General features: G+C 52.5%; 1 protein-coding gene across 2 annotated transcripts; it reads right to left on the bottom strand.

The window, feature by feature from the left end:
* Positions 1-21,502: 21,502 nt before the first annotated feature.
* Positions 21,503-127,478, bottom strand: KIRREL1 (kirre like nephrin family adhesion molecule 1). Of its 2 annotated transcripts, none has more exons than XM_059674879.1 (15): positions 127,157-127,478; positions 42,599-42,748; positions 40,649-40,798; positions 35,703-35,860; positions 33,804-33,954; positions 32,729-32,834; positions 32,470-32,618; positions 32,121-32,248; positions 31,345-31,519; positions 31,163-31,263; positions 29,011-29,209; positions 27,132-27,239; positions 26,822-26,961; positions 26,237-26,314; positions 21,503-26,011 (listed from the first exon to the last, which is right to left on the bottom strand). In XM_059674879.1, exons 1-15 carry the CDS (start codon positions 127,206-127,208, stop codon positions 25,547-25,549), a joined length of 2,310 nt encoding a protein of 769 aa, XP_059530862.1. In that variant the 5' UTR covers positions 127,209-127,478; the 3' UTR covers positions 21,503-25,546. The 2 variants fall into 2 exon arrangements, with proteins under 2 accessions (XP_059530862.1, XP_059530863.1); XM_059674880.1 differs by having other exon boundaries at positions 31,345-31,471; positions 127,157-127,476.
* Positions 127,479-142,247: the final 14,769 nt, after the last annotated feature.

The raw sequence follows: 142,247 nt of genomic DNA, 5'->3' as shown, positions 1-142,247 counted from the left end.
TTCAGAAAAAAACACCTTGACTTGTATCCCAGAAAGTCCTCCTGGGCAGACCCAAGCCACAGGAAGGCCCATATTCCGTCAAGCCTACTCTCTCCGAAGGGAGGTCTTATTTCATTATCCCGATTGCCTGCCTCTAAATTGCACTTTTAAATTCACATTAACATTTTTTAGCCAATTTCTTCTACTCTTAACCTGGGATTCATGGATGGATGTTGGGCGGTCTGAGAACTTGGAGGAGGAGGGTAGATACATTTTCACTAACCCGTACGTGCGTAAGTATTTCTCTACTCGAGCCCCCATAGCAATACCTGTGCTTCTGTCGTGAATAGAAATCAAGATGCTTTTGTACTAGCAGGTGCAGCAGGTCTGCTGAAACATCACCTACGCTCAGCCTCACCGTGTGATGGGGCAAGTCCACTTCTCTGTCTTTGAGGCCACATCTCTACAGTGAGGATAAAAACACCCATGCCCCTGGCTTTTGTTGTGAGAATCAATGAAAAAAAAAAAAAAAACGTGTATAAAGCTTAGCCTGGTGCCTGGACCCACAGGCTGTATCTTAAAAAGTGGCTGCCTTCACTGTTACAGAGAAGGGACTCGGGACATTGCATTTGTAGCTGCACGACAGTCTCTTTTAGGAATTATAGGCAACTCTTCCTCTCGTCAGAAATGGCCACGAAATTTGTTTTTCTTTCCATCTCCTCATCCATGATCTTGTGGAGGCCAAAATGGAGCTCCCCACTCCTACCCACGAGAAATTCGGGCTGAACAGTGAAAGCACATGTGTCAGGGCCAGGAGGAGAGGGGGCTGGGTGACCACAGGGAAGGGCCAGAAGGAGAGGATGGTGGGTGACCACAGGGAAGGGCCGGGAGGAGAGGAGGGTGGGTGACCACAGGGAAGGGCCAGAAGGAGAGGAGGATGGGTGACCACAGGGAAGGCAGCAGCAGTCCTGGGCTCGCCCAGCAGAGCTCTCCTTCCCGGAGCTGAGCCCACTGGGGATGGAGGGCAAGACTGTGCGTGGGTATCTCTGCGCATGTGTGTAACTTATTTTCTTGCCTGCAAGAGGTGGGGGGGGGGGGTGACTGGGGTTTCACAAGTTGTACCTGACAGATAATTACATAAAGATAAATTGGGCAACCTCCAGATTCTGTGTAAGGAGAGGGAGGGAGGGTGGAAGGCTGCAGGGTGCGGAACATCTGGAGGGGGAAGCACTGGGCAAGGCTGACCCATTAGTCATCCACACGCTGGGTGGACAGTGGAGCCGGGAAGAGCTGGGGCGGACTCAGGCGGAGGCTACTCCTCTGGCCTGGGCGCTGGCTCTCTTAGAAGATGACAGAGGCAGAAGGAGTCGGTGCCCTCCGAGTGCCTGGCCCATGCCCAGCTGCTCTGTGGAAGGTCAGAGGCCAGACCTCCAGGGACTGCGCTGACCAGACAGAGAACTCTCTGCTGTGCCCCCTGGAGGAGGAGCCGCCCAGAGCCCCCAACGGCCCCAACTAGAGCCCCTGGTTCTGCTCTGGGAGCTGATGGGAATCCCAGTTTCTCAAGGGGGTTCCCCCTCGTCTCCGAGATTCCTGACCCCACTTCCTCCACTCTCACTATCTTCTCCCTTTTCCTTCCGCTCTGATCAGAAGATTTTCTGTTGCCTAACAGGATGTGTTTAATGTCCCCGGAGGAAACGTAGAAAACATAAAGCCTGCACATTGTTTTTGCAATTAAAATGGTAGCGATTTTCACGGTAATCTTGAATTTATACTTATTTTATGTTGACCAGCATGGAGGCTAATAAAAACAAATCAAACCTATAGGCATATTAAGCTTTGTGGTCGTTGTTAAGAGAAACACAGACTGCTTAAGCCCAGGGATTCTGAGACTTTAGTATTAAATCCTCCCAAAGCTGAGGGGCCCCCGTCCTCATCAATAAAATGGGAAAAACGTCATCTTCCGCGGAGAGTCATTGCTTGGTGCAGGGCGCGCTGCTTCATCCAGCTACTTATTCCGGGAGCATTTGCTGAGAACCGGCGGATGTCGTCACGGAACGTGCCATAGTCAGTCTGTGCCGTCAACGAAAAGAGCCGAGCCCGTAAGGGTCTGTGGAGCCGCCCGCTGAGGCAGCACTGATGGGTGCCCCTCTGAGGGGTCAGGAGGCTGCAGTGAGGAGCCTTGGCGATCAGCAGTGCTCTCTGGGGCCATGTTCTTTTTCATTAATATATATTTTTATTGACCAGAGAGGGAAAGAGGTAGAAACATCCATAATGAGAGAGAATCATTGATCGGCTGCCTCCTGCACACCCCCTACTGGGGATGGAGCCGGCAACCCGGGCATGTGCCCTGACCAGGAATCGAACCGTGACCTCCTGGTACACATAGGTCGACACTCAAACACTGAGCCACACCGGCCGGACCAGGCCATGGTCTTTAGCACAGATTGCTCCCTGCCGCCCTGTCTCTCACTGTATCTATGTACTGCACCTCAGTCTGTCCTCTGAACACCCAGGTGAGATTAATCACTCCCCCTTCCTCTTGGTTCCCAGAGCCCCAGGCACTGGCTTTTATCTCACAGTGAAATGACCTGTCCTTGTATCTGCTTCCCCCCCACGGGGCCAGCACCACCCCTTCCCTCCCCAGCACAGGCCCCACAGAGCAGGCGCACCGTTACTGAGTCGATCCCTCCCGGATCAATCTCCATCCGGCTGTCAGGCGCCTGCTTTCGCTCCCTCCTCTGTTCTCCTCCTGCATTGGCTGCCGCTCACCCTCCTCTCTGTGTATCTGCGGGGACTCCTCCCTTCCCCTTTGTTCTCTTTCGTAGGAACTGTAACTGAGGAAGGGTTCTCCTCCTTGTCAGGCCCATTCATTCTCCTCTCGCCTGTGAGAAAGCCTGGGCGGCCCCGTGTCACTCATCTCCCCGCGGTCCTCTGCCTTCCCGTGGCTCCTCCTCTTTCCTCTCAGCTTTGGCTGAGCTCTGGCAGGTGCTACCAGATCCCCCACAGCTTAAGCAGCAGCTCTGTTTCTGCACAGACCCCCGCCATCGTTTCCCATCCAGGTAGACCCCCGTCCACCCCCACATCCCCACTCCCTACACAGACTTTACTGTGCACACACATGCGCCCACACAAACACACTCAGACACCAGGGGTTTCCCAGCCTTTCTGTGAGGAGCCACTTGGCTTTCCCTGAGAAGGAATAGGGGATGCCTTGAGCTTTAACCTCCCTGAACTATTGGAAAAATCCAGCGAACCTCAGGGGACGGGTCCTTCGTTGATAGCAAGCTGGGAGAAAGTTAGCACAACACAGCTCCTCTTCACACTCCAAGCCACAGGTCCTTATGGCTCCTGGACCACGGTCCCTGGTCAAGTCCTGAACTGGGCCCTCTTCCTCCCATCCTGCTTGGCCCTCCTCCTGTTTCCTTGCTCCCTGGGAGCCTTTCAGCCTCCTGCACACTGAAGACATCGCCTCTGAGGTGCCCTGAGCTCTGGACTTCAACCCCCACCCCACCCCTTTGCTCTCTGACCATCCAGTTTCCACATGCTCTTCTTGTGGCTACACTCCCAACACAGCCCAACCCTCCTCCCTGCTTCTTTCAGACCCTCCCTTGCCCTGCATCACTCCCTGCGCCCGCCTGCTTCCCCACTCTCTGCCACTCCCTCAGAATATTCCTGGGCTCCCCCTGTACAGGGAAACTGCCTGAATCAATGAGCATAACCCTGCCTGGGAAATTCAGGGTTAGTCTCTGCCCCAACACAGAGACATGGGTTAACATAGTTTATAGAGCCTCAGAGTTCCTCCAGTGCAACCTCCTTATTTTACGTGAGAGAACTGAACCCAGAGAGAAGAGGTAAGTTATCAAGCGCGCACAGCATTACATTTATCTGAATAGGAATGTAACTGAAATGCAGGTTCAGCTGCCCGCCTCAACGAAAGCCAAACTCACGAGACAGGTGCTGGTGCAAAAGAAAGGAGGTTTGTTCAGGCACTATGGCCTGGGAGGAGGGTGGACTCTGTCTCAGAGACCATCCTCCCCTTCCTGTGGTTCTTACAGGGAGAGGGAAGGGAGGAATATTTTTTCTATCCAATTGTTTTGCTAGCTGTGCGTGTGCTCATGCCTATCCAATTCCTCTCTCTAGTTGTTGGCATGCTCCATGTAAGAACCTCCCCCTGTGCCATCTTGGCCATGGGGGGGAGCTCCCCATCGCTCCCTGACTGTCTAGTATCAGTGTCTGTGGGGCAGGGGGTGGCTGCAGGACCCGCTGTCAGGAAGCCTGGAGATGCTGCAACCCTCAGCCCACCTCCAGACACTGGCTATGGTGCCCAGGCATCCAGAGAAGCCAATTGGAGTCTGCAGGGCACTCCTGGATCCTGGCATGCCCACATTCTCTGCATATCCCCCTCACACCCACCCCTCCAGAGTGGCCAGCCAGCCCACACTCGCCATGCCCCAGCTGCCCCTGCTCTAACTGATTGTCTATGGTAACATGAATAGCATGAGTCAAGAATGAGACTGTGGCCATTGCCAGGTAGTTTGATTAACTTGGGGCAAGTAAAGGAGAGACGGGATTCACATCAAACTGAGCTCTGCTCACAGAGCTGTTTCCCTGTCAGAGGCTTAGCCACTGCTTATACACATTATTTGGTCAATTACACCATGATTTCCTCTTTGCAGTTGGCTACGCTTACCTGCTTGAGTTCCTGTCAAGTTCATCCTGTTTAGAGCTGCATCTGAAAAACACTTGGGCTACATTTTAACATTTAGCAAGAGTAGCATTTCGTGAAAACTGCCCAGACCTTGAGACCCTTGTCCTAACACCTTAGCAGGGTCAGCTGCCTCTCTGCCTGGAATGCCTTTCTTCCCTGTGAAAAGTAGGCCCTTACTCACCCTTCCAGTTCCTGCTCACAAGTTACACTCTCCTCACTGTGAACCCTCAATAGTTGCAAGTATTGGCTTTCTCTTCCTGCCCTGGCAGCAGCAGTGTGTTCAGATTCCTAGTATTTAGCGATTTATTTGCATGCCGGTCTGTTTCTGCACATTCCTAAAGGACAGAAAGCATAATTCACTATTTCCATGCCTGGGAGACTTTGCACTGTATCCAGTACTGACTCACTGAATAAATGAGTTTAAAAGATGAAACTAGAAGTCAGGATCACCAATCCATCTCAGGTTCTTTTCCTCTGCTCACTGCTGGTCTTCTGCACTCCTGTTTTCCCCTACCTGAGATGCTACATAGGGGAAAGAGGCTATAATAGCAGGTTTTCAACTGTAAGTATGCGAAACATAGTTTATTCTTTTTTAAAAATGTCTTTTTATTTATTTCAGAGAAGAGAGAGAGAGATAGAAACATCAGTGATAAGAGAATCATTGATTGGCTGCCTCTTGCATGTCCCCACTGGGGATCAAGCCTGCAACCCGGGCATGTGCCCTTGACTGGAAACGAACCCGGGACCCTTCAGTCCGCAGGCCAACGCTCTATCCCCTGAGCCAAACCAGCTAGGGCCATAGTTAATTCTTATATTGTTTATTAATGATTGTCTTATTTTCTGAAGAAACTGTACTTTTCCCCGTATATTGGATGAAAACGCCTCAGGAGAGATTAGCCAGAATTGAGTAGGGAGAGGACATGGAGGGTGGGAAGAGGTCTATGGAGACCGGTCTCTGCCTGCAGGGCGCTGCCTTCTCATGAGAAAGCCATGACAATAAACAATGACAACCCATATACCAGTTCACAGAAAGAGAGAGAAGCCACAGCTTTTTCTATGATAAAGCAGTCACAAATTTGTGACTCTAAGTGCAGGATGGGGACACGTAGGAAAATCCCCTAATCCAGGCAGGGGCAGGAGGTACGAAAATCTCCAGGGAGGAGGCAAAGTCCTGTACAGGTTGCGTAGGATGAACAGGAGCTAGAAAAAGATAAAGGGAGAAGGACAAGTGTTTGAAGGAGAGAAAAACCCATTCCAAAAAGAAGAAATGGCACAGGAATCCTCAAATCGGGGTGTGATGAAGAAAGAAATGTTATTCAGGGCAAAACAGCTCAATTGTGAAACAGCATGGCTGTGAGGCAGCCCTGAGGCCAGACAGCCCCGGGGCCAGGTCCCTCTCCAGCTAGACAGCTCTGCATGCAATTCCCTGCCCTGCTCTGCCCCGCTCCATCCTGTGTCAGTCTTCTTTAGCCTGCTCCACCCTCCCCCTGCTAGACATCTTCATTGTTTCAGCTCAGCCAGGGAAACGCAGTCTTCAGTCTTTGGTGGAAAGGGAGAGTGCACTCGGAGAACCAGGGAGCTGGCTTACATAGACATGAGTCCCCACCCCTGGTCCCTGATTGCTTCATCTTCATGCAAATGAGGACTCCACATCTGTGCAGTTTTGTTATGGGAAAGGGGACCTGGCCCTGGACCGGTCTGCCTGGGGCCAGCCAGTAGTGTGAGGGTTCTTGCCTTCATGCAGGAAATTTTTCCTAAGATGAGTCCAGGTGACTTTTAGAGGACATTCATTAAAGCTGGGGACAGTGAAACAGGAAGGGCTGGGGAAATGAGCCCAGGCTGGGCTGCTGTGGGTGACTAAGACGTCAGAGAAAAAGAGCCTTGGGGACAGTTCAGGGGGTTTGTCTAGACCAGTGGCCGGCAAACTCATTAGTCAACAGAGCCAAATATCAACAGTACAACGATTGAAATTTCTTTTGAGAGCTGAATTTTTTAAACTTAAACTATATAGGTAGGTACATTGTTATTAACTTAATTAGGGTACTCCTAAGCTGGCCTTTGCTAAAAACGTCCTCAATCTGATTGAGGTCCGTTCGCTGAGGTCGACCCTTCCAACTCTCCCATCGACACTCGTCTTGTATATGTGTTTCGTCTATCTCCTTTCCGAAAACCGACTTCTGCGCATGGGCCACGAAGTTTCAATCGCACTGTACATGCGCGCCCGCACGTGGTATTTTGCGGAAGAGCCACACTCAAGGGGCCAAAGAGCCGCATGTGGCTCGAGAGCCGCGGTTTGCCTTGTGGAGCCCCTTAGCGTTCAGGAGGTGCACATCTGTGGGGAAGAAGGAGGGGAGGCACTGGTGTGCTCCTGGGAGGGAGAACAGGAGCTGGACCTTTGTGTTGAGGAGTTTTAAAGGGGTTTGGGGCATTTAGGGGAGACCTTAAGGGAAGATCTTGATAGAATATTCACCAGTTTTATGCTGATGAACCCAAATGAGGTTTATCCTCTTAACTTCATCTGTCCTTGGGTGTGGTTGGCAAATGGCACTAGTTGGATTTCTGCTGTCTCCCTGAGTAAGGTGATTTAAGCTGTTTACCCTCTGGTTGGGGAGGAGAACTGAAAACCACTTACTCTTAAGTGTCCCTGGTTTAGGGAAGACAGGACTTACTAGATGGCTGGAACTGCTTGACATCTAGGTTTTCTAGATGGCTGCCAACTACTGTTTAACTATCTGTCTCCGCTTCCCTGTTCTGCTTGCCTGCTTACCAGCCTATCTCAGTTTGCTTGACCCAAAAGGCACTTTCCTCATTGGTCAGAATGGAGCTTCCCTGATTGGTCAGTGAAGAAGCGAGCTGTGCTTCGATTGGGTGGGAAAAGCCTCAGTCCCATTGGTTGAAATAGGATTCCAGGAACTCCTTTTTAAGGGCTGGCCTAGATGGCAGAACCACCGTGCAGGCAGGCAGTTCAGTGCAGGCTTCTTCCTGAAGTACAATTTGCAGGCAAGGCCCCTGTGTAGAAATGGCCGCCAGGACCTGCAAGGGCTCCTGGTGGCTAACTGGGCTCAGATCTCTCTGAGAGAGAGAGAGAGAGAGAGAGAGAGAGAGAGAGAGAGAGAAACAGAGCCTAGCAGCCATTTCTACACAGGGGCCTTGGGGTCCCAACAAGAGCTGAGGCTGGAGAGAGGGCTTGGTTCATGAAAGCCCTCAACCAACTTGTTAGTGGGCTTAACTTTGTCCCAACCTTGACAGGGGGCCATGAAAAGATTTCAGGGATGCAAGTATCACGTCAGATATGCATTTTAGAAGAATTATTTCAGCAACAGAGTCAAGTATGGATTAGAGACGTTAGGCTAAAGACAGGAAGGTCAGAGACGAGGCTCCCACTGATGCAGACAAGAAGTGAAGAAAGCCTGTACCTAAGCAGCATAATGGAAATGGAGGGGAGCTGCCAGGCTGGAGTGCGAGCAAGAGGCTGGTGACTGGATGTGAGAGGTACAGAAGGCCAAAGAGACAATCCTGTCTCCCAGGATTTTAGATTGAGCATCTGGGTGAAAGGTGACACAATCAAGGCAGAAAGGGTGGGTTTTGTAGGCAGAGCATGTTGCATTTGAGGTGCTGGAGGGTATGCGACCTGCAGCTGAGAAGGACGCGGTGCTGGAGATGGAGGTTTGAGAGTCATCAACATGACCGTGATGGCTTAGAGACAAAGCAATAGATGAGGTGACCCTTAAAAGTATGGGCAGAGGGAGAAGAAGGCCCAGGACAAAACACTGAAGAACAGCTACATTTTTTAAACACTTCTGCTGAGATTGAATGTCAGCGAGGTGGGAGGAAATCCAGGTGACAAAGCAAAGCAGCAGGAGGAGTCTCAGGAATGGTCATGTGGACAAAAGGGGGCCACGTACTAAGCTTGACAAGCTCAGGGGAGGCCTGCGTGGTGCCTTGCAGACTCAGAGACTTAACCACATAGGATGGCCTGAAATTAAAACTTTTGAATGCCCTCATCCAGTGGTCGGCAAACTCATTAGTCAACAGAGCCAAATATCAACAGTACAACGATTGAAATTTCTTTTGAGAGCCGAATTTTTTAAACTTAAACTATATAGGTAGGTACATTGTTATTAACTTAATTAGGGTACTCCTAAGGCTTAGGAAGAGCCACACTCAAGGGGCCAAAGAGTCGCATGTGGCTCACGACCACAGCCTAGCCGATTGGGCACAGTGATGGATTGGGATAGAGGGTTGGCCTGCTGACCAAAGGGTTCTGGGTTCGATCTGGTCAAGGTCATGTGCCTTGGTTCCAGGCTCCTCCCCTGACCAGGGCTCATGTAGGAGGCAACCAATCAATGTGTTTTTCTCACATGGATGTTTCTCTCTGTCTTTACCTCTCTCTTCCACTCTCAAAAAAAAAAAAAAAAAAAAAAAAAAAAAAAAAATCAATGGAAAAATACCCTCAGGTGAGGATTAACAAAAAAAAAATTAGAAAACTTTAAACATTAAAAAACATTTAAAAAACTTTAAAACTAAAAGCAGTTCACGGAGATTAGCCATGTGTAAAGCAGTAATTTTCCCTGGCGGGGGGGTCAATCTTCACCGTAGCTAAGACTATCTGTTGTCTTGTTGCATCTCGGATAACATACCTGATAAACATGCCTTCGCAAAAACAAAGGCGTTTCCCTTTTGTCAGATCCCTCCCAACACAGGCACCACACCAGAGTGGAGACCACAAATCCACTCATTGTCATGGTTATGTTCATTGTTGACTGTTAATTGTCCTGTACCCACCTGTGTAAAGAAGGAATGTGCCTATCATTTTGCTTTTTATCCAACACCAGAGGTTTCCCCACTTTGCTTTCTCCCGCCTCTCTAGTCTATCACCAATGGATTTCATGTAACCCACTAACAACTTCTCTTTTGTTGTAATGTATAAGGCAGAGTGCAGAACTGCCATTTTCTAGAGCATTTTCTCAATTCTTTGAGATTTTGCTTTCCAGCACTTGTCAGTTTGGCTCACAGAAACTCATAAAGATTCTCTATAGGTTCGAGCATTTCTTAGGTTGACTATCATTGGTGTTAAATGCTGCAGAAAAGTCAAGGAGTGTCAGAAAGACTTTAAAGTGGGGGGGGGGGGGGGAGAAATAGATGTTCTTCTGTCTAACTTTCCCATCAAGGTGATTTCTGCCTTGGTCTATCGCTATTTTACAATCCTGTAAGTTGTGAAAAACTGATCATGAAAAGTATTCTTGTCCATAGAAATGCAAATTAGTTGTTTGTGGTAGCGTGCAATTGATGAGCGCCTTGGGGACAGATCAGCTTTACATTTACTGGCAAATTCATTTCAGAATTCCTGGTTGGCCCATATCAGTGTGGTATTCTGAATTTTTCTTAGAACCGCTTAAAACATTGTACTGGAGCTCTCATTAATTAAATGATTAAACACCAATTTTGACGCATGTTCACTTTGTATTTGCATGAAGGTCATGATTTAACTTTTGTTTGAAAAATGATTCAGTAACAGAAGAAAATCATTAGAAGGTGCCCATTGGGTTTGGCAACTGGAGCAAGACCTGTTTGGAGGTTTGGCAGGAGCAGAAGACCGAGTGGAGTGCGCTCGGGTCGGGCAGCAGAGGTGCGAGAGGCAGAGGCCGTGAGTCTAAAGATGCTTTGCTGCGAATGGACGGGAGATTGGATATTAGCTGGTGACCATACTGTGGGGAGAACAAAGGGCACCTCGCTCGATTCCTCTTTAAACTCTCAGTATCTTGGTAAACTGCCCTGGGCACATGGAGAGGGAGAGAGGCTGAGAAGGGGCCCTATGAGATGACAAGGGATGATGGGCAGAGGACTTCCCTGAGAAGATAACTGCTAATTGACTGTTTTGGGGTTTTTTTTTTTTAATTTTTTATTGATTTGAGAGTGAAAGAGAGAGAGACAGAAGAGAGAGAGAGAGAGAGAGAGAGAGAGAGAGAGAGAGAGAGAGAAACATTGATTGGTTGCCTCCCAAACATGCCTGACCAGGGATCTAACCCACAACCCGGGTATGTGACCTGACCAGCAATCAAACCCACCTTTTGGTATATGGGATGACGCCCCAACCAACTGAGCCACATCAGCCAGGTTGATTGGTTCTTAAAATGAGGGTGAGACAAGTCTTGTTTGCTGTGGTTATGGAGTCCCAGAGGAGTCAGAGGTGTAATGAGTCAGTGGCAGCGTGAAGGAAGCAAGCTGTGGTGGAACAGCCTGGGTCAGAAGCCTAGATCCTTCCTCTGGCCATCGATCCGCCATGGGCAGGTGAGACGCAGAAGCCACGTGTCCTGAATGAAAAGTTGGTGTAGAACACTGGAAACATACTCTCCTAAAAATCCAAGTTGCTTCGTTTCCTCCAGTTTGGCACCCCTAAAATACATCAGTATCATGGACCCCAGGGGTCTAATCTCCTGCCTTTGACAATACCGTTCTGGTCCTAGAAATTCTCTGATTTATGACAGATAAAAATGTGAATGCGCTTTCCTGCCCTCTGGGGACTTCAGCATTATTGACACACCGCAGACCCCTGAAGCAGACCAGCACAACCAGCCCATGTGCCTAAACGCGAACCCAGGCTTTTCTCCTCAATTCACCAGATTTCCAATATTTCCTGAGATCCTTTTACCTGGATGGAGACTTTAAATCCAAGAGGAGCCTGTGCCCAGCACAGGGGAGCTGTGTCTCCCCATAAGAAAGGGATGGCTCATGAGCCATGAAGTCTGTCTTTTCCAAGCAGTCTGGGACTCCAGTTTCTTCTTGTGACATGTAGCCAGGACCAAAGATCCAGGCATGAAAAAATTTGTTTTAATAAGTAAAGAAACCCTGGCTGGTGTGGCTCAGTGGTTGAGTGTCAACCTATGAACCAAGAGGTCACGGTTGCATTCCCAGTCTGGGCACATGCCCAGGTTGCAGACTCAGTTCCCAGTTGGAGGCCTACAGGAGGCAGCCGATCGATGATTCTCTCTCATCATTGATATTTCTATCTTTCTCCCTCTCCCTTCCTCTCTGAAATCAATAATTTTTGTTTTAATTCCAAGAAGGCCCAGAACACAGGGCACTCCAAGTTTTTGGACATACAGAAGACTTAGGTTGTGGTGCCAGCCTGGCCATAGCCAAGCTTCTGGACCTGGGAACCCCTCTTATCCAACCTCTAGGAATTTAGGTCTGAAAGTCTGGCAACACCACCCATTGCCGTGGAGGGGATGGCTCTCAGGGCCATTGGAGGTTAAAGGGCCATCCCTCCCTCCTGGGGAAGAGCCAGAAGACAGTGTCTATAGTTATTGAAGGTTAGGAGTACCGAGAACTATGGACCCTGAGAAAGAAAATGCCTACTAAAAAGGGATCCTGGTGGCTTAACTGGGCTCAAATTTCAAAACAAAACAAAAAATCAAAGCCTGGCAGCCGTTTCTGCACAGAGGCCTCTCATTCAAACTGCACTTCATGGATGAGCCTGCACTGGACTCCCAGCCTCTGCACTGCCCTTTCTGCCTGCAGTTCCTGCCATCTGAGCCAGGCCTTATAAGGGAGTTCCTGGAATCCTATTTTAAGGACTAAGACTGAGGTTTTCCCCATCCAATTAGAGTTGTGCAGCTGTATCCCCACTAGCTTCTTCACCAACCAATCAAAGCAGCTCCATTCTGACCAATCAGGAAAGTGCTTTTTGGACCAATCAAACTGTGAGGATTTGGAGTCCTCATTTGCATGACGGCAGTCCAATCAGGGACGGGTTTGGCAAGGGGGGGAGAGGGAGTAGGGACCTTTGTCTATATTAAGCCAGCTCCCCTCTGGCTCTGGCAGCCACTTTCCCTGTTCACTGAAGACTGTGTTTCCCTGGCTGAGTTGAAACATCAAAGATGTCTCACAGGAGCAGAGTGGAATCGACCAACGCAGGCCACAGCAGACTGGCACAGAATGGGCCAGACCAGGGCACAGTACAAAGCAGACCAGCATGGACCAGGGAAGAGCGGACAGCAGCGCTGTCTACCCTTAGAGGCCCCTGGCCCCAGGGCCACCTCATAGCCAAGCTGTAACATTTGAGCTGATTAGAGTTTCCTTCTTCACTGCACCCCAAGTCTGGATTCCTGTTGTAATGACCATCGGTTGACAGAACCTTAGTGGGTTGAGGTGAGGAATTCTCCTTGGGACTAGGGCACAGTGGAAAACGCTGCCACGTCCTCCCAATTGATTGAAACTCACTCAGAAGGTAAAGTGAGCAAGATGAGGATTAGTCAGGAAACCGTATCATAAAATAAATGAAGAATCAGAAATATTTCACTCAGAAGAGACATGGCATCATGCCAACTCTGTTTCCTTAGCAAAAGGGCTGCTTGGGGAAGGTTCTTCCCTCCACTACTCAGAAGACAGAATTAGAGCCATTGGGTAAAAATTGCAAGGAGACAGGTTTATACTCAATAGAAGAAATGTATTCCAATTAATCCTGACAAGTAATAGAAAGTGGTAATAGCAAATTAATAATTCGGCCTGTTCCCATCTATTAGGCTGAGCCATATAAAATTCCTGATGTTCAACCTACAAGAAGGGCAATTTCATATGGCTTGACTTATTACATTTTGCCATTCCAGAATTATCTTCCAAGTTCTTTTCCTTTAAATTTTTTTAAAAGACACATTTATTCAGCATTCTGATCAGACTACAGTGGGGCCTTGACTTACAAGTTTAATTTGTTCCGTGACGGAGCTCGTAACTCAAATTACTCATATGTCAAATCAAAAAGTGAACTAGTGAGATACGTGATGCTGGGCTGATGTGGCATTCACTGTGACGTTCGCTGCGCCAACTAGCGGTGGGGTATCTGAAGCTGGCTCATAACCTGAATTTTAGCTGGCAACTCAAAGCAAAAAATCGGCCGAGAGACGGCTCATATCTCAAAAAACTCGTTAGTCGGGACACTCGTAAGTCAAGGCCCCACTGTATTACATTTAGCAATCAACAGCATGGGTACAAAAATAAACAAACAAACAAAAAAAATCTACATAAAGACCCTTTGTTGGAATGCGTTACATTTTCCTCAGGATAGAAATGAAAATAACCTGTTATACAATTAGTCACAAATATAGTCCTTCAGGTTTTCACTCATTCACATGAGTGTTGTCTAAACCATGTTTTCTTTGTGGCAGGTAGGCCCTGCCACCTCTGTGCTTGGCTGAGTTCACAAATCGCTGCAACCTGTGGCTGCCCTGGCCCTTCTCCGGCTCTCCTCTCCTGCTAAGCATTGTTTCCTGGCAGTAATTCAAACCTTCTGCCACTACCACAGCTACCTCTGCTGCTGGAACCGCCCAGCCACCTTGGTTTCGTGGTTTGGCAAAGTACGGCCTCCACCACCATAGGGGTCAGAGCTTCCGCCTCCAAAGTTTCCTCCTTTCATGGGTCCAACATTTGAAGATTAATTGTTGTAATTGCCAAAATCACTGTAGCCTCTGCCACCTCCAAAACCACTTCCATCGCTACCAAATCCATTACAGCCATCCCCACTGCCACACCCCCATTTCCACCACCACCCGGCTGCCACCTCTGAAGTTTCCTCCACGGCCAAGGTTGTCATTCCCACCAAAACCACCTCCAGGAGCAACACCGAAGTTTCCAGAACCACTTTGGCCGGAGGAAGCACTGGCCATGTCCACTGAGACAGGGCTCTCCTCCCTCCACAGCTGTGGCTGTTCGCTGTGTGGTGCTTCTGAACGACAGCCTTGCCTAGAGTCACGGTCATCACAGGTCACCAGAGCAAAGCCTCCTTTTGCCACTGCCTCGGCCAGTTGTGGTTTCAGCCACTTCAGTCTCCCCACGCTGTTCACAACAACCCCTCGGTGATGTTCTCCAGGGTCGTCTTCCACAACCACCGACAAAACCTTTCCCCCGATAAGTGGGAACCCGGGCTTTGGGAATTCTCTCGAGACAGCCCTCTCGGTCCCTCACTCTTCCGTCCACCCCTGTGGCCCTCATCATGGCTGCATCCACCTCCCCCACAGTGGCATCGTGACAAACCAGAGCCTCCGGAGCCCTTGGTGTTTGGGTCTCCCGTCCCCACAGCCTGTGAGCCTCCCCATGGCTCAGGATGGCTCCTCGGACTCCCATCGGCTGTTTCAAAGCTCAAAGCTCTGCTGAAGAGCTCCCCGCAGCTGTCCCAGCTCTTTGGGGGACTGACTGAGACATGAGGACCGTGGCGGGGGAGGGGGAGGGACTCCCACAATGCTTACTCAGCGGCGTCTGCCAACAGGAAGGAGCCCCAAAGTTCTTTTAAGGGCCTACAAATTATCCCCATCTCTCTCTTTTTTTTCTTTTTTACAGAGAGGAAGGGAGAGGGATAGGGAGTTTGAAACATCGATGAGAAAGAAACATCGATCAGCTGCCTCCTGCACAGCTCCTACTAGGGATGTGCCCGCAACCAAGGTACATGCCCTTGCCTGGAATCGAACCTGGAACCTCTCGGTCTGCAAGCCGACGCTCTATCCACTGAGCCAAACTGGTTAGGGATCCCCATCTCTTTAAGGGGATTTCCTGCCGCCTCTTCCTAGGACCCCAGACAGACTCCTTGCTGGTCCTCAGCCCTGTAAACTCACTTCTGCCTCCGGGTTTTTGCACTTGCTATTCTCTCTACCCAGAATCCTTTCTCCAAGCTTCCCTGTCCTCTTATTTTAGAGGCTTTTTCTGATCACCCAACGTAAAAGAGCACACCTCCTTTTCCTACCATCCCTCACCATCGACCCCACCTGCCCTGTGTCTCTCCACAACTCTTACCACTATCTGGCACACTTTGTCTACTGTTGGTGTTGAAAATGGTACCAAGTGTTAGACCGGTGGAGTCAAGACCTGGGTTTAGCAACCTTGGTACTGGAGTTGTGGCTAAGAAAGAATTCAGAGCCAAGACTCAAACTGTAAGAGAAAGTGTATTTAGAAAGTCACAGCAGTAGAAGAAGTGAACTGTAGAAGAAGCTGGCTCGGGAAACAAGTTACAGAAGCAAAAGAAGGGCAGTTAGAGCTTGGGGAAAAGAGGGGCAGGGAAAACACGCCTGGGGGAGAGGCGCAGCCGCGCTCCATAGAGAGCTGTGTGGCTTCTCCATCTTGAGCTTTTTCTGATCACCCACCATAAAAGAGCACACCTGTCAACAGAATATCAATAGAAGAAATGTATTCCAATTAATAGATGTATTAATTGGGAAAATGACTTGACCTCTTTGGGACTCAGTCTCCTCACTTATGGAGATCATTTCTTTCTTCATGCAAAAAGCCTCAGGGGAGGATCCCAACAGAATATCCATCAGCTTTTCAGGTGTGTCCTTTCGGCGTCTCCCTCTCTGCTGATTGAGAGGCACCAGGGCAGAGGTCATCAGTCAAGGCAGCTGGTCCTGAGGTCAGCCATGGGGTCACTTGGCTGGTTTTGCTGCTTTTCTGGGTCTGGAGCTGAAACACAACTAAGGCCTAGGTATTATCCCGAGGGGTTAATGTTTAAGGGCTGTTCTCAGGCCCTCTTGTTTGTCCCCCCCTCTGTGGGGGTTTAACCCACATGACTAGCAACATGCCAAAGGAGGAAAGGTCGGGGGAGGGTCCAAGCCACATGACCAGTAATATCAAAGGTCAGAGGGTCTAAGCCACGTGACCAGCGATATGCTGGGGGAGGAAAGGTCACCCCAGGGGTGAGGTCCTAGTTTTCCCAGTTTTGCCCATTGTTAGGCACCTGGGGCTTTCTGTACCTGGGCCATCGTCCTCATTCTGCTCAGGCCTGCCTTACTGCCCACCACACCCACCCCCACTGTAGTGTTAACTGCCTTGAGCAGGGACTTCGTGTTGTTTTCTGCTGTAACCCCAGGGTATGGAATAGCACTAGACACACGGTAAATAGTCAATAAATAGTTTTTGCATAAATGAAGAAAGGATCTCCATAAGTGAGGAGACTGAGTCCCAAAGAGGTCAAGTCATTTTCGCAAAGGCACAGAGATGGCGCCTGACGAAGCTGGAGAGAAGCCCACACATGGAGGTTCCAAAGTCCAAACTCCATGAAAAGCCGCCCTGCTGTCCGCGTCCCCCGATGGCTCCATGCAGAGCCCATTTGTCCCGGAGGCAGAAGGGCTCCTGCCTCGGGTCCATGGCTGGGCCAGGAGGCCCCAGAGGTGCCTTCCACTTTTGAGATTACAGTTGAGCATCTCTTCTGGTGAGGGCTCTGAGAAGACAAGGTTTGGTCATCCATCAGGCTCCAGCATGACGGGGTGCCAGACCAGGACATCGGCATGATACTGTTTAGAAAGAAGTCCCCACCACTGCCCTCTGGGGAGGTAACGCATTGATGTGAGCCTCAAAATATGAACTGTCCCCCTGATTGCCAATGAACGCAGAATGTGTTTGCATAGCGACCATCAGGAGAGCAGTACTGCGTGGGGAGGAAAAGCAGACGACACTCCTGGGTTCGATTCTGGGAGTGGATGCTCTGCTCTCCCCAGGAGACCGCTCTGCAGCTAATTACATGCGGAAGGAAATGGGAAAGTGCCTGGCCATGAAGCGATCGGTCTTCTCCCCCAGAATCTTGCTTTGCAAAGAGCTGGTCTTTTGGTTTTCGGACCCTGGGGGCTGATAAGATAGACTCTGTGATCATCTGGGTGGGCACATTCTCCTATCAGGTCAGCGCTGGAGCTGCTGGCACTCAGTGGGCGTGTGTAGGGGGGAGAGCATGTTGGTGGCAGTGAGCTGTGCGCTGTGAAATGCTGCAGAGTGGAGACGGGCTGGGGTTGGGGTGATGCAGTGTTAATAGACCAAAGCAATCAACTCCCATTTGAGTAGCACTTGGTCATTGGCAAAGGGTGCTTGTCTCATCTCCTCGAGTGCTCAAAACTTTTACAAATAAGAAAAAGCTCAGAAAGGTGTGCTGACCTGCTGTCCCATGAGGCACTGCTGGGATTTTAACCAGAGTTCATGCCCTTTTCACAACCCCTGGACAATTGTTGACATCTTTCATGATGTCTCTAAGAAAAGGGGCAGCCCTAGCTGGTTTGGCTCGGTGGATAGAGCGTCGGCCTGCGGACTGAAGGGTCCCAGGTTCAATTCCAGTCAAGGGCACATGCCCGGGTTGCAGGCTTGATCCCCGGTGGGGGGCATGCAGGAGGCAGCCGATCAATGATTCTCTCTCATCATTGATGTTTCTACCTCTCTCTCCCTCTTCCTTCCTTTTTGAAATCAATAAAAATATATTTTAAAAAAAGAAAGAAAGGAAAAGAGGCTAAGGGGAAGGGGGAAAATACCCGCTCCCCCCACCCCCTCCAGGCTAACAGAAGGTAATGTGTACTGAGTACCTCTGTGCTAGGAAATCGGCTAAGCACTGTACATGGGATAGGAGCTATTATCGGTCCATTTCACAGAGGAGAAAAGTGAGATGCAGAGGTAAAGTAACTTACCTAAGGCCAGGCGGGAGCAGACGGCGGCGCTCTGTATTGATCAGGATGTGCTATGTTGCAACATCAAACAACTCCAAAACGTCAGTATGTTAACAAAACAAAGACTCATTTCTTTCTCAAAGGACATGTTCCTCACGGGTTGGCAGCGGGTCTCCGCTTCCCTCAGTCCCTTGGGGTCCCGGGCAGAGAGGGACCCGCCATCATGGAGCTGCACCGCCTGGAATAATGAGCTCCTGTTGCTATGGCGAAGAGCCGGCAGGTCTCGCACTAGCGATTACATGCTTTGGTTTGGAAGTAACACGTTACTTCTCTTTATAGGACATTGGCCCAGGTTAGTCAGGTAGGCCTTGCCAGGGGCCTCGGGGAGGGAGGACCCAGGATTAGTAAGTCCAGGCCAAGCCTATCGGTGTGGCTATACTGCTTCATCAAGCCGGCGACTCCTGGGCTAAACTGCCTTGATGCATTGCATTTATGGGTTTGTTCCTCCTCCTCCCCCTTTTTTTCTCTCTCCCTCCATCCCTGCATTCCTCTAGCACAGGGGTGGGCAAACTTTTTGACTCGAGGGCCACAATGGGTTCTTAAACTGGACCGGAGGGCCGGAACAAAAGCATGGATGGAGTGTTTGTGTGAACTAATATAAATTCAAAGTAAACATCATTACATAAAAGGGTACGGTCTTTTTTTTTTTTTTTTTTTTAGTTTTATTCATTTCAAACGGGCCGGATCCGGCCCGCGGGCCTTGGTTTGCCCACGGCTGCTCTAGCACATACGGAGCAGCTATATGCCACTCTGTTGGATAATGAGGATACTAAAATAAATGACACATGCTCTCCGCCTTCCAATGCCCTTATTTTAAGAAGAAAGTGCTAATGCTAATGTGTCTTACACAAACCCCTGTGATGCAATCAGGTAAGTCTGAGTGAGGTAAGCAGGATTCAGCCCACCTGTCCTGGGACTTAGGCAAGGTTTCCTGGAAGGGGATGGCCTTTGAGTGAGGGAAGTAAAATGTGAAAATGAAAAGGTGAAAGGCCTGGGCATTCCAGGCTGAGGGAAGAGCTTGGCCAAAAGCACAGAGGGGCAGGGAAGGGCAAGGATTACTCCAGACAAGGCACAATTCCATCGACTGTGTTGAAATGTCGGGAGGTGAAAGGGAAGGCAGAATGAGGGGATCCTTTGGGAATTCATGTTTCTTGGGGACCTTGAACTTTCACACTTTGGTGCAAAAGTGCAGACAGGAGCATGTTTGTGCCTTGGGCAGACTAACTCTCGTAAGGGGGTGGCTTTTAAAGCTGCAAAGAATGGTGACAAAGGAGTTGTTGGTGTCGTTACTTGTGCTCAGTCTAGGGCCGTGGTCGGCAAACTGCGACTCGCGAGCCACATGCAGCTCTTTGGCCCCTTGAGTGTGGCTCTTCCACAAAATACCACATGCAGGCGCGCATGTACAGTGCGATTGGAACTTTGTGGGCCATGCACAGAAGTCGGTATTTTGTGGAAGAGCCACACTCAAGGGGCCAAAGAACCGCGTGTGGCTCGCGAGCCACAGTTTGCCGACCACTGGTCTAGGGTGACATAAAGGAGGGGCTTGGGCCCCTGGCTTGGGAAGAGGCCTGATACAAGGCACGTGCTCCTGTGGCCTGTCTTGTGCCTCGAGAAGAGAGGGGGCCTGGTTCCTTGGAGCCTCCTGTGGGGCCCTACAGAGCTCACAAACTTGTCCTAAGGTGCCCGCTGGCCCTGCCCTGGGCTTGGGGATGCAGCGAGGAATAAGACACACCCTAGGACAGTGATGGCGAACTATGACACGCGTGTCAGAGGTGACACGCGAACTCATTTTTTTGGTTGATCTTTCTTTGTTAAATGGCATTTAAATATATAAAATAAATATCAAAAATATAAGTCTTTGTTTTACTATGGTTGCAAATATCGAAACATTTCTATATGTGACACAGCACCAGAGTTAAGTTAGGGTTTCTCAAAATGCTGACACGCCGAGCTCAGAAGGTTCAGCATCACTGGCCTAGGACACAGCACAGGAAGCACCCTAGCTAACACTCCTTGGCCTGACAGAACTCACCTGGGCCTCCATGTTTGCATAAACTGGCTTATTCTCCTGTTTGTCCCCCCTTGCGGCCCCCCCATTACCCTATTCTGTTTGCTTTTGGATTCCAACTACCATGCCATGTATTACCTGTGCCAGTTCAACTTACCTGGCTACAGCCTCAAGATTCCCCCTGTACCTGGGCCTCTTTCCCAACAGGTTGGACTTGCCTTGGGCTACCTACAGGCTCTTGGTCCTGGACACGGGCCTCCAAATTGCAGCCCCCCAGCTCCGTCCCTCCCTCAGCAGTAGCTCGGGGCTATGGACGCCAACCTTCTTGGGAATGGGTTGCATTACCTCAGAAGTATCTTTTCGGCTTTCATCCCTCTCTCTGACTCTATGTCCCATGTCCTGTATGTACAAAGAGGCTACTGTGGAACAGCTCTAGTTTGGTCGGTTGGTAACTGGATGAGAAAAACAACAAACCCTTTGGATCTCTCTGGTGATTTGTAGCTTTCAAAACATTATCTGCCCTCGCCGGTTGGGCTCAGTGGATAGAGCATCGGCCTATAAGGGTCCCAGGTTCGATTCCGGTCAAGGCATTAATCTGGGTTGCGGGCTGGATCACTGGTTGGGGTGTGTGCAGGAGACAACCAATCGGTATGTCTCACTCACATCGATGTTTCTCTCTGTCTCTCCCCCTCCCTTCCACTCTCTCTAAAAATCAATGGAAAATTCCCTCAGGTGAAGATTAACAAAAACAAACACACAAAGAAAACAACTTTGTAAAAAAAAAAACCTATCCTGTAAAATGGGCAAAGAGAAATCCTTACAATCTCTACCAAAATAGGAGAATTTGGGATTTCTCAGCACAATGGCTTCTGTGTGTACACCAATTTTTTTTTGTTGTTTTTTTCATTTTGTTTCACTACAAGTTCAAAGGTTGAGACCTGGTAACTTTGCTTTTTACCAAACCACTGCACTTTAATAAACAAACCCAATCCTGTCCCACACCTACTCCCAAATCCTTTGGAATCTCGATCCCTGGTTCAGTTTCCCCCTTTCCAATCCTGTAATCAGACTTGGCATAGAGCCTTTGGGTGCTGTGTCCCCAGAGCACGGAGGCTTGAGCTGTTTGTCCCTGAACTGCCATAGTTGGCCTCAAGGTTCTGCAAGTCACAAACCGCTGGATAAAATGTGCTTGCCCATGGCCTGGAGGTGACACAAATACGATGTCTGCGATCTCAATCCAAAAATCTCCTATCTTTTCCAAACATTTGGACCTTTTCACCCCAAATCAGGCAAGCTTTGAAGTATCCGGAGCTGTTCATGCATAAATAACACAAAACATGGTACTTTTTAGAACATTTATATTTATATATAAAAATTAAATATATATAATATATAGTGTGTTTGAGACTAAAAATATAGTACATAATATTTTTTAAAAAAGGAAAATGAAAAAAAGGCAGAATAGGAAAAGTTGTGAAGGACACACAGATACACATTGCTAAAAATCTACGATGGTCTGTCCTAACAAAAATATTTTTCTCTCTTCTTTTAATTATCATGGATCCATTTAGTATTGGGGTTCGGGTGGGGAGAATTCTTTTGGAGCCAGAAATGGAGGTTGTAACCCCAAGAATGGTTGGGATAGAAAATGTGACCACAGGGGGCCCTGGGTCTCTTTCTGGTGACATTGGAAGCAGCCCAATCTTCTGAGTCACTATTGCTAACGAGAGTGAGCGGAGAGTTTGACTGTACTGGCACCTGGGCTGCTCTCTCCCCAGTTGGGGGTATTCACAGGGGCAGCATCTCAAGATCTCCAGACGCTCACAGAGGAGCCCATGGCCCCCTCCCCAACACTTGACAAGACCACTGGCTGGAGCCATCACAAAGCCAGCAGGGGGCAGGAGACTGGTAAGAATGAGTGAGTTACATGCAAACAGAGTTGTTTTTAAGAGCAGGCTTGTACCGGAACCACCAATATGCACAGCAAATGTCTCCGGGAGCAGGCCCTGGCCCTCACAGTGATGCAGGACAATGGCATTCTGCCTCCCCTCCATCTCCCAAGCCACGTCTTTCTGTCCTCTCCTCAAGGCCAGAGGTGAAAGGTCAGGACAAGCTGATCAAGGTGAGGCCTTTCAGGAGGCTGGCCTCCAGGAGGCGAGAGGAAGAGGGAGGGGGAGCCGGGCAGGGAGAGGCAGAGAGAAGGGAAGGGGATATTTAAATGCTAATTTTATAGCCTCCTCACAAAAATAAATGCCTTCCCAAAGGCATCCCTGGGTCTGTGCACTTCATTATCACTTCCTCGCTGGTCCCACCGTGGCCAGGGGCTTCACAGATGCCTTCCACGAGTGAGTCCCCAGATGCGGTGGCCTGCAGAGGCAGGGCAGTCCCCTGGCCCGCACACAGGGCACCGAAGTGGCAGAGAAGCCAGGACTCTGAGGCTGGGCGGCCTTGGCAGTGTAGCAGTGGGGCAGTGTCCACACAGCAGAGAGGCAGTAACTAAGCCAGTTCAGTCCAGCTGGGGTCTTGGTTTTAACAGCGTTTTCTGCAAACCCCATAGTGACAGACCACTTGATTCCATTTTAAGGAGCCCAGGACTTGAGGCTGGAACAGAGTGCCAACTGGTTAAGGAGAGGGCCCCGGGGGCAGAGGCCCTAGGGCCGTGTGCTCCACCCTGGAAAGCAGGAAGGCTGCCTCAGTGATGCTGGGTGAGAAGACACAGTGCCTGGAGGCCTGGAGACCGTGGTCAAACCAACCATTCCATCCCAAGCGAAACAACAGCACTGCTCTAACCCCTGGCCACTTCCTTTCTGACTTAAGGTTTTTGCTTAATGCAAACTCTGTGGGTGGGCTGAGGGGTCCAGGATTTAGTGGTCCACGAAGAAACAGTGGCTCACCCAGCAGCACAAGAACCGCTTCCAGATCCAGAATTTGTCAGAAGTGCTGACAAATTTGAAATTTGAAAAAGAGCACATCTCCCCCCACCCCCCAGAAGGTGGCCGGCCAGTGCCCTGTGTGCCGGCCACATGCCCTTCCCACAGGCCCCGCCACAGAGGGCTCAGCTGTCCTCAGGCCTTGCCCCCAGTCCCCACACCTCAGCCTGCAGGCTTCCCCTTGTAAGTGGTCGCTGGGCAGGAAAATGCCTCCCTTGCTTGGTACCCAGGAGGCCCCAGTGAAGGTTAAGGGACAGCGAACAGTGAAGTGGCTCTGTCTCAGGCCTCAGAAGATGAATGCTCCCTCAACGCCAGCTGAGTGACCCAGTGACCTTGGCCCCCTCCTCTCCATCATTTCAACAGAAGGGGCCCAACGCTGCAACCGAAAAGGGGGAAACAGGAGACTCTGACCAAACCCCAGACAAAAACGACTGTTGGAATATTCCTGTGTAACAGATCACCCCCGGCTTTGGGATTCTGTAAATCAAGATGCATGAATTTGCGGAGGAGCCCGCACCCTTAACGGGCCTTCTCACTGAGCTCACACACAAGGACTGCGCAGGGCGGTGTCAGCTTCCGGTGGGGGCGGGGGGGGGGGGGTACGGGAAGGAGCCAGGACATTTCCAAAAGGGCAGGTCGCCAGGGCTCGGGCCCCTCCTGGAGGACAGAGGTAGCTGCGAGGCCAGGAATGTCACTCACAGACCCATCCAAAGGGTGCCCGTGGCCGATGGGCGCGTAACTCATGAAAGCGAACTCGATCATGAATGGCGACCACGAGAAAGGCCGACGCGCATTCTGGGCATCACACAGGAGGCCCCACCTGTGTCGTAGGGCTGAGCGAGTTGGGGTGCACTCCAGGCCCTGCTCTGGGGTGGGGGAGGTCCACACGGGTTTTCTTTGGAGTGCTGGTTCTCTTTGGTTAGCAGGCGGCGGCTGAGAGCCATGGGGACTGTGTGCGTGCATGTGTGGGTGTCAGCATGGGCCACGGCCGCCTGCAGTGCCCTCTGAGCCACCTAACCCAGTCGGCCCTGCCTTTTACCAGGCGCCCTGACCCCTCTGTCCCCTAAAATCTGCCAACACTTGACAGTGTCTGGGGCTCAGAATGCCCCCTCCCTGCAAGTCTCCCACACAGGGCCGGCCAACCCGAGCTCAAGGCACTGCAAGCGGAGGAATAGGATTGATCCAAGAGGGGAAAAAAGACGCTTAAGCAAAACCTGTGTGAAGAGCACATCTCCCCCCACCCCCCGGAAGGTGGCCTCCAGGCAGCCGTGGGCTTGGGCTGGTACAGGTGTCTGAGAGCCAGTCCCCTCCCTCAGCCTGTCGGAGCCCATCCGCAAGCCAGGTCTCACCACGGGATGTTTAAAGACTGAGACAAAGTGCTCGGAGACAGAGGAATGGTCGGTGCCAGGGATCTGGTGGAGAGCAGGTGCCCTATCCTCCCCACGGGAGACTTCTATTTGGGCGGGGGACCCCCTACAGCTTTATTACCTTTTTTTCCCAAATGAGATGTTTATTATTGTTGGGGTTTTGTTTTGTTTTTCTTTGAAAAAATAGCCTACAGTACTCCTACCCTCTCACCCACATCTCCCCAGGCAGGAATTCAAACCAGGAAGTGGGGCAGACTGGGGAGAGAAAGGGGCGTGGGTGGGCTCCCCTGGCATGGGTTCTGGAAACTGCTAGGTCACTCACAGTCGTCTTGCTGGTGAGTCAGGACACAGTCCCTGGCCTTTCCTTCTTCCACGGTGACCCCTGACATGTCTGGCCAGCCCAGCACAGGGAAGGAAAGGGGGCAGCTATGGGGACACCTGGATCCCGCTGTAGACTGACAGACGGGCGTCCGCAGTGGGCTGCCAGGATGGCGGGCATTTTCATCTCACTGGAGGAGGGCTGGATTTGAACTCAGTGCCAGGGCTGTTCTCTAGACAGAGGTAAAATAAACCCCAGGGCCCTTCTGCAGTCCTGAGGGGGGGCGGGGGGGGGGGTACACGGGGTATAAATGCAGACGACAGAGGACCGGCCAGGCCATCCTGTTTCCACCTCTATGTGCCAGGGCCACTCACCCTCCACTGCAAGTCCCCAGGCCAGAGCCCACCACTCCCACACGAACCCCCTGCACGCCCGCCCCGGGAGACAAGAGGGGCGGGATGGGAAGGGATAGGAATGCCAAAAAGTGCCCCCCCTCCTCTGCTCCCCACAACCTTCACCCTCCCCGGCCCCACCCCCTGGGGGCAGGTCAGAGACACACCCTCCCGCGCAGAGGGAAGGGCGGGCCCAGGAGGCTGGGCAGCACCTCGGGTGGGTGTTTCGGGGGAGACCTGTCCCCCACCTGCCACGGCGGAAGGAGGACGGCTGGTCGGGGACAGGAGCGACGAGCAACGCCCCTGAATATCAGGGAACCGCGTCTGCTCTGCCCCGCAGAGACGCCCGCCCGCCCCTTCCACGCGGTCCCCGCGGGCTACACGTGCGTCTGCATGCGCTGCTGGAAGCGCTGGCCGTAGTCCGAGTGCTGCGACGTGTAGGAGAAGCGCGTGGCCGTGGCGTACTTGCCGATGGGGTCGTAGGCCTCGAAGGGGGTCCGCTCCAGGCCGGAGGGGGGGCCCTGGGGGTAGCCCAGGCGGTAGGTGGGGTACCCCGTCGCCCCGGGGAAGGGGTGGGAGCTGTAGTTCTCGTAGGACAGCTGGCTGGCCGTGTCGGCGCCGGCGGGCGCGGCGGGGCCGGGGGCCGCGGGCTCGGGGTAGTCGGCGGCGGGCGCGCGGCTGTAGGTGCTGAGCTGCGCGTAGCCGCTCGAGTGCGAGAGGCGGGAGGACGGGCGGCCGTCGAAGCGGGCGGGGCCGGGGGCGCGGTAGTCCGCGTAGAGCACCGCCCGGGAGGACGGCCGGTCCTCGTGGGCGCGCACGTTGTAGTAGCCATTGGTGGGGTCCTGGGCAGTGGGAGAGGCGGCTGGAGGGCGCTCCCCTGGCGGCGGGGTTTCTCCTACCTCGCCGTGGCCCTGGGGACTTCCTCTGCTCGCCCCTCTGTTCCCAGCAGATACCTCCTGCCTCCCCTCTCCGACCTGCCCTCCTCCCCATCCTCAGCCCCGAGGACCCTCTGCCCCCCGCACCCCCTGCACCCCAGCCCTAGGGCCCGGCCCCTTCCCCCTTCCCACCTTCATTTCATACTCCTCCCGGGTGTCGATGGTGTCACAGCGCAGGTCCTGCTTTAAGTCCACGTCGTCCTTGAAGGACTGCAGAGCAGCAGGAGTGGGCATTAGGAGTCCGGCTCTTACCCCCCACGCAGCCCATCCCCACCCCCAGAGGCCATCCTTAATGGGAAAGGCCGGGGTCCTGGGTGGGCTTGAGGCTGGTACCCCCGCCCAGCGAAGACTTGAGATGTGGTGGGAAGAAGCCAGAGACCTGGGCTCTAGCACAGTTCTGTCACTAACACACAACGGGACCCGGCTTGCTCGTTGCCCCTCTCAGGGATCCAGCAATGAGGCAGTTGGAAGTGAAAAATTCTAGGGGTTTCAATTCTGACACTGCAGGGAAAGGAGGGGGCAAAGGAAGTCTAGCCCCCCCCTCCCCCCCCAGCTTCTGTTGGTGGGAATTGCGCATGTGCGTGTGTGTGGACCAAGGCCAGCTGACCAAGGGAGGAGCGAGGGACAGTGGTTATTAGAGAACTGGGGGTGGGGTGGGGGGGAGCAGTCCCAGGAGTGTGATGAGGGGAGTGGGCCAGGGCAGGGCAGGCCCCTTACTGAGTAGATGGCTTTCATGACGCGGGTGGCTGTGGAGACGCTGGCGGTGTCGTCCTCCCGGTCAGAGTGCATGGTGAGTGGCTCACGGTTCACCGTCTCCACCTTGATGTCCAGTTTCCTGAGGGTCACGTCCTTGCGACCTGGGACAGGGGAGACGGCCTGGACGCTCGCTGCCAGTCTCATAGGGGTGATTTCGGGGCCCACCTTGACTGGGAAGTGCTACTGCCACACCCCGGGTCCCTCCTCGCGAGGCCGTGCCTCTGGAGGCCCTGGGGTGGGCGGGGAGGGCCGGGCCACGGGCCATACTCACTGCCTTTGCGACGCCGGTAGAGGAAGAACACCAAGACCACGAAGGAGAAGGTGAGCAGGATGCCCGCGCCGATGGTGGCTCCGGCGATGATGCCCACAGGCAGCACCTCTTCAGATGAGAAAGGAAAGGAGCGGGTAAGGACAGAGCCTCGCCTCCCTGGGGCTGAGCTCCGTGCTGGCTGAGGACCAGGCTGGCCACAGCCGCAGGCTCCCCGGGATTGTGCTCGGGTTGCCTTACGGAAAGGTGGGATTTTGGAGGAAGGCCTGCATTGTGTTTGGGTTTGGGCCAGAGCTTAAGCGTGAGCAGAGTGGAGGGCGTGGTGATACCTTATCCTAGCTTCTGGGGCATCCCCTCCACCCTGGCCTTGGTGGCCCGGTCCGTCTGTCCCTCTCCTGTCCCCCCTTCCTATGAGCCTTGGTCTCTCCCTGCTGGCTGGGCTGTTTGAGGTCAGCTGTCTCCAAACTCTCCCATCTGCCACCTGTGTTCCGACCTCCTCCACCACCTCAGCATCGGGAAGGCCCCCTCTGCACCCACCCACCATCCAACAGCCCACCTCGGTTCCCTGCCCCCCAGAGCTGAGAAGCACCTGGGACTCCAGCTTTCTCTCCCCTTCCGGAAGTCCTGGATGGGTCAAGGCCCCTCCCCTGCAGAGCCGGGCCTGCTGAGCTCTGCCTTACTCTCCACTCTCTTCCTCCACCACCTCCTTGCTGGCACCTTCAGCTGAGAACTGATGGATCCCGTTATTCCCATCTCCCATGTCAAATGGCTAGTTATATATGTGTGTGTGTGTATATATACTGAGTGGCCAGATTATGATGACCACCCCATCAGTACTGCGTTGGGCCACTGTTTGCCTTCAATACTGCGGCGATTCTTCTTGGCATTGACTCCACGAGATGTTGAAAGGTGATGCGAGGAATCGGACACCATGCCTGATGAATAGCACTGTCCAGTTCTGTGAGATTTGATGGCTGTGGAACCAGCTGCCTCATGGCTCTTTTAACTTCGTCCCACAAATGCTCAATTGGATTGAGATCTGGTGATGGTGGGGGCCACCTAAGCAAGGTAAAGTCTCCCTCATGCTCTTGAAACCACTCCTGCACAATACGAGCACCGTGGCATGGCGCATTGTCTTGTTGGAAGAAGCCGTCTCCATTGGGATACCCCATCAACATGATAGGATGAACTTGATCAGCAATGATACTTAGGCATGTTGTGCTATTCAGATGTTTATAATGGTCTGGCCCTCTAGCAACTTCAGCAGGAAATTATAGCTAATTTGCCTACAAACGTCAGGTGGTCATAATAATCTGGCCACTCAGTGTGAGTGTGTATATATATATGCCTTCCTCCCTCTACAGACATAAAAACTTCCAAAAAGGTCAAAGGTAATGCCTGTTGTTGTTATACTAGAAGTGCCTCGGAGGAGGGGACGTGTCTCCCATCAGACTAAGGATCCTTGAGGAGGTGGGGAACCGGAACTCCCTGGGCCTCTGTCCTCTGCCAGGTATTTTATAAATATTCTGTCCTGTAATCCTCACACCAACCCAGTGAGGTAGGCTGTTCCCTTTCACAGATTACTTGACATTCCTCCAGCTGAAGTCATTTGCTGCCACTGCGTAAGTTCCTCCACTAACGTTCCTGAGGGCAGGGACCACGTGCACATTGGTCCCTGCAGCCCTAGCACGGGGCCTGGCATATAACAGATGCACAACACACGTTTCAAAAAGTAAGTGGCTTTCCCCCGCTGAGCAATAGGCCAGGTTCCAGTGGGGAGGCCCACGCCAGTGATCTCCCTCTGAGCCCCGCCCCGGGAGAGAGGAGGGAGCAGGACCCCAGGCCGTCCGGCGCCCCGGCCACCAGCCAGCACCGCTGTCACCTCGCTCCTCCAGCTGGATGATGGCGGTGCCTGGCCCGAAGCTGTTCCAGGCAGTGCAGTTATAGTGGGTCTGAAAGTCGGCCTCCATGACGTTGTTGATGGTGAGTGTGGACAGCACCCCGCTGCCGGAGTTGGTCCTCTCCACAGTGTAGCGTTCCAGGGTCCCCACCTCCAGGAAGTTCTCCTTCCAGGCCCACGCCTGTGGGGAGGACAGGGGGGTAAGAGAGGGACAGGAGGTCAGAACACCTCACCCTTCCTCAAGGCGTGTGCCCTGTGGGCCACACAGCCCAGCCCAGCACACCCTGCCACAAGCCTAAGTCACTCTGACACCCACTGCCTCAGACCTTGGCATTGAACCTCCAGTCCGGGAGGAGCAGTGGCTTCCACACATGACTGAGGCATATGCCAGAGACATTCAGACATACCTAGGGACGTTCTTTAAAATGCCCATTCCTGGGACTTATCTCCTAAACAGGAACCTCTTTTTTTTTTTTTTTAATCCTCACCCAGGAATATCTTTATTGATTTTTAGAGAGGGAGGGAGAGAGAAACATTGGTGTGAGAGAGAAACTTCGATCGGCTGCCTCCCATATGTGTCCCTACCAGGGGTCAAACCCGTAAACTCTTGGTGTGCGGGCCAATGCTCCACCCAACGGAGCCACTCAGCAAGGGCGGAATCGGTGGGGGTTTTTTAAATATATTTTATTGATTTTTTTACAGAGAGGAAGGGAGAGAGATAGTCAGAAACATCAATGAGAGAGAAACATCGATCAGCTGCCTCCTGCACACCCCCCACTGGGGATGTGCCCGTAACCAAGGTACATGCCCTTGACCGGAATCGAACCTGGGACCTTTCAGTCCGAAGGCCGATGCTCTATCCACTGAGCCAAACCGGTTAGGGTGGAATTGGTGTTTTTATAAGGATCCCATGCGATGTATGTGACGTGGGTGCACCATTTGGGGACCCCTGATGTTGTAGAAAAAGCCCTGGGTGGGGGAGTCAAGAATACGGTGCTCCCTGCGGGTCCCCCTGTGGCCTCCCTTCCCTCTCCGGGCTGTTTCCTCACCTGTGACGTGAGGGGACCAGACTGGACAACGAGGTTTCTGCCACATAAGCCAGTCCTTCCATTGTACCCTAACCCAGAGCCAGCCCCGCGCAAACCTGCCGCTGCCTCGGGACACCCAGCCACAGACGCTCATGAAGAGCTCTCACAGGAGAGGGGGTCCCAGGCTCCTTCACCCCTGGGCTCCCGGAGGGCAGTCCCCATGTGTCCCCTCCCCCCGAGGGGAGCGTGAGGGGTGGTGCTGGCCGAGAACTGGCTCCCGCCCAGGATCAGCTGTCCCCACTCGGAAGCAAAGCCCCCAGGAGCGGGGCCACTCCTGGTTCGGCAGCCGCGGTAATGAAGTGTCCCTGGGCAGCCCTGCAGGCAGCCAAATGGTTATTAAATGTGATGAGGGGTTTGACGGTTAATGGCCACGGAAGAAATTAATGGCTCATGGTGTGGGGAAGAGGAGGAGGGGGATGGTGCGGGAGCTGGTGGAGAGGAAGGAGAAGGGAGGGGAGTGGCTGTGGGACGGGGTGGGAAGGAGAGCCGCTGGGCAGGGCTGAAGGGAGAGGCAGAGGAGGGAGCAAGGAAAGATCAGGAGGAAAGGAAGGAGATGAGGGAGGAGAGCAAGAGTGGTTCAGTGGTTCAGCATCGACCTATGAACCAGAAGGTTATAGGTTCGATTCCCTGTCAGAGCACATGCTGGTTGCAGGCTCGATCCCTAGTGTGAGGCATGCAGGAGGCAACCGATCCATGATTCTCTCTCATCATTGATGTTTCTATCTCCTCCCTTTCTGAAATCAATTAAAGAATAAAATAAAAGAGTGGTGCCTGGGGAACTGTCCATGAACCTTGAGAGGGCGCCCCCTGGCCTTCCACCCCTGCTGTCCTGCTGTCCTGTTACTTGTCACGTGCCCCATGTTAGGGTGATACTGAGGTTCAAACGCTAAGCAATTGGATCAGGGTCACACAAGTCAGAGCGGTGGTGGGAGCGTCTGTGGCTGGGTCTCCGAGGACAGAGCAAGGAAAGGGACAGACGGACTTAAAGTGGGAGGATCAGAGAGCAGGTGCTGACTGCCCCACGCCCCGTGCGTCCCAGCACTCACAATGCGGTCTGGGGGAGGTGTGCTCCCGATGAAACACTCCACCTTGCCGCCGTCTCCCCTGACAGCGTACTGCACCGCCTCGCTGGAGATAATGGGGGGCCCTACAAACAGAAGACGCAGTCAGGGTCAGCTGGAACCCGCAGCACCTGCCCCCCGGGCCCAGTCCCTCGCGGGCCACTCACCGTTCACGTAGAGCGGCACCTCCCGCTCGGCCACTCCGATGCGGGGCACGATGGCCCGGCAGGTGTAGGTGCCGGCGTCTGCCTGAGTCACTGACTTCAGCAGCAGCTGGTTGCTGTTACTCAGCACCTGGGCAGAGAGAGCAGCCTCGGGTGGGGAGCCAGGAGGCCTGGGCCCCTAGGTCCGGGGGGGCCCCGCATTGGATGTATTGGAGAGAAAGCAGGAAGGGCCACAAGTGAGTTCCCAGAAGGGAGGCAGGGTCAGGAGTCTGTCTGGTCCCTCCCCCGGCTCTGAACAGGTTGGCATTTAAACACACCAGCGCTGCACGGGCAGACAGAGGCAGGTGGGCCAGAGGGCGATGAGGTCACAGAGGATGCGTCTCTCCGATGATCTGCTCTAGTGACAACTTCACCCTGAAGCCCCTCTTCTGCCCCAACTGCTCAATGCCGGTCTCTGGAGGGCTGTGAACTCAGCCTTTCCCTCTCCCGTGACCTCTCCAGCCCCCCACCTTGGATGCAGCCTGCACCACATCCTTTGCCAGCCCAGCGCCTCCCCTCAGCCCTCCCCCTCCTCCCACACACGCCAGCAGGCCCCTCCCAGGGCCCCTGAACCGGACAGTTGTTCTTGGAGGAGGGGTGGGAGGTGAGCGCAAGCACTGTCCTTGTCCTCTAAGTCCCAAGACCTGAGAAATAGCCCAAGTTCAACTTGAAAACGAATGCGGCCCCTCCCTAGATAGCTCTTGCCTCCCAGCACCCTGGAGAGGCAGCAAGGGGCTTACCATGTTGGAGTCCTTTTTGGTCCAGGTGAGGGTGAGGGGGGGGTTCCCAACCCAGACACAGGTGAGCGTCACATCAGAGCCAATGTCTGTAGTCGTAGGTTTAGGGTCAACCACAATCCGGGGGGCGACTGAGGTAGAGGGCAGCGGGTCGTTAGGGTCTCGGTGCCATGGGGTCAGCTCCCATCAGCCTCCTCCTCTTTCTCGGCCCTGCTACCCCCCCACCCCCCGTCCCGCGTTTCTTCCCCGTCTCCTCGGCCTCATGGAGCCTCCCCACTCCACCCAGGCCCTCCCTCCGCCCCAAGCCCCCCCCCGGCCCTCTGCCCCCGCCCCTGCACGTGCAGCTACTCACAGTGGACATTCACTAAAGTGCTGACGTTGGTGCTGCCCACTTTGTTGTAAACCTCACAGGACACAGGCTCCGTGAAGAAGGAATAGTCAACATTTGTCTCATAGTGACTCTCATGGGCATCTTCAATGGAGAAGCCGCCCTTGGCCCATCTGGGGGAAGGGGCAACACGGGGGGGGGGGGGGAGGTTAGGGCTTGGAACCACTCACCACACCCAGGGGCACTGCCCTCCCCAGAGGGCCCCACGCCCTGCTCCTCACACCTGTAGCCCAGGATCTCAGGGTTGGCTGTGGCCTGGCACGTAAAGACAACACGCTCGCCCTCCTGCACCGTCTGTGGCTCGATGGACAGGGTCACCGTGGGAGGGTCTGCAAAGCAGGGGACAGGAAGTCAGGGTCTTTTCTGTGCCGCCGGTTTCCTTTTCTCTCCCTGGCGCGTCCGCTCGGGCACCGTGTGCAGATCTGGGAGTCTGCGTTGGCAGTGTGCCAGCTCCAATAAATAAACCTGTCTTCTCCATCTTCACCCACATCCCCCATGGACGCTGGGGGGCCATCTAGAGTGATGATCAAGGGTGATACCAAAGGGACAGATTAGTCAATGGGTGTAAAGGCCAGTGGTGGCCACTAGATGTCAGTGTGGGCTCCCCTGGCTCATTACAAGGGCTGGGGGCGGGGCATTTCTCCAACTGCTGCCCAGATCCAACCCTCCCCAGGGCAGAGGTCATTTATGGAGCACGTACCAGCTGGCAGACTCCATGCTAGAAGCTCTGACACTCTATCTCATTTAATGCTCACCACCCTGAGAAGCAGGTACAGGCCCGCATTCCTTATCTGAAACCATGTGTTTCAGAATTTGGAATTTTTCAAATCTTAGGAAGGTAATAGTGTGCCTGGGCTGTTGACCATGCCAGACCTCCAGCAGGGTCCGGGCCACACCCATGGCCAATACAGTAATCCCTCTGCAGCGAAACGTAGGGCTATTCAGATTAAGACTACGAAGAGCCGCAGTTCAGGTTTTGCCACCAAATCTCTGTTATTTTGGAATTTTGGATGAGGAGTTGTAGGCCTGCATTTTATTTCCTGCAGGTATACAGAATTGGAAACTGAGGCACGGAGAGATTAAATCATTGCCCAAAGCCACACTCTGGTTCAGACCCGGGAAGGGCTTGACGCGTCGCTGATGGCTCTTCACCAGTCCTCAGCGCCCATGGGTCAAACCAGGGAACCCTCACAGGGGCAGACAGTGAGCCTGTCCTGGCCCCTGGAGGATTCTGCTGACTTCTCCGCGGTACCCACATCTCCCGCCCCCGCTCCCCCTGCTCTCCCCGGCCAGCTCACGGTGCACATCAAGCTCAATGGAGGTCTCCCTGCCGCTGGGGGCGGCCTCGTTCATGCTGCGGCAGGTGAAGACACGCCCGATGTCCAGGTCTGTGGGGTTGATGAGCAGCAGGCTGACGGTGGTCTCCCTCTTCCCGTCCTTCAGCAGCTCCTGGGGCGGGACCAGGGGAAGGCAGGGTCAGGCTACGAGCCCCTCCCTGCTCTCAGGATGGCGGACTCCGAGCCGGACTCCGCTGGAGGGCGCTTTAACCTAAAGCTCAGCCCCGTCCCCAGACCCAACCTCTCCTTGGGTTTTGTTTTGTTTTTAATTAGTAGATTTTATTTTTCAGAAAAGTTTTAAGTTTAAAAAAGAAAAATTGAAAGAGAATGCCCATGTGCCCTCTTCCTTCACCCCCCTCCCCACCCCCCGGTTCCCTGTTATTAACATGACCCATTCGTGCGATCTGTGTGTTACAACCAGTATTGACAGGTTACTACTAACGCCTGTCCATAGTTTACATCAGAGCAAATTCTGTGGGCTGCCAACTCTGCCTCATGGTTTTGGTTGAGCCTGATTCCTGGAATTCTCTGAGTCCAGCTCAAGTCCCTCCTCTTCTGCTAAGTCTTCCTCGGCCACCTCAGGCCCCAGGACTCTCCCAGCCTGCACCTGTGCCCCTCGCAGGCAGCCTGTCCTGCACGATGCTCTGGGCTCGCTCTGCCCTGCCTCTTGGGCACTGGGCCCGGGTTTTTCTGAGTTGGGTCTCTCCTGCTGGTCCGTAAACTCCTCGAGGGCAGGGAATGAGCTCACAGGCCCTAAGTCTCATACTTATCATACGGACTCTGTGGATCAAAGGAGCCCGGGGGCTGTTCTCCTATTGCAGGCTGCCCAAGGCATGCCACGCTATGAGCCAAAGTTACACCCTTCTCCCCTGGGTGCAGACTGGCTCCCTGTGCTGCCTGGCAGAGCCAGTGCTTTAATGAATGTAAAAGAGGGGGGTGGACAACAAGTGCCACTAACAAACCAGCTTGTTTGGTTGCCAACATATTTCAAAACATGTAGCGCTGAAGGAGGAAAGGAACAGAGTCTTTGGTGGTGAGAGAGTCAAGCACCACGGAGGCCAAGTTCTCGTTTGTCAAATGGTGAAGCTGAGGCCAAGGAGAAGTGAGCTGCCCAAGACGTCAAGGGCGGAGCTAACCCAGCTGGCCCTGGGGCGGCCCTCACAGGCCCACAGGTGAGCATCCCTCTCCCGCCAGGGGAGGTGTCTGTGCAGCTCCTAGCCAAGGGCTGGGTACACATGTTTGCCCGCAGCTGGCAGAAGGAGCTCAGAACAGGAGATCCCCCGTGAACTCTGCCAGGTGATCCTGGGCAGGCAGCCTGCTGCCTTGCTCTGCCACAGGCTCATCTATGAAATGGACACAGTGATCCCTGCCTCCTCAGCCTATGAGCCAGCTAGAGGAGGGGAAGGAGGTGGAGGGCAGGGTGGGCAGAGCAGTCTGACCTAGGTACAAACCCAGCTCTGCCGCATGCCAGCTGTGTGACCTGGGGCAAGTCTCTCAACCTCTCTGATCATCAGCTTCCTTGCTGTGAGTTGGAAATAACACTAACTCAGGAAACTCCTGTGAGGGTCAGAATCACGGTCCACAGAGAGCTTCGCATCCACAGCGCCTGACACAGTGGGTGTTTCCTAACGTGGCTGTTCTGACCACCGTTCTTGGTCTCTGCTCAGGACTGAATGGCATCATGAACCTGGAGATTCATTTCTCTGCTCTGGGCCTCTTTTCCCAATCATATAACAAGACGGTTGGTCCAGGTGACCTTTAAGGCCCCTTCTCGATCTGCATCCGAGTCAGACTCAGAGAGAAAGGAAAGATGACCTGGGATGAGGCCCAGGAGGGGGTGGGGAGCATGCGGGGTCTCACCGTGCTGGCCACAGCGCCCTCCTGCTGCGTCCCATCCCGGAACCAGATGATGGTCGCCGCAGGCTTGGCGTTAAAGGCTCGGCACGTGAGGTTGTAGGGGATGCCTGCTTGCAGCAGCAGTACGGGGCCTCCATCGATCCTGGTGTCCTCAGGGGGGACTGTGGGAGAGAGCAGAGCAGTCGGTCCAGGGTCCAGCCCTGCCCTGATGGCCGAACCCCTGCCCTGGAGGCATCCCTCTCCTGGTATGTCCACCCTGGGGGAGGCAGTGCCACCCGCACCCCCTAAACGGAAGTCACTGCATCTGTGCTTTCGTGTGGCTTCACCCAAGGGCCTCTGCTCGCAGCTTCCTGCCCTCCTGCAGCCATTCTTTCACAGCCTGGACCGTGTTCTGATACTATATCCCGCCATTCTCAAGGCTACAGACAGATGAGGGGAGTGGCCTCAAATTTGGAAAGTGCAGGGCTAGCTCAGGGTTTGAGTACAGCTCCTGGGGGCGGGGGGAAGGGCAGCGGCCTGGCACAGAAAGGTGCTTCTTCCGTCCATTCCCTGCTCTCGGCTCCTCTGCCCTGGGGCAGCCAGAGGAGCAAGTCTGCTACAGCCGGTCCCCAGTGGCTCTGACTCCTGTCCCTGCTGGCCCCGACCCGTCCATCACAGCCGGCAGGTTCCTCTCTCCTCAGCGCAGCTAAGACCGGGCCCCTTCCTCGCTCACACACCTTCAGTGGCGACCATCCACAGTGGGCAGGAGGTCCCAGCACCTCAGCCTGCGGCTCAGGCCTCCTGCACTTGCTCACCTCCTCATCTTTGCTTTTGCCCCTTTCCTCGCAGCTTCTGTTGAAGTGCTACCCATCCTATTTGCATCCTTCTTGCTGCATAAGGCCTTCCCTGCCATGTCCCCCGCCCCCAACACCACCTCCGTGGTCCTGGCCAGTCACCCAGAGCTCCTCCCACCGTGCACCTAGTGTTTGGGTCACTGATGCTGATTATCCACACCCCCACCCACCAGAATCATTATTCCTGGAAAAGCAGAAACCGGTCTCACTACTATTTAGTCTCCAGTGCCTAGCACATGGCTGAAGCCGGCTCTCGCCAAGTGCTTCAGACATTGAGATGCAGGAAACCGGGTCCCCCTCCCGGTCCTGTCCCCATGGTCCTCTACCTGCTCAGGTGAACCGGACCACGAACGCCCTGAGGGCAGGGACTGCTGCCTCTTTTATCTTAAAGCTCCAGTGTCCAGCCCAGAGCTGGGTGGTGAGCAGGTGCTCGGGGCTATCCCCTGAATCACTGAGCACGCGATTGATGAGAGACAGGCGGACCCATTCTGATTACAATCCTCTGGTCCACCTGGTGTTCACGGGCCAGAAATGCAAAGGGTTTTGCCGGTTGTTTGCTGGGAAAGACTCAGAGGGGCTGAGGCAGTGGTCAGCAAACCGCGGCTCTTTGGCCCCTTGAGTGTGGCTCTTCCACAACGTACTGACTTCTGCGCATGGGCCACGAAGTTTCAGTCGCACTGTACATGTGCGCCCGCACGTGGTATTTTGTGGAAGAGCCACACTCAAGGGACCAAAGAGCCGCATGTGGGTTGTTAGCATGAAGGGAAAATGAGGTCTGAGGTCAAGAATATGCAGGCCCCTGTGAACTCTAATGTCATCTACACTGAATGCTCGTCAGGTGTCCAAGTGCCCTGTGCATACGCTGTCCCTGAATCCCCAGCACCACACGTCTGTCATTGCTCCTTTCATGGTAAATGCCGTGACGCCCAATTTACAGAGAAGGTGCTGAGGTTCAGGGAGGTGAGCGGATGTCTGAGCTCAAGGGCAGGGCTGGGAGGCGGACCCGGCCCGCTGACCCCGAGCCAGGCTCCTCATCACTGCACTGGAGCTGTCACCGCTGGGAGGAATGAAGGAGCCGTAGGCCTGTGGGTTTAGATGATGTCCGTGTCTGTCTGGGGGCTCGGAAGGCAGCTTTTCAAAGTCTCGCTGCAGGAAGAGGGGAAGGCCACTCTGTGAAGAGGGCAGCCTGGGGTGGGGTTTGGAGGAGAGAGAGCCCTGAGGGGCATGGCTGCTGATGGGGGGGCGGGGGTGGAGGCCAGCCCCGTGCAGGGAGGCTGTTACCGGGCACGGGCCACCGTCCACATTGACTCTGTCCTGCCCAGTGCCGGGGCCCCAGGTTGCCCTGAGCAAAAGCTGCGTGTCCGCAGGTAAGCGGGGAGGATGTGAGGAATGTCCCGCCTTCTCATTGCCTCCTGAGACCCGCAGGTGGCGGGGAGCTTGAGGATTGGAGAGAGACAAGGAGGAAATGGAAGCGGTCAGACTAACCTTTCTTCTTTGTGGCCGGGGGCCTTTTCCTGCTCCCCTCGCCCGCCCAAGTCGCCCAGATGAGTACAAAGGTCCACACCCTCAGCACCAACCCTGCCCTCCCGACAAGCCAGTCCGCTCTCCCACTCATGTGGCTCTGCCTCACTGGCTTGCAAGCTTTTTAACAAGTTACTCCTCCCTGCAGGGCTCCCATTTATAGTCTCCTCTTCCAGTCAGCCTTCCTGGATTGAACCAAGCCTCTGGATACCATGATAAGCCCCGTTCCTGCAATGTCTAGGGCAGTGATGGCGAACCTATGACACGCGTGTCAGAGGTGACCTGCGAACTCATTTTTTTGGTTGATTTTTCTTTGTTAAATGGCATTTAAATATATAAAATAAATATCAAAAATATAAGTCTTTGTTTTGCTATGGTTGCAAAGATCAAAAAATTTCTATATGTGACACGGCACCAGAGTTAAGTTAGGGTTTTTCAAAATGCTGACACGCCGAGGTCAAAAGGTTCACCATCACTGGTCTAGGGGCTTGGATGGCCTTTCTCCATTTCTCTTTAGTCCTCTATACCATTGGGTAGGAAAGGAAAGGGAAGGGAAAGTAATCAGACCTTCTCATTCGGATGGAGCTCTCCAGGGCACCTATTCTAGCACCTAACACCGAGGCGTCCGAAAGGGAAGTAGAAGAAGCCCACGGTTCCGCTGGAATGCCTGCTCCATGGGCTCACACTCTCTAAGCAGGGATGGAAGATGACGTCTTATCTTCCCACGCCCACCCCTGGCGGTCAACTAACGCTTGCTCCCCAATCTCAGGCCTGCTCCTCGAGAATTCTTCCCATTCCGTCCTCACCAGAGAAGAAAAGCAAGTCATCTGCCAGCCTGCTGTCCTAGCCCTTCAGGGCCTTTGCACCCAACAGTATTGGCTGTGGGGTTCCTCCCGAGTTTGCCCGGACCCCACAGCTCACAGCTCCTTGCACAGACGGCAGCAAAGCCGTAGCCGCTAAGAAAAGGCCGGCTTCATGATGCCACGTTACCGATAAGAAAACTACTGTCCAGAGGTCGTGACCTCTTCAGACACTTGGTGCAAAAATGGCCCAGGTCTCCTGGCTCCCAGTCCAGGGCTCTGCCTGCCACACTCAAAGGATTCGCAAGCCTCCCCCCAACCCCAGGAAAACACTTCCTTGTGTCTGAGCTCACTCATCTCATTACCTTGCTCCTTCCTCCTATCCCTCCTGGGGGCTGCCCCGACTTCAATGAATTCTGGTTAGAGGAAGAAAAAGAGAGGGAGCAGGGCAGATCAAACAGAGGCAGGAAAAAGGAAGGGCCCGAGGTGATAACAAAGAGGAAGACAGAGGGTCACAGGCCGGTGGAGTCAGGCACAGACAGACGCAGAAGAGAGGCAGAGGCCCAGGGAGAGCCACTGAGCTTGAGGGAACAGAAGGACAGTAGAGCCAGAGATCCTGCAAGAGAGGCTGGGCATGCCCTGGCCAGTTTGGCTCAATGGATAGAGCATCGGCCTGCGGACTGAAGGTCTCAAGTTCACTTTCGACCAAGGGCATATGCCTGGGTTGTGGGTTCGATCCCCAGTAGGGGGCATGCAGGAGGCAGTTGATCAGTGATTCTCTCTCATCATTGATGTTTCTCTCTCCCTCTCCCTTCCTCTCTGAAATCAATAAAGAAACAAATTTTTTTTTTTAAAAAGAGAGAGGCCGGCAGTGGAGCAGGACACTCTGGCACTGTGTGGGGGAGAGGCCCATCATCATGGAAATGGCCCTGGTGCTGCCGCAGAGGAACATGGGCCCTGCGCCCCTGGGGTGGCAGCTGAGAGACAGTGCCCCCTCCAGGGCCCTCCAGTCCTGCTCCCCTGCTCCCCGAGGAGGCCTCCAGGGGACTCTGAGGAGGAGGGTGAGTGCTGAGGGCGGAAAGGGGGCGGAGGAGGAGCGGAAGGGCTGGGTGCGGCTGAGAAGGAGCAAAGGGGGCAGGTTCTGGGGTCGGAGACAGCAGAGTGGGAGAGAGAATGGGAGAAGCTCCCTCTGCCGGGAGGAGCTGGGAGAACAGGCAGGGTCTCCACCAGCCCAGCCCTCTGTCCTGGCCCAGGGAGCCTGTGTCCTTGGACAGCCTGGGCACAGGATGCCAGAGCTCACACCCCACATGTCCCTCCGGTGGCTGCCCAAGCCCCCATTTCATTGTCTTCAACCTGGATCTGGCTCCAAAAGAAATTGAAAGAATGCCCTAGCTGGTGTGGCTCAGTGGATAGAGCGCTGGCCTGTGGACTGAAGGGTCCTGGGTTCGATTCCAGTCAAGGGCACATGCCCAGGTTGTGGGCTCAATCCCCAGTAGGGGGCGTGCAGGAGGCAGCTGATCAATGATTCTCTCTCATCATTGATGTCCCCCCACCTGCATCATTGATATTTCTCTCTCTCCCCCTCTCCCTTCCTTTCTGAAATCAATAAAAATATATTAATAAGAAGAAAAGGAGTTGAAAGAAGGAGAGGGGAGGGAAGGCTAAGGAGAGAGAGGGTCATGGGGCAGGCGTGAGGCCAGGAGCAGAAGGAGAAGGAAGATGGGAGGGACTGCCAGGTGCCAAGAGAAAGAGGCGGAGGAGTGGCTGAGGGCACCGAGGGGGGTGGGGCTATTACTGAGCACGGTGAGCTTCGCCCGCCGGGAGCGCAGGGCGGCCTCCGTGGCCTGGCATTCGTAAGAGGCATCGTCAGAGAGCTCGGCATCTGTGATCTCCAGGTTGTACTGCCCGGCGTCCGCGGAGCCCACGACCCGGTACCGTGGCCAGGCTGCAAGGACAGAAAGGGGGAGCCCAGCGTGAGCCCATCCCCACGTGGGAGCCAGCCCGAGTGACCCGCGCTTACCCTCTGCCCGCTCCTCATCCCCACACCAGGGTCCACACCCCACTCCCAGCCAGCGCCACCCTCCGCGCTCCCTGGGAACCCATCTCGTCGGATAGGGATGAGGTCCCAGATGTGGGTGCCATGACGTCATAACCTCCCACAGTGAGGCTGGGGGCCATAACGCAGAGGAGGAGGGACAGGGTGGAGACGGGAGGTGGGGAGGGGGTGGAGCAGAGCAAATCTTAAAGCAGTGTGCAGAAAATGGTCCCTCGTAATAATAGGAAAGACAAAAAAATAAATGTGACAACAGAGAAAGAAGAGGGGGGGGGGGGGGATGTGGGACATTGCAGCACCGACATGAGCTCAGGGGCCAGAGGAGGCCAGGAAGCCGAGGCCTCACCCTCACTTGCCCAGGGAGGGATGGTGGGGCAGGTCCTACCAGCTCCCTGCGGAGCCCGAAACCAGAGATCCTGTTCCCTTAAGAAGCCGGTGGCTGTGGCCGGTGGACCTCAGAGAGTCGGGCTCTGTATTCAGTCTCCCTTGCTACTGCCCAGCCCGTCACTCTCCTGCCCGCCCCCTCCAGTGCCCACATCAGCTCCCTCCCACTCTCTCCCTCTGTCTGCAGGCTATTGATTCTTCTCACTCCATATCCATTGATCTCTTTCTCTCTCTCTCCCAGTTTCTTTACCTTCCTATCATCAATAGATCCACCAGACCTATCTCTTCCCTTTAATCAGATTGCTTTATACAGACAGATCTCCCCCTCCCCCCTGCATTAATACATGACACTCACAGCAAGTCATCCCAACCCCTCAGACAATAATAAACAAATACAGCCCCTCCCAGACTCGGTCCTTACCCGGCTTTGTGGTGTTTTCACAAAGTATATTCTCATTTGGTTCAAACTCACAAATGCACGTATAAGGCGACAGGCCTGGGACTTTTACACTATTTTATACGGTGGCAAGCCAGGGCCCAGAGAGGCGCAGTGACCTTCCTAAGGTCACCCAGCAGGTAGGTGGCAGAAGAGCACTGGCACCAGGGCCTGGACTCCTCATCTCCTCGGCCAGGCGGCCTCTCCAAAGAATCTCTACTTACTTTGGAATTCAGGAGGTTGGGTTTGGGTTTGTTTGTCTGTTTATTTATTTAACTTATTACCAACTCATATTTGCTTCAGCGCTGGCTCCAGGGCGCTTAATAAAAGCTTGTTGAATAAATAGATAAATAAGTGCTCAGGCTGATATTAAAGTGAGTTTTCAGCCTCTGAGCAGACATTGCTGGGCAGGGGCAGGGGCAGGGGCAGGAGCAGGGGCAGGGGCAGGGGCAGGGGCAGGGGCAGGAGAGAGGCTGGAGCAAAGCCAGTGGCATAAACATGGCCTGTCTCTCTCCTGCTCTTCAGGGAACTCTCCCAGCAACCTTCTGCTTCCCCTGCTTCTGCCTGAAGCAGCTCTCCTGGTTTCTGTCTGTCTGTCTGTCTGTCTGAACTCTTTTACATGAAGATCTCCTGGTTTCTTTGGTCTCTCGGGCTCCTCGTTGCCTTTCTTGAGCAAGTCCATAGGAAGAAACAAAGAAGAGCAGGGTTTGGGGAAAGCGGGGAGGAGAGGAGAGAGCCCGACCGCACCCCCGAGAAGAGCCTGGAGCAGAGAGAAGGGAGGCTGAGGCCGGAGTCTATCTGGGGGACAGAGGGGCGGTGGGTCCACAGATGGGATCGTCAGGATACTGGGCTAGCTGGGTGACGCCACTCACCTTTGAGTCCCTGGCCCATGCCCAGCGCCAGCCCGTCCTTGGTCCATTGCACGATCCCCGAGTAGTTGAGCAGCACGCAGGGGAGCACGGCCCGCTGTCCGGCCACCACGGTCTGATCGGCTGGCTCCTGGCTGAAGCGCGTCTGGGTCCCTGTCAAAGCCAAAGGCGGCACCGGGTAAGGAGATGCATGGGGAGAGGGGATCCACCCAGAGGCAGCCACTCCTGGCTCCTGCTCCCGCCCTGCATTGGCTGGAGAGAGAGGAGGCCTGGGCCACGGACCCTCCCGTCTGCCCACTTCAGCCCCAGCTCCTTCCCTGCAGGATGCCACACGCTCACCCTGATCCCTTCCTCCCTCCACGGCCCCCAGGAATGGTTTCAGGAGCCGGAGTGCTCAGCACCCATAGGAAGTGGAACACTATTAGCAACGGCCTTGGCGACGGGGCGAGTCGAACCCTCTCAGCTTCCAGATGAGGACACTGAGGCCCTAACCAAGGACACCCAGTGGGTTAAAGGCAGAGCTGGGACTCGAACCGGAATCTCAGAACACCGGGCCCCAGGCTCTTCCCTCCCACTGCCCCTCGCTGACACCCGTGTCAGTCAGCGCTGGCTCACAGTGCTTACTAAAGGCTTGTTGAATTAATGAATAAATAAGTACTCAGGCTGATATTATAAGGGCCGTGGCCTCTGAGCAGACATCGCCTGGGCAGGAGGCAGAGAGACTGGAGCAAAGTAGGCGTAAAGCACATTCCAGTTCCCGGAAGCCCGTCACCAACGCCGCCGGTGACGGTGCGCTCCCCTTCGTCCCGAGACGTGAATGCACCATTGCACCCTACTTGCACATGCTCTGTGTGAGCCAATGTCAGGGAATTCACATGTGCGACCATGTGGTCCCGCTCCCTATGAATGCATCCAGCAAGTGCTAAGGGCAGCTTCTATGGGGCAGGTGTGCCCACGTGTGCAGAGCTGCCTGAGTGCCTGTGTCTCCAAAACCAAGTGCCTATGCCCCTGCTGCGTGGCACACGCCCTGTCCTGTGTGTGTAGTTCTGGCACATACTGTGGGAGCGGCATACAGCCACCCGCTGGCAGCCCGGCCCGGAGCACTTGATTAGAGAACCGCAGAGTAATTGCCTTTAATGGTGGAGCCTAAGTGAAGCAGGGAATTGGACGGCTGTTTCTTCCCCCCACCACTCCCTGCGCCCGCCTGAGGCCCGCGTGCCCAGCCCAGTGGTGGGCAGGCCCGGGCACGGCGCATGGCCTCAGGAGCAGAGCCTCAGCTTCCGCGCAGGGCTGTGGGAAAAGAGGGCAGAGGTGGAGGGGCTGCGGGACAGCAAGGGAGAGGTCTGGGCATCCTCCCACGTCCCCAATTTGTCACACCACTGTAACCCAAATCAATTTTCCCCAGGAAGCCTTCACCTTCTATTCCTCTGTAGCTCCCAAGTCTTTGCAGAGACCCCCATCCCAAATCCAACTGTTTCCAAACTAAGTTTTCCAAAATTTCTCTGATTCCCCATTATTCTGTGTATAAGGAAGCAAACGAAACCTGTCCCTCCCCCTTCCAAGATGTCCCTGTAAATTATGAGACAGGATCCTAGTTTGTCCTCCTCTTCTTTTTTCCCCCTCCTCCAGCTTCATTTCTCCCCTTCTTTCCAAAGCTGCTCCACTTCCAGGAAGTCCTCCGGGATTGGCCCCTTAGCTCCTTGGGCAAACAGCTTGTCCCATCACTCGGCCCTGCTGTCACAGGCCTGTCCATGGGATTTCAGATAGTCTGTGCCCATGCTTTTGTTTGTCATGGGATAGAGGGCAGTGGGTGGGTGGGGTGTCTGCCCTAACTGTTTACCAGAATGAGAACCTCTGCTCAAGGCCGAGGGCTGTGATATCTTTCTCCTCTAAATTTCCCTGCACGTTTGACATCCAAATTGGTTGCTGCACATAAAGGGACCAAGAAGGGGGGGCTGGGCCAGGAGTGACTGATGGCCAGCTTATGATCTAATACGCAGAGGAAGCATCTTTTGGTTAAGTGTGCAAATCTAGCTCTTTGGGTCTGCAGGGGATCCGGGAGTTGGAAACAGGGCTCCTCCCCCACACCCGTGAGAAGCTCCCCAACTCTGCTGACCTGGCAGTCCACCCATGTCTTCTAAAGAGGCAAAGGATAGGCTCGCCCGTACTTCCAGGGGAGGGGGTGGGTCAGGTGAACAGCCAGCATTATTAATTCAGGCACTGTCCTCATTATTATTTAAATTTATTCATATCATTGCGCATTTCTCCAGTGTAGCTTCATGCTGCAAACTCTCCACACTCATGCTTCTCCTTCCACAGCCCCCAGAGCCCGAGTCAAGGGCTTGGGAGTGGGGCAGCCGGAGAGCCGTGGCTCGGAGATGGAATTGATATTCACAGCCTTCCTGCCTGGGGCTGGGACACCCTGGTTTCCTAGCGAAGTCTCCAAGGACAGCGAGAAGCTGGCTCCTTGTCCACTGAAGCAAGCCGGCAGCCGACCTGCAGTGGGACAGTCAGCAGAAGCCCTTGGGGTCAGAGTCGGAGGCAGAGATCTTGCCGGAGGGCGGAGTCCGTGACCTTGGCCTGCCCCTCCCCTGTCTGGCCTGTGTGTGCTCACCTTTGCAATGACTCCAAAGACAAGTCTGGACTAAGAGCTGCAAAGGTTTCTTTTAAGAGCACAAGCTCAGTAGACAGATGGGCTCACGGAGTGCGTCTGCCCCTTCCTAGCTGTGTGACCTCGGCCAAGTCACTTACTCTCTAAGCCTCGTTGCCCTTATCGGTGAACGAGGGATACTAGGGATGCAGACAGCTCCTGGGGCGCTGTGAAGGCTGAATGGATGAGGCTATGACATGCCAGGGGCATTCCTGGCACGTGCCCACTAGTGGGAGCTATAACCCTTCTCTCTCCTGGGCGGGTAAGTAGAGGGGCTGCTGGAACCCTGAACAGTGACATGACAAAGAAGTGGTGTGTCCTCCTGGGGACTTGGATGTAAAATGCCCTCTGGGTTTAAGCCTGGCGGAAGCAATCTAGCCTGGAGGCTGGACAATGGAGGCAATGATCCTGAAGAGTCCAGAGGAGGGACATGGAGGGTCTAGGGCAGTGATGGCGAACCTTTTGAGCTCGGCGTGTCAGCATTTTGAAAAACCCTAACTTAACGCTGGTGCCATGTCACATATAGAAATTTTTTGATATCTGCAACTATAGTAAAACAAAGACTTATATTTTTGATATTTATTTTATATATATAAATGCCATTTAACAAAGAAAAATCAACCAAAAAAATGAGTTCGCGTGTCACCTCTGACACGCGTGTCATAGGTTCGCCATCACTGGTCTAGGGAATTTAACTCAATGGAAAGGTAGCCTAGATCCTGGCCGCAAACAGCCCTGAAGCCAAGACAGAATGAGACAGAGTCCAGTGCCCACAGGTTGGTCCATGATGGGGAGAAAGCCCCAGGCCTGCATGACCAGGTCCCGCGCTCTCTATTCTGCACACTCCACACCTTTGCCACCCCCCATGCCCTTGGCCAGGCCTTTCCCAGATGGGACACTGCTCTCTGCCCCGCCTTTGGGATTCAAATAGTTGCCTCTTCTGTGAAGCCCTCAGTCACTGGCCAGCGAGCCTTCAGGGCCCTTTGCATCACTTCTCGCCTCAGCTATAGAAGGTCCACACTGCACTGCTCACCCCCATCCCTGCCCTGCCCGAGGGGTGGGGACATCATGTCACTCGGAGCTCCAGCCCCATCACCCAGCGGGGCCTGGCTGCCAGTCACACAGCAGGTGTTGGGAGCGGGTCTGTTGATTGACAGAATGAGAGTGAGCACATGCCTGGGTCAACGGCCCCACCTGAGAAACACGGAAAGAAGGCAGAGCGCCCTGCCCAGGCGAGGCCACAGAGCCCAGCAGAGGCAGGGCAGCAGGAGTGTGGAGGGACAGGACAGGGTCCTCTGCAGGAGAGGAGCAGCATTGCGAGGCAGGGCTGGCAGTCCTAGGAGGCTCCCTGGAGGAGGGGGTAGCAGTAGACCAGGTGGAGGATACAGAACTCTGGAAGCTTCTGATGCAATCATGGGGTGGTCATGAGAGAATATGGGGGCGGTGAGGAAAAGCCTAGAAAGTGAGCCTCAGACTCGGGCCATTGTCTAAACCTGTCCCCTGGGCCTCGCCATCTCCCCTTGATACTGTCCCCTCACCCAGGCCACTTCTTCCATAGCACCCTCCCACCTCTTGTTCTCAACCCTGATCTTCCCGGGTGACGCTGCCTTCCAGCTTTGTCCGCCAACCCCCTCTTCCATCCCCAGCACCGCACGGGGGTCCAGAGGTAGACCAGGAGCCCGTCTCAGAGCCAGGCCTGTCTCAGCCTCTACGTGTGAATACATTTCCTGTCCCCACTGGGTCTAGCCCTGGGGCTGGGACACAGCTTCCCTACCAAGGCCCGGGGAAGACAGAGGGCTTGAATCCCATTTTTGACTAGGAACTAAGTGACCTCTAAATCTATCACAGAGCGGCCGAAAATGCTCACAGATTCTCAGACATGCGTCGTATACTTCTTGTGAGCATACATGTACTATCACACACACACACACACACACACACCCCTCTTCTGTACCTGTGCGTTTATGTACATGTCTCTGCACCCCCTGGGCGTGTGTCCATGCCCATGTCAGGGTACATGTGCCCTGGCAGCCATGCTCCCAGAGCCTTGCCTGCCAGGTCTGCCAGGAACCAGAGAGGGAGTGGGGCCAAGCACACGAGAAGCCCGGGAGCCCGGCCGCAGGAGAGGGAGGTGGAGGCCAGGCCCTGTCTCCCCAGATTTATCCTGTGAGCAGTAATGAACCCCTGGGCTGAAGCAGTCCCACTCTCTCCACCGGGATAGCTGCCCGTTCAAAGACAAGCCTTTGATTCACACTGACAGCTCTCAGATGGAACTAAATCTCTCCACACTCCACTCTTCCGCCCTCTCTGCTCTCCTCACTCGTCCCGCCCCCAGTGTTTCCCCCTCCAATCCCAGCCATTCCTGTCCTGTTCTATGAAAACTACAACAGCCAGAGCAGGCGCCTCCCATTGGATCCTCTCACCAAGAAAAGAGGATTGCTGTTCCCTGGGCAGAGCCAGCAGAGGAAAGGAAAGAAGAGCGGAGGTTAGCACTGGATAGACAGAAGGTGGAGGAGAAGGGGGAATTCGGGGGGGGGGGGTGCTGGCAAGGGCTGGGCAGCGAGGACAGATAGGAGAGAAGGGCAGAAACTGGCCCCTGGAGGCAAATAGAGAAGCAGGTTCCCGGTTCCCTAGGACCTTGAGACCAGCAGCTCTTGGGAGGGAAGCGCCAGGCCTGCCCAGCCGATGGGCATCAGGTCCCTGGATTCTGCCTCAGGCAGAGCCCCGCCCAGAATCTGAAAATGTCAGAATGTGATGCGACTTCCTCTCCCAAAGACAAGTTTGCAAACAGTCGCAGATGATTATCACCCCCACTCTCCGCCCACCAGCACTTTGCCTTCACTTCACAATTTGGAATGAAAATGACTCAGTGAAGAGTGGGGGCCTCCAATGCCCTGATTCCACGGGCCCAGCAACCTTCGCCAGCTCCCCACGTGCGGTCCACTCTCATCCCAGGAGGCCGCACTCACGGGCAGAAGAACCGGCGTCTCCCCGCTCCCACGGCCGCTTGGCCAAGCCGCCCTGGTGTCTGCCCCAAGGCTGGGGCAGGAGAGGGGCGTCTCCCCAGGGACCAGATGGGGTTTGAAAGTGGCCGTGATCTGGCCTGGTTTTCTCGCGTTTGAGCAGACCACGGAGGCCGGCCACAGAGGTGGCCACGGCCTGGTGAGTATTCAAGTGACAGGGCATAGGAGTTGATTGGTTTTGGCCAGTAAATAGTCACCCCAAGAGGCAGAAACAAATCCTCATGAGGCAGGGGACCTGGCCCGATGCCGCCTGCAGGGACAGAGAACTCTGGGCCCAGTCAGGAGGGGGGGGGGGGGGGGCTTGTTGGTCCGGGCTCTGCCCCCATCCAGCTGAGTGGCCCCGGGGAGGTCACTTCACTTCTCTGGTCTCAGCTGCCTGAAACTCTAAAGGGAGGGAGGGAGCCGAGTGACGGCCCCAAGGGCCTTTCCAGCTCGGATGGTCTAAGATTCGCTCGCCTGGGACCTCGGCCACACCTTGCGGACACACCTAAGGACTCACCCCGTGCCCCGTCCCTCTCAGACGGTGAGGAAGAGCTGGTGTACCTGGGGCCGTCCTGGCATTTCCTCCCCGAAGGGTGTAGAGGGAGGTCTGTGGTTTGTGACACTAACCGTGGCTGGGAGGACCCAGATGATGTACCCCGCATAGGAAAAGAAAGGCCATTCTTCATTTCCCCGTAAACACTCCACACCAGCGTTCCCTACACCCCCTTCCTCTAGGTTCATGGTGGGAAAAAGGATAGAGAGCAAGTCATTCGGGTCTCTGAAGGGACCTGCCAGCCCAGGCCCAGTCACAAGGACTGTGAGCTCCCAAATGAAAAAGACTTGCAGCCCGGCAGTGTGGCTCAGTGGTTGAACGTCGACTAATGAACCAGGAGGTCACAGTTCAATTCCCGGCCAGGGCACATGCCCTGGTTGCGGGCTCAGTCTCAGTTGGGGATGTGCGGGAGGCAGCTGATCAATGATTCTCTGTGATCATTGATGTTCCTATCTCTCTCTCCCTCTCCCTTCCTCTCTGATAAGACTAACAGGTGCAGCTGAAAACACTGCACCCCCCCCCAACACACACACCCCATTGGGACCTCTACTCCCCTCTACCCTGCACTTGGGCTAGACCTGATCTGGCAACTCAATGTAAATGGGCTCTGGCGGGGGACCCTGAAATGCTTTATGGAAAGGACAATGGCTTTGTGAGCTCAGGGGATGTGGGTAATAGCAGGTAGGACAGGAGGGAGCAGAAAGCGGGGAGGCAGGGATGGTGGATGGCTCTGCTGAAAACCGGAACTTCCTTCTGGCCTCAGCCGGGAGGAGAAGCCTGCAGGAGAGAGGAGGCAGGTGGCTGGCAAGGACTTCTGCTCATATAGGATAAGAGGTAAGAGAGCAAAAGACAGAAAGAGGGAAGGAGATGAGAGAAGGTAAGCTAGGACGGTCACAGAGCCACAGAAGCGTTGGAGAAGGCCGCAGAAGCTAGGGTGGGAAGGCGGGAGGGGAAGAAATGATCTGCCTGCCCTCCTCCCCGCAAACCTAGAGAAGCCACGGAGGAAGGGCCCCCGTGCCGGCAGCCCCCAGCCCAGAGTGGGAGGAAGGAAACTGACACAGGGCCCTGCGAGATGGCCAACGGGCAAAGACAAATGAGAAAAGGACGGGGGAGAGTCACAGGCCCAACACAGAGAGCAAGGCAGATGAAGAGCAAGCTGGTGGCAGGGAGATGAGAGAGAGAGGCTGCTTTAAGGGCAGGTAGGAAGGCGGCAGGAGCGAAGGTGACACTGGTATGAAAGAGGCAGACAGAGGATAAGATAAAGAGACAGGAAGGGGAAAGAGAAGAAAATCAAATTAGAAAGAGAATCTGAAGGTTAGAGCTAGAAAGGGCTTTGATCACCAACCCAACACATTTGTTTTGAAGAAACTGAGGGTCAGCGAAGGAGAGGGAGATCTGAGGCAGGCATGTCTCCAAATTTCTGGCGGCATCTGAGCCAGCCTCCCAGTCACAGAGGGCTCCCTTCCCCCGGGGCCGGGCACACCCCACACCTGCTCGCCCAGTGTTGATGGTGGGGGTGCGATGGGGGGTAAGGAGTGTACCCGGAACCCTCCTTCACTACAAGAAGGGAGCTGGAAGGGGCATTTAGAGGAAAAAGTATGGAGAAGCCTGGAAAGGCAGATACAAAACAAAGTAACAAGACCATCTGGGAGAGGAAAAAAGAGGAGGAGGAGGAGGAGGAGGAGGAGGAGGAGGAGGAGGGGGAGGAGGAGGGAGGAAAGAAATTGGAGAAGGCCTGGGGGCTGCGCGGACAGATGGGAAGGGAGTTCTGGAGCATTTAGGTCAAAGGAATGGAGTGAAATCCTTGAGAAATGGAAGGGATTTTTGAAGGATTAGCCAAGGGGAGGGAGGAGGAGAGAAGAGGTGGGTTGTATCTGAGGTTGTTCCAAAGGCAACTCAGGGCAGGGCCCTGGCCTGTCCCCCAAGAAGAATGTCCCAGGTGACTGCTACCACTTGCCTCCCCCTAAGGGCATCCTCAAGGGCTGGCTGATCTTTGCTCCAGGCAGCGGTGGGTGCCGCTGGAAGGAGATCAATGAGTCACCCCTCTTCCCCCCCCCCCCTCTTCCAGCCACCCTGCGTTTTCAAGGGCAAACAAAAAGTCTGTCCGGGACCCAACTCCAGTTGCCTCCTCCTACAGTGACCCCTCCCCTCTCGCTCCTCCCTCAGGCAGGTGGCTGTGCACAGGCCTCCACAGAGAAGTTCAAGTTCTGCTCTGAAGCCACCCTCTGGCGGCTTTAACGCGCTCAGTCACCGCTGTCAGGAATATGGCTTCCGAGCACAATCTGAAAGTAGCCAGAATGACCCCCCGCTCCCCGCCCCGGGTCCCCTCAATGGGCTCAATGCCCAGGAAGAAATGCAAGCTGGTCCCCAGGCCCTCTCCAAAGAGGCCTCCTGGCACTTTTAGAAACAGCTCCAGGATGACACAGCCTTGCACCTGAGAAATCCAGGAGAGTGAGGGCTGGGGCCACGGTAAGGAGGGCATTTTCTCCTTTACCTTGAACCCAAAAGTGCCAGAGGGAAGCCCAGGTCTTCTGATACCAGATGAAAGCTCTTAAGGTCACTGCTCTACTTCTAAGCCGAATGAGCTTTATAGTTTCTACTATCTCTCCACCTCCTCTCAGGCCCCTCTGATGGGGGAAGGACAGGCAATCAGAACAGGACCACAGACGATAGGTACGAGGGTTTCTTACCGACCCTGGGAAAGGGGAGGATGAGCTACAAGGATGGAAACAGGGCTGTGAAAAGATGAGACTCCTCGGAGCCCAGATGGGTCCATCGCTCAGGAAAGAAAATACGTTTTGAGAACAAACCCAGGACAGGACACGCTTTGATGGGGTTGCTGGGCCTGGACCCTGACCACCTTCGGGAGTTTGCGTCGGAAATACTGATCACTCTGCGGTCCCAGGAACGGGCTGAGCCGGGTTTTCACACCATAGAACATGAGCCGCCTTATCATCGGACTTCAGGATCCTGGCAGGAGACCGTGGACCGCGGACCCTGCAGCCCTTATCCCGCCCCTCCCGCTTGCACGCGGCCCTTCCTCCTCGCCCACATGGAACCCGCCGGCCAGTAGGAGAGGGAGAGCGAATTTACAGGATGATTGCTGCTCTCCACGCTGCCGGCAGGATGGGAATAAACGCTCACGTATGATTCAACCCTGTCTCTGCTCAATTTGGCTCAGTAGTGACAGGCGGCCTGGACCCCTTGTGTCCAGTATCACTTCCCTTAAAATCAAAAAAATTTTAAAAAAGCAAAACAGCAGATCCCGGTGTCAGATCTTCATCTCCTCCCCGAGTCAGGAAGCCTGCCTCGCAGATAACTCTGCAGGCTCCCCAGCACTGGCAAGATGGACGGTCTGACTTAGGCGCCAGGGGAGCAGCTCGTGCAGGAGGGCGCGGGCTCCCACGGATGCTCTTTAAATTGGCGCCGGCTCTCGGCTCCCACCGCTGAGGAAGGCTGAGCTGGCAGAGGTGCTGCTCGCCTGTAACACGGGGGAGTCCCCAGGCCCCATTACGGAGCCTTCGTTACAAGCCCCCAGGACAGACATTAATGACTGTGGCTCCCCGGGCGGCAGATTTTTTCATTCGTGTAAGAACCTTCTAATAGTACATGGCAGCGAGCACCCACCACTGGCGGCGTTGGAGACCAGGGCTGACGAGCACCTGACAGCGCCGTTCCGGCGGCTCTGCGCCACACTCCAGGTCCCTTTCCATCCCAGCACTTTAAGAATTCTAGCCACATGCCGCACACATCGTCTCCTTGCTTTGGATGCACGCCTATCAAATAATCAATTTGTATCAGTTCGATCGCGGTGGACTGAAGGGATTTGCAGCAGTGAAGTTTAAAGGAAGGAATTCGGAACAGAGCCATCTGCAGGGAAAAGAACAGTTCAAAAATGGTCTAGGATGGAAGTCGGAGACGTCGGTAAAGCTTTTGTTCCCCTGGCAGTTAGGCAGGCAACGTCAATGAAATACAGTGGGTCCTGAACAGAATCCTGTTTTGTTTAGACTATAGTTTAGCCTGTAGCGGCACTGTATTTTATTCTGGCTCCTTTTCGCCTGACTGGATTGGGAGGTAACAGATGTGTCTTAGTTGTGCATGTTCCAAATTTACTAGTACAAAAGACTTCGCACATAACAGGTACTGCCACGTGATTACCTAAATTAATAATGAACGGACAACACACCTGCACTCAGAAAAAGTTACTCGATTCAATACTCATTCATTCATGTAACAAGCGTGTTTAGTGTCTACTACCTACCAGGCACCATCCTGGGCTCCGGCTTCAAAGTGAACAAGACAAACCTGGTCCTGCCATCTCCCAGCTTCCAGTCTAGTCAACAGACTCAAGTACCCGGGCAGTCAGCAAATGGGCATGGTGATGGAGCGAGACACAGGAAAGCACCTTTAACCAATGAGGAAATCACATGTTTCACCTGCCTGGCTTCCATACTGCCTTCCCTTGAGCTGAGACCCATATCTTGTCGGCCTTTGTTAGCTCTAGGCCCTTTCTTTCTCCCTTTCTTTCTATTTTTTTTATATATATTTTTATTGATTTCAGAGAGGAAGGGAGAGGGCGAGGGAGAGAGATAGAAACATCAATGATGAGAATCATTGATTGGCTGCCTCCTGCACGCCCCACACTGAGAACTGAGCTGACAACCTGGGCATGTGCCCTGACTGGGAATCGAACCGTGACCTTCTGGTTCATAGGTCGACGTTCAACCACCGAGCCACACCGGCCAGGCAGCTCTAGGCCCTTTCTACAGTCATACTGGTTGGACACTGGAGGCCTTGCTTGGCACACAGTAGATATTCAAGAATATACATTTACTCACTAAAATTGCATAGAGCCTTGAAGATGAGAAGGATTTCAACAGCCAGAGAACTGGGGGTGGATGGGCGGCGGGTTGGGGGGGGTGGGGGGCATTCCAAAGGAAACAGCGTGAGCCAAGACACAGAGACATAAAAGACCAGCGAGCGGTTGGAAGTGCCTCGAATGCAGGCACATAAAAAAATTGAACCCGAGGTCATATCTCTTTAGAATCAGAAGGAATAAGGCGGCTATTTGATGGTGTGAGTGTGTGTGTGTGTGTGTGTGTGTGTGTGTGTGTTCTGTGGTGTCATGTGTGTGTGTGCTGAGATAACGTGTCCTTGTTTGAATTCATGTGTCTAGTGAGCTTGTGTATGTTACTGCATATCTACATACAAGTGTTAATATGTAACCACCAAAACAGAGAATGGGCACTTTGCCTACAGCTAGGACTCTAGGCTTTTCTAATTAATCTCCATTAAAAAGATTTCCCACAAAGGCGCTTCTAGCGGCCCAGGTGAGGGTCATCCGATCCGTCCTGCTACAGTAAAAGCAGCCCTGACCAGCTGCTGGACCATCCACCTACACTGGTTCATCTTAGAGGTGCGAGGGGGCGGGGTGTTCCCTAGCTGCAGGGAGCAGGGGGGTCTGTGAGGGGGGCTGGTAACTAACAGCTGGAGAGGAGGTTCCCCGTCCGCAGGGGTGGAGGGCGGGGGGGGGGGAGGGGGGGGAAGGGCCAGAGGGGATCCTTCGGGGCGGGTGACACTGGACCTGCAGGCTGGGCTGGAAGCTCGCTCTCTGTGGGCTCCGGGTGCTCCCGTTCTGCAGAGGGCTTGTAACAAAGGTGCTGATTCCCCGCTCTCCTCCCCTTCACACCGGCTCCTCTGACCCGCGCCCTCCTCTGCTCCTCACAGTGCCCTTTTCAGCTCTTCTACTCACCCCCAATTCCGCTGCTCTGGGGAGCCCCACTTTGCTTACTTGCCCATTTGTCTTGTGTCCAGTGTCAGCCTCGGGACTGGCCAGAGGCCAGAGGGGACGGACGTGCAGGTAGAGAAGACCCTGGGACAGAGCAGCCTGACTCTTCCCTCACATGCTCTCTGCTTCTCCGATTCCTTCCTTCCCTTTGCCATCTCCCTGTTACGCTCCCAGTGAAACGGGGAGGGTCTCTCCCTCCTTCGTCTCTCTAGTCTCTTCAGTAACCGAATGCTCTCCCATTTCGCTGCCCAGGCCTCGTGCGGACTCGTGTGGACGGGCTCCCTTTGATTGTTTGTGACTCCAACCTCAACGCAAATTTAGCGCCTCGTTTCCTGGAGGAGCCAATATGCCTCCTTGGTTATCTCCCTGCAGCGGGACAGGCACCTGCAAGCCAAGGAGCAGTCTATGTCTGCCCCCCCACCCATATGCTATGAGTCCACCCAGCTCACAGTCCCCAGAAGGATGGATGGAGCGGGGTGCAGGAGGTTCTCAGGGGAGCACATGGGGCTCCGAGAGCGAGGAAAGGGCAGAGGAGGGGGGCGGGGACAGGGTGGACTGTGGGGAGCAAACAGAGCCTCTGGACACCTGGCTTTCACCACGTTTATGGGCAGATTCTCAAAAATGGAAGGTGGGGATGGGAGCAGTTTGACCTTTGCTCAGATAATTCTGGAACTTCCTTCCTAAGCCACTCCTGAAATCCTGGCTTTTCATTCAGCGCCCCCTCCTCCCTTACACAATGGGCATGGAGCTGGCGGAGGAAGAAGAGGGTGACCTTGGAATCATGTCCTTCACCCTGGAATGCACCAGGCCTCTACCCCAGCATCCTCTGCACCTTGTGTCTTTTCCTAACAAGACCACCTTCTCCAGGCTGGGAAGCCAGAGAGGCAGGCGTCCTCTGGGGGCTCTGCCCCACATCACAGGACTGATGAGGGAAGATGAGAAGACATGTGCCAGCCCAAGAGGCTGTGAGTTGGAGGGATGGGGCTGGAGGCTCTCTGAAGGAAGACGATGGAGGAGGAAGGGCAGTCTGAAATAAGAGCCAAAGGGGTCGTCCAATGGGACCCTGGGAAATGGATCAAAGGAGGAGAGAGGGAGTGATAAGAACACATTGCTTTAGGGCAAGAGGGGGGAAGGGGGAGGCCTGGGAACTCCACTGGAGACAGAAGGGTCGAGAATGTGTGAAGGATGGAAGTGTGGAAGCCTGGGCCTGGGGTACGTGTGATTCCTCTGTGACCCACAGAAATGGAGAGGGAAGGACTAGGCTCAGGGACTCCCAGAGCCTGAGCTGAGAGGACAGGAGTCATCAGGCCCCACCCCTTGGAATGCAGAAGGCAGGCCTCCTGCCAGGAAAGGGGAAGGAGGATGCAGGAGGAAAGGGGAAGAGGCTGATTGCTGAGGGTGGCAGATGGTTGCTGTCATTAAATGGATTCCAGGGCGTCCAGGAAGCCGTGGAGCGGAGACGAGCTGGGGGAGCGGTGGGGAGAGAAGGAGGGAGCAGAGCCTTGGAAGAAGGAACTTGCACAGAAGCCCCACACCAGCCTGTGTCGGTTTGACTAATCTGATCCTCTTTCCTACATCAGCAGTAACCCCGAACCCAACCTCAACCCTCATCCTGGCAATCACTCTAACCCCAAATTCTAACTAGAACATGAGCTTCTTCCCATCTCAAATGAGCCTCAGTGCCTGGTCAGCAGTAGGGATCAATAGATGTTGATTGAAAAAAATGAGCACATAAACCAAACCTTAGCCCCCATCTTTAACAGTCACCCCTGCTTCAAGCCTGTCCCCCTCTTGCCTACCCCAGTACCCATACTGGCCACTGGTCAATCTCAAGCTCTAGTTCTGTCTCGATCCCTACCCTAATCCTAAAGGCCGCTGTCCATAGGGACAACTCCCCTTCACCAACTCTAATCGCAGTATGTTCAGTCCCCAGACCCCTGGGTAGATGGTTACAATTCATCTGGGCAAGCAAAGGGAGAGACGCACAAAAGCTATCAGCTCAACCTGGAGGCCAGTTCAAGGTGGCCATGGAGACCCCTCTACTTTCAGGCTAATTATGGAAGGTGATTCCTGTCTCCAACCCAGACACCCTGAGCTTTCTGCCCCAGGGGCTGGGTCCTAGAAAGTGGCCGAGCAAGGCTGCGAGGTTCAGGCCAAAAAGAACCTGATGCCGGTGACACCAGGAGGAGCGAGTTAGAGCTGAGGAGGCCGCATGGAGCAGAGAGAAATGGGACACACTAAGGCAGTGGTTCTCAACCTTGGCTGCACATTAGAATCACCTGGGAATCTTTTAAAAATCCTGATTTCTGGGCCTCATCCTCCGGAAATTCTGTTTCTTTGTGATGGGGTGGGGCCACAACATTAGTCACAAAGAAACAGAATTTCCAGAGGATGAGGCCCAGAAATTAGGATTTTAAAAAGATCCCCAGGTGATTCTAATGTGCAGCCAAGGTTGAGAACCACTGCCCTAAGGGAACAGACCCCAAGTCAGGAGGCAGAGCCTGAGCTTCTTCCGCTCACAGCTGTGACCCTGGGATCCCTTGCTCAGACATAGGGCCCAGGAGCCCTTCACGGGGTGCCCCTGGGAACCCGCATGGGGAGGGTGCTGGGAGATTCTGCCTACTGCCCAGGACTCCGAAGCAGGCACCTCTCCCTCTTGGCCCTGCCCCTCCCGCCTCGAAATTCCAAGGAGCAAGGCTCCCCCATCTCTCAGGACTTGTGGCCGTGGCGCCCGGGAGGGAGCTGAGTATTCTGTTCTGTTCTTGCTGCAGCTCAATCTGATCACTGGGGCGTGCGGTGGGTGAGCTGGGTTTGGACCCCAGCTCCGGGCGTGGGATGATGGAGTAGGTCTGTTACTCTGATGTCACCTGGAAGGTGCTCACCTCAGACACGTCTCCCAGGGAGACTGTCAATCCCTCTCCAACCACTTCGTGGTATAAAGACCTTTTGGGCACCAACGCACCTGCTAGCTCCCCGAGTTCTGCCAAAATCAGGACCAGGCCCTCCGCCGAGAACCTCCCCACCCCCACCCCCCCGCCCCCCCCCATTCCCCCACCCCCCCCACCCCCGGCCCTGGGTGAGACCCACTGCCTCTGGCCAGCTGTCACCCCCACAGGGGCCACTGCCTCTGCTTGGAGAGGGGCCTCCAGGCATTTCTCAGTGACAGACACGGGCCTTGAAAGCCGGGGGTGGGGCGTGGAGAAAGGAGAGAGAAAGACAGAATAATAATGAAGGATTTTTAATAACTCGTCAGCTGTGGTGTCAGCGGAACAGCAGTTTTCTGTTGGGAAAACTTGGTGAGGAATTGTCTTCCTAGGGGTGAGAGTCGGAAGGACAGAGGGTGAGAGGAGGCATGCTTCTCACGCCAGCCCCACAAAGCTGTGAGTCAGCACCCGGCCGGGGGGGAGGAGGACGTGCAAACAGAATGGCAGAGCCTAGACCTGGCCCTCCGGGAGCTTCCACTCGAGCCAGACCCACCAGCCACAGACACAGCTGCAGACAGGAGCAACCGATGGCAGAAGACATGACCCAGCACAGGCAAGCCCCCCACACACACACACACACCCACCCCCCCGCCAATAAACACAGCCTCCAGCCGGCTCCCTGAGATCAATCAGCCGCAAGGCAACTGCATGCTTATCAAGGGCTTCTTCTCGTTACCTAATCACCCACCAAGGAATTGCCTGAAGGAGGAGTGTCATCCAAGAATGTTCCAGAAAGCCCTGGGGACCACATTTCCAAAGGCCTAACTTTTCAGATGAGGACGCTGAGGCCCAAAGATGCCGCAAACACAGTTGGTGACTCGTAGGAACTAGAAATGCAGGGCTCCTAAAAGTTAATCTTTTACAGAAATAGACTTTCCACATACTTTCCGAGGGGCCCGATGCCGGTTCTCCAGTGTGTCAAGGGTGGCTGTCCCTTGGGTGGGAACAATGGGAAAACTCGGGGTAGCCCACCATAACCACCGTACGTCTTCTCTTCTCCTCTGATCGCTCTAGAGGGCTTTCTGGGCGCAGTGGCTTTAGATGGAGGCTGGGAGATGGAGACATACCCGAGCCTCTGGAGTGACAGGCGGGCAGTGGCTCGGTGGCAGGGACGGAGGGGAATGTTCTAGGTCTGTGAAAAGCCCTGGAAAAATGGGGGTACTTATAACACGTGTGAAAGGCACAGGGGCCATGATGGGAGGTCTTAGAACAGCGGTTCCCAACCTGTGGGTCGCGACCCCTTTGGGAGTCAAACGACCCTTTCACAGGGGTCGCCTAAGACCATTGGAAAACACATATATAATTACATATTGTTTTTGTGATTCATCACTATGCTTTCATTATGTTCAATTTGTAACAATGAAAATACATCCCGCAGATCAGATATTTACATGACGATTCATAACGGTAGCAAAATTACAGTTATGAAGTAGCAACGAAAATCATTTTATGGCTGGGGGTCACCACACCATGAGGAACTGTATTAAAGGGTCGCAGCATTAGGAAGGTTGAGAACCACTGTCTTAGAAGGTCAAAGAACCTACAGGCTCGGTGGCTCTGAACAGACTACCGGGTCCACAGAAATGAGCGGGGTCCCCTCGAAGCCCTAGCAGCCTGCAGAGAGCACCCAACACCCCCCAGACCCCAAAGAGAGCAGAGAGGAGTGTCACCCCTCAGCTGCCGTCACTTTAGGCCAGGGCGCTGGGAGCGGGACTCACGCCTCCATCCCATCCACACCCAACGGACCAAAGGCAGTGGCCCCTCTGCCCCCCAGGCCTGGCACCGAGCAGGCACTTTCCTAGGGTTTGATGAGCAAAACTGTTAGGGCCTTTCCAGAAGGTACCGGAAGGAGAAACGCAGGTCTGGAAGTAGTGGGGGGGCGGGGGCAGGTGAGGACCCTTCACACCCTAGCAGAAGGCCAAGACAGAAGGACGCCTCTGTTTCGGAAAGAGCAACCAGACACCTGGGATTAGGCACATAAATGTCCTGACAGAAACCTGGTCGCGGCCCGCAGCCCCACGCCCCGGCTGCCAGCCCCGCCCAGCAGCCGCTCTGGAAGATGTAAAGTGCTATCTAAACGTGATGCATTATTAACACTTTAGAAATCATATTTCACAGCCACCCAGCTGGAGCTGGGAAATGAATTCTTCCTTCTGCTCTCCGGCAGGGGAGTTATTGTTGGAACCAAATGTGACAGCTGGGACATGTAGCCGGGGGCCAGGGAGGGCGGCGGAGGGTGGCAGGTCCTGGTGCTTCTCCTCTACCTGCGGCCTTGAACCAGACACTCGGGCCCTGCCTCTCCCACGGGGATCAAACCTTCAGAGAAGGTAGACGGAGTTGGGACACAGTCTCTTACCCCCAGGCCACTGCTGCAGCACGCAGCCCCACCCCCACCCCCAGGTGCAGCACCTGCCCTGCCTCGGGGAGGGGTCACCCAGAGCGAAGGATGCTGGAACCCGAGGAGGGACACAGGGCAGGGAATGATGGGTGATGGGCCTTCACACAAGAGGAGGGTCCAGGCAGGCTGTGGAGGAGTGCAGGGAGGAAGGCTGAGCCTCAGTGGCCTGGGTGGGCGGAGTGGCCTCCAGGCAGGCCCGAGGTGCCAAGGGGAATGGCACTGACAACAGGGGCTGGTTGTGCCCAGCTGGGCTGGAAGGAAAGGACTGGGCAGGCCGGGGCTTGGGGAGTGTGCCTCGGGCCGAGGGAGGAAGCAGGCGCTCAGCTGCCTCCTGTCCCCATGGGAGAGCCACGGGCAGGAGCAGGCAGTTAGGAGCGCGGGAGGCGAGTCCTGCCTGCGAAGACCAGCGCCTGCTCAGTGGTAAGGACAGAGGCCTCGCATGGAGCCTGCAGAGGAGGGAAGCTGCCATCACTGCCGTCCCTGTCCCAGGACCCAGCCTGGTCCCCCCGGAGGGGCTGGGCTCCTGTCCGTGGGCTCCATTCGCCGTGCGGGCAGCTTATAATTAGGCGGGGGAGGCAAGGAACTCATTTTCAATTAAAACCTTAACTCAGGGCCTCGTAGATGCAAATGCCAGGAGGCTCGATTCTTTCCTAAGCCAGCCTTCAGCATCGCAGCGCCCAGAAGAGATGCCGGGAAGTGCCAATGACGCGTCTGGAAGGTACAAAACGAACCGCGCTGGTCCCCACGGAGGTGCTTGGACAGCCAGGACACAGGGAGGGGGCTACTGCGTCTGCCCGTGAGTTTGGGGGCCCCCAGGCTGCTGATGCAGACCCCTCAGTCTCTCAGCAAAGATCGATGCGACTCAGGTCTGGACCTCCAGCTCATCCCTCGGGGACCCCAGCTCTGGGGCAAGGAGAGTGGCTGTGAGCGACGGCACAGCTGCTGGTGGTGACAGCGGACATCCGGAGAGAGGAGCTGAGGAGGGCCTCCTTCTGCTCCGGAGTCCGGTCTCTCTCCTCACTCCCACCGTGTCCAGGAGCACCACCAGCAGCTGGGCACCCTGGGCTGCGTCCTCCTCATTCATTCAGGGGGAAAGCAGGTGTCAGGCCAAGGTTCTTGGAGCTTAGATTCCACCAGGTGCCAGCTCGGCCTCTCAGAGCCCAGTTCCATCAGAGAGAACACAGCAACAGTGGAGGGGCCAAGAAAGGGGGCAGCCAGAGAGCACAAGCCCTGAAGATGCTGAACGGAACGCACCCCATCACACCCACCTCCACCCACACTTCAGGCAGGCAGCTAGTCGAGGTCAGGAGCTTCACCTTACCCAGCTGTTGTCTCAACGCTCCCCAGTACAGGCCTCACTGTAGGGATAGATAGTTGATAAAATAAGTATTTGTTGATGCCCTGGCCAGTGTTGCTCAGTGGTTAGAGTGGCGGCCTGCACACCAAAGGGTTCGATTCCTGGTTAAGGGCACGTACGTGGGTTGTGGGTTTGATCCCGGCCTGGTCGGGGCTTGTATGGGAGGCAACCAATCGATGTGTCTCTCTCACATAGATGTTTCTCTCTCTCTCCTACTTCTTCCCTCCCTTCCTATAAAGCAAAGGGAAAAATATCCCTGGGTAAGGATTAACAAACAAATAAATAAATATTTGTTGGATTAAACGGAATGGAGGAGGATAGGGGATGAGGGATTCTAACGGAAATTCGATGGAGGGAGATTTTAGCAGAGAGAGTAACAGAGCACATCTTCTGGGAATCAGAGGAACTGGGTGTGGACTCCAGCCATTGACTCCCAGGGAGACCAGGGCCGAGCCACGGGCTCTGAGAGGCAGAGCTGGCACCTGATTGAATCTAAGCCCTCAGGCCTGGCTTCCCCTCGGAAGGGCACGTGCCGGGCAGATCTGTAAGGCGCCTCCGGCCCTTGGGAAGGTGTGCCCGGGAGTGCGTTCCGAGGACCGTGAGGAATTTCTGGCGCAAACTTAGGTTGGTCATCAAGCACGTTACTTAGGACTCAGCATGCGGTTTGGGACAATCAGAAATTACATAGTAGTAATGACGATGCTCCGTAAACACCCACAGGCGACTTGTTGGCCAAAAATCTTGGTGCCGTCACCATCATGCCCAAGAGAAAGGCTGAAAGGGACGCCAAGAGACAAAGCCAAGGTGAAGGACAGACCCCAGGGATGTGCCAGGTTGTCTGCTACACCTGCTCCTCCAAAGCTGGGGCCCAAGCCTACAAAGGCCCCTGAAAAGAAGGGGGCGGAGGCACCCAAAGGGGAGAGGGGGAAAGCTGAGGCTGGAGTTACCCGCTGAGAATGGGGACGCCAACACGGAGCAGCCACGGAAGCTGAGGGCGCGGGAGATGCCAAGTGGCGTGTGTGCGTCTTGGAACGCTGCGCTCCTGCTGACTGTGCAGACTGAAATGCTACTTTCACTCAAGTTTTAGAAAAACACAGAGTTTTCTCTTACTTTTTTTAAGCGATGTTGTTAGCACACGGAACACTTCATGGTTGCTTTTGGGAAGGACATATGCCACTAACAGAAAGTCTCCACGCTGGGTTCATGTGGGAAAAACACCTTTCCCTCCTAGTTTTGAATGACTCCCTCTTGGTTCCTCAAAGGAGGCATCCCTTGCTGTTGACACATATTCGCCACCTTGGCACAAACACCCTGTGCTGTGGAAAAACTAAAATTGGTTCTTATGTCCTTTCCTCCCTCTCCACTTTCAACATAGACTGGACTCCCTTAAGCCCGGACACCTGTGGGGAGCGGGCCCATAATGATTGGTTACCAGCATGTCGGGCAATCTGGGCTTTCCAGTGTCACCACTGAGATGGAACCCTCAAAAAAGCAGGTCCAGTTTTAGATTGTGGCTCTGCAGATGGAGAATCCTGCCATTTTCATGGCACTGCCTGAAAGTGAAGGCAAGCTTGTGAAAAGTTGCTCACAACATGCTTCCAGCGCAATGGCACCCTCGCTCCACACCCTGCCTCCTCCGAGCATAAAACCAGGGCTTCGTTGCACTTTCAAGGGGCTTTATGACTTCGGTAGTCCATTGAAGAAGAGAGTTTGAAAGTTGCTGTCTACTGTTGACGATGGTCTGCCCAGGTCCTGCTGAAGCGCCATAATTGTGTATGGAAAGTCTCTTTACTAGAGCCACCTACGGCCTGGCTTGGAAAAGCTCTTGTTTATAACCTCTGTGGGAGAGTTTCCGTCAAGATGAAGCAGTCTGCCCTCTGCCTCCACCCTCACTCACCTTTGCTCCAACCCATTCCCACCACTTCCTTGGTTACCTACCTTTCCATCTGTGGTTCCAGCAAAAGCTGGAAGAACTCTGGACACCAAGAAAGAGCCAAGTTCAATTCTACTCTATTCTAATTGGGGACCTACTATGTGACAGAGTTTCTGCTGCGCAGCAGGCTCCGGCCAGTCATCAGCTTTGGTGTTCAGGGGCGAGGTGAGTACTCCCAGTGGTAGGGAGAGAGGAGGCAGGGAATATGAGAGGGGGCTGTGCAAGGGGCACAATTAAGCCTCGAACAGGCAAATATGAAAGCAAAGGGATCCGAGGCACAAAGAACAATAACGACAAAGGCAGGGAAGTGGGTGGCAGTCTCAGGAAGAGGGCGCATGGCTGGAGCTCTGGGCATTTATGGAAGGGCTGGGTCACTCATGTCCTTATTATTAGTTTTTAATGTAACTCTTATTCAAGGATATGTTTGTATGGATTTTAGAGGTAGTAGAAAGGAGAGAGAGAGAGAGAGAGAGAGAGAGAGAGAGAGAGAGAGAGAACATCCACCAGTCGCCTTCTGCAACCTATTGGTGTACGGGACAACACTCCCAGAGAAAGAGTAAGCAAGAAAGAAGAATAAGGTAAGGGAAGGGAGAGAGTGGGAGGGAGAAGAAAGTGGGAGGGAGAAGAGAGGGGGAGTATCCATCTACTATGTCCCTATAAGTCAAGTGTAGTGACAGTTACTCTAGTGTAGATATTGCTGTGGCTGTGTGTTGGTCGTTGGTAATGTCGACAGTTGTGAGGATTAAATGACATACACATAGTAAACACTTTAAAATATTAGCTGTTGTCTCATTGCTATTATTTCATTAATGTCAGCCCTGTCATTTGCTGTGTGACCATGAACCATTACTACTACTACTCATACCTCTACTACTGCTACTACTAATAACATCCTCTGTGATTATAAATTACAAAAGACAGAGAGAGGAGCTGGGAGGCAGGGTTCTCACACCTCCCTTTGCTTCCAGAAAGGCCGTGGAAGGAAGGAAGCCCTTGTAGGTGGAGGGAGCAGCATGGGCGCAGGCACAGAGGCAGGAGGATCATGTAGACACCGAGCCTAAGTGTGAGCAATCCTTCCAGCCACACTGGGCTGCTGTCTGTGTGCCCCTGCTGTCCGCGCTCCAGCGTCCTTTCCACGTCCACCATCAGAATAGCGGAGGGCACTCTAGCCACACTGAAGGCTGAGGAGGGAGGGGCCTTTGTCCTGGACAATGGTAAGCAGATGGTCTTTCTTCCCAGTGAAGTTTATGTGAAGGCAGGAGAAGGGGAAGGGAGGCATGGACTTCCTGCTCTCAAGTTTTTGAGAATCAAGAAGAGACTTGGAAAAGTTTAGAGAGTGAGGCCAGGGAAGAATTGAATGGACAGCGCTCTTCAGAATCAGAAAGTGATTGGAACTGGCCTGATCCAGACGAGAAACCCAAGGCCCAAAGAGGTGAAGTGAGTGCCCCAAAGGCACAGAGCTGCTCAAAAGCTAAACCAGAAGCAGAACTTGGTCTGCTGGGACTTCTAATCAGGCGCCATCTCCTCTCCCACCCCCACCCAGTTCCCTGTCACCATAAAGGTCCCTGATCGCAGAGCATCTGTTGCGCGACTCCTGTGTTTGTGTGCATCCACATCCTCCATCTGATTCCCGAGTCCCTGCAGAGCCCTGGATGGGGGGGTTGGGTTGGTCCTCTGTTCTGGCCAGGAGGTTGCTGGTGTGGGGCAGTGCTGTGGCCAGAGGTACAGTACACGTCAGTGTTGTAGCATTCCCTGGAACCCAGGCTAAAAGTTCTAGACGCTCTCTAACCACTCATCACACACATGTGCACACGCACACCCCTCTCCCCAACCCCCACCTCCAGACACTGAGTTTTGGCTTCAACCTGGAAAACTGCCAAGTCCTTGGTTTTCACCCAAGGGATTTCCAAGAATTGCTCACCAACCTCTGAAACCAGCTCAGTCCATGCAGACTGTGACTGACGCTGGCCCTGGCTCGCAAGCCTCCTGTGAACCAGGCATCTTCAGCCTCATTCCCTTGATCTTTCTACCCAATGACCTGCTCCTTCCCCACCCGCATTCAAACCGGGCTCTCACCCCAGACCCTCTCCTCTCTCTTACCAACATCCCCCCTAAATGCCCCAATTTTACCCATCCCTCTCCCTTTCCACACAGACTCCCCTGAAGTCTTAGCCATCGCTCTCCCGAACTATGGCAATAACCTCCTAATTGCTTCTCCTGCCTCCAGCCTGATTCACTTCCTAGTACATCCACTCTGCACACAGTTGCCAGAATGATCTTTCTAAAACACAAATCTAACTTCATCACCTTGTGAAAAACCCTTTAATGGCTCCCCAGTCACTTCAGATGAAGTTCAAATTAGGTTAGGTCCTAATCACCTTCAGCAGCGTCTTCTGCTCTCCGCAATGTGCACTGCACCTTCTGGCATGCCTACACTCCAAGCTGCTTCCTACCTTTGCCCTCTGCCTCCGCACGCTCCCCGCTCCCCCACTTGGTTCCTTCCTCCTCATCCTTCAAGACACGATCCAGGCTTAGTGCCCCCGGAGTCTTCCTTGAAACCCCAGTCCTGAGGACAGATGCTGCATATTTTAAAAATAATTTTATTGATTTCAGAGAGGAAGGGAAAGGGAGAGAGAGAGAGAGAACATCAATGATGAAAGAGAATCATCGACTGGCTGCCTCCTGCACACCCCATACTGGGGATCGAGCCCACAACCCGGCATGTGCCCTGACCAGGAATCGAACCATGACCTCCTGGTTCATAGGTCGATGCTCAACCATTGAGCCACGCCGGCCGGGCGGCAGATGCTATATTTTCAATTTATCCTTATACTGATCAAGGGTGGCTGGCTCTTAGCAGACTCTCAATTAACATCTGTTGTACTGAACTGACTCTCCTCCTTTTCCATCCCCTACAAGTATTTTATTCATTCTGCCTCCTCACTTGCTAATCCAAGTTTTTCTTTTTCTTCAATGCAACCCAAAGGCTCCTCTTCCAGGAAGTCTTCCCTGATAAGCCCCATAGACGGCTTCTCTTGATATCGCTGAACTCGGTCTGTATGACATCCCTTAGCATCTCTACCTTACCTTTCACTTCTTCCTTAAAAGTAAGCTCTGCTCCTATGAAATTGGGCTGCTCATTCTTTCTCAGAGACATGAAATGCTTTGCACTCTCTCAGTCAGTACCATACCACTTCCTCCCCTGGCAATTCCTCCTCCAGCTGTGGGTCAAAGACTTTGCCTCCCACCTGTGGCAGCATCCAGCGCAATTCTCACTGTAACAGACGCTCAGCTGTGCTTGTTAAGGGCCTGCGTTGAACTGCTGACTTGTGTGTTTTATGTCCTTTTTGTGTGTGCAAAGGTGTGCGTTCCCTTTTCCTTCCTTAGGTGTTTCACTTCAGCTCCCTGGGTTGCAATTTGAACGACACCTCTGAGATCTCTTCCGCTTTGATGCTCTGTGATTCTGCCGCTGGGAGTTCACCGAGGGCAGGAACTGTCTTCCCCCATGGCCCCGGCACACTGGAGGCTCAAAAACATCACGCTGAACAGACCGAATTCCTCTCCTAGTCGTTTTCCTCCTTTTTCCGCTTAAGGGAGGCAGCAGAACACAATGGCTAAACATGTGGGCTCAGTAGCCAGTTCTGCTCCCCAATCAGGGGCAATGTGCTTTCCTTCTCTGTGCCTCAGTTTCCTCATTGGTAAAATGAAGATACTATAGTCCTTCTTTAGAGATAGTCAGCCAGGGGTACGTTTTGTTATTATTTTCCCATTCTTCTTCCTTCTATCTTCTTATTTACATTTTTTTTGGTGTCTCACCCTCTTTCATTCTATTTTTTTGTCTCATCAACATCAGAGAAACCTAAGGACCACGGATGAAGCCCAAGGAATCCCAATTTCAAGCCAATCTTGGGCTGCAGAGATTTGGAAATAAGAGAATATGAAGCAAGATCAAGACACAGGGGCAGGCTGGGGCCCGAGGGGAGGACCAGGAGAGAAAGTCCCAGGCAGAGAGCAGGAAACTGTCTGGCTTACAGATTCAAGTGTGAGGAAAACTGAGAACAGCTCCAAGCAATCTGCAGAGGGGCAGGGGCTAGGAAACATTTCATCAGAGACCCAAAGCTGGGCCCCCACGCACGGCTGTTCATGGGTCAGAGCAGCTCGTCACCAGGGTGGCCGAGTGCTCGCTCGGCCGCTCCGGGAAGGGTGAGTGCACAGCACTGGGCTCCCGGACTGAATCCTGGCCCCTTCTCCATCTGGATGATAATTACGTGACCTTAGGCGAGGCTCACGGCTCTGCGCCTTAGTTAACCCAACTATAAAACGGATCGTAGACCCATCCTGGCAGGGTTGTTGTGAGGATTAAAGGTGCTCCGTGAATGATAAACCACCACCCGTCTCGCAGCCACCAGTTATTAAGGCTGCATCTACATGGCCGCGTCAGCCAGAAACCACACCTGATGAGGTTCAAGTAACTTGTCAGCCTCCTTTATTCTGGTCAAATGGGTTCTCAGTTGTCAAATGTGCAATATCCTCAGTGGACACTTATGGTGCCCTTGACCTGCCTGACCGCCCCCTGAACCCCGCCCCCCTTCCTCTGCCCCTCCCCAGGCAGACACAGGGGCCCTTTCTGCTGTGTGACAACTGTCTGCCTGTGTAGCGCTCCTCCACCAGCCAGAAGGAACTGAGTCTATCATGACTCTGTCTCTGGTGCTCGTCACATAGTAGGCATTCAACATGAATTTCTGGAATGAATAAAATAAATGGATGCACGCCGTTCTTATTTAGGCTGCACTGCAATCTCCTCTTTATAGCTTCTAAGCATTGGTCCTAGCTCTTCTTTCTGAAGTTGCATAAAATGAATCTACTTCTCTTCCATAGGACAGTATTTTTTTTAAGTATATTTTTATTGATTTCAGAGAGGAAGGGAGAGGGAGAGAGAGACAGAAGCATCAATTATGAGAATCATTGATCGTCTGCCTCCTGCACGCCCACACTGGGGATCCAGCCTGCAACCCAGGCATATGCCCTGACCGAGAATCAAACTGTGACTTCCTGGTTCATAGGTTGATACTCAACCACTGAGCCACTCCAGCTGGGCCCATATGACAGTACCTGAAGGTTGTGAGGACCTATGACATGACCCTAGAGCAGCCGTGGGCAAACTAAGGCCCGCGGCCGGATCCGGCCCATTTGAAATGAATAAAACTAAAAAAAAAAAAAAAGACCATACCCTTTTATGTAATGATGTTTACTTTGAATTTATATTAGTTCACACAAACACTCCATCCATGCTTTTGTTCTGGCCCTCCAGTCCAGTTTAAGAACCCACTGTGGCCCTCAAGTCAAAAAGTTTGCCCACCCCTGCCCTAGAGTCTCCTCTTCTCCAGCCCAAGCATCCCTGGTTTCTTAAACTGCTATTTCCTCTCCACTGGGATCCGCAGACAACTGGCTGCATTTTCTGCCCTTTAAAAAAACCCTATTGGTCCCATATCCAGCTACCGCCCCATCTCTCTGCTCCCCTTTACTGCAAGACTACTTAAGAGTAGTTTGTATAATAATTCTTCTCCCATTCTCTGAATTCACACCATAACTTTCCGGTCAAGGTCACCAGTGACCTCCAAATGGCTAAATCCAACATTAATCCTCATCTTGCCTTTACCTTCCTTGCAGGGTCAGCGGTATTTGAGTCAGTCGATCATTGCCTTCTGGGCTTGCAGGACCCACGCTCCCTGGTTCTCTGCTCTCCTGCCCATTTAGTCTCCTTTGCTGGTTCCTCCTGATCTTCCTGTTGGAGTGATCCAAGGTCCCAGGATCCTTTGCTCCCTTCTCTCTCCACTTGCTCCTTCAACGAGTTCATCCAGTTACATGGTTTTAAATACCAGCTCCATATTGATGTTCCAGCAGATGTGTCCCATTCAGATCTTTCCCTCAGTTTCCAGTCATGTCTGTCACTATTCCATGAACATCTCCAGTTGGGTGTCTAATTGGCATCTCATACCAAACCGAGCTCCCGATCTTCCACCCTAACACCTGATCCTCTCAGTAAATGACAACTTCCTCCAGGACCTCAGACAAAACTTCAGAGCCCCCTCCTCTCCTCCTTCTCTCTCCCCTGCTCCATCCAGCAGGAAGTCCCACTAGTTCTGATTCCAAAGATGAGCGAAAAAGGAGTGGGCAACAAATCATAAATTCCTAAGTGGGCAGGTCATGATGGGCAGTCATCGCCCAGGCCTACAACTTCTTTAGTGAAAGTGTTTGAAGCCAGTCCTGTCCATTGTTCTAATTTTTTTTAATTATCTGAAATTATTGGGGTAACATTGGTTCCCAAAACCATACCGGTTTCAAGTGTACAAAGTCAATAAAACATCATCTGCCCACTGCATCACGCATCTATCACCCCAAGCAATCTCTTTCCATCCCCATTTATCCACCCAGCTCCCGCCTCTGCCTCCCTCTGCCTATCGCCATGCTGTTGTCAGTGTCTACGGGCTATGCAAAAATGTTCTTTGGCTCATCCCTTCCCCTTCTTTCATCCAGCCCCCCGCTTCCCTCTGAAAGCTGTCAGTTTGTTCCATGTATCCATGCCTCTGTTTCTATTTTGTTCATTAGATTCCACATATAAGTGAGTGATATGTATTTGTCTTTCTCTGACTGGCTTATTTCACTTAGCATAATATTCTCCAGCTCCATCCATGCTGGCGCAAAAGGTAAGCGTTCCTTCATTTTCACGGTCCCGTAGTGTTCCATTGTGTAAATGTACCACAGCTTTTTTATCCACTCATCTACTGATGGGCACTTGGACTGTTTCCAGATCTTGGCTGTTGTGAATAATGCTGCAATGTTTTGGGTTTCTTAGGATATATTATAAGAAGTGGGGTCGCTGGGTCAAAAGGCAGTTCCATTTTTTATTTTTGTTAATCCTCACCCGAGGGATGGAGCCTGCAACTGAGGTACATGCCCTTGACTAGAATCGAACCCTGGACCCTTCAGTCTACAGGCCGACACTCTATTTGCTGAGCCAAACTGGGTAGGGCCTATTTTTAATTTTCTGAGGAAACTCCATACTGTTGTCCACAGTGGCTGCACTAACCTGCATTCTCACCAGCAGTGCACTAGGGCTCCCTTTTCTCCACATCCTCGCCAGCACTGTTGTTTGTTGATTTATTGATGATAGCCATTCTGACAGGTGTGAGATGGTAGTCATTGTGGTTTCAATTTGCATGTCTGATGATTAGTGATGCTGAGTATTTTTTCAGGTCTATGGCCATCTGTATGTCCTCTTTGGAGACGTGTCCATTCAGGTCTTTTGCCCACTTTAAAATTTTTTATTGAATGATTGATTTTAGAGAGGGGGGGAGGGAGAGAGAGAGAGAAACATTGATTTGTTGTTCCAGTTATGTATGCATTCATTGGTTGATTTTTGTATGTGCACTGACCAAAGATTGAACCCGAAACGCTGGCATATAGGGACAATGCTCTAACCAACTGAGCTGCTCCTTTGGCCATGTTTTAATTGGATTGTTAGTCTTCCTGGTGTTGAGTTGTATAAATTCCTTATATGTTTTGGCAATTAACCCCTTATCAAACATATCACTGGTAAACATGTTCTCCCATTCAGTGGGTTCCATTTTTGTTTTGTTGATGGTTTCTTTTGCTGTGCTAAAGTTTTAGTTTGATGTAATCCCATCTTTTCCCCTTTGTTTCCCTTGCCTGAGGAGATATTATCAGCAAAAATATTGCTATGAGAGCTGTCTGAGATTTTACTATCTACGGTTTTTTTTATAAGTATGTTTTTATTGGTTTGAGAGAGAGAAGAAGGGAGAGAGAGAGAGAAACATCGATCCATTGCCTCCCATTCACACCCCGACCAGGGACCGAACCTGCAACTGGGCTGGGCATGCAAATCAGCAACCTTTCAGTGCACAGGGCCAAGTGCAACCAACAGAGCCACACAGGCCAGGTTACTGTCTATGTTTTCGTCTACAATTTTTATGGTTTCACAACTTACATTGAAGTCTTTTATCCTAAATTGGTGACCTAGTTTCATTTTTTTGCATGCACTTGTTTAATTTTTCCAACACCATTTATTGAAGAGACTGTCTTTACTCCATTGGATGCTCTTGCTTCCTTTGTCAAATATTAATTGAACAGAACAGCATGGATAAATTTCTGGGCTCTCTGTTCTGTTTCATTGATCTACGTTCCTGTTCTTATGCCAGTACCAGGCTGTTTTGATTAGAATGACCTTGTAGTATAGTTTGATGTCAGGTATGGTGATACCTCCAACTTGGTTCTTACTAAAGACTGCTGAGGCTCGTGCACCTGGGTTAACATACCTCTGAAATGCCAAAGGAAAACCCCTCAGAGAGAGATGATGGACAAGCCAACAAATGCTCCTGAGTGCATGACTACACACAGGAGAGCACAGAATCTTAACTAATCTGTAATGTAATCCAAACCCCACCTTGCTTTCTCCCACCTTCAAGTAATCCCCCTTAATTCAAAAGGCATTAAAGAAACTGCAAACTGTTATTCTCTGGTGCACTTGAACTCTTGCTCCCCAGCAGATGTCATCAATTTTGGCTCAAATAAACTCTTATGAAAATCCTTTATAGGTCTGGATGTTTCTTATGTCGACGGCCACTTTGCAGGCCTCTGCTGTGGTTTCCCAGGCCCTCATCTGTGCCTGTTCACTGCAGCAGCTGCCTAATAGGTCTCTGGGCTTCCAGCCTTTCCTCACAGGCTATTCTTTTGGTTTTGTTCTGTTAATGCTCACCCGGGGACATTTTTCCACTGATTTTTAGAGAGAGTGGAAGGGAGGGGGAGAGACAGAGAGCAACATCCATGTGAGAGAGACACATTGATTGGTTGCCTCCCACACACCCCCTGACATAGAGCCTGCAATCGGGGTATGAGTCCTTGACCGGAATCGAACCTGGGACCTTTCAGTCCACAGGCCAACGCTCTATCCACTGAGCAATCAGTGGTTCTCAACCTTCCCAATGCCTTGACCCTTTAATACAGTTCCTCATGTTGTGGAGACCCCCAACCATAAAATTATTTTCGTTGCTACTTCATAACAAGAGTAATTTTGCTACTGTTAGGAATCGTAATGTAAATATCTGATATACTATATGTGTTTTCCGATGGTCGCGACCCACAGGTTGAGAACCACAGGAGATCCAGTCTATTCTCAATGTAATAGCCAGAGAGTCTCTGTTAAAAACAGAAATTTTATTATGTCACTTCTGCTGAAAACCTACAGACTTCCCATCTCATTCAAAGTTAAAATCCAAAGCTCTGTGATTGTTTCAAAGTCCTCATCTGGTCTTCCTGGGTTCCTGGGACAAAGGAGCTAAACCCTTGGAATTTCCCCAAATTTAGGAGTGTCTTTGTTATTCGAGGTAGCCCACCACTCCTCAATCACACCTGGGTTTGTGCTAATTATGTGACTGGATGGAAGCTGGTCCTGCTGGATAGTGATTGGAGGGCTGGGTTGTGGGGCCACTGATAGCAGCCTGACCTGCTGACCTCCAGGGAAAGGCACGGGACTGAAAAATACTCAGATCTCGCCCTATGCATGTCTTTGTTTCGTTGGTCCTGACTTTTATCCTTTATAATAAAAATATAACTAAGTAGGACACTTCCATGACTCTGTGAGTTGTTTTTATCATGTTATCAAACCTGAGGGGGCCATGATGGGAGTCCTTGAATGTGTAGCCAGTTGGTCAGAAGTGTGGGTGGCCTGGGATCTCCCAAACATACAGCTGGCATCTGGAGTGGGGGCAGGCGCACTGGGGGCTGTGCCTTACACCTGTGGAGTCTGCACTAACCCTGCGGGGTGATGGGTAGGTAGCATCAGGGTTGTAGTGCTGTATGATAGCCTTTCAGATCACACACACACGTATTTCTATTACTGCTGTGAGAAATGGCTCACCTGTGAGCAATGGCTCACCTGTCCGAGTTTCAAATGACAGACTAGGAAACAGAAGCATGGCGAAAATGAGTCTTCTAACAGCACTCTTGGGAGTGGGCGCCCATTGTCCAGGCACATGTGGGGCCTGGGACATAGCCTATTCATTTAGTCCCTCCTCTGGTTCCTCATTGGCTGAGTACTATTTGGTCACCTGTTTCCTAATAGGTCGCCCAGGTGTTGCTGTCTCCCATTGGGTTATTTAAAACATGGGCTGGGGCCTTTTCTAGTTGCCTCCACCTCCCTTTGTCAGGGGGATCTTCCTAGAACGTGTGCTATCAGCCATGTGTACAGCTCTCCCCCTCTCCCCACCCACCTCCCCCACATCCTGTTTGCTCTGGGGAAATTCAGTAACAGCCTGGCCACGTGCTGTTTCTTCTCTCTGAAGATGAATCTGAGACGTGTTTCTTACACTTGTCCCCTTGCTCACTTTACTACATTCCTATCGCATTTTCCTCAAACACCCAGGCACACTCCCACCTCAGTTCCTTGGCATTTTCTGCTCCCCCCTTAATTAGTCTGCTTTCTGACCTTTAGACCTTTTTTCTCCATGCTCACCTTCTGAGTACATTCTCCCCCAACCACACTACTGAAAACCACACCACATTCAGGATTCCCTGTCTGCTGCTTTATTATTCTCCATGGTGTGGGCCAAATGCGCTGACCTGACAAGCTCAGGGAAGGCCTGCGTGGCAAGCTTGCAAACTCAGAGACCAAGTGACCACCAAGGATGGTCCGATATGAAAACCGTTTTAAACGAAAAAGGAGTTTCTGGTGGGTAGTCTGTCCTAGGCCAGTATCTTCCCTGACAAAGGTCAATCTTGACCTTAACGGAGTCCTTCTGTTGTCTTTTTGCATCTATGATAACATATCTTTGGAATGTCCCAGGAATTTCCTTTTTCTGGACCCCTCAAAGCACAGGCCCTGCTCTTCGCAGACCACAGATCCCCTCGTTGTTATTGAGTTAATGGTCGACTGTTAACTATCCTGCACCCACCTAAGTAAAAGGAGTGTGTGTCTGTCCTTTTACTTTTTATCCAATCCCAGAGGTTCCACACACTCCCTCCACCCCTCACTGCATTGCTCTCTCCCTCCTCCACAGTGGTTGGCAAACTGCGGCTCGGCAAACCGGGGCTCGTGAGCCACATGCGGCTCTTTGGCCCCTTGAGTGTGGCTCTTCCACAAAATACTGACATCTGCGCATGGGCCACGAAGTTTCAATTGCACTGTGCGTGCGCCCGCACATGATATTTTGTGGAAGAGCCACACTCAAGGGGCCAAAGAGCCGCATGTGGCTCGCGAACCGCGGTTTGCCGACCACGGCCCTAACCTATCACCCGTGGGATTCATGTGACCCGCCTACATCTCCTCTTTGGATGTCATATGTAAAATAAGGTGCAAAACGGCCGTCCTCCGGAGCATTAGCTCAATCCGACCAGAGATTCTGCTTCCCGACATTTATTGACAGTTTGGCTCAAATAAACTCACAGAAAATCCTCACGGGTTTGAATGTTTCTGACGTTGACAACAGCAGATAGCAAACCTCAGCTTACCATGTGTTTTACTACTAATTTACTTATTGTCTGTGTCTCGGGAGCCTTCTAAGGTCCAGGAGGGTAAGAATATTTTCCTCCTGTTTCCTTCACCGCTGTGTCCTCAGCGCATAGAAAAACTGCCTGGTACCTTAAAGACAGCGGATGAATAAATAAGGATTGTGATTCCTAGAAGCTCTACCACTGTCCTCCCTTAGGGGAGTCCGGTGTGCTCCCTTCCCATGAAAACGGGGCATCCGAAAGGATGGGGGCTCTGCTGGCTCGCCCCCACCCCGCGCAGTGCAGGGGGACTGGCCCTTTCGTGGGAGACAGGCCGAGGGGAGCTCGCCTCCTCCGGCGCTTTTTGCGGCTGCCTTTTGCATAACGCCGCCTCTACACAGCACTAATCAGGCCCTGCAGACACGGCCTGCTTTCAGAAAGGCGGGCTCCATATCCGTCTTGCTCCCTTTTGTTTATCTAGCATGAAACGCAGCCCGGAGTTGGCATTCACTTCACAGCTGCTAAATGAATGAATGAACGCTCACGACATTAAACTGGTTATTTCACATGGATTATCTCACTGAATCCTCAACACCTATCATTATGATCCATATTAGTAACCCCATATTACAGATGGAAATGTGGGAGCTGAGAGAAATAAAGCAATTTGCCTAATGTCATAAAGCTAGTAATTTGCAGCGCGAGGATGCAAATATAGGAATAAACGGTGTCTGTTGGCATCAGAGAGCCCGGTGCTAACCTCAGTGCCGTGTTGTCTCAATGGTAATGTAAACGTAAACAGGGACCAGAGCAGAAGCCCCTGTGAGCCTCACTTTCTTCGTCTATAAAATATGATCAAAGATTAGGTGAAGTAAAGTATGCAGAGTGCTTAGCCATAGTAAATGCTATGCAAGCAGTAGCTCTGAGCAATACTTATGGTTGTAAAGTGACGTAAGTTGCACCAGCTTTTTTGTGATCTACACCATGGTTCTCTGCTCACCTAAGAAACCACCAGCAGCCAAGGGGCACCGACTGCCAGGAGCCCCAGCCCTCTCGGTAGCCCCACGGCTGGACCTGGACGTGGCGGGAGAGCAGGTGGGGAGGAGAGCAGGTGAGGAGGCCTCGCCCCATGCGGGGGCTCACAGCTTTCTCGCAGGCCCCCTCAGTCCTCTCCAGTCTGCACATTTTCTGCTCTGTTTCCTCCTCTTCCCACTCGCAGGGACCCAGGAAAGCAGACACCTCCTCCCCAGCCCCGCAGCCCCTGACACTTAACCGTAATGAGGTGCCCAGGGAGGGGAAGGCGATGAAGAGGAGTGACAGTGGCTGGCAGAAAAGGTGTTTATTTGGGGGAGCCTGACTTCCCAAAGCTGCACCTCCAGCTCCCCTAAACCATTAGTGCTCCCAGACTTTATCCCCTGAAAGGGAGCAGCCAAGCAGAAAGACAAAGGCCATAGCTGACCCAGGCTGGGGCAGGTGCCACCGATTGGGGGAAGGGAGGGGTACAGAAGGGGCCAAGCAAAGGGTGGAGGTAAACATGGGCAGGAATGGGGGAGGGGTGGCCTGGAGTCAAGGGTATTTTTTTTTAATATTTTTTATTGATTTTTAGAGAGAGTGATTTGTTGTTCCACTTACTTATGCATTCATTGGTTAATTCTTGTATGTGCCCTGACAGGGACTGAACTGGCAACCTTGGCGTGTTGCTCTAGCCAACTGAGCTGCCTGGCCAGGGCTCAAGTGTTCTTAAGAGGAGATGAGATGCCAGCTGGTCAAAGGTATCTTGCATTTGTTACCTTTCTTCTCATTATTTTTTTAAATATATTTCTATTGATTTCAGAGAGAAAGGGAGAGAGAGAAACATCAATGATGAGAATCATTGATCCATTGCCTCCTGCACGCCCCCCCACGGGGGATGGAGCCCGCCACCTGGGCATATGCCCTGACCGGGAATCGAACTGTGACTTCCTGATTCATAGGTCGATGCTCAACCACTGAGCCATGCCAGCTCTTCTTATTATTTTTAACATAAACGTTTACTTTTTTTAAAAAAAATCCTCACCGAGGATACATTTTTATTGATTTTAGAGAGGAAGGGAGGGAGAGAGAGAGAAAGACAAAGAGAGAGAGAGAGAGAGAGAAACATCCATGTGAGAGAGAAACATTGATTGGTTGTCTCCCACGCGCACCTCGACTGTGGATCGAACCCACAACCTAGGTATGTGTCCTGAACGGGAATCAAAACCCCGTGACCATTCAGTGGACGGGACGACGATCCAATCAACGGAGCCACACTGAGGAAGGTAGCCCTGACCAGTGTGGCTACCTTCCTCATGGTAAGGAGCTTCCGTCCACTCTTTTCCAGTGTAGAGGTCCAGGCCCATTCCGCATGCAGCTTCTCCCAGGCTCCTCTCAGCCCCCGTCCCCGCAGCAGGTGTCGGAGTGCCCACCGTGATGAATAACCAACCATCCCTACACCACACGCAGTGACACACCACACCAAGGTGGTGCAGCTGGTGGTTGGAGCACAGGCACGGCCCGAGTGCCTGGCCTGCTGCCCGCCCGTGTGGACAGCCGTTTCCTCACCTGCAGGAGTGGAGAGAACTGTACCTACGGCAGGTGGCTGTGGAGATCTCCCGAGCAGTGTGTACAGAACGCCTGGCACTTAGGAAGCACTCATAGCACAGTGGCTATTGCTATGCCCGCAGGGCCGATGAGCGAGTGCTCTCCTCTCCAGAGTCTCACCTCGCTCATAACAGTGAGAGAGGGACGAGCTGTGAGGGAGGGATGAGCATGCGTATTACTGTGGGGCTCAGAACAAGCCACCGGAGAGGTGCTCTGTGGTATGCAGATTGTTTTGAGCTAAGGGCAATTTTAGCCTCCGGCTCAAGAGAAACTTTCCCCCTCCCGTTAACTGCCTAGAAGAACTTGCATTGGGGGCCTTGCCATAGTAAGAGATGATCAGTGATGACCTCTGTTGACCTATCTGCAGGGCAGGGCCCATTTCTGTTTACTAAATGTCTGTCTTTGTCAGCCTGCAATGAGGCTCCCAAGGCACCTTCGCTCATCCCTAGCTCAGTCTCATAACCTCAACCCCCCTTTCTATCTCGGAAACTCTTGTGCACGCGGGGTCTCTGGATCTCATGTATGTGGGGTTCCCACACATGCATACATATGTATGTAGTAAATTCGGTTATTTTCTCTTGTTCATCTGTCTCATTCTATTTGGTTAGACCAGCCAGAACCTGGAGGGGGAGGAAAGTTGTTCCTCCCACACATTACACATCACACACGAGGCTCAGGTGACAGACAATTAGGTGGCAGCGTAGCCAAGGGTGCACGCGCTTCTGGGCCCTGGGAAAGGGTTCCTCCTGACTCTCCCAGCTGCCTCCTAAGGAGACAAGAAGTGGTTGGAAGACACAAGGGTCACCCGCTCCATGCCCTTATCTGGGACCCCCTCACCTGCATATTCACCTGGGAACCTTGTTTGGTTACCAATTCTCTCAGACACCCTCCTGTCCCCCAGCACACACACATACTCTCGTCTCGGGGAAGGGTCATAGCCCCACTCGTCTGCTCGCAGGCCTGGCCTGCCTCCGGCCTCTGGTTTCCTCTCACCCAGTGCCTCCCCCAACGTTGCTGGCTATGCAGGTGCTGAACTCTGTGAAGGCTCTGAACTCTGTTCTTCCCTCCTTCCCCAGAAAGTTCTGGAACAGACCAACAACCTAACCTCCTCTCATCTCCAGCTCATCAACCCATTCCCTTCCACTACAACCAAGCCCAGCTGCTGCCCACAATGACGACAGCTAAAACCCTAGATCAGCCCAGGGCTGTGCAATGTACTAAAGCATTTCCCCCATTCCCCCATCTCACGAAGCACAGGCAAAGTTGCTCACCACCAGGCAATCATTAGCAGGTAACGAAGGGGACACTGGAATCTGGTTCTTCTGAGGGAGGATGACTTTAGGGATCTGAGGAGACAGCCCACGGAAGTGACGAGAAAGCACCCCTCCCTCAGGTCAGCTTCTAAAGGTAAGAAGTGGTCCCAGCCAGCAGAGGAGCCCAGACCCCCAGTGCCTGCCCAAGGTGTGTGTCTCCAGCAGAGCCCCTCAGCCTGCTAGCCACCCTCACCACCCCCGGCCCTTCCTTAAACTGGAACCTCAGTACCTGCGGAGACACTGTTCTCCACAGGGCCCAGACCCCTTCCTCTCCGGCAACCCTTATCTTAAACCAATTGTCAATTCTACTTCTGAACACTTCGCTACTGAATTCCACTCCTGAACACTTTTCTACTGAATTCCACTCCTGAACACTTTTCTACTGAATTCCACTCCTGAACACTTTTCTACTGAATTCTACTCCTGAACACTTTTCTAAGTGAAATGCCTCCTCTTCTGAATTGTTGCTCCTTTGGTTCTAACTGGAACTCTCCCCAGGACAATTTCGATACCAGGACCGCCTGGTGTAATTGCTGGTGTGAATGACACCCCCGGGAATCGGCCCCGCATGCGCAGAGGTGTAGGTGAATGAGAGGCCTTGTCCATAGCCTCGCCTATTAGCTGTCCCTCCCTCGGGCCTACACACGACCTGTGCTTCTCTCTAGCACAACTCTTACCCCAGCTGATTGTAGTCTCCATTTCCTTGTCTCCCTCGGGGGCCCTTATTTAATTCACCTTGGTAGTCCAACATTTAGCAGAGTGCCTGGCACGTAATAGCTGCTCAATAAACTTTTGCTGAATGACTGCCTATAGTCTCTCTCCAGCCCACACCAAACCTGCTCTCTCCCCCCTATTCTATTCCTACTGCCACACTGCTCCCCAGTTACTATCCTAAAGCACAAAACTGATTCACATCACTTACTGTTTAAAAACCTCCATTATGCCCCTGCTGTTTATAATAAAATTCAAATTTTATTTTATTAAACTCATATTTTAGATTTTGCTTCGGAGATAAAGAAGCTCTTCGTTGTTTACGAGGTTATCTCTGAGTTGCAAAAACTCCATGTTTTCCCCCTGTATTCCTCCATTCAATCTTGGCTGCCACAATCAGACAGACAGAAAGCACAGACAGAAAGAAGACCCTGTTTTCCTGCATCTGCAGTGGATAACGTTCAAAATCTGTAGCTGGACACCCAAGGCTCTTCCCAGCCAGATCCCTAACCTCCTCCCCACCTATCTCCTGCCACCCACTCCACAGCACACGCTTTAAAAAAAAATATATATATATATATATATATATATATATTGATTTCAGAGAGGAAGGGAAAGGGAGAGACAGAAACATCAATGATGAGAAAGAATCATTGATTGGCTGCCTCCTGCATGCCCCAACCCGGGCATGTGCCCTGACCAGGAACTCAATCGTGTCCTGATTCATAGGTTGACGTTCAACCACTGAGCCATGCCGGCCGGACCACAGCATACACTCTTGCCCTCTTTTTTTTTTAAAGAGGAGAATGATGATTTTTATTTTTTTTAAATATATTTTATTAATTTTTTTACAGAGAGGAAGGGAGAGGGATAGAGAGTTAGAAACACTGATCAGCTGCCTCCTGCACACTCCCTATTGGGGATGTGCCTGCAACCAAGGTACATGCCCTTGACCGGACTGGAACCTGGGACCCTTGAGTCCGCAGGCTGACGCTCTATCCACTGAACCAAACCAGTTAGGGCAATTCTTGCCCTCTTTACTTAGCATTGGAGATGAAGGAAATACCTGTTCCCACTTTCTAGAATGCTCTTCCTCGTCATCTCCACTTGGACAACTGCTGTGTGCTGTCAGACCAAGCTCCTCAGCCACCTCCATGGTGAAGCCCTACTTCCCCAGGCGAAGCGAAGTCCTTTCATATTCTTTCAGACAGCAGAGAAGAGGGATCCATACCTACAGGCTGCTGGCTCCGTCTCACCTCGTTGAATTCTCCCTCAGAACATTCTCAGGAGCTAGGCATCATCACTGGGCTAAACATGGGCTCAAGAAGGGCACAAAACCAGGAAAAGCTAGAGTCGGATTCTGAATCCTGATCTGTGTGACTCTGAAGCCCCTGCTATTCCCTCTATGTGATCACTGCCTCTCCCCTCTACTATGGGGCCTCTTTGCTATGCTTTATGGCATGTGCTGGTGCTCATGTCTGTTTCCCTGTTAGACGTAGGTTAGAGGTTGTTCTCTACATTCCCAGAGGCCAAGCTCAGGAATGGGCTCACAGAAGGCCCTCAATAGATGCAGCTAATTGAGCAGATAAATGAGCGACTGAATAGATGCACTGAGGGTTGCGTCACTCCTTCAGGCATGAGCAGCAGTGAGGGAATTGCCAGAGGGAAACACACAAGGGAAGCCGGTCTCACGCTCTGCACGGGAGAAGCCCTTGAGCACCCACTGTCTCCTCTCTCTGGAGCGCTGCTTGGAAGCAAACCAACGGCCCTCCAGGAGCTGGCCTGGTTGCCAAAAAACAAACACCAAACACATCAAAACAAACCAAAAAACATAACAACAGCACCCCGAGGTGACAAGCGCAGCTCCCTATAAAGAGCAAGACAGAGGCACCCTTTGCCTTCTGGGACCTCCCTCTGAGCCCCACACACCAACACAGGTGGCGACAGCTAGGCCACTTGGAAAGAAGGCCTAGGAACAGAAGCACGTGGACAGACTGTATTTACCTCATCGGCCCATGAGGAGACCTGGAGGAATGGGGAGGCAAGGGGGACACTGCACTCAGGCCCCGCTCCTCAAGACGGGCGCTCAGGAACAATCAGCGAGGCTGGGGGAAAACCAGCCTGATGAATGGGTGGGGGGCATGCAGTGGGATATTCTCAGCAAAGGCAATGTGAGTGCACGCTCATGGGGCCTCGCCGTCCCGCCTGCCAAGCCCCGCACCCTGCTCGGCCATGTGCTCATGCCCTCCAGCCTGCCACGAATTGCTCTTCTCACTGGCCAACTGGTGGGAATGAGGGGCTGTGAAGGGAGTAAACAGCACATGCCCTGAGTCCAGAAATCTTACTGTTGGCAATTTGATACAGAAAAATAAAACTCAGACTAAGCTGCAGGGTCAGGAAAGGGAAGTCTATTTCCAACTGACTTTCCCTTTTAGTGCTGAGTAGCCAGGGCTCCTCTTTTAAAAAAAAATACATATTTTTATTGATTTCAGAGAGGAAAGGAGAGATAGAAACATCAGTGATTAGAGAATCATTGATCGGCTGCCTCCTGCACGCCCTACATTGGGGATTGAGCCTGCAACCCGGTCATGTGCCCTGACCAGGAATAGAACCGTGACCTCCTGGTTCATAAGTCAATGCTCAACCACTGAGCCATGCCAGCTGGGCACCAGGGCTCCTCTTCATGGACAATTCTATTGCGAGCAAGATGCAGGCACTGTCAGCACCGGGCAGGTGTTTATGATGCAAGACCAGGCAGGCTGGGCCTGGAGACAGGTGGTGATGGAATGGAGACCCTGTGTTAGCAGGGACAATGGAGATCGCTGTCCACCTTCCTTCTCATTCAGAAGTCCCAAGTCCAACAGGCCCAGCGGGTGGTCATCCAGGCCCTTCTTGAAGCCTCCAGGGCAGTGGGGCTCACTACCTCACGAAGCAGCCCCTCTTTTTTTATAAAGGGTAATGTTCTTGTTGATATACTCATTGTCCTCTACCCGCTCCCACCACCTCTAGCCAGCTCCCTCTGGCTACACAAGGGCAGAGCCTCCTTACCTAATGATAACTAACATTTTTTCTTTGTTTTTATTGTTGACATTATTACAAATGTCTCCAATTCCCCCAACCCCTTTGCCTGCCTCCACCCAGCTTAGGCCCCCACCCCCCACCCCTTCCCTCTGGCCATCACCACGCTGTTGTCTGTGTCTATGGGTTATGCATACATGTTCTTTGTCTCATCCCTTCACCTTCTTCCACCCAGTCCTCCCTCCCCGCTCCCCGCTGACAGCTGTCAGTCTATTCCATGTCTCCATGTCTCTGGATCTATTTTGTTCATCAGTTTATTTTGTTCACGAGATTCCACATATGAGTGAGTTCATGGGATACTTGTCTTTCTCTGACTGGCTCATTTCACTTAGCATGATACTCTCCGGGTCCCTCCACGCTGTCTCAAAGAGTAAGAGATCCTTTTTCACTGCTGCATAGTATTCCATAGTATAAATGCACCACATCTTTTTTATCCACTCATCTATTCATGGGCATTTGGGCTGCCTCCAGATCTTGGCTGTTGTAAATAGTGTGAAGCAGCCCTTTTTATTTGCTGGACAGCTCTGGCTCTTAAGAAGCACTTGTTTCTAGTCTATGGAGCTCTACCTCAGTAATGTCCACATTCATTCATCCCAGCGCAGGCTTCTGGAGCCAGTCCATATTCATTGAGGACCCACCACTAGTCTAGTTCTGAAGTTATAGCCGTGAGCAAAACAAAGTCCCAAGAAGTGCTCCTATCTACAAGATTTCCCCTCTCCTCCAGACCCAACTGTGTTCAGTCTGCAGTTTATGAAATCTCTGAGGCTAAGATCAGGCGCCCCCACTGTACACCAAGAGCCTTTCTTAAAAGAAGAAAAGGAAGTTTTAAAGGAACTGGAAGATGTCAATCTTTTTAGTGTCACCCTGCCTTATTTTCAAAGATCGTAACGCTTACTTCAGTGGCTCTGGTTATGTTCTTGCTGATAGGCTTACTGTCCTCTACCCACTCCACCACCACTGGCCAGCTCTCTGGCTCCGCCAGGACAGAGCCTCGCTTACCTCCTCATTGCTGATCACTAGGCTGAGAACCATGCCTGGCACACAGTAGAAACGGAGTAAACAGTTGTTGAACCAAGGGGATCTCTGCAGAAACCTCTCTCCCTCAGGCATCATCACCTGCCCAAGAAAGACAGAGCTGGCTTCCTCCCCTGTCAACCAAGCAGATGGGCAGCAGGCCTGAGGGGCGCCTCCCAGGGATGTTTGAGGGCACAGAGCCAGGCCAATCCCCAACCAGAGCCACCGAGCAGCTGGCGTGCTGGTCATGCCTAGTGTCTGTCTAGCTGACACGGATCCCGGGACCGTTTCCTAGTGAGGAAACAAAAGTGAGCCACAGGGAGTCAGTCAGTCCCCCAGGCTTGTCCCAGGCCCTGGCTCTGGAGAGCATGTTTCTAGGACACTCGGGACAACAAGCCAACAGCTACTCAGGAACCCAAAGTAAGGCCGCAAGAGCTGGTTCCATGTCCAGAAGCAACCCAAGTCCTGTGAGCTCAGTCAAGGGATGCTTCCGGGAAAGGGGAGTCACAGAAAAGGTTTAAAAGGAGAGAGGGTGCCCGGATGGCGTGGATCGGTGGTTGAGTGTCGACCTATGAACCAGGAGGTTGAGGTTCGGTGCTTGGTTGGGGCGCATGCCCAGGTTGCTGGCTCGATCCCCAGTGTGGGCTGTGCGGGAGGCAGCCAATCAATGGTTCTCTCTCATCGTTGATGTTTCTGTCTCTCTCTCCCTCTCCCTTACTAAAAAAATAGAAGGGAAGAAAGAAAAAGGAGAGAAGGGTTTGATAGCTAACAATTTCAAATAATATGCACATATTGAACAGTGAAGTATTCTGGTAACCACTTTATAGACACCAATTCATTTAAGGCTCACAACACCCTGAGGAGTAAATATGATTAAACCCTTTCACAAAGAGAGAAACAGAAACTTGGAGATGAAGTAACTTGTCTAAGGCCAAGGCTAGTCACTGGCAGCACCAGGATTTGAACCCATGGTGTCAAAGACTCCAAATCTGAACTCACCGCTGCCTGGCATCAGTGGGTCCCCTGGCACCAGTGTCATCATAGCCTCAGTAGCCCAGGGGCATCCTCTGGGATTTCTCTATTATAAGAAAGCCAAGCCTCAAGGGCAGAGCTGAGACTGAACCATTGAAGTCCAAAGCTCTCAAGTTCACTGCACACCTGCCAGGCCCTTCAGACACACAGGAGATCGTAGCCATGCCACACAGCCCACCGGCCGTCACAGCCCTCACCCCGAGGCTGCCCTGTTGTTGACCTGCTTTCATGGGGCTGCTTTCCCAGTGTTCCTTCTGTAGCCTGACTGCTCTCCATCCCAAGTGCCTTCTCCCCACTTCAATCCTAGAGCAGGGCACATGAAAGCCATCAGGAGACTTAGCATCACCCAGCTGGGTCCCCAGTGTGTCCCAGCCCAATCCCCTCCCTTTCCAGGGGAGACATCAGCCCCAGCAGGCTGACCAAGGTCCCACCAGCCTCTGCGGTCAGTGGGAGGACTGTCCCCTCTATGGAACCACCTCCCCCACACGGGCTATTCCTTGTCTGGGAGAACCTGCACCATCTTTTGCTCCATGAAGGTCCTGCCTAGCCTGGAGAGCTACAGGAGTCTCTGATTGCATTTTCTGTGCCCATTGTTATGGGCTGGGTTGCGCCCCCACCCCCTAACCCCTGCCCAAATTTCATATGCTGAAGCCCTAACCCCTAGTACCTTAGAATGTGACTGAATTTGAAAACAGGGTGTTTAAAGAGGTAATTAAATTAAAATAAGCCCTAGCTGGTTTGGCTCAGTGGATAGAACATCAGCCTACAGATTGAAGGGTCCCAGATTTGATTCCAGTCAAGGGCACATGCCCAAGCTGTGGCCTCAATCCCCAGTGGGGAGCGTGCCCATCGATGATTCTGTCATCATTGATGTTTCTGTCTCTCTCTCCCCTCCCCTTTCCTCTCTGAAGTCAATAAAAACACATTTTTAAAAAAGTAAAATGAGGTCTTAGGCTGGGCTCTAATCCATCTGGCCGGTCCCCATGAGAAGAGGAGATCTGGACATGCATAAGAGATGCCAATGGTGTGGCCCCAGAAGAAAGACCAGGTGAGAACATAAAGGAGGCAGCCGTTTGCAAGCCAAGCAGAGAAACTGACCCTGCCAACACTTTGATCTTGGATGTCCAGCCTCCACAACTATGAGAAAGGACATTTTTGTTGTTTAGGCCACCCATTCTCTGGTACTTTGTTAGGGAGGTCCTAGCAAATAAATCCTCCCCTTCAACATCTGTAAAGACAGGTTTCCCAAAAGACTGCCTTCTGTTACCTGCGCATGACGCGTGTCCCATCATGCCCTTGTCTGTAAAGGAGCTGTGCCTTTCCCATCCAGCACGGCTCCCTAAAACACCTAACTGACCGCCAGTGCCCCGAACACCCCCAGCTGATGTGTATACTCAGCACAGCACATTTCCCACAGTATCCACCTCAACAAATCAAACAGGAAAATAAGGTGGGAACAATGATTTATAAAGGAATGATTAAATTAAAACTCTGGAATTGCATACGCTGATTCTGGACTCCAGGGGATGCCATTTGCACGGTTCAAGTCCATGTCCCTCATCTTGCAATGTCAATGCCCATGCTTCCCTCTAAATCAGTGGTTCTCAACCTTCCTAATGCCGCGACCCTTTAATACAGTTCCTCATGTTGTGATGACCCCCAATTTCATTGTTACAAATTGAACATAATTAAAGCATAGTGACTAATCACAAAAACAATATGTAATTATATATGTGTTTTCCGATGGTCTTAGGGGACCCCTGTGAAAGGGTCATTCGACCCCCCAAGGGGTCGCGACCCACAGGTTGAGAACTGCTGCTCTAAATCAAAGAGCAAACAAGCCACACACTTTTAGACTATCCCAGTCTCCCTTGGTTTTAATTGGTGGTTTTAGGGAAGTATCTCTCCGCAACTGTTGAGAATTGTGGGCTGACAGCACACGCTGTCTACAAGTAACTCTACCCCTGGAAGCATCTGTCCCTTTGGCTCTGTAGTTCTGTGGGACTCTGTAGATTTCCAGGACTCTGGGGGTAGTAAACTGTCATTTTAAGGGGTAAAGACATGTTCCTCCAAAATATTGGCACTACTGCTACCAGAATATAAACTGTGGCTAAAGTCACCCGAACGTCCAGTTACTGTGATTAGTCACGCGGTCCCCATCTAGCGGGGACATGCCTGTCTGCCTCGTGAGAGCGGTTCTCTGAGCCCTGAGAGACTGTGGACTGGTCACAAGGGCTAGGACCTTGGGGTCAGAAAGTCTTGGTTTGAATCCCAGCTCCTCCATCCCCTCTCTGGGCCTTAACACCTCACGAGAAAATCAGGTGAACAATTCTTACTTAACGGAGCTCCGTGCGGATTAAGCTAAGTGGGTCACCAGTAAGTAGACTATCTAGGAGCGTGTCCAGTGCAGAGTACTGTTACATGTTAATTCTTTCCCCCCTGGTTTTCCTCCTTCCTCTGTACCGACCCTCCTAGTGAAGGTCAGGTTCTTCTAGTCTCCCTCCTGGTGGTACCTTTGCTCCTCCACTGAAAGGTGGAAGATGCCAGAGACAGGGGAGACAGCTCTGCATCCACAAATGCGGCTGCACAGCACCTGGACTCCCTTCGCTAGTGAACTCACTGCCCAAGGGGGCAGTTTTAGGCAGGTTTCCTTCCAAATGAAAAAGAAACTGAGGGATGATACATAATTGATCCTTTGCAAGAGGTAGGGAGGGCGTCTGAATAGACCACCAAGCCAGGAGGCAGGGAGGTGGGCTCCTACAGGTCCCTGCTTCAATTCCCAGATTCCAAGATACAATATAGAACAAAAGAGGTGGGAGAGGAGGATACAAGCAAAACAAAACAATGACAAAAGCAAATACACACACTCACACACACACACACGCACACACACACACACACACCTCAATATAAATGCTTGTTAGGTAGAAAATATAGAGTAGAAAGAATCTAAATGTTGGCATTCCCTAGCAAGCCTCAATTTCTTTAATGAAAAAGGAATATTCATTTATTTCTAGTGGGATGAGAAACAATGTGTGATCTGCAGTAATAACTGAGTAGCCCTGCGTTATTTAAAAATGCCTACTATAAAAAAAATGTCTAGCCCAACTTGTGGGTCATCAATAAGGGCCTCCTATCCCTCAACCCCTATTGACTGGATAAGCGACAACAGGACTGACATAGAACTTGCAAAACACAATAATCCTTTCCATTTGATGAACAGCTTTATAATTCATCAGTCACCGTCATATCCATGTTACATTTTAAACCACAACACTCAGCCACGGGAAGCTGAATCTCAGAAAGGTTCGATGACTTCCCTAAGGTCGTACAGCCAGTAAGAAGGGGCTATAAACTTGACCCGACAACCCCTGACTCCTACCTAAGACATGCACTCACTCTTTTCACTCAATCACAAGGGAGGAGCATAGCATCAGGTGCCAGTGGCCCGTGCACATGGGCACGCAGACTGGTAAGGAGATCACCGAGATTTGACAGCAACTTCCTCCTGTTTGGGGCGCTGCTCAGGACCCCACTAGAGCCCGGGTGTCAGGGATGTGACTAACGCATGCCAGGTACTTAGAATCAGAACTAGAGGGGAATCTATGGGAAACGAAGGTCCAAGAATCAAAGAGAAGGATAAAGAGAAACTTCCTATTCTATCTCTAACGTTAGCTCCACGGTGTCAAGTGACCGTCTGTCGAAGGCCAAGCAAGAGGACATGGACTGCAGCAGCAGGCTTTGAGAGAAGGTTCAGACTTCCTGATCAGGGTGGTGGTGGGAATGAACAAGAAAATGAACTAAAATGAAAGGAGCGATGATACCAAAAAGTTCACCCAAAACTCTGACGTGCTCTGAGAGTAGGAAGGTGGCCACTCACACTTTCTGCAGGGAGGCCTCATAGGGATAGCGGGGGAGATGTTCTAAAAAACAAGCAGAGATCCCCAATCCTAGCTTGGCGAGGATTTGTAAAGAGACAGAGGACAGCCCGACCAATGTGGCTCAGTGGTTGAGTGTCAACCTATGAATCAGGAGGTCACGGTTCAATTCCAGGTCAGGACACATGCCCGGGTTACAGCTCCATCCCCAGTAGGGGGTATGTGGGAGGCAGCTGATGGATGTTTATCTCTCATCATTGATGTTTCACTCTCTCGCTTCCTCTCTGAAATCAATAAAAAATATTTTTTAAAAAAAGACTAAGGAAAAGGGTACTTTGTGTGTGGGGGGAGGGAGGGGGATCTTACTCCTAAGGCAGACATGCCAGGAAGAACTTCCCTTTCCATAATCTATCCTCTGCATCGCACTCCTAAGGAAAAGAATTTTAAAAGCCTGCCTTCAATATACTTGTAATCCCAGAGACAAAGAGATGAGCTCCCAATTCCCTCATAACTTATCACACATCAAATCCAATTTCACACACTCACTGGAGCACCCACCGATCATGTGCCAGGCACTGAGGTACCAGGGAAGTCAGTCCGCCCTCACAAGCAGCCCCTTACCCACCCGACCTCATCTCCCTGCTCCGGGTCAATTTCTGCTTTGGCCACACAGACCCAGCCGCCACCTCGGCCTCTCCCCATCATCTCCAGACTCTGTTTGAAGTGACTTCCTTCCCATGGCAAGAAAAATCCCTGCCCTCGACTTTCCCATCCTGCCCTGGTTCCAAAGCACACCCCACTCCCCCAGCTACCATCACATACCAAATGCTTAATGCTAGCTTTTCCCTATCTTGTTCTCATTTGTGTTTTTTAAAAAGATTCTTTGGGCTTCTGCAATCTCTCTCCCCATCAAATGGGAGCCCTCAAAATGGGACCCTTTTCCCTCGGTTCTTCCCACTCTGCCCACAGGGGGCGGTCAGTGCAAGGAATTCAATGCCAGGCCACAAAGTGTTTCCAGATGTCGCCCAACCATCAGATTCAAGGAATAGTCATTGAGTACCAACTGAATACCCACGGGACTCAAGTATTCTATACCTTATTTTCTGCTGAGACAACTAATTCACAATGAAAGATGGTGACTGACAAAAAGGATTGCAACTGAGGCCTTGTGACTGGGTCTAGTCTCTTTTCATCCCCATCCTAGCCCCAAGCTTACAGACCAGGATACCTGGGCAACACCAAATTCCCTGGGCAGTTCAGGGCAGTTTCTGTGACAAGAATGGAATTCTAATGGTGCAAGCCTCATGGACAGGACTCTGTGTGTGTGTGTGTGTGTGTGTGTGTGTGTGTGTGTGTGTGTGTGTGTGTGTTGCAGAGACAGGGAGGGGGGGGGAGGAATAAAGAGAAAGAAACGAGAAGACAAAGGAGGCAGGAGGACACAGGTAAAGGTACCCGGCGTCAAGGAAGTGGTGCTAGAGCCAAAGGGAACCTTTCTCCGTGTTCTTTGACATTAGGGAAAACATCCCACCACGTTTCCCATCACTGCCTTCAATTCCCTTTCGTTCAGGGGACCTGAAGCTCAGAGCTGGCTTGATGATTAGATTGAGTTTAATTCACTTGTGTAATATCCCTGTTCAGAACGATGTCTAATTAACGCTTTTGTTGGAGGGAATAAAACCTCCCATAATCATTAAGGAAAAGGAAGCCTTCCCAGGCAGCGGCCTCGGATCCACCAAGCTGCTTGCTGGCTCCATCTTACAGATGTCTTAATGAGACGTGTCTTACAACGGGATTATCCCTCGCTTTGGACCAGGACAAGCAGATGGAGCTGAGATTTGATGACGGGGTGCTCAATGCTACATGACTCAGCACTCACACCTATAACTGGGGCCCTTAATTCTGGGGGCCAAATCCAGAGAGGGCACCTGGCCAGATAGCGTCCACCAGGAAGGACAGTCCTTCTCCAAGCCACTGGAGGGAAGTCCAAGGATGAGTTTACTTTCTATTCCCTCACTCCCTCCAAGCTTTGCAGGGAGAAATAATACCTCAGATTTGTTTCTAGCTTTGCAGTTTGCAAAATGAATGTATAAGTGTGCACAGACAACTCACTGGGGACAGAGAACACCAATCCCATTTAACAGGCGAGGAGAGTGAAGCTCAGAGAATTGAGGGATCTGCCCAAGGTCACGAAGCTAAGACATGCCACGGCCAGGAGTGGTGTCAGTTCTGACTCCAGAACCCAGGCTTCTTGGGGACCAGGCTTTGTCTGCAGGGCCCTGGGCATGGGTGTTGCTCTCCAGAGAAGTCCCACAGAACAAACCCCGCTGAGAACATAAGGAAGGCCTCGGGATGGTTTGGGCTTCTAGTGGAAGAGAAACCATATAAAATTATATGTGAGGGTCTGAATGGCATGAGGAGGTGGTGGGGGATCAATAGCTTTCCTAAGATTTTTTTAAAGAGTCTATGGCTTCAAAATCATAAGATTCAATAACCTGGAGTCCTATCTCTGACCACGCCTTCTACTGTAAATTGGGGATACAACAGGTTCGGTTATTATTATGGGGACCTGGGCTCTAATCTTAGCATTTTAATCTGGGTGAGTTATGGTTTAACCTCTCTGGGCTTCAGTTTCCATTCCTGAAAAATAGAGATATCAAACCCTGTCCTGCCTATGACACAGAGATTGTGTGAAACCAACATACATAAGGAGAAGAGAAATGGTGGCTAGAAGGTAACAGTGGGAGAGATGTCACTGTTTACCCTTCTGCATTTTTAAAATTTTGTACTGTGCTCATTACCTACTAAAAGCACAAAAGTAAAAACTGAACACCAATGCACGGAGTCATCAGGTTATAGAAGCTTTATACACACAATCTCCCTTAATTCCCTCAAAGCCCTTCGAGGCAGAGATAATTTCCCCGGTTGCACAAGAGGCGGCTGAGGTTTGGCAAACTTGGATACAAGTAAGTTGCCCAATGTTCTGAAGTGACTCAATAGAAACAGGCCTAGAACTAAAATTCACATTTCTCTGATTTCAGAGTTGCTATTTGGATCTCTCTTTTTCTCTGATATGACAGGTGTTCATTCTATCTCATAAAAGCTTGGTATTAAGAGATAAACTTGACATTTGATGTATAATGGAGGAGAGTAAATTTTACTGTATTGCTAAACATAGGACTTCCATAACTACTTGCCCCATTGCACTGGCAGCCTGACAAAGCGCACGCACACACACACACACACACACACACACACACACACACCTGAGCGCGCTTTCGTTAGAGCAAGAGGAGGGTTGGGATGGGTACCCAGATGCCCTCCCCTGCTCGGGACTGTGGAGACCTGCCCAGGCGGCCTGGCAGGAGCCGTTCCTTCTGCCCCATTCCCAAGCACACTCACCTTGCCTTGCAGCCTTGTGGATACCTGGCTGCTGATTCACGTTTGGGTTATTGTTTTCATGCTGCCGCCCACATGCCCTGTGCAGGATAATCCATGGCAGTGCCTTGGCTTGGGTTACAGCCCCTGGAAGGCAGGGGCTGGGCCATATGTAGCTCTTCATATTTCATCCATCCCGAGCCAGACACAATTATGTGCTTAATAAAGATTTGAGCAGATGACCACAGAGATAAAGGTAATTTATTCCAACTAACAGAGAAACGGAGACTCTAGGTGGAGTAATTTTTACCAGACAGGGCTAGGGCTGCGCGGTGAAATATGTACCGATACCCAGAGGAAGGGCAAGATCTGCATCCTGGCTCTCCCCAGCTCCGGAGGAGAGAGCTGCCCCCCCCCCTGCCCAGGATCAGTTTGTCTGCCTACAGAAGGGAGGTGCTAACACCTACTTCTGGGGCTGTAGCGAAGACTAAACAAAGGGACTGTGAAATGCTCGGTAAACGGAAAAGTGCTGTGTATCTGCTACTTAGAAAAAGAGGGAGAAAAATAAATGACCACATAACTAAACAAGCCCCTAGGATGCCAACGCATACCTCCTGTGCCCTCCATCCCCGGTGACAAAAGCTGCCCTGCCCCCGGGGTCTCCTGTGCCTGGCTGAGGGCCGGGCACAGCCACAGCAGCAAATGGAATGAAGACTCCAAAGGTCCTTGCAAAAGCTTGGAAACCTACAGTGAAGTTAAAGGCCCACCCATGTCTGTGAACAGCTAAAGGGAAAGTAAATAGCCCAAATTCTCCCTAAATTTCATGTAAGTTGCAAGAACCCATCTCCAGCCATTCGGGGTGAGGCGCAGCTACACATTCCCTAACGTTCAAGCAATGAACCACCTAGTACAAGTGACCACGCAGCACACGGAGGGCCCAGGCACCAGGAGCCCTGCGCATCAAAGCAAATAAACCCAGAATCCCTGCAGGAGTGCGGGGCTGGTTCTGAGGAGGGTGGTGGTGGAGTAACACAGGGCATTCCAGGAAGTGACTGCAGACGTTCTCAGCCTGGAGGCGAGGGTGAGCAGGCCTTACCTCAGACCTGGCAGGAGTTGGGGGGATGGTGGAGGAGGGGTTGCACGGGGGAGTTGGGAGAAGTCAGTGTGGGAGTGCAGGGGGCGGTAGGAGTGTTGGTCCTTTCTGAGGTGATCTCTGTGGGATGTCATTCCTTCCCTGAGGGTGCCCTGCTCTGTCCCTAAGACTGAACTCCTGTTCTCCATGCACCAAGCTCCCCGGGCCCTCTAAAGACAAGGGATTTGTCCTGGCTTCGAGCTTCCCGGGGATGCTGCTCACATCTGCTGCCTTGCTCTGAGATGGCACAGACACCCCGAGGACCTACTGTGAGCCAAGCCCTTTCAGTGGATCTAATCCTCCCCATTGCCCTCTGCTCCATTGCATGATCCCCATTTCAGGAAAAGGCCTGGGAGTGGGGCGGTTAGCAGCGTGGTCTCCAGGCCAGACTTTCTGATGGCGGTCCCCGCGGCCCTGTCACACCTTCGCTGCCAGACTTTGGACAATCCACTTAGCTTCTCTGTACCTCGGATTTCTCTTCTGTCCTATGGGGATGAGAGAATGTCAGCCTCATAGGATCGCTGTGAGGAGCGAATGCATTATCACTCAGGGTGCCTGGCACAGGTTAGTGCAGCTGGGATTGTAACCGAGTACGTCCGACTTCAAAAGCCACGCTCTTTCCACCTTCCCACAGGGTCCCACTCCTTCAGATCCCCTAAGTACACTGTCTCCCATTTCTCACAAGTCCCCGTGAGGTTACAAACTACTCATGGGACGGGGGTGGCCTCCTGCTCAGCCCTCTGGCCTCCATGCACCCAGAGAGCCTTAGATCAGTCGTGAGTAAAGTCAGTGTCATAGTGACCCGGCAGAACAGGCGCAGGGAGCAGCGTGAGCGGCCTGAGGCTGGAGGCTCCGGTCCCCTGGTTTGCTTTCCATGGTTTGAGATTTAAAGGTGAAGCGTTAGCGCTGGATGGATGGGACTGGGCTGGGGAAAGGGCCCCATGGAGGTGCTAACACCTACTAACACCTCCCTCTTTCCCCAGCTCCGCTCTCCTATGACTTCTCCAGGAGGACGCAGTGCCAGTGTGCTAAGTGACATGGGGGTCCCCTACCCCCACCCCACCCCAGGCTGGCAGGGCGCCCCTCCCTGTAAGGGAGGCCTGGCTGATCCAGAAAGGGCTCCTCTGCCCTCCTGTGAGCTCAGCACTCCTACCTGGCCCTGCCCAGTGCCCCCTGCTGTTCTGCTTGGCAAGGGCATTTCTTCAGCCCTCCTGACCTCCTCCTGCCCAGGAGGAAGGAGGCATAATTGGCTGCGCTTCCCCGGGGACGTGGGAGAGGAGGGTGGCTCATTAAACCATCCGGGCGCGCATGTCCTCAGCTCCCTCCCCGGTTTCTGCCTGTCTGTGGCCGCTCCTCTCCATCTCCTCCATCCCACTTCCCTCTGCTGGTCCTCACTCCCTCTGGCCTCTCCTTCTTGTCCTCTCCTCTTCCCTGGGTAGATCTCTCCCTTCCCATCTCGATGTTCATCCTCTCTCTGCCCAGTTTCCATCTCTGGTTATTCACCCCTGCCTTTCCCCCCCCCCCCTCAGTCTCCCAAGGTCCCCTTTGCTGAGATCCCTCCCCCTCCTCCTCTTTGTTTCGGTCCCAGCTGCCTGCTCAGGCCACCTGTCCGTCTCCCGTGCCAGTCTTAGCCTTGTTCCTGGCCTCTGAAGCCTCATTTTCTTGCTGCTCTTTCTCTTTTGCTCCATCTCTTTCTTCTGCTCGTTTCTTGGTCCATTTTCCAGATTTCTTTCTTTCTACTTTTCTTCCCATGTCCCCTTCATTCAGTTCTTCTCCTTCTATCCTCTTCCCCTCTCCCACTCAACGCTTCCACTGCACGGAAAGAAATGTATATTTTGAGTGACTTGTATACATTCCATTCCTTTCCCAGTGGGAGGGCACTGCTGGCTTTTCTCATCCTAAGTGCCCATCTGGGTTCAGAATCCACTAGTTAGTTCCAAATGTCAAGGCCAAGGACAAAAAAACACAACAACCACCAATGCTGCCTCTCCACAGACTGGAGTGAGCTCTGGGCAGGAGTTACCAGGGGTCACCTCGGTGGCTGGGTGTCTGCCAGGCGCACCTGGGCTGCCCACAGCTGTGGCCGAGGGAATCTGAAGGGAGGACCTCTTTTTAAATCCGGTTTCCTCAACTGAGGGCAAGCAGTTCCAACCTCTGAGAAATTACTGACTTGGTTTTGCCACACCACCCTTCCTCCTTCTAAAAATGCAGCTGGCGGTAAGCTGCCTTCAGCTCTGAGGTCGGGGCCATCCTGCCAAGCTGGGCGGGGTGGGGGGAGGGGACACTTGCCTTATAGGGAAACCACCCAAACATCTGGATTCCCTCTGCCAGGCCTGTTTCAAGTTCCCCACCATAAAGCACTATGCCTTCAGGTGTGATCGTCCACAACGGGGCCCAAAGGCTTCCCGCACGCATGCTCCAGGCTGACCAATGCCTACACTGCTTGTTCACACTATCTGTTCAAAGCCCTTGGTCTCCATTCTCTCCTCCCTCCACTCCTTCCCAGAAAATAACTTCATGTTTCCTTCCCATTGTTCAAAACAATATTTTTTAAAATTGATTTCAGAGAAAGGAGGCTGAGGGAGAGAGGGAGAGAAACATCAATGATGAGGGAGAATCACTGATGGGCTGTCTCCCACACACACCCTTACTGGGGATGGAGCCCACCACTGGGGCATGTGTCCCGACCGGGAATTGAACCGGGACCTCCTGGCTTATAGGTGGACGCTCAGCCACTGAGCCATGCTGACCGGGCTCCTTCCCATTTTTTAAACACTGACATTACACTTCTTCCAGAAAGCCTTCCTGGGTTGATTCCATCGTAAAGACGGAAGAGAACTAAGAATTTGTTTGATGGCACCTCAGTTTAGAGTTAGGACACTGAGTGGCAGAGAACTTCGTTGATTTGCCTGATGCAAGTGTTTAGCACATGTTAAATGAGTGAATAGATCTAATTTCAAGACTCACGTTCAAGAATAGTAATGGCACTGCTGGGATTGGACACCCAAGTCTCCTACCACCTACTCTTGTGCTCTTTTCACCTTACCTAAGGTGCCTTCTAATCAGAGAAGGGAGAATTGCTGGCAGGTCTGGTGGCCAGGGATGTCCCTTGTTCTCTATCCTCAAATACCTTCCCTATAGTCAGTCTCTTTGCTATGTCTGAGATGGGTGATATGTTGGTCTTAAATAAAAATTTTCTCACTTTTGCCCGTGAAGGTCAAAAGAGGAAGGCCTAGCCTTCCAGGCCAGAACTTTGCAATTGCTTGACCCACTTCATGGCTGCAGGTCAAAGAGGAGGGGCTACACAGGGCCCCAAAAGAACTTTAGAAGGTACCCGTGGACCCTAACGTCATCTAGGGTGGTCGCTCCTGGCTCCTCCTGGACCAAATCCTTGTTTTTTCCTCACTTGCATGGGAATATGCAAATAATAGTCCACAGGAAGAAGCAGCAAGCTGGAAACAAGGCCTGGGCCCTCTAGCAGAAGGCCTGCATGTGTCCTGACACTAATCAAAAGAATACAGATGTGGATGGGCAAGACAGGGGCTTAGTGGAACAGCACCTGACTGAACACTGGACCCTCTCCCTCCCTTCCGGTTAAGGTGTTGTGCAATCTGTGCAAGAGGCTGTATGGGGAGTTCAAATCTCAGGCCTGGGATTTGGTGTCTGGCAAAGGATCGGGGCAAACCCTGACTTTTGACTATAGGGGGCAGCATATCTGCAGTAGAGACCCTGGATGTGTTAGGTCACTCTGCACCTAGGGGAACCCCTCAGGCACTAAACGCAAATTTAATGGTGACACTGCGGTCAGTGAATGTGGGTGGTACTGAGCTGTGGTAGAGACAGCACTGGAATAGGAATCAGGAATCAGCTGGTCGGAATCAGCTGTGAGGCAGGTCCCATCCCTTATCTGGTCTTCAATTTCTTAACTCAAGGAATAGACCCTCTCTAAGAAGGTCCTTCCAGAACTGATGCCCCAGAACATAGCCAGTGCTCAGTGCATGTTAAATGAGTGAACAGATCTAACTCCAGACTCATTTTCTCCAGATACGGGTAACGCTCTCCACACTGCTCCGATCCCGCAGGTCTCGCTTAGATAATGGTCCCTTCAGCATCTCGCTTGCATGTTGGGCTTCTCTAGTGTCATAAGCGCAGAAACCTGACTGTAGTCCCTCAAACGTCACTCTGTTGGTCCACTTTTCAACACAGAACCCAGGTGTATAATAAGGTTTTCATAGCTGCCCACCAAGACCCAACCCCCAACCGTTACCCACACACACCCCTGGAGGGGGTTTCTTTCTCCCCTTGCCATCCATGCCATGTCTCCTCCTTCTGAGCCCTCTCTGGACTTGCCCTTTAAGGAAGTCTGGCCAAACTAGCAGCCTGTAACCATACTCAATATTATTTCTTTTCCCCTCAGCGTTCAATGCCTCAGGTTGCATTATATTTATCCGAAGCGGCACATACGTATGGTAAGCATAAGAAACCTTCAAAGTCAACCTAAGGGACTAAGGAAAGCCCCTTTCACAAAGCCCACCAGAGCTGCCACATCCACGCAAGCTCCGGGGCCCTCTCAGCCTTCCTCAGGTCAAGGGAGGAAGGTTAAACACATAAATTTTTATATAAATAAAAAAACAGCCTGACTGGTTTGGCTCAGTGGATAGAGCATTGGCCTGCGGACTCAAGGGTCCCAGGTTTGATTCCGGTCAAGGGCATGTACCTTGGTTGCAGACACATCCCCAGTAGGGGGTGTGCAGGAGGCAGCTGACCCATGTTTCTCTCTCATCGATGTTTCTAACTCTCTATCCCTCTCCCTTCCTCTCTGTAAAAAATCAATAAAATATATTTTAAAAAAAAAAACAACAACTAAAATCAGCCTCGGCTTTTACCTAACCAAACTCCTTGTGTTAGGGATGACTGAGGACCAGCGAGATCAAGCATCTGCTCCGAGTCACAGAGCTGATGGAGGGGCCAGGAAGGAGCTGGGAGGTGGAGAACACCTCACAGATGCGAGCCTTTCCCCAGCTGCCTGAGCCGGTGGGACAAGGAGTCACGTTGGCAGCGTGCAGCCAGCTGAAGTCTTTCCTGGTGGAGGACCTGCACTAAAGTGCAATAAAAGGTCTGGTCCCGTCACCGGAAAAGAGTTCTCATAACAAAAGACGACCCCCAGGTCTGAAGAACTGAAAAGGTTTTATAATCCCAAGAAAGAACTTAACAGCCTGGGGTGAAGCCCGGGCTACGCGTTTCTTGCTGTGAATTTTTGAGGTTTTGGTGGAGACACTTCCTTGATTGCAACCCACACTGGACATTTTTAGGTTGCCGAGGGTGGGACCACCAACAGCATGTGCTGTCTAACCCAGAAGAGTTACAGCAGCGCAGCCTCTTCCTCCTCCCACCCAGTAAGTCCACCCACCGCCCCGAGGCAGCCCGCCATCGGTTATGATGAAAACATCACTCCTCAGTTATCCACGCCCCTGAGGAAGAGCAGGGCTACAGATCACACAAGAGCCATTCTGCTTCGGAAAGCATGCTCGGGAATTTTTAGCAGGGCCTGGTCATGTTCTACGGAAGATGACGTTAACAACGGGTTTGCATTCTCTGGGCACACATTAAGTGATAGTGCGACGAGCAGATGTGGTTGGCTGGAGGAGGAACCAGACTTGGAATGGAACGTTCATGATAGGGACCCACCAAGGGGACAAACCATAGTGAAATAACTGCAATAGTCATTCAACAGGCATTGTGCGTGTGTGTGTGTGTGTGTGTGTGTGTGTGTGGACTTACTGTGTGGCAGGAACTCTCCTATGTGCTGGGGAGATGAGGTAAGAGAAGGAAGTTAGTTGTATATATGAGCAAGGCTCCCTATCCTGGAGTCTGACAGGCAGAGGTAAAGGGCTCGCTGTGACTCAGACGAAGGATAAGTATGTTGAAATTCAAGCAATTCTCTTTGGAAGCCCGAAGGAGCACATATTTTATTCTTTGTGGGGAGTGAAGAATACCGTAAGAGAGACATACTAAAGTGCATCCTAAAGGCAAACCCGGATCTCAAAGGGCAAGTAAAGGGTAAGGAGGTCATTTGGGCTGCCGGAGCACGGAGGGGAGAAACTGCCTGGGCTGTTCAGGGAAGAGTGAGGTGAGTGTGGAATAGCATCTACTTTCCCTTCCCCACCCAGTGCTCTGGGAGGCGATCTGAGGGGCTTCCCCCTCACAGCAAAAGGAAAACTGCAAACCCCAGACCCCTGCTGATGCGCTGCCTGCTCGGTCACCATTTATTTGGACAAGACAGTTCTTGCTCAGGTTCTCCTAAAGCAAGTTCCTTCCCACTGGTTTACTCTTCAGAGCTTAAAAAAAAAAAAAAAATCGCCCTGGAAAATGCCCCAGTTCCAGTTCACAGCATGTTTGCAACCTCAGCCTTACTCAGCTAAGAGCCCATTTTTCTGGGATTCCCAGACCTGGGACGTTCTTGACAGTGGACTGTTTTGGGGGGCCTTTCTCTTAGGCTCAGCCCCTCTAACCCCTTCTAGTTTGCTGCTGCTTTAAAACTGCCAGGGAAAAAAGATGGAGAGGAGGCAGCCCTCTCTGCTTCTCTCCCTTGCTCTGTGGTTAAGCTCAGCAATGATCCTACAAGCCTGGAATTTGAGGAATTTCCTGCCCTGTGCTCCCTGGAAGAGCTGAGAGAGACCTAGCAATTAGGCCTGGAGTTTCCACTCCTGCTCTCCCTCCACCCAGTCCAGTGCCCGGAGTGAACAGCCTGCTCCAAGGCCGCGTGGGGCTCAGCCCGGGATGTCTCTGTGACCTTAAAACTGCATAGGAACATCACCCCCAGAAAGCCACCCCCGCTGTCACCCCCCCTCCAGCCTCCCACAGTGCGTCTGCCAAAATATTCACATCCTTTCCCCAGGTGGTGGCAATAATAATAATCCAGGACATACATAAAGTCAGTTCCTTCCAGGATCCCTCTTGTTCTTCCTCAGTTATCTCAGGATAGCTCCCTGTGTTTCTTTCTTTCTCCCCCCGCCCCTCCCACCCCCCACGGTCCACTTTTTACCCTCCCACCCTTGACCTGTTCCTCTCTCTGGCCTCTTCTCGCTTGCCCCACTTCGCTTACATATTCACTATGCCCTGACTTGTTCGACTGGTGCCCTGGCCCGGTGTCTGTCTGCAGGCTGAGGGTCTGGGAGCTGCTCCCTGGTGGCATGTCTGGCTCTGGGACGTCCACAGGGCAGCAGTGGAAGCTCTTGGCTTCTATTTCTTTGGTTCAAGCCAGAAACACCGGGACAGGAATAGGCAAGACCGCTCCTCAGTCATTAGAATGAACCTCGTGTAACTTCTTTTCTGCAGCAGCTAGAACAGCAGAAGTAAATTCTCTTCTTAATTATGTTTTGTTCAGGCTAATATTAAAATTGGTTCATATTCTCCCGTCACACATGAGTCGATGGCTGGATATCAAGTGCCGGGCAAAAGCAGCCTGGGATTTCAAGACTTTCCACAAATAATTCTCAAGCTGGCTCATCCACCATCAGCATGGCATTCTGGGAAGGTGGGCATTTATAGGGGTCTAATGAGTGATGGGTCCCAGTCCCCTCTTTGTCCTTGACTCTTTATTCCAGTGCTCTCTTGTGTTTTCATCCCCATTCTAGTTGTTCCTTTTTTTAAAAAAATATGTATTTTTATTGATTTCAGAGAGGAAGGGAGAGGAAGAGAGAGATAGAAACATCAATGATGAGAGAGAATCCTTGATTCCTGCACACCCCTTACTGGGGACCAAGCCCGCAACCCAGTCTTGTGCCCTTGAGTGGAATCGAACCCGGGACCCTTCAGCCCGCAGGCCGATGCTCTATCCACTGAGCCAAACCAGCCAGGGCCTAGTTGTCCCATTTTTGACACCCTTCAATAATGCCCCATGTTACTCTTCGCTTTCACTCGTTTCAAATCAAAGGCCACTTCTGAATCTTCTTCGCAAAGTCCTAGGGAAGTTCTGACCGTTTGCAACCTTATTCCCCCGCTTCCCATTTCTGTCCTCATAACACATCCCCTCTCATGCTCCGTCCCGGCTCAGCACCCATCTCTCCCCATCCCGACTCCATGGCAACACCACCGTGCGGCCTCCCCCCAGCCCACAGGTCTCTCCTAGGGTTTCACTGGCCTCGCATCACCGGCCACATGGGAACCGTTCCCACGACTCTCCCATGGCACCTCAACTCTGCTCACTTCTCTCTTCTGTTCTCTCTCTTGGAAAGTGTGAGGTCAGGGCCAGCGCTGCAGCGCACAGGGGCTGAGGTGGAGGCCTCGGCTTTGTGTGTCATGATCCTGACTCCGCCCCTGGACAGCGCTGACCCAGGGTCACATTAACAGGGCAGCTCCGTCCCTCTCCTTCCCGCCCCCAGTTCTCAGCAGCGTCCACAAGCCTCAAAAGGAGAAGACTCGGGTCAAAAAGGGAACCAGAGCTATTCCAATACCTCAGCGAGCATGCTCCCTATCTCCACATTCCCTTCGGCTCTCAAGATATTCGCCTTTTGAGGTTGAGGATTGTTATTTGCCGGTTCCCTCCTCCTCCCCCTTCGCATTCCCTTCAAACAAAGCTTTTCTGTCAGGTTTCTGACCCTGATCGAGATTTTTAACTGGAATCTCCCTCCCTCCCCCCTTCCTCTCCAATTCTGAAGGATCTTTTGTCTTCGGAGCAGAAGAACTGAGAGGTTGAGAGGGCTGTTTCTTTCCCTCTTGAAAGTAATTGGGGAAGAGTTACTTTAAAAAGAAAAAAAAAGGATAGGAGACAGAAAAAAAAGAGAAAGACGATGGAAATGTGAAGGGAAAAGGTCCTTGAAAGAGAGGGAGGGAGAGGTAACGGAGAAAGCTGGAGAGACCTTGAGGGAAGGAGAGGGAAGAGTTAGAGGAAGCAGGACCTTGAGAATCGCATGAGCAGGGGAAGGGGGAAGGAGGAAAACAGCTGAGCGCTAGGAAAGATGCCCATCGCCCGGGCTATTCATCCACTGAACAGCTCATCCAACCTAGAAAAAAAGAGAAAGAGCTGGAATCCTGCCTTTAGGGAGTCAAGAGCAGTCTCTTCTCTCTGCATACCCAGCCACCCAGCAGTGCCTAGCAAACAGTAAGTGCTCAACAAATGCAGGGCCGAACCAAACCAGGCTGCCATGAGTTGTTGTCTTTTTCCCTCGGGACCCAGTGAAAGGTTGGTTGGAAGTGAACAGACAAGAAAGAAACAAAGAACGCAGGGCCCACGTAGCCTGGTCAAGCTTGGGTTGTGCAGGACTCACGCACAGAGGTCACGCTGTGTCAGCCTCTTCTTGTCTTACCCCGGGTTTCTTTTCCCCGGGTTTCGTTCTCTCCCTCCTCCGGCTGGGCACAACACTGTTAGCTCTCAGCCACTGGCACACGGATTTCTCCCTGTGGGTGTTATCCATGGAAAATCTTAATCTCCGGCAGGCTGACTCCCTTCGCCACCCAGTCGTCAGTCTAGGGGTGAGCAGGGCATGAGAAATTTCTTCAAATAGCAGCCCAATTCTAATAAGCAAGGCAAATCTGATTGCTATTATCATTATGATCAGGATGCACTCTGAAGTTAAAAACAAGGATTAAAACAATCAGTGACTGGGCATTATCCATGGGGTCCGAGGTGGGGGTCCTAGGTTCATTGGGAGTTAATTATCTACAGATGGCCATAAATCTGGGGACTTAGCTTCCCAGAGCCCTGGCCAGTGTGGCTCAGTTGGTTGAAGGGTTGTGCCATGCACCAGTGGGGGTCCAGTTCGATTCCAGGTGGGGCACATGCCCAGGTTTCGGGTTTGGTCCCCAGTTGGGCATGTGCATGGGGGAAGGTTGCTGATCGATGTTTCTCTCTTGTATTGATCTCTCTCTCTCTTTCTCTCCCTTCCCACCACCCCCAATTCCCCACTCTCTGGGGGGGGGGGGATTCCTACAGGCTCCAGTCCACTTTTATGGCACCTCTGAAAGGAAGATCAGAGACAATTTATATTATTTTTTACTTAAAATAGCCGGCATTAGTAGCTGCTCACTTACTGTTGGCCAGGCCTTATCCCATCCATTTAGTTAATTTATTTGTTCCATAAGACTTGAGGCAGAATACATAGGCACATGTGGTCAATGATATAAACAATAAAGTAAAAGAAGACTACGGACATTGGGAAGGGATGGTGTGATCAGACAAGCAGGCAAAGAGAACAGGACAGGAGGAGTAGGCTGAGGTTGGGGTAATACTAAGTATATGCCACAAGATCCTGAATATTCTCTTCAGAGATGCATTGCAAGGGCAACCTTGAGCTTCCAAGCGGCCAGTGCAAAAAGAATCAACGTTAGTAACACAATTTACAGTGTCCATAAAATAAACACTAACCAGTATCCTAGAAACAGTACCACTACAGCCCTAGCTGGTTTGGCACAGAGCATCGGCCTGTGGACTGAAGGGTCTGGGGTTCGATTCCGGTCAAGGGCACATTCCCCGGTTGTGGGCTCCATCCCCAGTGGTGGGCATGCAGGAGGCAGCCAATCAATGATTCTCTCTCACCATTGATGTTTCTCTCTCTCTCTCCCTCTCCCTTCCTCTCTGAAATCAATAAAAAAAATTTTTTTTTTTTCAAAAAAAGGACCACTACAGAACTTTCTCCCAGGGATCCTCATTAAAGGACACGGTGATGTGTTGAGCCATGTCCCGGGCAGCATCCCTGCCATCAACACAATTAGGAGCGTCATGGGCTGCTCCTTAGAACATTCCTCAGCTGAGGCGGTGGCTCAGTGCCAAATGTTCTGCTCAGGAAAAGCAATTACTTTCGGGACCATGCGGTCTCCATTTGCCACTCTCTGACGGTCTGGCTTAATCTAAGGATAAAGTCTAGAGTAGAAGGAGGACTGGGCTGGAGGTAGCTCGGAGCAGTGGGAGGGAGAGCTGCAGATATAAGATAGGACTCCTGTGACTTAGCTGCTCAGGCCTTTAGCTCAGAGCTGCACCCGGAGACCAGAGGTAGAAAAGAACACCAGTCTTCTGATATTCCCAATCTTGGGGGGCCATCTGAAGGTGGTGGAGGCAGCGCTCTAAAGATGACTTCCCTGGGGAGCTGGGGCAGGGGCCAGCAGCCGTGGTGATGTCTGGGGCCAGAGTGAGATGACTGAGTGAGGCAAATTGTACTTTGTCATAAAAAAAAAAAAAAAATTAGCCCTAGCCGGTTTGGCTCAGTGGATAGAGCATTGGTTGGCCTGAGGACTCAAGGGTCCCGGGTTCCATTCTGATCAAGGGCACATGCCCAGGTTATAGGCTGGGTCCCCAGTAGGGGGCATGCAGGAGGCAGCCAATCAATGATTCCCTCTCGTTGTTGATGTTTCTATCTCTCTCTTCCTTTCCTCTCTGAAATCAATAAAAATATATTTTTAAAAAATGTAACCCCAATATATCAGTTTAGCATTTGGCCATGATGAAGCTTGGGAAGATTAAACCTTCTGGGAAAACCCTAAGGGGCCTTAAAAGAGGAAGTAAAAGTAGCCTTAAGCACTGGAAGTAGCCCCAGCAGGTGAAGTAGCCCCCGCAGGTGAAGTAGCCCCCGCAGGTGAAGTAGCCCCCGCAGGTGAAGTAGCCCCAGCTAAGCTCCCAGACGGTAATGTGCCTCGCCCTCTGAAGGAGGCACCCAGGTCCCTAGCACTTCAGAGCCCGGCAGGCCACCAACCAGCACAGAGGTCAGCGTGCCGGTGACATCTGAATCTTCGACCCTGGAAATCAGCGCGGGGAAGAGAGTCCACAACTTAATCACCCACCTAGAAATTAATTCCGTGTCCCCAAGTTCTCCCGTTTATCTGATCAAAGCCTTTTTTGTTGTTCTCCCTACAAAGACCGTATTTCTCCCAGGGGTTCAGGAGAGAAAGCCTTGGCCTGAGGACTGTGGGGCTGAAGTGAGAAGGGCCGTCCTCGATAAAGGGAAGCAGATTGGAGGGAGGGCGGGTGCTCCCTTGCTGCCGCTTTGAAACCCTGGCCGTGAGCGAGGGCCAGCAGAGAGTGGAGAGGAGAGGCGAGCAGGCTGGCATCTCAGGCCAAGTCCCCTGACAATGGGCAGGAGTCTGGAACCTGCAGCCTGTTAATCATCTCTCAATGGTTTTTGTTCCCGGCTTTAAACATTTACCCCTACTGGGTTTGCAGGGCTTCACAAGCTATCTCCTTTTCTTTGCCGTTGCCATGGCAACGACTCCAGGCATACAACTGCTCTCTGATTTTTAAATAAAAGTTGAGGTTTCTCTCTCTCTCTCTCTTCCTCCCCCCCTCCCTCCTTTTCTCTCAGGATAAATGAGGTTTCTCTCTCATCCCTTCTTTCCCTTCACCTCCCTCTCTGCCCAGCCCTCCCCCACCCAGCTCTGTTTCCTTATCACTACATTATTCCCTCATTTTCCTCCTTCCACCTGCCTCCCCGCCCTGTCCCACATTTGTGGGCTTCCAAGCTGGCCCTAATCCCCTGGTTGCCATGACAGCAAGAGTAGACCCCTGAGGTGGGGGGGGTGGGGGCAGAGGCCAAAGGATAAGGGCATGTCCAGGGAAGGTGGGGGACCTGCTGGCAGACTCAGGAGCAGTGTTCCCCATATTCTTTGGGGACCACCACCTTCCCCTATGGGCCTCAATTCCTTAGCAGATCCTTATGTCACCGACACCCCGAAAGGACTTTCTGATCTGTGCAGCTGACAGTGGCGGGGGAGGCGGGGGAGCCGTGGGAAGCAGTGGCTCTCCAAGCTGATGGCAGAGGTGTGTGTGTGGCGGGGACAGGGCAGGTCACGGTGGAGCTTCCAGTTCTACCGTCTGCTTTGGGGCAGTGAGTCCCGTACCCTCCAGAGTCTTGGTTTTCATTGGTAACTTTCAGGGGTTGGATTAAACCTGTGATTTTTAAAGAATACTCTAAGGTCCCCTAGGCCATCTGAGAAGTCTCAGCAGCTAAAGCTGGTGGGGTGGGGCATAAGGGAAGAGGTGAGAAAGGGGTGCAGAAGGCACCTGGGACCCAAAACAGTTGGTCCCATTGTCTGGCACCACAGGGGTCTGCCTGTATGTACTTAAAGCAGAGATGTGCTAGACCTTCCAGAAATCCTTAACAACAGGACTTTAGATGTTTCTAGAGGAACTCAGCGCCTCCATCCACCCCCCACCCCCACCCGGACCCTGTGGTTTGTTCACCTGCCTGCTTCTCCCCTAGCCCCAGCCTTGGAGAGAGGTAAGTAATAGCTTCAGTGGAAACCTAATCATTTTTGAAATGGGCTGCAAGGTAAAATATTTTACTTTCTGCTCAACAACATAAACTCTTAATTTTATGGGACGTGGCCGAGGTTAAATATTTGGGTGAAGGGAGAAACGGACAATGTGGTATGTTAGGAAGTGATAGGGTGGGAGCTGGAAGACTGGATTTCTAGGCCTAGCTCTTCCTCTGGTCAGCTCATCGTTCTCCATCGAGGGGATTTCACCCCAGGGGATATTTGGGAATGCCCAGGGACCTTTATCGTCACACCTTTGGGCAGGAGGTGCTATGCCTACCGGCTTCCAGTGAGTCAGGCCAGGGCTGCCGCTGAACACCCCCCAGTTCACAGACCAGCCCCCATGACCAAGGGCTCCCTTATCCATCCTGAGCAGATCCTTGTCCCAGTCAGAGCCTCATTTCCTTGCTCAGAGATTACGTACCTTACACTCAGTCATTCAGAGAACACACATTTTCTGAGTGTCTGTGCCAGGCACAAGGCATGGGGGGTGAGTGAGTAAATGCCAGACCAAGACAGTGAAGATTCACAGCCCCCACGTGACCTGGTACGGGGTCACACCAAGTCAGGAAGGAAGCTGGGATCTGAACCCAGGTCTCCTCGTTGTTGTCATTGCTGTTGTGTTGTTACTCTTCACCACAGACCGTAAGGATTCATCAGCAATAAGCGCCACCATCCACAGCCTAGTTAAAGCATCTCTGACACTTGCCGGGCATTCGACACAGACTATTGAATGTGATCTTTACCACCACGCTACGAAGCAGATGCTGCTATTCTTCTACAAAAAGGCGAAAGGGGGAAAAATAAAAAGGTGAAAGGGCTTGCACGCCGGTGGGAGGCAGTAGGTCCTTGAGTCAACCGAGAGAAGTCTGTATTCCAGATGCTGCTTCATCCCCAACCTGAAGAGCACATCTGGGCTGCGGGTATGACCAGTAAGCTCCTTCCTCACCTTGGAGCTGAGTAAACTGAGGCCTGAAAAGACACGGGACTTGTCCAAGAAGAAACAGTCCAAGAAGAGTCAGATGAAAATCCCAGTCATCGGACTCCCAGGCCAAAATCACCTGTAATATACCCTCAGACTTGCAATGTGTGTCATCTTATTGGCACAGGGAGGGGGATGTACGCTATAAGCAATGGAGTCCAGCCCTAGCCGGTTTGGCTCAGTAGATAGAGTGGCCCGGGGACTGAAGGGTCCCGGGTTCGATTCTGGTCAAGGACAGTTACCTTGGTTGCAGGCTCAATCCCCAGCCTTTGTCGGGGCATGTGAGGGAGACAACCAATCAATGTGTCTCACATCGATGTTTCTCTCGCTCTCCCCCTCCCTTCCACTCTCTCTAAAAATCAGTGGAGAAATATCCTCAGGTCAGGATTAACAGAAATAAGTAGATAAATAAATAAATAAATACCAGTAAGAAATAAATAAATATTTAAAAAGGAAACAAAGTCCAAATGCCCAGAATTAAAGTCTGAGGAAAGTGGAGTGGGGAGTGGGAGAACAGTTGGCGTCAGAATTAAAAGAGCTGCCTTCCGATGGAGAACGGGAAATAGAGATTGCAAAGTTGGGTGGGGTGCAGGCCTCGGGGAGGGAGCTCAGAACGAAGAAAGATGCTCATCACCCCGCCTTCCCTGGCACCTCCTGCCTCTCCAGGCTCACCCCAGGTTCTGCTTCCTCCTGATCTGGCCACTCACCATGTCCCCTCAGGCTGAGAGTCCCTGACTCCTCCCCTCACCTTAAAACCCACCCTGGCCCTGGCTCTGGCCAGGTGGCTCCGTTGGTTGGAGAGTCACCCCGTACACCAAAAGGTTCCAGTTAGGGCATGTACGAGAGGATGGCTGTTCCTCTCTCACATCAATGTTTCTCTCTCTCTCTTCCTCTCCTCTATGTCTAAAATTAGTGGGGGGCAGGGGGCAGTCCTTGGGTCAGGATAAAAATAACAAAATAAGACCCTGTCCCCCAGGCTAGGATCCTCACCTCTCCAGTGTCCAGGACTTCTCCTGCCACCTTTCCTGACAACCAGCCCCCACACTGAGGGAGGGGGCATGAAGCCTGCCCAGCCCCCAGGCCTCCAACAGGACAGTTCCCAACACAGAACACAGAGCAGAGTAGGCCCAGGGACCTGCCAAGCTGCCCCCCAGCACCCCCAGGTCCTCTGGAGTCTCTTGCAGGTTCTGCTCATCTCTTCAAATCCATTTAAAAGGGAGGCAAACGGGCCCAGAAGCTCCTCTGAGGCCCTGACCTCCCCGGGAAGGTCCAGGCATGACTTAGGAAAGAGGCTGGGGTTTGCTGTTTGCGATTTGGGTTTTGTTTTTAACAAAACATAAGCCAGGGCTTTGGGAACTCGCAATCGGGTAGAAAACTGAAAGGTCAGTGCTTCAAACGGAGCCTGGGGAATGAGATAAGGGGAGGGGAAGTCAGTCAGGGCCCTGGGGTGGTAACCTTCCAGCCTGGGATGCGGGAGGGGAGGGCGGTGGAGGCCCAGATGGAGAAGGGTGAGGAGCCCACAGACGCGGATTCCTGAGCGCTGGCTTCTGGTGGCCGGCTCTGGTTTTCATTCCTGCCCCTCCCCCACGGCGCGGCCCTGGTCGGCCTCCGAGATGATTAAAACCAAAAGAATTTTAAATGTCTGGAATTCACTTTTCACCACCGATGGCATTTGCCTATTTTCTCTCCCCTCTCTCCTGATCATGTCTCCTCCTGAGAGAGCCCTTTGCTTCAGTCCTCCCTTCTGGCCCAGTTTGCTCTGAGCTGGTTCCCAGTGCCCACCAGTCCACTTTGTTTTCATTTGCGGGAGAAGCGGCGAGGGGGATGGGTGCCTCAGGAAAGGGGGAGGGAGGCCAGGAGGGTGGAGAAGGCCTGATCTTGCTGCTGAAATTTCCCAGAAAAAGAAAGAAGAAATAGCTTTCAGGGAAAGGAACCTGCCAAATGTTTATGTTCCCACAAGACTCTGCTAAACCTTTTCATAGACTGAAAGCTCAAGTTCAAGGTGAAGCCAGAGCATGGTTTCTTCAGGGAGAAACCCTGAGCCACATGCACCCACACCCTGGGTCAGGGCCCCCCACCTTCCTAGAGCAGCCCGAGCTGTTCCCAAGACAGTGGGGTATTTGTGGGTGCGGGGCGCCGGCTCCCCTTATCCCAAGTCCAGCCCAGAGCTGAAGTGTATAGAACCTGTGCTTCCACCCTGGCTCCTGAGCAGATGTGCTGACCCTGGGCTACCCCTGCTCGAGCCCTCTGGAACCAGCCCCTCCAGCCGCAGCGTGCAAACCCCGTCAGCGCGACCCGGGCCTCGTTCAGGAAGAACCAGTCCCCTTTGTGAACTCCCACAGGATGGCAAAGAGCTGGAAAACTAATCTTCTCATTTTCTGCTCAGAAAACAGGCCAGCCGGGTCGGCGTGGCTCAGGGGTTGAGCATCAACCTATGAACCAGGAGGCCACGGTTCCATTCCCGGTCGGGGCCTGTGCCTGGGTTGCGGGCTGGATCCCCAGTGGGGGCGTGCAGGAGGCAGCTGATCGATGATTCTCTCTCATCATCAATGTTTCTATCTCTCTTCCTCTCCCTTCCTCTCTGAAATCAATAATATATATATATATATATATATATATATATATATATATATATTGCTTAAAGTATTACAAAAGGTATTACATATGTGTCTCCCCCCCCCTCCCCGCCCTTGACTATCCCCTGGCCTCCCCCACCCCCAATAAAAAATATATTAAAAAAAAAAAAAAAACAGGCCCGATCACTGCATAAGTTCACCCCATTACAGGCACCAATGGGGCTCAAATCCATAGCTAGACTCCCACCACAGTGCTCTTTCTGCGTTGCCTCCTGAACACAGGTGCGCCTACTGTCACGCCCAGGAACCCAGGGGCTGAGCTGCAGCTATAAGCCAGGTGAGAGGACACACTGATCGCGGGCTCTGCTGCAGGCAGCAGGTGCAGTGGGCAGGCCGGGGCCTGCGGGGCAGCAATGGGAATATCAACCCCGCCTGCAGCCATCGCCAATAAGCGGTGCCCTGGAAGCAGCCCTGGCTCGAGCAGACGACTTATTTGTAGAAAGAAAAACTGGGACAGCGTGGCCTGGGCTTTGCTCAGCAGCACACCCAGGAGTGCAGGGCGGACACTCAGTGCCTTCCTTTACTGGGGAAGCTGAGCCCCAGCACCCTCCCTCCCTCCCTCCCCAGCTTTCCACAAAATTAGCTTGTGTTATGTGGTTTCTGCCGGGGTAGGCTAGGGGCTCTCCTGGATACTGGTAATACCACAGCTGTAACAGCAGTAACAGCGACTATTTGTGTAGAACCTGTCACACGCCAGGGACTCTGTTTTACATACCTTTTCAAGCTTTCCATTTACCAACAAAGAAAATAAGGCCCAGGTTCTATCACAGGTTCAAGGTTGAACAGCTAGTTAATGGCAAAAAAGTAGCCGGATCCAACAAATTTCCTTCTAAAGGCCGAGCACATTGGGTTGGGTATTAAAGAAAAGTCAATCTAGAGAGAGAGAAAAGTAAATGGCCCCCATTCTCCATCCCCTCCTTGGGGCTGGCAGGAGCCCCGGCCACAGAGACACAATGATAAACAGGAATGAGGGGCAGACACGGGAGTCCACGCTAGAGCTTCGTTCCAATCCAGCTGGTCCCTAACTCTCCCGGTCAACTCTTGTGTCTCTTGAGCCTCTCACATCCATCGCCTGGACACCTGTCCTGGCCCCTTCTCTCTGGGCTGGAAACCCAAGTAAAGCCCCCCACGACCCCCCGTGGTGATGGCAGAACCGGAAGTCAGATCCGTGGGGAAGGCCCAGCAGGAACAGTCTCTCTCCCTGTTTTCTCCGCATCTCCTTGCCCCACACCTTTCCTGTCTCTAAGATGGGAGTGATGGGGGTGATGAGCATCTTGTGAAAATGTGGTGTTGCGCCTACTGCTGTAGGTGAGAATCAGCTGTTAGGTCTCCCCACCCCCCAACCCCAGCTTCACTTAATCACGTGACTAAGATCATTTCCTAGTCGCTTCCATGGGTTTCAGGCCCAGAGTGAGTGTCTTGCTCTGCTCCAAACAGAAACATCCCCAGACCGAGCCCTGCCCTTCCTGTCCTCGTCACCTCGGCTGGCCTCCCGTCCCAGCACCTGGGTAAATGAACTTCACCTTGGATGATCTCCTGCTCAACCCCACCCCACCCCACAGGCCAAGGCACCCAGCGATGGGGCCCAGGCTGGGGACCAGGTGGGCCTCCCTGTCCCCTGGCAGGGCCTCCTTGGGCCTGCTGGGCGGACCAGGGGTTCTGCTCACCACTCCACATGTCCCCTTGCTGCAGTCCAGATGTCCCTTTCTTCTCCTCCTTCGGTCTCACCCACCTGCCACCCGCTGCCCCCACCTTCGTTGAGCATCTCTCTCCCCACTCTGCTGCCCCACCCCCTACTTCCTCCCCATCCCCACCCCCTGCCAGCTTGGAACAGGAGGTTATGAAAATGAGCTTTGTATCCAGGAGACTGTAATTATCTGCTAAGTGTGAAAGCCAGAGTGATTAATTAAGAGATAATAAAAAGAAAAGGAGGGCAGGGAGGAGGGGGGCAGCTCACAGCTTTGCTTTGATGACAGAACCTGAGGTGAGCCAAGCAATTAGGGGAATCTTTACCGAGAGTTAGCTATAATCCACAAATTATCGGGCACCAAATGCTCGGAGCAGGCACACTTCACTCCTGCAAGTGACGGCAGACGGGGCAGGGGGCCTGGGCGCACCCAGCTGCGGGCAGAGCAGCCAGGAGTCCTGCAACCCGTGGCTCTGCTGGTGGGTGCCAGCCCGACTGTGCTGCCCACGGGCCTGGCCAGGCTACCCGCCGGCCAGGCTTCCAGGACCCCGGCCACAGCTGCCCTTGCAAACGCAGCTGCCCACAGGCAGGCCCACAGGAGCCTGTAACAGCCCACTGTCTCCTCCGGGAGGACAGAGGGCAGGAGGCGAGTCCCTCTCTCCCCATCCCCAGACCCAGCGCTCCTCCTCGCTGGAGGACTCGCATTCTCGTCCTGAAGGGAGCCGAGCTGCTTCTCACATTCCTCCCGGAGGTGCCCCTGCCTATGCGCGCGGGGGACTGTGTCACCAGGCCGCTGGAGGGAATGCTGCTGGGGCTGCGACTTGACAAGGCGACACTGAAGCTCTTAGCAACCAGAGCCCCAGCCCACACAGCCCTCGCTGGCCCCTACTCCCCATCCACCGAGCCCTCCTCCAGGCCTCTTCTACCTTCTCTTTCCAGGGGTCCTGCCCTAACAGTCCTTCCTACCCAGTCCACTGTCCCCTCTTGCCTTTCCCAGAACCTTCCGGAACCGACCCACCAGCTTCCGTATCTCTTTCCATCTGGGCAGATGCACAAGAGTTCAAAACCCCCTCCCTTCATTGAGATGATCCTGGTATGTGTGTAGACCCCAAACCTAGCTCCCTATTATAATTAGCTATCCAATAGCAGAGACCAAGTCTCTCCCCTCAAGTTCAAGTGCAGAGCTAAGAGTCTGCACTGACCTCAAATGACCCAGCATCCTTCTCCTTCATCAGACCAGGAGGTCTGCAAAAGCAGACATCCCATTTCAGGAGCCCTCCCTTCTGTCTCTGCCCACACAGATGTCACTTGGGGTCTCCCCCCCTCACCCCACCCGTCCACCTCAGCAAGGCTGGCCGAGGGCGTTCCTGTGCGATTCCAAAATAATATTCCCGCTCCGAAGCTGGATGAGTCCTGACTGCGGGGAGGCTCCAGGCCATCTCCCCCCGCACCCCCCTTTTCTGTAGGTACCTGGCTCAGCAGAGATGCCAGGGCCCCTCGCAGCCTGGTCCCATGAAGGGAGGAGGAGGGGCTCTCAGGGCGTCAGCTAGAGAAGATGTGAAGGACCTCAGAGCCCTCCAGGCCCCAGCTGCTCTGAGAAGAGGACACTAGATAAGCCAGGGCCTGGGGACTCAGCCAGGCTCCTGTGAACACTGTCCCCTGGCCCTGCCTGGGGACCCTGGGAGCACAGCCTGGGCGGTTTCCTGGAAAACAGATCTGACCCCTAAAGAGGCAGCCTGCTCTGGCTGACCTGGGGCCTCAGAGACCGCCTCCCCTAGCACCTCCCTGCGTTTGCTTCTCTGTTAGAAGGGATTTTGCCTTGAAGTGAGAGAAAATTAATCTACTGGGGAAAATGGTATTTATCCAGATACTGAGAATACTAGAGGCTTATTCAATTACAGTCCCTAATAAGACAGGTTTGTTTTCATGCAAGAGAAGGAGGGGTCAGGGTAGACACAGAGAACTTCCTGCTTGCCGGGGATTATGAAATATAAAAGTGAGCAGGGAGAGCTAATAAGATTCCTTTCTCTTCAGGAAAAGGACAAACACTGAGGTGTCAAGGTTGACTCAGATTTAGTCTTACCTAAAGGAGGTATCTCAAGTGCCCGAAGATGCCAGGGTTCTTAAAGAATCGGCTCCCCATTTCATTCCCGAGCCCAGGTCCTAGGTTCTAGGGAGCTACATTGATTGACCCCACCTACTTCTTCATTTACTCCGAAACCTCTCAGGATGTATGTGTGTGTAGCCTGCACAGGCCCCGTCTGCACGTGCAGATTGCAGAATATGTGTCTGTTTTCTGAGGGACGGGAGAAGACGAAGGGCAATTCATGCGAGTTCCTGTTTCCCCTGGCGGACAGGATCCCCTAGATATAGCGACCACGCTCCCCCTACTGAATCAGGGCTCTGGAGGTGGAGTTTCTCTTTTTTTCTGGCCTGCGAATCTCCTCTACAGCCCGCAGCTCTGCACGCAGACAGGGAAGGGCGGGCAAGCCCGAGTTAGCTCATCACACTGGCCGAACAACCATGGACTCTCTGTGAGCGTGAGAAACGGACCTGTCCAGAGATGCCCCTCCATTGTTCCCCCCAAAGCATGCTTCCAGTTACACCTGGGAACCGCATTCCTTCCCCAATCGCACAATTTGCTCATGACCCAATTTCCAAGCCAAAGCCCTGGCTAGCAGCTCTGTGAAAAATAAAATTGAGTGCAAATGACCAACTAGCTCAGGCAGGGAGGGGTTCCATCAGCATACTGGCTGGTTGCAGTTGCCGGCTACTGGCATGAGCGCACACTGAGTGCGGTGGGTTGGGGGAGGCTGAGGGCTTTGAGGTGGCAGGGAGGAGGCCGGGCAGGTCAATCTTGGGGTCGGAGATGGGCCCAGTGGCTAGCACTGTCCCTACTCCTGCCCCACAAACCTACAGATGCTCCTGAAGCATTAACCCCCCCCCCCTCCCCCAGAGCTGTTATACAACTAAGCTGCTGAAGAGAGAATTCCGTTAAATGAGTCCTATCTTTTCCTGCCTCCCATTAAAATGCTGAAGATCTATTTCCCTAGAGGACAGCTTCCTCTCACACTTCAAAGTGCGGGCCTGGGCCCAGCAGCATCAGCAGCATCTGGGAGATTGCAGAAACTCCATCTGACTCTCCGATCCAGAGCGTGCACTTGAACCAGAGCCCCAGGTGTCTCGTCAGCAGGCGGAAGTTTGAGACGTGGTTCTGACACGGTGGGTGAAGCCCCTGGAGAGACAGGGCTCACAGGAGGCTTCTGTGCACCCCCTCGGGCTGCTTCGCCAGGACTTAAGGTGGAGGCCCGTGGCTGCTGTCACTCCACTTCACAATGAGGAAACCAAGGCTCACAGAGGTGAAGGGGCCGATCTTCAGAGCCAGGACTCAGACCTAATTCTACACCATGGCGCTTCCCATCGTGCTGTGCCCGCCTCCGAGCTCCCCCTGCACTGCAGGCCAGAGGCCTTAAATCCAGCACTAACACATTCCTGGTCACCTCCCTCGGCACAGGTAACAGACGTACCTGTATCTGGACTATTTGTTCTTCACTCATCCTATCGTCTGCCTACCTCAGGTCTGCCTTAGCCTGTGAGCTGTAAAAAGCAGGCACTGTGCAATATTAATAGCTAGGATTTACTGAATATTCATTGTGTTACAGATACTGTTTCTTAATACAGATTCTTTCATTCGGTCCTCACAGCACCGCTCCGGGGTAGGTATCACTGCCTCCATCTTATAGACAGGAAACTGAGGCCCCAGGCTAGTGACTTGGTCACCATTGCAGGGGTGGCTCCCCTGCTGCAAAGGAGGCTGGTTACCCACAGGCCCTCTGGCCAGGAGGTCCCTCCGCACTCGGTTACCCAATTCGGGGTTGGGTTGAAAGAGACCAGTCTTATGACGCGACCCTGGTACAGAAACCAAAGGCAGTGCACACGCTACAGCCCTCGGGTGCGGCTTCACGGGTGCCCTCTCCATTGTCTGCATAAGTGGAGAGTAGCAGTGGCTCAATGACCCAGAAGTCCCTTCGACGTGGTTTGGCAATGTATTCCTCCCTCCCTTCCTTCCTTCCTTCCTTTCTTTCCTACCTTTTTTTCTTTCCTTCCTTCCTTTTTCCTCCCTCCCTTCCGTCTTTCTTTCTCTGTCCTTCCTTCCCTTCTCCTCCTCCCTTCCTTCCATCTTCTTCCTTCTTTTTTTCTTTCCTTCTTTCTCTCTTTCCAAAGCCAGACTTTCCTTTCTAATTACATTCAGTTCAAACCGACATTCAAATGCGTTTAGAGCAGCGGTTCTTAACCTGTGGGTCACGACCCTTTTGGCAGTCGAACGACCCTTTCACAGGGGTCGCCTAAGACCATCCTGCATATCAGATATTTACATTACGGTTCTAACAGTAGCAACATTACAGTTATGAAGGAGCAACGAAAATAATGTTATGGTTGGGTCACAACATGAGGAACTGTATTTAAAGGGCCAGAAGGTTGAGAACCACTGGTTCAGACTCTCACTTCACCCACTGCTGGTGAGGGGCGACTTCCCAGGTGTGTGCCCCAGTGATGGGCACATCAGTCTGGGACCAAGCATCACGCACACAGGAGCTGACTTGGAGTTGGCCCACTGGCAGCGGCCGCCCCAGCCAGGATGTATGTGGGAGAGGTAGGCAAAGGGGTGTCCCCCATCCCATCCCACAGTGAGGTCGAGCTGGTAGATTTCCAAGGAGGCTGGGAGTGAGACATAGAGCAGCAAGTCAAATGCTCAGGGTTCGGGGTTAAAACCCAGGAGCCCTGCTGTTCAGAGGCAAGTCCTGGGTGACCAGGGAATCCAGATGAAGAAATCCCCGCCCCTACCATCCCCCCGCCCCCCCCCCCCCCTCCACCAGCCTGCTTATCTCTGGCTTTCTGCTCCTTTGAACACGCCTTCTGCCCTTCCTTTCTCTCCTCTGCCCACACCTACCCATCTCAGTCCCTCACCTTTTCATGGTCTCCCAGTTGGGAAACAATGGGAAGGAGCTGTTAAAGCACCTCCCGTCTCGGCAATACTGGGTAACGGAGCAGGCAGGGCCCCAAGGCTGATCCGCTGAAACTTCAGGAAGGAGGAGAGAAAAGAAACTCAGCTAAACTGATTACAAAGACAAAGTTAATTCAGAAATCAGCTCAGTTGAGTGGGGAGGGGTTGGGGGGCGGGAAGAAGGGAACAGTGGGACACAAGAGGCTGGGAGAGTTGGGAAAGTGCTTTATAGAAACTGCCTTTGTTCCTGGAAATTGCAGTCCTTGGGAGGAACCCTTCTCCAGATTCCTCCGCTCCTTCCATCCGGAGCAGGGGGCACAATCAGGGATTGTCCAGAGGCTCCAGCCTCAGCCCCTGGGCCTCACATCTGTGCGTCCCCTCCTCCTGCCAGGCCCCTCCTCCCTCCTCTCCTCTCCCTGTCTGTCTGTGTGGGACACTTAGACTTAGGCGTGTTTCACCTCTCTCTCTCACAACCTTTCTCTCTCAGCGCTGCCAGTGTGTGCTTATGCACCCAGCTCCCAACCCACGGAGAGGCCTCCAGGAAAGGGACTAAGTGTCACCTACCTCTTTACCCTGGTGCCTAGGTGAGTGCCAGGCCCCGCCACTAAAAACAAAACAAAACACTGTCTCAGCTAAACACAGGCTTCCGCCCCCCTGGTGGGCACCCTCTGCAAAGGTTTCCATTGGAAAAACCAGAGCTCACTTCCTTGCAGAGGTTTAAAAGCCTCCAGTCTCAACTCTCCAAATGAATATACATCTATGGCCACCGACCAGAGGCAACAGCCCTCCTGACCCTGCGGGGACCAGGCCTCCGACTCGGCGCCCCAGGACTCGGTGCCCCAGGACTCGGCGCCCCAGGACTCGGTGCCCCAGGACTTGGCGCCCCAGGACTCCGCGCCCCAGCCTCGGTGCGGTGCAGGCCTAGCCTCGGCTCCGGGGAACCAACGAGAGACCGCAGGTATCTGCCGGGCTCAGGGCTCTGCCTCTGGGCATCTGTATCTGCACCCGAGGGCTCTCAGAAAGGAAGGTTTTCTCATCCTTCCAAGGCCTCCCAACTCAGCCGCAGATCTGACGCTCCCCAGGGGGAGCTGACGCTCCCCTGTGGCTTTGTGCTCACACCCTGACGGTCTGTCTACTTCACTTTTTTGCTGTTTTTTTCATGGAAGGGGTGAACATCTCCCCAGCAGCTCCAGCAGATGAGTGTAAGGAGGGCGGGTGCGGAATGAGTTAGGGAATCTTACGGGTTTTTAACACATTCTCTGCTTTTAGAAACATAAACCCCGGCTCTCTTCTGACGGGGAAAGTCTCTGGGCTGGTGCTCCAAGGCCTCAGAGGTCTGGCCCCAGGCTACTGCTCAGGGTCACCTCATTACTTCTCCCCCGACTCCTCAGTGGCACCAGCCTCCAGGTGCCGGCACATTCAAGCAGCCACCCCAGGCACGGGAAGGTCAGCCAGTCTGGTAGCACTCCGTCTTCCTGCCGCACCCACGCCCTGTCCATCCTCAGGTCCTCCTCCTCCGTGGAGTCTTCCCTGGTCTCCCGTCCACAGCAAACTCCCCTCTCCTGACTCCAGCTCTGCCCTTGCACCTGCTACCCAGGCACCAACCACCCTGCCACAGGCACGGCTTAGCCTTTTTAAAAAAATTCCCCGTAAGCCTTCCAATATGTTTTACACATTGGGAATATACATTTGCTGATTTGAAAAATAATAACAATAATAATAATAATAATTCTCCCCATTTCATGGAAGAGGAAACTAAGGTCTAACTGAAGTTCAGTCATTTGAACCTAAATCAAAAAGTGAGAACCTTAAGGGCAGGGACAGTATTTATATATATATATTTTTTTATTGCTTTCAGAGAGGAAAGGAGAGGGAGAGATAGAAACATCAATGATGAGAGCGAATCACTGATCGGCTGCCTCCTGCAGGCCTCCCCACTGGGGATCGAGCCTGCAACCTGCGCATGTGCCCTGACGGGAGTCGAACTAGGACCTCCTGGTTCATAGGGGGAGGCTCAACCACTGAGCCACACTGGCAGGGAAAGGGACGGTATTCTATGTCTTTAGCAATCCCAGTGCCTGGCACATAATAAGCACACAACCGTTCCTACTGAATGGAGTAACCAAGTCCTCACTCCCCCTCACATCTCCATGTTGCTCCAGAAGGAAATAAGGGGCAGAGAAGAAAAGCGCCAACTGGCCCGGTCCGGAAGGATCTAGGATTCCTAACCCGGCCATGTGGTCGCAGAGCACCAGGGACTCAGGCTCCTCCTGTCCTTTCCCTGCTTCAAAGCCCACCCACTGCCTCTGGGAGACTCTCCCATCACCTTTCCAGAGCCAGGCACCCGAGGAGCAAAGCCCAGCATTATCTCTTGGAAACAAACAAAATTTGCTGGAAGTGCTAGAGGTTCCCAGCCCTGGATTTAAGACCCTTCATCCGGAGGAGGTGGGCTGGCTGCAAGGCCCACCGCTTTCACTACAATCCCAATTTTATGAATGGGCTCTAGGAGGGCCGAGAGGAACGAGGCTTCAGCCCCTGCAGACCACAGAGGTTGGTGAGCGTTGCTGGGGGGAGAGGGGGGGGAGGGGGAGGAGGGTGAAACTGGGAGCTTGGAGAGAACAGATGAAGGGAGAGTGAAATGGAAAAAGAAAAAACGCGTGGTCATCAGCAATGTCTGGGAGCTACAGCTTTTATCCGAGGGGGTCAAAGAACTTAATCAGGTTCATTGTCTGTGAATCAGGGCCAGGAAGGTTGAGAACTGGCCCCAGGATGGAAAGGGACCAGAGTCAGAGACCCAGAGGGTCTGACTTCCTTAACCTTGTCATGTGTGCATCTATCAGAGGGGATACAGAATGTGCCAGACAAGACTAAAAAGTTGGGCCTTCAAAAAGTAATGATGGCCCTGGCCGGTTTCGTTCAGCGGATAGAGCGTTGGCCCTCGGACTGAGGGGTCCCAGGTCCGATTCCGGTCAAGAGCACGTACCCCGGGCCCAGTTGGGGCATGTGCAGGAGGCAACCACTAGATGTTTCTCTCTCTCTTTCTCTCTCTCTCTTTCTATCTATCTATCTCTATCTCTCTCCCCCCCTCTCTTCCACTCTCTAAAAATCAATGGGAAAATATCCTCAGGTGAGGATTAACAACAACAACAACAACAAAAAGTAACCGGTTTGGCTCAGTGGATAGAGCATCGGCCTGAAGACTGAAGGGTCCCAGGTTCAATTCCAGTCAAGGGCATGTACCTTGGTTGCGGGCCCACCCCCAGTAGGAGGTGTGCAAGAGGCAGCTGATTGATGTTTCTCTCTCATCGATGTTTCTAACTCTCTATCTCTCTCCCTTCCTCTCTGTAAAAAATCAATAAAATATTTTTTTTTTTAAAAAAGCAATGGTGGCTGCCATAGTTAGAGGTGAAACGATATGCAGAACGTGGCAGGGCTGCACACCAGTGCTCTAGTGAATGGAAGGACTGGGGTAAAGACCGAGGTATCTGTCCATAGACGTAGGGGTGAGAAATGGCTATGTGTACTAATGTATGTGAGGGCGTGTGTGAATCTATGCACCTGCACGTGGGCACACACTGCACACAGACTATGTCTGCAGACTTGCGTGCAGGAGGGATGTGGGAGACATGCACTGGCCAGTCTTCAGGGCTTCCTTCGGGGAATCATTCCCTTCGCTCCACGCCAACTTCCCGCTTGGGTTCGAGCCCTGGCTCTGTCACTTACTAGCTGCATCATTTTGGACTTAGCTTCATTGGGTTTCTCTTTGTTCACTTATAAAATGAAGATAATTCCTACTTTGAACAGATTGCTGTCGGTATTAAATTAGCTACTAACACATGCAGAACACGCAGCAGTCCCTCCACAAACATGAAGGACTTTCTCCATCACGTGGAATGAGCCCATTCTCTGTCCTGATCGCTGAGACTGCCTCTTCTTGGCTTCACATGTCAGGATCAAGGACACGGCTGCCTGGCTCTCCTTTGCTCCCACCCACACAACTCTAGCCCTTCAGGTCCAAGCATCCCAGGACACTGCCCAGTAAATGGCCTGGAGGCCCTGGGAAAGGCCCGGGCAGAGCCCGTAGGTCAGGTCGGGAGGGAACAGCTTTCTCTGCCCTGGTGTCCTGGAGAGCCTTCCCCCCCCCCAACCCCCACCCCCCACCAGCTGGAAAGAGCCCCCAGGGTTGATATTGGAGCAACTGCCCCAGCCCCTCCCTGCAGTCCAACTTCCACCTCTTAGCAAGTCACTGAACCTCTTTGGGACTGTGTTCTCATCTATTAAATGGACACATAACAACTACAGTGGGGCCTTGACGTACGAGTTTAATCCGTTCGGAGAGGGAGCTCGTTAAGGAGCTCATTAACTCAATTACTCTATCAACTCAATGCAAAAAATCGGCCAAGAGGCAGCTGGTATCTCAAAAAACTCATTAGTCCGGACACTCGTAAGTCAAGGCCCCCCTGTACTCTGCCTAGCTCACAGGCTGGCTTATTACATGTGATGGGACATGTGAAAAGGTTGCTAAAATTGGAAAGCACTTTATAAAGTTAAAAGACTCGAAAGGGGCTGAGTTACGATAACCCTCCCTCTCCTGAGAGACGGGTGGCATGTGCCCTTCTCCCGCCCACTGTGTAAAACACGGCAGAGCAGGGCCCGGAGCTGGTGCGGGCGTGTCTTGGGGAAGAAGGCTGAGCGGCGCCAGGAGCCTGCCTGCCTGCCTGCCTGCCGCGGAGGGGAGAGCGGGAGAAGGCCTCTCCCTGCAGAGTGGCCTGGGCTGTCAGAGGCCCTGCACGTGCTGTGGCCCGCAGTGGAGGGGGCCTGCGGAGCCTGGGTTTTGTACTGAAACACAGAGTTTAAATCTGGGCTCTAACACCCCAGGGATGGCCTTGAGCAGGTTAATTAAACTCAGCTTTGGTTTCCTCATCTACACAATGGGAATAACATGAACTCCACAAAGTCCTTTAACAGAATAAGGAAGATGTGCACCGCTGGTGGGCATGCAGACTGGTGCAGCCTCTGTGGGAAGCCGTATGGAGTTTCCTCAAAAAACTAAAAATGGAACTCCCATTTGACCCAGTGTTCCCACTTCTAGGAATATAGCCTAAGAAACCAGAAACACCAATCAGAAAGGATATATGCGCCCCTATGTTCACAGCAGTGCACTTTACAACAGCTAAGATTTGGAAACAGCCTAAGTGCCCATCAGCAAATGAGCATTTTAAAAAACCGTGGTACATCTACACAATGGAATACTATGCAGCTGTAAAAAGAGAAAGAAAGAACTCTTACTGTTTGCATCAGCATGGATGGACCTAGAGAGCATTATGCTAAGCGAAATAAGCCAGTCAGAGAAAGATAAGTATCACATGATCTTACTCATATGTGGAATCTAATGAACAACATAAACTGATGAACAAAAATAGATCCAAAGACATAGAAGCAACCAACAGCCTGTCACACCTCAGAGGGAAGGCAGGGGAGGGTGGATGGGAGGGAAGAGATCAACCAATGAACTGGTGTGCATATATGCATAACCCAGGAAAACAGACAGACAATAGGGTGGTGAAGGCCTGGGTGGGGGACAGGGGCAGGCTGGGAGAGGTCACCTGGGGAGGGCGGGATTAAAGAAATAAAAGAACAATGAATATGAAAAGCACAGTAGGAATTCAATAAAAAGCCATTTTGATGCTTTGGGATGGAGCTCACCTCCTGTAATCACTTTTCACCACCGAGGCCAAAGCAGGGCCTCCCATAGCCGATTGGACCAGACCACCCCTCACCCAGCCTCCACGTCTGCCAGGGCCTGGCTGCTTTGCAAGCTGATGGTCCTGGGATTGCCCCAGGTCCCCACTCAGCACTTCACCTCTGGAGGATTCTGGACCAGGAAAAACCCCGTCCTGGCCCAACATCCATTCCTGCTGGCATGTGGGGGCCCTGCAGAGGGGAAGGGTGCGGGCTCTGAGGGCAGCCGGTTTCCACAACTGCCAGCAAGAGACTTAACCTGTCTGAACCTCCATTTCTCATCCATGAAATGGAGATCATTACAGAGCTGATCTCACGGGGTCGTTGTATAGATTAAATTAGATAATGCATATAAAGCAGTTAGCACAGAGCTCAATAAATGATCCGTGTTATTTCCAGACTCTGAAATGCTGCCACCTGGGGCTAGTGTCCCTCCCGATTCTCACAAGAGCCTCCGTTCCTTCTCACTGGAGTGCCAACCTCTCCCCCTTTGCTCTCTCCCCAGTCCCCTTCCTCCACTGACTTCTCCGGCCAGCCAGCGGCCAGCCAGCTAGAGGCCGGTCAGCTTCCCCTTCTGGGTCTGCCTGCCACAACCTGGCCTCTCCATGAGACACAGAGGAGGCGCTGGAGCCCAGGATCAGCCATCTGGGCAGCTGGCACAAGAAAACAAAAGAGAAGCATCAAATAAGCGGCACAGACAACTCAACGGCGGTTCCATCTACGTCCAGCCACAGTGTCCTGGCAGAAGCATTACTGAGCATCTTCTGTGCCAGACACGGTGCCATGCTCTTTCCATGGATTAACATATTCAATTGCCATCAAAACCCTGTGAGGTATTATTTCCATCTTCACCTACAGATGAGCAGACTGAGGCAGAGGGAAGGCGCATACCTGGTTTAAGCTGACCATAGCACCAAGTGGCCAAGGTGGGGTCAACCAGGGGCCTGTGATTCAATCACCATTTAGTCTGCCTAACGCAGCAGCGCTCTCATCAGATCAACCAGATACGTGAGGGGCACTGACCATGTGCAGAGCTCTGTGTCGGAAACGGAAAGGACATGAAGACATTAAGACTTGGTCTCCGAGGATAGAGAAGGCCATCAGAGCACTTGGTTCTCAGGTCAAGGGGGTGAACTCGAGGACCACAGGACGGCCTTCCAGGCCCCCACACCACCAGAGACCCAGGCAGCTCAAGACAACCGACAGTGACCAGCAGAAGGTGGGAAGGCTAGAGGCCTCCGTGTCCTGCTGATCCAGGGCTGTGGCCAGAGGCAACGCCAGGCACTGAGGGCTGGATGTGTGCCCTCCCTTTAGGTCTGAGTGAGAGGAAGGTGGCAGTCCAATCGAAGTCAAGAAGGGGGGCCCCAAAAAATTAAACATGGAACTGCCACTTGACCCAGTGATCCCACTTCTAGGAATACATCCTAAGGAACTCGAAACACCAATCAGAAAGAATGTATGCACCCTATGTTCTCAGCAGCGCCATTTACAATAGCTAAGATCTGGAAACAGCCCAAGTGCCCATCAGTAGATGAGTGGATTAAAAAGCTGTGGTACATTTACACCAAGGAATACTGTGCAGCACTAAAAAATAATCTCCTACCCTTTGAGACAGCATGGAGGGACCTGGAGAGTATCACGCTAAGTGAAATAAGCCAGAGAAAGGCAAGTATCACATCATCTCACTCATATGTGGAATCTAATTAACAAAATAAACTGATGAACGGAGTTGATCCAGAGACACAGAAGCATGGAACAGAGTGTGGAATCTCAGGGGGAAGGCGAGGGAGGGTGGGTGGGTGAGAGGTAATCAACCAAGGACCTGGTATGCATATATGCATGGCCCATGGACACAGACAATAGGGCAGTGAAGGCCTGGTGTGGGGGCGGGCTGGAGGGGGTCATTGGGGGGAAAAGAGGAACATATATAATATTTTCAATAATAAAGATTTTTTTAAAGAAAAAAAGGGGGGGCAGTCCGATATCCTGATTTCTGCCTTGTCTCCCTGCCTCTTCCTCACCCTCAAGGCCTGCTCTGGGCTACGCAGGCCGAAGTGGGACATGTGAACTGTGTGTGTGGGGGGGGGGGGGGGGTACTCAATTCCCAACTACTCTCCTTTCCAGACCCATGTTCTCTGCCAGGATGTAGCTGTGTGCAGGGAGTTGAATCCTGGGAATTGGGAGAGCCTCAGGCCTCTTACCTCTACTCCTCACCCCCCTCCCAGTTGGTGGCAGGGATGCCCAGGGGACCTCTGGGAGCTGAAGGGACAGAGTTTGCCACCCCCCCCCCCCGCCCCGCTTTGCCCTCCCCCCTGGAGGCAGCTCCCACTCCGAGCCAGCCTGTCAGCCCACATTGCTCTGATTAGCTATAATCTTTCTTTTTCAATTTCTCCTCTTCAAGACTAGGAGCGAGAAAATCTCCCAGAAAATGATTAAATATTTCAATTTTCGGCACAGTCAGTCTGAGGAGCTGACGCATGATGGAAATGGGGGTAAGGATAATGGTTTTCATTTAGATAAGATACAGAAAATTATTTAGTGAAAAATGAAGATTGATGAAGCCCATTGGCATTCTTTAAAATGTGATTTTTATTTCTCTGCCTGAGCTCAATCTCCCCTGCCCTCTCCTCTCTGCTCCCCTCAGTTTATGTGCATTCTCCTGCCACCTTCTCCCATTTCCCACCCCCATCCCTCAGTCCCCTGGCAGCCCCCTGTCCTCTCTCCCTGCCCCAGTCCCTGACCTGGAATTCCTTCTTTCTAAAGATGAGGCCGCGGAGGAGGTCCCAGCCTTCCCGCCACACCGGCTCCCCAGATGGCCAGTCCCTGCCCCTGCCTCCACCCCAGGCCTCGCTCCGCTTCCCAGGGCACTCCTAGCGACTCCTCTCCCCTCTGGTCTATTTTCTCCCTTTCTTTTCTTTGGCATCCACTCATCCTCCATCCTCCCACCCCACCCCCAACACTTCTGCACACTTTCATCAGGTCTTGCTTTCACCCCTGTTGGAGGCAGGGACCAGGGAGCTCAGCTAACCTCCGACCCCTCCCCCTTCCCAGAGGGAGAGGCACAGGACACCCTTCTCTCTTTCTGACCCTTTTCCTCCCCGATTCAATCCACATGTCTCTCCTGTGTCCTAACTGCAGCTTTTGTTTCTTGAAGCTCATTCGTGTCCATGTTGCCGACATGTAAGGGCCGCAGAGAAAGGAGCAGACATAGCTGGCCCCCAACACATACCAATACTGACCCAGCTGCCCACCCACCCCTCCTTTCTCCCTAGCAGCCTAGCTGAACAAAATCAGAACTTACAGGAAGTCATCTTCCCAACTTTCTGCCAAGTGGCAGCTTGGCCAGCCAACCCCCACCCAGGACCAGGCCTCCTTCCACCCCAGCACCAATTCCTACTCAGCTCTCACCATAAGTGTGTGCCCTTCCCATATTCAAGTGTGTGTGTCGGGGGGGGGGGGAGGATTGGGGTTTGGGGGCCACACGGATGCCCTTTGGGGAAAGACTGATCAAGATCTGCCCCCATTAACTCAGCCTTTGGAGCTTGGGAGGGGCCCCCCAAGGAGACAAGGGGTCCAGTGTCACGCTCCACCCCTAAACACACCCACAAACCCGGGAAGGGAACAGTGCAGGGCATGACAATTGCAAATGTTCTATCCAAGCTGACTTCCCTCTCCCCAGATCCGCGCCCCCCCCCCAAAAAAAGAGACCACCCCCTCTTCCATTTTGTAGTCTGTACCTCTCCATAGGTGTCTGACTATATGGATGGCTACTCCCGTTTCTTTGTTTGCTGGACGGTTGGTCTCTCCAGCAGGTTTTCGGTGTGAGTGTGTGTGTTGTGTCCTTGCACATGCCTGCATACATGTACTGTGCCTATGAGTTTGATGTGTCTGGGTGCGTGAATGTGCAAACGCCTCGCTGTGGAGAGGAATCTGTCTCCTCGGATGTGTCAGTGTCTTTGTGTCGATGTGTCTGTCTCGGTGTGGGCGATGCTGGTGGGTCTGTCTACCTCACTCAGTAGGTGAGTAGTCTGTCTGCTTCAGGGTCCGGGACTATATTTTTGTGTGTGTGTGTGTGTGTGTGTGTGTGTGTGTGTGTGTGTGTGTGTGTGTCAATTTCCATCAGCTCCTTTTTTGCAGGGCAGGGCTCGCTCAGCAGTCTGAAATCTTCCTAAGAGTTAGACCCACCAGGCAAGGACCCACCACCACAGCCTGGCCAGTCCCGGCTGGAGTCTGGGCTCTCTATGTCCCCGGCCCTCGCCGCCGACCCCGAGAGGATTCGCCAACCTCGCTTCTTTCAACCTCTCCCAGCCTCTGCCCTGACAGTTCCAAATACGCTCACAACGTCAACACCGTCCTGGCCCAAAGTGGGGGTTCTCCGACCCCTCCCAATGCCCCTCCACATCGAGCCGGCCAGCAACTGCCTCTGGAACTCCACTCCCCAGCGAGCCTGCGGCGGGCGGGAGCCCGAGGCGCCCCCTTCCTCCCAGACGGGCAGCCCCGGGCTCCCACTGGTCCCCCGGGGGGCGAGGCTGGAGCGGGGGATTCCCTTGGCAGCACCTTCCCGAGCCGGGGTCCCCAGCTCTCCGCGCGCCTCCACCCACCCCCAGATCTGAAATCCCAGCCTCGCCAGCCCTCCCCGCAGGCAGGACCCGCGGCGGCTCGGCCTCGGAGGGCGGAGAGGCGGGTGGGCTGCCCGCGGCTCGGGAAACACTTTCGCGTTCGGGTCCCTCCTTCCCTCCGTCCCCGGGCGCAGCCGAGGCAGCAACTTGGTCCGATCGGCGGAAAAGTCCTCTCCAGCCCGGGCTCCGCGCCCCGGGCTCCGCGCGGGGACCCAGCGCTCGCCTCATGGCGCCGGGACCCCGGGGTCCCCCAGACTCCCTCGGCGAGGGCGCCCCCCGAGCGGGGCGGGAGCCCGGTCCCGGGCGGGCGGGAGCCTTACCTTGGGAGAAAGTGTCGGAGAGAGTGAGGATCCAGACGAGGAGGCTCAGCATGCTGTCCGCCCGCCGTGCGCCCCCGCGGCTGGGCCCGGAGTTGGCGAGGAGCGAGGAGCGGGCTGGGGAGGAGGAGCCGGCCCCCGCCCGCCCGCCCGCCCTGCACACGCGCGCACACGCACACACTCGTGCGCACAACTACTTCCCTTCCCTCCACTCGGCCGCTCTCTCCTCCCAGTCCGGCTCTTCGCTCTCTCTCGCCCCCCTCGCCTCCCCCTCGCGCTTTGATTATTTCTCGTCTCCGGCTTTATCTCTCTGGGTCTCTTTCATCTCTGCTCTCCCTTCCCTCCCTTCTCCTCTTTCCCTCCCTCCCTCCCTCCCTCCTCCCCCTGACGTCTACTCTTCCTCCGAGCCCCCCTCCTCCCCCGCCCCACGCGCGCGCGCACACTCGCACCCCGCGCTGGAGCGGAGATGGAAAGAGAGCAAAGAGAAAGAGGGATCGAGGGCAAAGGCGAGGGGAGTGACGAGCGCGACGAGGCGGGCGCCGGGACGGGGACGGGGACGGCTGGGCACCGGCCCCCGCGCCTCCCTCCGCGGGACGTGCACAGCCCGGGTCCGGGCGGCTGAGCTCGGCGGGATGAGGGAGGCGGGGCGCGGGCTGGGGACTCGCCTCCAGCCGGCGGAGGACCGTGATGTTGGGGAGGAGGAGAGTGTGAGTGCGTCTGGGTGTGAGTGTGTTGGGGCGAGGGGGGTGGGGGGGCCGGCGGTGGTTCACGGGATCAACAAGCATAAAATCCTCTTCTCGTGTTTTGTTTTCCTTGTTAATCCCACGCCCAGAGTCGAATCCCTAGGTTCCCCAAACTGGGCATTTTCAATGCGCTCATGCATGATTGAGGGGGATCCGTTCCTCCCCCCGGAGCTGCGGAATCTGCTTCCTGGATCCGCCTGGAGCCCCTGCCGGGCGCCTCCCCAGCGCACGGGGAAGCCAGGCGAAGCCCCCCGCTGGCCGTGGCGGGGGGGGTGGGGGGGGGGTTGGCTCCTGCCTTCACCGGGGCATTTACCCTTCCCTTCCAGAAGGAGAAAGTAGCCAGCTCCTCGCTTTGAAGGGACACGGAGAGGGCGGCCGCGGGAGGACCTCGAAGCGGGAAGGAGTCAGACCCGATGGGGCTGAGAGATCCAGGTGCTGGGAAGGAGGACGCTCCGTCGGGGTCTCCTTCTCAGGAGCCCACGCGGCACCCAGCTCCTCTTCCAACCCCAACCCCATGCTTCTGCCCCCAGGGTTGCTGGTGATGCCAGGACGTCTGGGCCCCAGCGTACGAGTTGAGGAGAAATTACAGGAATTGCACAACTTTGCTGGTTTAGAGAGGCCTCCTCTTGTTTCCTCGCGGATTCTAGGTCTCCTGGGTCCCGAACGCTACCCGCCAAGATTTCTCCATCTTAGCCCCGGTGCGGCCGCGCATGGCTCTCTGGTTCCCTCTGCTGGCAGGAGGCGCCCACACTCCTTCTTCTAAGGATGAATGGTCCAGACACATCCACACACCACTGGGGGATACAGAAACACAGGCAGGAAAACACACAAGCGCACATTCAGAAGAACGTTATGCGCAGACCCCGAGAGGCCTTCACATGTTCAAAAATACATATGCAAAGGCAAACACAGAGTTTAAAATCAGAGTCATGTAATACTACATGTAATACTTTAAAGAAAGAATTTTGAAAATTAGCATAACCAAAGGACCCAGACACTGGGGGTGGGGGGTGAGGGCTTGTGCTGGGGGGTGGGGGTGGCCAGGGAGATGTCAATGAGGGAAAAGGACACATATGTAATGCTATATGTAATACTTTAAGCAATAAAGAATTAAAGAAAAAAAATTAAAAATAAAATCTCAAAAAAATAGCGAGTCATATCTAGCCCAAAGAAATACGAATATAATCAAATATATACAGCCACACACCAATGTGCATATACATAAGTGATTTCATTTATTTGCATTCTACAAATGTGTACCTGCTTATGTTTCAGTCACAATTCTATGCTTTGGAGATATAACAATGAAAAAAAATATTGACAGCCTTGCGAGTGTGGCTCAGTGGTTGAGCATTGACCTATGAACCAGGAGGACATGGTTCCATTCAATTCCAGGTCAGGGAACATTTGCCTGGTTTGCAGGCTCAATCCCAGTAGGGGGCATGCAAGAGGCAGCCGATCAATGAGTCTCTTTTATCATTGATGTTTCTCTTCGCTCTCACTCTTGCTCTCGCTCTTCCTCTCTGAAATAAAAAAATATATTATGTTTAAAAACACAAAAATAAAAGAAAAAAAATTGAGAAAGCTCCTCCCTCATAGTGTTTCATTCTGTAGAAGATGAAGAGACAGTAGAAAAATATAAAAATATATCATGTAGTAAGTGCTGAGACAAATAAAACATGACAAATGAATAGGGAGTGGGAGGGAGGGAGAGACTGATCTTATAGGCAGTCCCAGAAAGTTGTTGTGCTAAAGTAACATTTGAGCAGACATCTGAAGGAATTGGGGACTGGTGGACTCAGGCTTCTGAGGGGAGAATGTCGCAGGTAGGTGGGAACAGCATGTGCAAAGGCCCTGAGGTAGTGGTGCTCTTGGAGTATCAGTGAGGCAGCCTTTTCTTGTCACTCTGCATGAAGGTTCATGAAAGGGAGCCCATGATTATAGTGACTGAGGAAAATGATAAGAAAAAGTTCAGAAGCAAAGAGAATATTCTTAGCATAGTGCTTCTTGCCCAACTTCCAGCTTCTGGTATTCAGATTTGATGGTTATTCTCAGTGTGAGGTGGGGGCTGGGTTATCAAAGCTTTTACCTCTCCTCAGGCCTCTTATCTCACCTCCAAACCCAAGCAATGGAGAAACCAAATTTCTCCAGAACCTTAGCAGCCAAAGCAGTAATCTCACCTCTCTCCCCGGTTCCCTTAACTTTCTGTCCCCTTCACTGTAATCTCAAATCCTTAACAGCTCAGTTCATAGTGTGAACTCTGAGAAAGAAGACACCTACTAAGAGGGAGTCCTGGTGGCTAACTAGACTGAAGTTTTAAAAAAACAGCCTACCAGGCTGTTTCTACACAAGGACCTCTCACTAAAACTGCGCTTCCGGCAGAAGCCTGCAGCGACCTATCTGCCTCAGCACTGAACTGCCTACCTGCCCTGTCAGGGACCCAGCCTTTATAAAGGAGTTCCTGGAATCCTATTTCAACCAATAGGACTGAGGCTTTCCCCATCCAATCTAAGCTGTGCAGCTCCGCCCAACCAGAGCAGTTCTGTTCTAATCAATCAGAACAGTGACTTTTGGACCAATCAAACTGTGAGCATTTGGAGTCTTCATGTGCTTGAGGACCAATCAGGGCGCAGGGGTGGGGACTTCTGTCTGTATAAGTCAGCTCCCCGCTGGCTTTGGGAGCAACTCTCCCTTTCCAGCAGAGACTGTGGCTGAGCTGAAACACTGAAAATGTCTGCTGGAGCAGACCAGGGCATCCCCAAGCAGGCCGCAAACAGGCCGGCACGGAGCAGAGGGGAGCTGCCCCACAGCCATGCGTCACAATTGAGCTGTTTTGTACTAAATAAAGTTTCCTTCTCTGTGTAAGCAAACTGAGGATTCCTGTTGGTGTTGAATTGAATAGTGAACCATCGGTGGAGAATAGCAAACCCACTTCTCCAGAATCCCCTTCACTTAAAACCCCAGTTCCTGGAGCTGAGGACGCCAACCCCAGCTCCTGGTCCTCACCACCAGCTGTGTGTTAGGACCTCCTGCTGGGCTTTTAACAACGCCAGTGCCGTGGCCTCACTCGCAGAGATTAATTGTTCTGGGGTGAAGTGCCAAGCAGGGCTATTTTTAAACACCCCCCTCCCGTTCCAGGTCATTCTACTGGGTGCCAGGGTGGGGGATCCCTGAGCTAAGCAAACCCCTGCTCTCCAGGCACTGCCCTCAGCAACTCTGCGCCCCACAGGGGCCTTGCCCTCTTCCTTCCAACAGCAGCTCTGCTGTGGCCAGTCGTGCATCACACTCCCCTCTGTCAGGGGAGAGCTCCAATGAAGCGCCTTCCAATTCGCTTCGTTCTCATCTTTCTCACACCACTGTCCACAGTTCAGTCCTATGGGGCTCACTGGCTCGGTGGGGGTCTAACCAGAACCCTCGTCAAGCTGGGAGCATCCTGGGGCTGTTGTCAGGCAGATGCCCTCAAATGCAAAGTCTGCCATCAGCCTAGACCAGCGGTTCTCCACCTTCTGGCCCTTTAAATACAGTTCCTCACGTTGCGACCCAACCATAACATTATTTTCGTGGCTACTTCATCACTGTAATGTTGCTACTGTGATGAATCATCATGTAAATGTCTGATATGCAGGATGGTCTTAGGCGACCCCTGGGAAAGGGTCGTTCGACCGCCAAAGGGGTCGCGACCCACAGGTTGAGAACCACTGGACTAGGCGTACTCCCCCGGGAGAGGATATCTGCCCCACCCCCCCATCAAACTTGGGGCTCCTTGGGGTCAAAGGCTATGCTCCCTCGGTCTGAGTACTCCCTCCCTGTCAGAGAGAGAGGCAGCAGCGTGGTTGCAAACAAAGTCCATGGGCCCCAAACCCAGCCCAAGGGGATTCGAACCCAGCACCTTCCTTTCTGTGTGACCCTGGCAGTCTATTGGCCTAACCTCTCTAATCATTGGTTATTTCATTGAAAAAAAAGATAATGATAGCACTTACTTTATGGAGCGGCCGTGGGAATTAAACGGGTCAGTGTCCACACAGCCCCCAGAGCAGTGCTGGGCGCAGAGGGTAGGGGATGATGGCTGTGATTATTCCTGTTTTGGGAGTGCCCCATAGCAGGCACCTTTCAAGTCTCCCTCTCGCGGAATTCATCCTCACCCCCCTGTACAGGGCCCTGTCCAGGCAGAAGCTTGCCGGCCTGGAGAAGGAAGGAAAACCCGCAAGGAAGCTACTTTACTCAAAAAAAGGGAGAGAAGCAGCCAAAGGTTGCATATGCAGTTAAGAGAAATATGAATAATATTTTGTGAACACAAAAGCAGCAAGGTCAAGAGGTCAGAGAGTAAGCAGTTAGGCGATTTATGTCCATCAGCCCGAGAAGCCAGCCTGAGAGATGGGGATGAATTATTTGCCTCAGTGAGGGCTAAAAGCAGCAGAACAATTCTATAAATTGTGCTATTTTCCCTGGGAGAGGGCGGAACATTACGGTTCTGCTGCGCACCAGGCAAAGGCCAAGATACTGATGTGCAGCCTCGAGAATAATCCGGCCATAAAGGAAGGCCACGTCCCCAAGGGTGAGGAGCTGCCAGAGGCCACCCCGTCCCCCCTGCTGCGGAGGCTGTCACCGGAGCAGGGAGAGGTGCACCCCCTTTCCAAAGTCTTCCCAGCAAAGGGGCTCCCCCTACCCCTTTTCCACGTGTGTGTCTTACAGCCCAGGTGGCAGCAAAAAGGCCTCCCAGAGGTGAGGCCTTGCACTCTCCTGCTGTATACCAATCCGTTTTCTCTTCTTCTCTTTTCCCTTAAGAGGCTAGGATTGGATATGTATGAGAATAAGACCAGAGACAGGGGACAGCCTTAACGGCAAGGGGAGAGGCTCAGATGTGCTCTGGGAGGGGTGGGGGGAGAGTCAGGGGGGACAGCAGCAGCAGTTGGAGCACCCCGACCACGCCTTAGTGGTGTCTCAGGGGAAGGCGGACCAAGGAGGTCAGGCTCATTGATGGGGTGTGGGGGTCAGCGGGTATCTGAGGGAGCAGTGCTGCAATTAAAGCAGAGCGACTACAGGCTGGACCCTAGGTGGGACTGTCTGCTGAGGAGGCGCGTCTAACATACGTAGGTAGAGACGTGGAGAGGTGGGCGTTACTCAGAGGCACGGGCGTAGAAAAGAGGTCCTTGCCCAAGGCGAGCTTTCGGGGTGTGTTACATGAGCCAGCTTGGTCTGTGAGCAACGGTAATCCATTTCTGACACCCATTTTCAGCCCTTTCCTGACAAAAGCAATTTCTGCCTCCGAGCTCCAACTTGGTAGACAATTTGTGCTAAATGGACCAGTTCTCTTTTATTAGGTTTAATGAGGATTTCATTGCCTAAGCTCACGGGAATTGGAAGAGTCCTGCTTCACATGAGCAGCCCAGCTCAGAGAAAGAGAGAAGGGTAAAGTTTAGGGGTCCTGGGCAGGGCCACCGAGGTGGGGAGCGGGTGTGTGGAGGAGGAGGGAATGGAGAATAGAGTTAATTAAGGAAAAGTAGAGAAAAGAATGTGAACTAATGACTCAAACATCAAGCTTCGGAACTCGATGAGCCCTAAATCCATTCACCTTCCAGGTGGTGAAACGACCCGTCAAAGGTCACAAAGCAAATTATAGTTAAGAGTAGGACGAGGAGAGAACCCAGGCCTCTTGGCTCTTGGGTCAGGATCTGGCCATGTATCTCACTAACCCCAACTTCCCCGGCCCTGCGCCCCGGGCTTCTTCCAAGAGCTTCTATCAGCAAAGGCCCTCTTATGTCCAAACATCTCTGACCATCGTATGGCTTTTGTGGGGGCCACCGGCCAGCCCACCGGGCGTTTTTAAATATGTCGGCTGAACCCAGGGTGCAGGCCAAGCCAAGCCCTGGAGGCGGTCTTAGCCAAGAGGCAAGGACAGCACTCAGTCTGACCTTTCCCGCCCAGGTGCTAGGGGGGTGGATCCCATTATGTCGCCAGAAACCCAAGGCCCACCCAGATGTGCTGTAACTTCCTGTTACTTCCAGTATAAATTAAACTTACTTCCGGCGAGGGAGGGCGCTCTGTTCATCTATCAGAGGGCAGACGCCACACCCAGGCCCAGCTTTTCCCTCTATTTCTGTCTGTCTCGTTTTTTCATTCTTCCTTAACCCTCATCGCGTTCTACTCAAGATTTCTTAAACCCCCGAGTTGTCTCTTTTGGCACTGGTCGTGGGAAGAGAGACCGTACCCTCATAAGCTTTGGTCTCCTGCCAGTATCAGAAAATCAGAGAATCAAGTGCTCAGAGGGGAGGGTGCTAAAGAGAAGGGGGAGTCTCTCGTTTTCCTTTGGCCCTTGGTTTTAGTTTCCCTGGATCCTACTCCCCAGCCCACCGTCTTCTGACCTTTAGCATTCCCCAGTGCTTTCTCAGAGACCTAGAAACACCCATCCTTCGTATCGGACTAGCTTACAGGGCTATGTTTATGTTTGCTTCCAAGCTAGAGAGGAGATTAAGTGGGAAGCTAAGATTGTGGCCTGAAGTTGTAGTAAAGTCACCACACGTCTTGATAGGATTAAGGGTGATGTGAATGGGAATACAAGGGTTAGGCTTACTTGACCCTTATTAAAAGAGGAGCCATTAACTTAAAGTGTAACCCTTAACAATGCCACTCAAACCCTTATAGCCCCAACAGAGGCTTGGTAAGGACTTGGGTGATAATTCATTCATTCATTCATCCATTCATTCGCCCATTTTTCTCTCTATTCATCTTACAAACCTGCATTAAAAGCTTACTCTGTGCCAGGCACTAGGCTAAGCACTTGGGATTCAGCGATGAATAAAGCACATCTCATTGTTCTCCAGGCGTCCATAGTCTAATGGGGAAGACCAACAGATCATTACAACGGAGCTGGCAGGTGCGGAGATGGACAAATGCCCATGTTTTTAAAGCATGCATAGCAAGAGTTACTGAACTCAGCTTGGAGGCATCAAGTAAAGTTACCTAGAACTGGGAATTGAGATTAGGACCTTCAGTCAGAGTCTCAAAATTGGCCTTAAATAAGATAGACCCCCCCCCTCTCTCTGGGACTCAATTTTCTGACAACTGTATTATTTTTGCCTTTAGTAAGGAGTTGGGCCCAGCTAGTGTGGCCCAGTGGTTGAGCATCGACCTATGAACCAGGAGGTCACAGTTTCATTGCCGGTCAGGGCATGTGCCTGGGTTGCGGGCTTGATCCCTAGTAGGGGGTATGAAGGAGGCAGCTGATCAATGATTCTCTCTTATGATTGATGTTTCTATCTCTCCCTCTCCCTTCCTCTCTGAAATCAATAAAATATATATTTTTTTTTAAAAAAAGAAGTTGGGGGCCATCCCTTGAGATGCGTGCTGAGGTGTGCTGTCGTGGCATATAGGGGGGCCCTATCAATGTTGCCTGTTGAGGACTGCTTCTTGAAACTCTTGAGTCCTGTTTCTATGCAGAATTCCTTTCGAGGTCCAGGTCAGGGACCCATTTCCTAACTCTCTGAACATGATGTGGCAGGACTTCCTGTGTGCCAGTCACTCCCTGGGCCAGTGGAAGTACTCCCTGCTCCCACTGGCTTCCCAGCTTCTGCGCCAGGAAACAGGCCTCGCTGTGACTGCCAGGCAGGAGCTGGCTACTTTTGGTAGCGTTTCCTAAACGCACAGGCAGAAAATGCGGATTTGACGTCCCTCCAGTGCCTCTATTCCAGCCGCAACACTCAGCCAGCAATGAGGCCTGGCGCCAAGCCCTCCTCCATCAGCCATGGCAGTCTCCCTCCTCTGCCAGCCCTCAGCCTATCTTCTTCCGCCCGCACACTAAGTCCTCCCCGGGGGAAAGCCCAGGCTGAGGCTTTGCAAAGAGACCCGGGGTAGAGGACAAAGTTGCCCCTGAGCGAGGAAAATGTCAGAGATCTGGCTGCTCCTTCAGAGGTCCTCCTTCAAGAAGGGCGCCCCAGAGAGCGGATGGTGGTTTCCCGGAGACGGGGAAGAGGAGAGGGCTGGCATTAATCAAAAGGATTCAAAGTTTCAGTTATATAGGATAAGTCCTAGAGATCTACTGTATAGCATATGCAGTACCTATAGTTAACAATGCTGTATGGTATACTTAAAAATTTGCAAAGAGGGTGTGTGTTAAATGTTCTTATAATAAAATAAAATAATAATAAAGGGAACAGGAGAAAACTTTGAGGTGCTAGATATGTTTATGGCATAGATGGTGGTGATGGCTTATTTCATGGGCGCATACTTATCTCTAAACTCATCAATTTGTACGCATTCAATATGTACAGCTTTTTGTTCGTCATCAGACCTCAGCCATGTGGTTAAAAAAAATGGCACTAATATAAAAATACATATTTTTTTAATGGCACTGGTTTCCATCCTGTTATTCAAACCAAAGACCTGCTCGTCTGTACCTGACTGCTCTCTCTTCCACCCCGTCCCACCCCATCAGCCTGCAGTTCCTGTTGGTCCCTCCATCTCCTGTCACCATCCTACGTCCTCCCTGCCCTGCCCACCAGCAATGGCCACTGGGTGTCTGCTCCTGCCCCTTCCTCACTCCTGTTGTTTGCAGTGGTCTCTCTCAAATTCGACCACCTCACTCCCTGACCTAAAAGTCACTGGTGTGGAGGTGCCCTGCCTCCCAGTTTCACTGCTCCCCACTATCCCTGGTGCCCCTTATACTCCAGCTCTCTGGGCTTCTCTGAGTTCTTGGAACTGGCCACATATCTCTCCTCCCCCGCATGCTCTGTTCCCTCGTCTGCAATGTCCTTTTGCCCTCAGCGCCCCACTCCTACCTCATCCCCCAGGCTAAGTCCTACTGATCCCTCAGACCTCACACCAAATGTCACGTCTCCAGGGAAGCCCCTGGAACTCCTCCAAACAGGTTAGATCACCTTGTTAGGGCCCTCGAGCACTCTCTACTCCCACGGCAGCATCAATCACACGTGTAATTAGGCATCCAGGGTCTGTTTCCCCTGTTGGCTGGTAAGACCCGGACAGGTGGAGATTGTGTCCATATCGTTCACACTGTCACCACAGTGCCTGGCGCGTAGCAGCGTCTTAGGACTGAAAAAAGAGAGAGAGAGAGAGAGAGAGAGAGAGAGAGTTCCCTGTTCTGAATTCTACTGATAATTTCCGGGAGCAGAAAGGGGGTTGAGTTCCATTTTATAGACTACAGAGCCAGAGGGCTAGCAATTAAACTACAGGAGGAGCGTGCCCACTAACTAGGCATTTGGTAAGTTCCAGAAAAGCACTGGAAGGAGAGCGGAAATGGCATGATTGTGTGGGAGGGAGAGATATATTACCTTGAATGTGAAAAAAAAAAAAAATCCCAAAGAACAGTGAACAAAGCTATGAATACAACAGTGTCAGGTGACATCACCTGAGCGCCGCGGCCAAGCCACACGGCCCTAACGTGTATTTGTGGCAAAAGTCACTAGTCCTTATTCCTGCCTGCCAGCCTCCCTCCTTGCCCTGTTTGACGATGGCCACGTTCTGTGTTTTCCTGATGAAACAGAATGGCAGGGCCAGGCTCCTCCTTGGACGCTCTGAAGAACAAAGCTGTCTCTCCACAAATGTCCATTAAAATCCTGCCCTACGAGGCTCAGGGCTTGGGTGTCGACCTCTGAACCAGGAAGTCATGGTGGGGGGTTTTTGTTGTTGTTGTTTTAAATATATATTTTATTGATTTCAGAGAGGAAGGAAGAGGGAGAAAGATAGAAACATCAATGATGAGAGAGAAACACTGATCAGCTGCCTTCTGCACATCCCCTACTGGGGACCGAACCCACAACCTGGGCATGTGCCCACGACCGGAATCGAACCCGGGACCCTTCAGTCCTCAGGCTGACGCTCTATCCGCTGAGCCAAACCAGCTAGGGCGAAGTCATGGTTTGATTCCCAGTCAGGGCATATGCCTGGGTTGCAGGCTCGATCCCCAGTGTGGGGCGTATAGGAGGCAGCCGATCAATGATTCTCATCGTTGATGTTTCTATCTCTCTCTCCCTCTCCCTTCCTCTCTGAAATCAATTAAAAAAAGAATTTTATAAAACAAAACAACAGAAAAACCCTGCCGTAGTTCCCCATCTCCTAGAGCACTATGGCCGCTGACGCCAGGCACCGCAGACATGCAAAGGCCTCACGTTACCTCGGGCTCCAGGGCCGGCTTTACTGCCTTCCAGCTTTATCACGTGTACCACCTGGTCCCTTATCCTCCAACCCGCTACTGTTTTCCCAAACACACCCTAGATTTTTACTCCTCATTCCTTTGCTCACGCTTTCCCCTCCATGTGATGTATTTTGTTTTGCTTTTACCATAAATCTCCAGTCAAAACTCCTCATTCAAGGCCCAAGTCAGATGCAGCATTTTCACTGAACTGCCTGATGGGATGATGCACTTTTGCCACCAACTCTCCCTTCCTCAGGCCCCCTGTTTACTTATGTGTCCAGGCGTGTCTTGTCTGCTCTCAAACTGTGAGCACCTTGCCCACACACTGGTTCCTGCTCCGGACCTGCCACGTGGGAGAAGTGGTTCCTAACCTTCTGACCCTTTAAATACAGCTCCTCATGTTGTGGCCCAACCATAAAATTATTTTCGTTGCTACTTCATAACTGTAATATTGCTACTGTTATGAATCGTAATGTGAATATCTGATATGCAGGATGGTCTTAGGCGACCCCTGTGAAAGGGTCGTTCGACCGCCAAAGGGGTCGCGGCCCACAGGTTGAGAACTGCTGGATTAGAGAATGTTGTCTTCAATCACATCACATAGCCATCCCCTCCGTGAACATGTCCCCCTTGAGCATCTACACATGTCCACACTGTGCTAAGCACTGCACCAGCATTCTTTTCCATCCTTGTGATAACAAGGTGGGTGTCAATACCCCCACTTCTGTGTAGGGAAACTGAAGCAGAGAGAGGTTAAGTAGTTTGCCCAACGGCACACAGCAAGTAAATGTGACCATGGCATTTCTCACCTAGTCTGTCAAACTCTGCCATGTTTCTTCTATTCCTGGAGCCCTCGGGCTGCGTGTTTTGTGGCCTGGCTCCTATATAATATTCTGGGATTTGCTTTCTTTTGTCAAAGGCACTGCACACAGCCAGCTGGTTCCAGTGGGTCTCCCTCGGGTGCTGCGGTTATCAAAGTAGAGTCTTCTGAGGAGGTTTATCTGAGAATCGCTGCCATGAAAGCAGAGGCACCGGCCCCGTCTGTGTCCTGTGGGCCTTGCCCTCTCCTGTCTCATTTAAATGGGAAAGAAAGCTCAGAGCCAGCAGGGAGGCTGTGAGATGCTCACCTTGCCATTCTCCCCTCTGCTCTGGGTCTTCTTGGGTGGTTTCACTGCCACCTCTGTCTAGTCTAAATGGAAAGAGAGGCCACGCTGGATTGAGAGTCTCTCTCTCACAAAGTATCACATGCTTACTTGAGGGAAGGCAGGAACTAGAAATTACCCAAGGTGGGTGGGGGTAGTGTGGGTGTAGTTCAGCTAGACTGGGACCTGATGCCCTAACTGGTTTGGCTCTGTGGATAGAGCGTCGGCCTGTGGACTGAAGGGTCCCGGGTTCGATTCCGGTCAAGGGCATGTACCTTGGTTGCAGGCACACCCCCAGTAGGAGATGTGCAGGAGACAGCTGATTGATGTTTCTCTCCCATCGATGTTTCTAACTCTCTGTCCCTCTCCCTTCCTCTCTGTAAAAAGTCAATAAGATACTTTTTTTAAAAAAAGAATGTTTAGACTGGGACCTGAGTCACGGTCTCCTGCCAGCAAAGGTTGGGAAATGGGGCAGATGATGGTGGGGGAAGCAAGCCAGAGGAAATCAGAAGTATTATTTGTCTTGCCCAGCCAGCCTGGTTCAATGGTTGAGCGTCGACTTATGAACCAGGAGGTCATGGTTCAGTTCCTGGTCAGGGCACAAGCCCGGGTTGTGGGCTTAATCCCCAGTAGGGGGTGTGCAGGAGGCAGCTGATCAATGATTCTCTCTCATCATTGATGTTTCTATCTCTCTTTCCCTGTTCCTTCCTCTCTGAAATCAATAAAAATACATTCAAAAAATAAATATTCTTTGTCTTTCCAATTCAACCTCAGCTAAGTCCCCAGCATGTGGTATAAAGCATTGAATAAAATTCAAAATATTTCCCAAGTGATTTTGTTGAAAAATTGCTATTGATATTAATAATTCCTATCTCCCTATTATTTCTCACAATTAAGCTACTGTAAGTGTCATTTATTAAGACTGTTGTTTCTTCCATGTGACTCTGCTCTATCCCACCTGCCCCCATGTCAGGTAGTGGAGAAGCCACAGGCATTTCAGGGGTCTGGATAGTGGAAAGTGAGTTGTGAGTGTATTAAGGTTGGATTAAAAGGTTCTGTAATGTGGGTCAAAACCACTTGCCTGTATGGTCATGCTACCTCTCCCGGTGTAAGGTGGCTCCAAGAATGCTCCTGTGGCCACCAAACTGACTCATGCAGCACCACAACGTGTAAAAGTAGAACCAGAGGGCTGTGGTGTCGAGGGAGTGTTTGAGATAAATGAAGCCAGGAGCTACTCCATAGAAAATTCTACGGAACACCGAATGCTTAGCAAGTAGCTTGGTTCTCGTTGATGCTTTGTAATGCTGTCATTGTGGACGGAAGGAGGCCTCATACTAAAGCTGACAAGCTCAGGGAAGGCCTGCGTGCGGCCTTACAAACACAGAGACCTAAAGTAACCACAGAAGATGGTCTGAAATGAAAACTTTCAACTAAAAACTGTTCATGGAAGGTAGTCATGTCCTAGGCCGGTATCTTCCCTGACAAAGATCCATCTTTACCTTAATTGAGCCTCTCTATTGTCTTTTGCATCTACGGTAATATATCCTTGAAATGTCAAAATAGTTTCCTTTTTCCAGACCCCTCAAAGCACAGGCACCCTCTGTGGAGACCACAAATCCCCTCATTGTCTTTGAGGTAATTGCTGACTGTTAACGATCCTGCACCCACCTGTGTGTGTGTCTATCATTTTACTCTTTATCCAACCCTAGAGGCCTCCCCCTCCCCCGACTTCCTTCCTCCCACCTCCCTAATCTATCACCAATGGATTTCATTTCTCCCACTTCCGTCTCCTCATTTGATTGTAATGTATAAAATAAGGCGCAAAGCTTCCATTCTCGGGAGAATTTTCTCAATCCAATTGCTTCCTGGCAATTGTCAACAGTTTGGCTCAAATAAACTCACAAAAAGTCTTCATAAGTTTGAATGTCTCCTACATTGACACCATGCAGGCATCCTCTTAACTTGTCAGGTTTAGTATGTGGCTCCTTTTTCATCCACAATCACAAGTATTTAGGATTAGTTACAACATGAGAAAACATTAGCTGTTCAGAAATCTTACTGCTCAGTTATGAAAAAGGTGGCCCAGGAGGTATGGCTCAGTGGCTGAGCATCAACCTATGAACCAGGAGGCCATGGTTCGATTCCGGCCAAGGCATATGCCCGGGTTGCAGGCCCCAGTAGGGAGTGTGCAGGAAGCAGCTGATGGATGATTCTCATCATGATGTTTCTACCCCCCTTCCTTTCTCTCTGAAATCAAGAAAAATATATTTTAAAAATTATGACAGAAGTGTACTTTAAAAAAATGACAACAATCCAAAAATTATATATGGCATTGCATATGGCATTTAATCCAATAGGAATGTTAAAAAGTTGACAGACATTTTTAAAGATTATACAAAATAAATTTTGATCAATCATACTACAGGAAAGTTGAACTATCTTTCTTCTCTATATACAAAATAATACAAAATTATTATGAAAAATCAAAGGGTATATAGCCAGAAAAGTGGAAAAAATATGTTTGGGTAAGTCAATTAATAAAAGTAATTTAGACTATTTTTCTGAATTTTTAATAATGTTTGCTTTGTTAACTTTTTTACTGATTTCAGAGAGGAAGGGAGAGGGAGAGAGAGATAGAAACATCTATGATGAGAGAGAATCATTGATCAGCTGCCTTCTGCACGCCCACCACTGGGGATCGAGCCCGCAACCTGGGCGTGTGCCCTTGACCGGAAGCGAAGCTGGGACCCTTCAGTCTGCAGGCCAACCCTCTATCCACTGAGCCAAACCAGCTCGGGCTGCTTTGTTAACTTTTTAAAATTTGTAACTTGCTATGATTCCTTTATCCATTTTAAAAATAAATTTTCACTTTTGTATCTATTTTTTTATTTTAAATTTTGTATTTCTTTTAGGGACACTCCCCCCCCCCCCATAGTACTGTATACGCTCTTTAGGCCCCATAAAATTAGATTCATCTGTTTACAGCATTGGATTTTATTAAGATAATGCTGAATAATAATAATAATTAATAATAATAATAATAATAATGGTGGCAGCACTTT

Source organism: Myotis daubentonii, chromosome 18 (assembly GCF_963259705.1).
Source record: "Myotis daubentonii chromosome 18, mMyoDau2.1, whole genome shotgun sequence".
NCBI classification, from domain to species: domain Eukaryota; kingdom Metazoa; phylum Chordata; class Mammalia; order Chiroptera; family Vespertilionidae; genus Myotis; species Myotis daubentonii.
Note: the sequence above shows the minus strand (reverse complement) of the source record. Positions and strands in the feature narration are given on the sequence as shown.

Bases quoted from the DNA above. Each gene is read 5' to 3' on its own strand.
- KIRREL1 (XM_059674879.1), bottom strand. From the start codon at position 127,208: ATGCTGAGCCTCCTCGTCTGGATCCTCACTCTCTCCGACACTTTCTCC. The intron at 32,619-32,728 runs GTGTGAGGAGCA...CCCTTCCCCCAG, and splicing joins CCTGAGATCCTGGGCTACAG to ATGGGCCAAGGGCGGCTTCT. The intron at 32,249-32,469 runs GTGAGTAGCTGC...CCTCTACCTCAG, and splicing joins CACTTTAGTGAATGTCCACT to TCGCCCCCCGGATTGTGGTT.